This window comes from Amblyraja radiata, chromosome 17 (assembly GCF_010909765.2).
Source record: "Amblyraja radiata isolate CabotCenter1 chromosome 17, sAmbRad1.1.pri, whole genome shotgun sequence".
Classification (NCBI taxonomy): domain Eukaryota; kingdom Metazoa; phylum Chordata; class Chondrichthyes; order Rajiformes; family Rajidae; genus Amblyraja; species Amblyraja radiata.
Window position 1 is genome coordinate 36771864 of NC_045972.1, and position 127697 is coordinate 36899560.

The 127697-nt window shown below is 46.2% G+C and overlaps 1 protein-coding gene across 1 annotated transcript; it reads left to right on the top strand.

Moving 5' to 3' along the window:
• The first annotated feature begins 8285 nt into the window (after window positions 1-8285).
• Window positions 8286-115023, top strand: LOC116982756 (SNF-related serine/threonine-protein kinase-like). The gene is made up of 6 exons (XM_033036169.1): window positions 8286-8667; window positions 9166-9827; window positions 87654-87795; window positions 104089-104295; window positions 112021-112164; window positions 113225-115023. The coding sequence occupies exons 2-6, from the start codon at window positions 9239-9241 to the stop codon at window positions 114300-114302; spliced, it is 2160 nt and encodes a 719-aa protein (XP_032892060.1). The 5' UTR covers window positions 8286-8667; window positions 9166-9238; the 3' UTR covers window positions 114303-115023.
• The last annotated feature ends 12674 nt before the right edge of the window (window positions 115024-127697 follow it).

The window sequence follows — 127697 nt, forward strand, 5'->3', positions numbered from 1 at the left end:
TCCTACACACTACGGACAATTTACACATACACCAAGTTAATTAACCTACAAACCTGTACGTCTTTGGAGTCAAGAGACAATAGGTGCAGGAGTAGGCCATTTGGCCCTTCAAGCCAGCACCACCATTCAATGTGATCATGGTTGGCTGTGGGAGGAAACTGAAGATCTCGGAGAAAACCCACGTGGTCATGGGGAGAACGTACAAACTCTGTACAGGCACCACCTGTAGTCAGGATCGAACCCGGGCCCTTGGCGCTGTGCCCACCAAGATGCCCCACGCATGTTGGTCCCATCAGCCTGTTTGGTCCATATCCCTCTAAACCTTTCCTATCCATGTACCTAAATATAAAACACCACAAAGGAACTCTTGTATTCCTGAACAAAAGAGAAATAGGCCCTTCTGCCCATTGAGTCCATGCCGACCATCAAGCACTCACTTTACACTAATCCCTCATTGATCGCAGTCATTACACCCAAGATGGTGCCCAAACCAGGTGACTCTTAGTGTGTTGGTCATAGAAGCAGATCTGCAAGCAGGCATCGTTCCACTCTTTTAAAACTCATCATATATCTGTACACTGTGGATGACTCGATTGTAATCATGTGCTGTCTTTCCGCTGACTGGCTATCATGTAAGAAAAGCATTTCATGTACCTCGGTAAACGTGACAATAAACTAAACTAAACTTTATCCTTCACACACTCCTGTTCATCATTGATGTTGTGATGGAGACACTCATGTTTTTTTTCTTCTGCATTTCACATTTTGAACGACTGCAAAATTGTTCCATTAGATTACATTTTTAATTGACCTGAAAACTATCTCAAGTTAAGCAAAGATTATTCAGGCAGCGGATGTAATATTGGCGCTGCTAGATCAGTCGTCCAGAGGATGGAGTTCAAATCTCATTATGGAATTTAACTTCAGTTAATAATACAGAATTAATCAAAATATAATCTTGGTAATCATGACACATAACTTCCAGATTGTCATTAAAAACCCATCTAATGTACTGATGTATATAGGACTCCAAACCCCTGGCAGTATGATGGACTCTCAATTGGCCTGGCAAGTGCAACTAAGTTTAGTATAGTTTAGAGATACAACGCAGAAACAGGCCCTTCGGCACACTAAGTCCGCGCTGACCAGAAATCCCCGCACACTAACACCATCCTCCGCCCACTGGGGATAATTTACAATTTAACCAGTACGTCTTTGGAGTGTGGAAGGACACCGGAACCCCTGGAGAAAACCCACACCGCAGCAGGGAGAATGTACAAACTTCATACAGAGAGCACCCGTGGTCAGGATCGAACCCATATCTCTGGCGCTGTAAGGCAGCAACTCTACCACTGTCCTTTTTCGGTGATACCCACATTCTCAAACGAGAACAAATAACAAAATTCCTCGTTTAATCTTATAAGCTTTCACCTCTTCTTTCTTGAACTGTCTGTATTTCTGGGGCATTCCACTGATAGCTGCCATTTCCTGGCTACTCAGCCTCAGGAAATCTGGACAGTGAGTTTCTGACAGAAGCGTATAAGTAATTCATAGAGAAATGTCCGATGTTGGCTTGTCAAAAGTGTTCATTTTTTTGTGAAATATTTAGAGACTTTTCATTTATCTTTCCTTGTTACACTCCTTTTGGTTTTTGAGGGCTGCAAGTCCCATTAAAAAAAGTTATGCCCCTTTAAAACAAGGCAGAAGATCAGAGATTCAGAGAATTTCACTCACTTCAGCTCCTCTCTCCTAAACATGTATTATTAACTGTTTTCCCATAGAAAATAACCTTCTCGACCATTTGTGACCAGGCAAGGTGCTTCTAAGATGATGGTTAGAATACCAGAAGAACATTTTCCATATTCTCATGTTTCTTGTGGGACAGTAGGTGGCCATTCAGCTCATTAAGTCAATGCAGACACTTGAGCATCCTATCAGCCCCATTCTCTCACTTATTTCTACGTAACCCATTCCCTCCCATAGGACATCAACTGACCCTGCTTTTCCTGCTACTTCCTATACGAGGGGCAATGTTTGGTGCCTAATCAACCTACCTGTGCATTTGGGATGTGAGCGGAAACCGGAGCACCTGTGGAATCCAAGTGATCACTGGGAGGACATGGAATCTCCACACGGACAGCACCCGACGTCAGGATTGAACTTGGTTTGCAGGAGTTGTGCAGTAGTATTAACAGCTGCATCACTGCGCTGCCCGGTCCAACGCTGGCTACCAAAGCCTTGCCTTCACCACTTATTGAAAAGAACTACAAAAGGCTGCGCTCCCTCAGAACTACATCATGAGATGAGATGTTATGCTCATTCTCGGAGTCCTGAAATCACCGTCACCTGGCTCTGCATTGCTATCAATTGAGCTAAGCGAGTAATGACAGGGCCACCACCGATTTTCCAGCAATTGGTGGTCCGGCTCCTCTTTTAAATCGGACTAACCGATTAAATCTGTGGGTCGAATCTGCCTCCTGTGGCCGAAGCTCTGGAACTCCGGCCCAGCCAGAGCTGGCAAATTCATTCCTTCCCATTGCCATTGCCATTGCCATTCCCATTCCCATTCCCATTGCCATTGCCATTGCCATTCCCATTCCCATTGCCATTGCCATTGTCATTGCCATTGCCATTGCCATTGCCATTGCCATTGCCATTCCCATTGCCATTCCCATTGCCGATTTCCGAGGCCGACTTTGCGGGCCGGTGTCTCAGCTCCTCAGCGGCCTGGGTGGACCATTCCGATATCATTGGACTCATCTCGAAGACCCGTGATCTCTGTTGGTCCAGCAAAACGGATAATCCAGAAAGTCTCTGGAACCAAGGATGTCGGAAAGTCGATGGTGGACCTGCACCAAAATACAGTGATTTCCAAACATCCATTTAACATAATGAGAGATACTTGAGCTCTGGAACATTGTGCATGGCTGGCCATTTAGTACTAGGATGAGCAAACATTTCTTTACCCTGAGGGTTGTGAGTATTTGGAGTTCTATATTATGTGCCTGAGTCACCGTGTGCATTGGTTGATAGAATTTTTGATCCTAATGCAATGAGGGGGCATGGTCACTGAACAAGAAGTCGGACTTGAGGCAAACCAATCAGCCATATCATAACTGAATGACGGAGTGGAGTTAGAAGACCAGACAGCACAGAGCACACATCTATTTGTCGTTCCTGCAACACGAAAGACAAGAGTTAAGAGTATTTTATTGTCATATGTCTTGATATCTCTCCATCCCTCTCCCCACCTGAGTTGTGCTGCTAGTTCCACTGTTCACTTCCCTTTGTCACCCCTTTCACAGCCAACAATGGACCATTGTGGGCTCCACCTTTCTTGGGTCATCGGTGTCGGCTCGGATTTGTTCTGTACCTCTTCATACCCCTAATTTCCCTCTCCCTTGACTCTCAGTCTGAGGAAGGGTCTTGACCCGAAACGTCACCTATTCCTTTTCTCCAGAAATGCTGCCTGGCCCACTGAGATACCCCAGCATTTTGTGTCTACCTTCAATGAATTTCTTACTTGCAGCAGTGAAACAGATGAGTAAACATGGTGCTCTGTAAAACCCTTAATAGCCCAAGTATACATATATATATATATATATATATATATATATAAATATAAAAAGGACAAACGGATGAGTAAACTAACAATGGTAGTGGATACCAGAAAGATCAGTAGAGAGGAGAGAGAGAAATGTCAGGACTGTATTTTGGAACAAACTGTAAGAAGCCTTGAGAGGGAAGAGAGAGTTACAAAAGAGCCATGATAGTAGAGAGTATAAATATAAATATCTGACTGAAGGTCGGAACGGCCATGAAATAGTGGAATGGGCTCTTAGGGCAGAAAACCCCTTATTTGATTTGCTGATACTTCTGTACCCTAATCTTACTCAAGGTAAAAGAGCAAATATATACTGCTCATACATGCCCATTAAACCAATGAATAAAAACTAATTTTACCAGATGGGCAATTGCTGTTGTGTTTACAAAAATCAAAAGCTTTGCAGCTAAATCTGAATAACATATTTAATAAACAAATCGTACACATTGTGCAGTGGACTGAACATAAATAAAAGCACTCTCTTAGTGGGCTGGTTTGGAAATATTGATCCCAGAGATGTGCTTCAGGGATAGATTTCATGCTATTTCTTAGTGTTTCTTAGTGTTCTGAAAAATCACCGTGCGTTCGATCAAAGGGAACAATTTAGAAAATGAGCGCTATCGATATTTGGCTGATGCTCACGTGCCCACTATTGTTAACTGCTGCATTTCATCACCATTTAAAAAGCCTGCCGCAACTCATTTTGTGGCAACATTGACAACGTTATCAGAAAGAAAATCACAAGGAATTGTAGAAAATCAGCATTCAGAGAGACACGTCTCAGCTCTAATGGGGGATGGGAGACAGTTGGCACCAAAATCTTGATGTACAACTGTGGAACTGTAAAAGAGACCAAACATCCAGAGAGAGGGTGGGGAGGAACAGCAGATGCTGGTTTAAATCAAAGATAGATGGAGTAACTCAATGGGTCAGGCAGCATCGCTGGAGAGAAGAAATAGAAACATAGAAACATAGAAAATAAGTGCAGGAGTAGGCCATTTGGCCCTTCGAGCCAGCACTGCCATTCAATGTGATCATGGCTGATCATCCAGAATCAGGACCCTGTTCCTGCTTTCCCCCCATATCCCTTGATTCCTTTAGCCCTGTGAGCTATATCTAACTCACCCTTGAATACATTCAGAAAATTGCCCTCCACTGATTTCTGTGGCAGAGAATTCCACAGATTCACCACGCTCTGGCTGAAAACGTTTTTCCTCACCTCAGTGTTAAGTGGCCTACCCCTTATTCTTAAACTGTGACCCCTGGTTCTGGACTCCCCCAACATGGAGAACATTTTTCCTGCATCTAGCCTGTCCAATCTCTTAAGAATTGTATATGTTTACTCGTGTCTCTGCCGCTGTAAGGCAGCAACTGTATGGCTGCGTCACCATGCCACCCATAGGTTGCTGCAAGTTAAAGTTTCATTGTTCAGTTTTGGTACATATAACAATTAAACACTCGACTGTGGACACACACTGACACATGTGCACATGTACAGACTGATATATGCACATGAGCATGCACATGCATGCACATACAAAATGCAGCACAGATACATAGGTACGCACACACACAAACCCTGTCAGGCACATCCTAATGCATTTACATGTTTACAGCAGTGTAAACGGAGAGACTTTTCTTTCAATCATTCACAAATCAGATGAAATTTAACACTGTTGATGTTAAAATTAATCATGATCCTGATTAGATCTAAATTTGCAAATAGCAATAAGCCTTTTCGAAGACTCCAGGCCGAAAAAAATGACATCTTCATTTTTTTTCCACCTTACTATATGGAATGTGAGCTGTGTAGAACATGTGGAACCTCCATACCATTTAATGTGAAGGTAAAATTCCCTCAGATGGATCAGTCACAATAGGCCATTTCCAGGTAGCTCTTCTCCTCACTGTCTTTAGCTGAACCACCCACCCAGTGGAGGCCATGAAGATTCATTAACCGTTGAATTTCATTTTATCAGATAATACCGCTCCATTGGGATATTGAGGTTATAGTGTGTAGTGCCCAATGTGATGGACCAGGAAAATGGATGGATCCTTCTTGCTGCTGTGACAGAATGAAGAATTCAACAGGGAGCTGTTATCAGAGACATCGTTCTAAAGCCTCCAATGAAACAGACCAAATATATCCCATTGCTGGTAGAGCTGCTGCCTCACAGCATCAGGAACACAGGTTCGATTCTGACCTCGGGTGTTGCGTGTGCAGAGTTTGTATATTCTCCCTGTGACCGCATAGGTTTTCTTCCGGTTTCCTCCCACATCCCAAAGACGTGCGGGTGTGTAAATTAATTGAACCTTGCAAATTGCCCTTAATGTGTAGGGATGGGATGCAAAAATGGGATAACATAGAACTTGTGTGAACTGTCGGTCAGCGTGAACTCAGTGGGCCAAGGGGGCAGTTTCCATGCAGTGTCTTTCAATCAGTTTCAATTTTTACTTTTAGACAAGTCTGTGAAATGAATACAGCAGAATAAAACAGCGTGAATCAAATGATTTGGCTTTTTACTGCAAAGCAAAAACCTGCAGAGGCACAAGATAAATAAAGGGAATGTTAGAAACACTCAGCAGGTCAGGCAGCATCTCTGGAGATACAGAGCAAATGTTCTTGGTGCAGAGGTTCGAGGGATGATTTAGCGTTGCTGTGGGAGGAGCCTAAGATGAATGACAATTAGTACTTAGCAACTAGTGTACACTGTAGTCACTGTGGGCTCTGGAGACGTGGAGGGAAGGAAAGTCTAAGTTGTCTGTCAGGTGGGCTGCTTTGTATTGGAGAATATCAAGCTTAATGCTTGCCTGTCTAAGCAGGTGGGGAGTGTTATGATAGGATAGGTTTGGAGAGATATTGGCCAAACAGGGGCAGGTGGGACCAGAGTAGCTAGGGCATCTTGTTCAGCATGCTCCAGCATTTTGTGTCAATATCTTTGGGGTTAATTGTGTCTGTTTTCCCCAGGATGGCGGGACTGTTATATGTTGATAGAATGGAGCGGCTGGGCTTGTATACTCAGGAATTATTTAGAAGGATGAGAGAGGATCTTATTGAAACATATAAGATTATTAAGGGATTGGACACGCTAGAGGCAGGAAACATGTTCCCGATGTTGGGGGAATCCAGAACCAGGGGCCACAGTTTAAGAATAAGGGATAGGCCATTTAGGACAGAGACGAGGAAACACTTTTTCATCCAGAGAATTGTGAACCTGTGGAATTATCTGCCTCAGTAGGCAGTGGAGGCCAATTCTATGGATGTTTTCAAGAGAGAGTTAGATAGAGCTCTTAAAAATAGCGGAGTCAAGGGATATGGTGAGGAGCGGGATTGGGGTCCTGATTATGGATGATCAGCTATGATCACATTGAATGGCAGTGCTGGCTTGATGGGCCGAATGGCCTACTCCTGCACCTATTGTCTATTGTTTAATGCCCAGTCCCTAAGGTATTGGTAATTGAAAGTCAAATGGAGGTGGTCTCTTGAAGATTGCAATTGTTTGACATCTTTATGCACACAGCTGGAGGATGCTTCCATTAGTGATGTTTCCATTAGTGGGAGAGTCGAGAACTAGAGGTCATAGCCTCAGAATTAAAGGACGTTCTTTTAGGAAGGGGATGAGGGGTATTTAGTCAGAGGGTGGTGAATCTGCGGAATTCTTTGCCACAGAAGGACAAGTCAGTGGATATTTCTAAGGCAGAGATAGATAGATTCTTGATTAGTACAGATGTCAGAGGGAATGGGGTTAGGAGGGAGAGATAGATCAGCCATGATTGAATGGCGGAGTAGACTTGATGGACACAATGGCCTAATTCTCCTCCTATTCCTTATGACCTTATGATGCGGTTAGGTCCATTGAGACCATGGCAGGTCTTTGAAACAGGTGGCCATTTCTTTCTTTCTTCAGACCTCTGCAAAGGTTTGGGGTAATTGGCCTAGAGTTTGGATCGACGATAGATGAAGGAGCAAATGACAGGAGGAACTGCTGGAGTCCATTTGCACAGTGCATTTGCAAAATGCTGGAATAACTCGGCGGTTCAGGCAGCATCTGTGTTGAACATGGACTGAAGGACGCGACAGACCAACTTCCACCTTCTCCAGGGATGCAGCCCGGTCGCCGAGTTGCTCCTGCATTCAAAACGTGCAGGAACGAACTGCAGATGCTGGTTTACGCCGCAGATAGACACAAAATGCTGGAGTAACTCAGTGGGTCAGGCAGCATCTCTGGAGAATAAATAGGAGACGCTATGGGTCGAAAGAAAGGTCACCTATTCCTATTCTCCAGAGATACTGCCTGGCCCGCTGAGTTACTGCAGCATTTTGTGTTACTCAAGCACTTTGTGTATTTTTTTTTTGTAGGAAAGAACTGCAGATGCCGGTTTAAATCAAAGGTAGACACAAATTGCTGGAGTAACTCAGCGGGACAGCAGCATCACTGGAGAGAAGGAATGGGTGACTTTTCGGGTCGAGATTCACTCCAGCATTTTATGTCTATCTTGTGTATTTTCTTGCTTGCTTGTCATTAACACGCACACACTTTCAAGGCTGCTGCAGAAGTGTGTGGCGCGGTGCTGTGCCAAAGCGGGGAGCTGGGCTGGTGTTCCCGAGGCCTGGGTGATCTTGCCTGTTCGCCGGCGCTGTGCAGATCGCTGTATGTGACGCCGAGCGAGCGAGCGAGCGCTTGCACAGTCCTTGCAGCAAGGCTCAGCTCTCTCGGGCTGCGAACAGCCTATTCCGTCGCTAGTGGTCAGTATTATTGACGTCAATTGGGAAACGCAGATGTGAGCTCGGATTTCCGCAAAGCAGCAAGAGCCGTACAGAGAGAGAGATAGAGAGAGCGAGTAAGCGAGCTAGCAATCTGTGTGTGTGTGTGTGTGCGGAGAGTGAGCCGGACCTGAGCCCCCACCGCCGCTCTTTAAACCACTCATGGCTAGAAGGAGCTCGGGGTGACTGTCCGGCGAACAAACTGGCCGGCGAATGCAGCAGCTGAGAAACCCTGCTCGCTGCCGGGGAGAAGGTAGCACACAGTCAGTCGCAGGTCGCGGACACCACCGCACTGCAGGTAAGTTGAAGGTTGACTTTAAAGCGCTTCGCCGATCCTCTCCTCTCGCCTCGCTGCTGCCCCCCGGCTTAAAGTTGTACCGGCGGCCAGCTAGCGACTCTGCCCCCCTAACTCGCCACTAACACGCTCAATGCCGTTCACGGTGCCCGCTTCAATTCCTCTAACGCAGTCACTAATAAAGTTATTTATTTTGGGGTTTGGGGGCGGCGGCGCCGTGTTAAAGGGGGCGGGTGGGTCTAGAAAGATGTAAAGCGAGGATTCGCTAGGATTTAAAGAAGTGAATCGTCGGGGGCTTTAAATAAGATCATTCTTTGGTAAACCAGCATCCACAGTTCCTTGTTTTTTTTTTGCTTAAATATGTCTTTATCGGGGATTTTAAAATGCTGGTAAGACTCAGAGGGTCAGGCAGGATCTGAGGAGGTGGACTCTTCGCTGCTGGCTCGTTGTTGGTGTTGGCTGGGGGGAGGAGTAACCGGTGGTGCTGTTACCTCTCGGTAGGTGGTGGAAGTCGCTGCCCGTTGGAAGCGTCTCCCGGGCGGCGCGGCGTGAGCGGACAGGACCATCAAGGACCATGGCCGGAGCAAGGCATTGCAGCGACGGCAAGATAGCCGGCCTGTACGACCTGGACAAGACTCTGGGCAAGGGCCACTACGCCGTGGTGAGGTTAGCCCGCCACGTCTTCACGGGGGAGAAGGTAGCGGTGAAAGTGATCGACAAGACCAAGCTGGACAAGTCAGCCACGGGGCATCTGCTGCAGGAGGTGCGCTGCATGAAGTTGGTGCAGCACCCCAACGTGGTGAGGTTGTACGAGGTGATCGACACCCAGACCAAGCTCTACCTGATCCTGGAGCTGGGCGACGGCGGGGACATGTTCGACTACATCATGAACCATGACAGGGGGCTGTCGGAGGGACAGGCCAAGGTCTACTTCGCCCAGATCGTGCACGCCATCTCCTACTGCCACAAGTTGCATGTGGTGCACCGCGACCTCAAGCCGGAGAACGTGGTCTTCTTCAAGGAGCAAGGGGTGGTCAAGCTGACCGACTTCGGCTTCAGCAACCGCTTCCAACCCGGCAAGATGTTGACCACCAGTTGTGGCTCGCTGGCCTACTCTGCGCCGGAGATCCTCCTGGGAGATGAATACGATGCTCCTGCCGTGGGTAAGTGCCCCCCCCCTTGCCCCTTGCCCCTTGCCCCTTGCCCCTTGCCCCTTCCCCCTTCCCATCAAGAGCCAAGTCTAAGCCATTTATTGTGGGCAGGGGGAAGTTTGGAACAAAAAAAAAAATCCAAGTGCAAGTTTGGTTCAGATACAAGGAAAGCTTCCTGCAATATGTATATTCCTTCCTGCGTGTGTGTGTGTGTGTGTGTGTGATCTCGGGGATGAGTGGGCTAACACACGAAGAGCGTTTGACGGCACTGGTCAGGCCGCATTTGGAATATTGTGATCCGTTTTTGAGCCCCATATCTCTGGAAGGATGTGCTGGCGCTGGAGAGGGTCAGCAGGAGGTTTACGAGAATGATCCCAGGAATGATTGGGTTAACACACGATGAACGATTGTCGGCATGGCCTGGAGTTTAGACTGATGAGGGGAGGGGGGGGGGGGACCTCATTGAAACTTGCCGATAGTGAGAGGCCTGGATAGAGTGAGTGAGTGTGGAGAGGACGTACCTTTAGAAAGGAGATGGGGAGGAATTTCTTTAGTCAGAGGGTGGTGAATCTGTGGAATTCATTGCCACAGACGGCCGTGGAGGCCAAGTCAATGGATATTTTTAAGGTTAGAGATTGATAGATTCTTGATTAGTATCGGGGGTGATGGGGAGAAGGCAGGAGAATGGGGTTGAGAATGAAAGACATCAGCCATGATTGAATGGTGTAGTAGACTTAATGGGCCGAATGTCCAGTTCTACTGCTGTAATGTATCAACGTATGAGGTGCATTGCCCAGTGGCCACTGATCACAATGTACACCAGACAGAGCAGCAGAAATAACTCCATGCACAGAATCCATTGGTCCGACGAGTTCAGAAGCAACGCCTTATTGGAGGCGGGGAAACCAGACCCTCTGCAATCTGAAAATATGAATGCAAAGCCTTTTTTTTCTGTGAATCAAATTTAACCAGTTAACCGCCAGAGTGTGGTTTTCAGTTTTAAACGATGTTCCGTGGGACTGTTGACCTTGAGGTGAAACTGAAGCAATGTTGTGTCTTCTCATTCGCTATTTTTTCGCAACTGCACGGATCCCCGCCCCCTTTTATCTGAAGGGAATTCATCGGCCTGAAACGCTTCATTTATTGACACCCGCAGAGCCTATTAACGTGTAAATGCATCGCTTCAGCAGTGACAGGAACATAACGTTAGGGATCTGTCATTCCATTCACCAAACCCCCTCACCGACAGCTGGAACAGCATGTTTGAATCTGCTCCAGTTCCGCCGAGCGCCTCTGCGAACAAACTCGGTGAAATATTTCTGTAACTGTGTGTGTGTGTGTGTGTGTGTGTGTGTGGGGGGGGGGGGGGAGAGAGAGAGAATGAGGGGGCGGGAAGAGGATGGGGGGGGGGGGGGGGGGGGGGGTTGAGGGAGAGAAAGGATGAGGGGAGGAGGGAGAGAGAGGATGAGGGGGTAGAGATGAGAATGGGAGAGAGGGAGATGGGGGGGGGAGAGGGAGGCTGAGGGGTGGAGAGAGAGAGGTTAAGGAAGAGAGAGGATGAGGGGGAGCAGAGAGAGAGACGATGCGGGCAGAGAGAGAGGATGGGGGGGCAGAGAGAGAGGAGAGGGAGAGGCAGGAGGTAGAGGGTGGGGGGAGGCTGAGGGAGGAGAGGCTGAGGGGGGGAGAGAGAGAGAGAGTAAGCGGCTGGTGGGGAGAGATAGACTGCCACTAGTGTTGAATGAAGAGAATTGTCTATGCTTACTCTTAGCTCTTTACCCTTGCCTGTCCTCTAATATATGTAACGCACATTCATGACAGTCTTTGGGGATTCTGAAGTCGAGTGGCAGACACGGACGGATATTTGTCATGGGCTGATGGCCATTGAGCCCGTGCTGGGGAGAGAGGGTTTCCATTTGGGCCTTGCAGGTAGACATTTCCCCTTGCAGTGTGGGATTGATCAACCAAGCAAGGTGAGATGGATATCTTTGTGCATCCTCATTTACTCTCAGTAATGGATGAGTTAAACCACAGGGCTCCACATAATAGGATAATCTCCTATCTGGACTCATCCCACTTGGACACTGAAGATGCCACATGCGTGTATTATTTAATATTATTAAATAGAAAAAGTGAAACAACGTGTGTGCTAACTCCAAAACAAACATCATGGAATGATTCTACACCCCAGGGTTATACCCCAATGTTATTCTGGAGCAGCACTGTCCATGTGTTTGTTTAATACAGCCAAGAGCTCCTGTGCCTGAGACACACCATTCTCGCAGAAAGGCTGCAGATTAACAGTGTGAGTCATTCAGAGTATCTCTGAAGATAGACACAAAGCGCTGGAGTAACTCAGTGGGTCACACAGTATTTCTTGAGAAAAGGAATGGGGGATGATTCAGGTTGTGACCCCTTCTTCAGACTAAGAGTCGGGGCAGAGGGAAGCTAGAGGTATGAAAAGGTTAGGAACAAATCCGAGCCTGTACCGATGACCAAGGAAAGGTGGAGCCCACAATGGTCCATTGTTGGCTGTTGAAGAGGTGATAACGAAGGGATATATGGATGCGAACAGTGGAACTAGCAGGGTTCCTGTCCATTTGGGGATTTTCATTGTATTTGGACCTCACGACTCTTGTGCATATGATACTTGATAATTTGAAGTTGGGATACATTCTAAAATGTGGAGCTGACCATTTTATACCCGTCACTGGGAATAGTGCTGCTTGGTGCCAGAAGCAGGAAGCTATTGTCACAGCTTGAACATCTTAAAAAATGGATCAAAACAAAATGCAGAATAGCACTGGGCTATACAAACCAAAGCTTTTCACTGTATCTTTGTACACTTGACAATAATAAGCTAAACTAATCTAATCTGCTGTGGCCCTGTGTTTCTGTCGGCTGGGCTGTTTAGACACCTAGGGCCATCTGAATGATTCTGGGGAAAGTGCAGTAAATCCATTGCAGATGGAAACAACTTCTCCCCATAAGGTGGTCACGCTTTGTGGGGCAGTGGTAGAGCTGCTGCCTTACAGTGAACGCAACGCCTGAGACCCGGGTTCGATCCAGACTATGGGTGCTGTCTGTACGGAGTTTGTACGTTCTCCCCGTGACCTGCGAGGGTTTTCTCCGAGATCTTCGGTTTCCTCCCACACTCCAAACGTGTACAGGTTTATAGGCTTGGTAAATGTAAAAATTATCCCTAGTGTGTGTAGGATAGTGGTTCGGTGGGCCGAAGGGCCTGTATCTCGAAACTAAACTAACCCTTAAAACATGGTTAAACCACTGATGAGCTGCATATAGCTTCTTGACTGTGGATCGGGCATTAACTGGAAGTGGAATGTCAGGCAGGAAGGTTAAACATTCTTACTGATCCACAGGGAGGGGGAAGTGGAAAGTACTGTAATCATTATCAGAACTTATCCTATTTGATTAGTCTGGCTGTTGGGGCATATGGGGAGAAAGCAAGAGAATAGGGTTGAGAGGGAAAGATAAATTAGCTATGATTGAATGACGGAGTACACTAGATGGGCCAAATGGCCTAATTCTGCTCCTATAACTTATGAGCTTGGCGTGTTTCTACTATGTTGCCGTTGTGTTCCAAGCTTGCCTGAACCAGCAGATGTACTATACAATGGAAGTGAAGTCAAGTATTACACAACCTTTAAAAACAACTGTTTACATACAGAAATGTATAAGATTAACAGCTGATTAATTTTTAGATGTATGTGTGATTGGGCTTAAAGCTGATTCACTTTGGCATCTTGTCAGAAGAGATTACACTAAAATATGTTGTCGTCATTACCAGCATCAGGTTTATCATGGAGCTGATTGAGCAGTAAGGTAAATGAGGGCTTGAGTTTGATGGAGGCCCATATTAAAGCAAGCGGAAAACCCTCTTGTGATAGAACTCTGGTCTGTGGGAGAAGGTGGGGAATTTTACTTTGCTTCTTGCTGTGGCTGCACAGTGCATTTGCATTTGGTGTATTTTCCTTCCCTTTCTAGTTATTGGCTCTAATCGGTGGTAGCACATGCATCGCCTGCAATCCATTCAGAGCCCTGCTGCCTGCACCTTAACTCATACCAAGTCTTGCATGTCCATTGTTCCCAGTGCTCTCTGAGCTGCACACCCTCCCATTCTACCACCGCTTACACGGTGGCGCAGCGGCAGAGTTGCTGCCTTACAGCGCCAAAGACCCGGGTTCGATCCTGACTACGGGTGTTGTGTGTACGTTCTCCTCCGTGACCGCATGGGTTTTCCCCGGGGAGCTCCGGTTTCCTCCCACACTTCAAAGACGTAGAGGTTTGTAGGTTAATTGGCTTCGGTAAAGATTATAAATTGTCCCTAGTGCGGCAGGGTAGTTCTGGTGGACGGCGAGGACTCGGTGGGCCGAAGGGCCTGTTTCCGCACTGTATCTCTAGATAACCTAAAGGCTCAGTCCTTGTATTTAAGTGCCTCCATTCTCTCTCTGTCTCTGTGATGCTGACAGCCCCCTGAGAGGTGTGCATTGCTCCAGATTGTGCTGTGTGTGTGTTTGCCTTTGGTGGCTCAGTCTTCAGCAGTGTTTGGCTCAAGGCTCTGGAACTCCACCCACATCTACCCCCTCTCCTGCTCTAAGACCTCCCTTGACAACCATCTCCTTGACAGTGATTCTGCTCACTTGCCTTGACGTTTAAACACCTTGGCAGGGTGCCATTTATTTTGCCTGATTATGCTTCTGTCAAGTGCATTGGGACGTTTTACTAATTTAAGCTGAAGATCCCTCTGATGTGCAAGGTGACCAGCAGCTCAGTATTATTCAGCAAGCATCTCCCTTATTTGCAGAGAAACAGCACTGATAGGACTGGAAAGTTCCACTTCATGGGATAATTTCTTAATCGAGGGATATTTGTTTTCTTAATCAAGGGATATTTGTATACTAAACAAGTTAAACTGATGGTGATGAGGCCTGATTTACAAAAACTGCAAGTCCCTGGTGACTTTCTCTTTAGAACCACAGATATTTTACAGTACAATTATTTCTTGAAACCACTTCATTGTGATCTCCATCCTTTTACAGAAATGATCAACATCTGTCCACCACCAGTGAACAAACTAATCGGTGATCAGGTGGAATTTTCAATCTTATCTGCTAAAAAACAGCTGAATCTCTTGCTTGTTTTTTTAATTGACATCTAATTTATGAAATGCCAGTGTCCAACCAGCTCTCTGTGGTAAGCACTGATATCCTGACAATAAAATATATTATAGACACAAAATGCTGGAGTAACTCAGATGGACAGGCAGCATCTCTGGATAGAAGGAATGGGTGACGTTTCGGGTCGAGACCCTTCTTCAGACTCGAAGAAAGGTCTCGACTCGTAACGTCGCCCATTCCTTCTCTCCGGTGATGCTGCCAGTCCCGCTGAGTTACTCCAACATTTTGTGGCTATCTTCGATTTAAACCAGCATCTGCAGTTCCTTTCTACATGATAAAATATATAATCTTTGTTAAGAAAATTGTTGTCTCCTTTCCGAGTAGTTTACTATCTTCAAAGGCGTAAAGGTTTTTTTTTAATCATTTTCCACCTTCAGTATTTTTACTTTGGCTTGATGCAACGTAATAAATAACAAAGTAATCCTCCTTGGTAACTATGAAACAGAGGCAGACACAAAATGCTGGAGTAACTCAGTGGGTCAGGCAGCATCTCTGGAGAGAAGGAATTGGTGACGTTTCGGGTCGAGATCCAGCATCATTGAGTCTGATGAAAGGTGTCAACCCGAAATGTCACCTATTCCTTTTCTCCCGACCTGCTGAGTTACTCCTGCATTTTGTGTCTAACGTCAGTGTAAACCAGCATCTGCAGTTCCTTCTTGCAAATGAAACCGAAGCATGCAGCATTCTCATCGGTGATAACTCTTTAATGAGCCTATATAGTTGCAACTTTAAAAGGATGCCTATAATCTCACAGCATGCCGAAGAGTCTCAATGCAAAAGTTCAGATGTAACGTCTCCGATTTTCTGGTTGTCCCCTGATCTTGGCCAAGCCACACTAGGGAGGCCAGCTGCCTTTTGGCTTTTGGCTTCTTACTTCCCCATTCTTCCACACTACCACAATCGCATCAGAGATTCCCATTTTCCGACTGTGGAACCTTGCCACGAATAATCTGCTTCCAGTTCACGTTGACTTTGAAAATTAAAAATCAAATGTTATCCTGATTTCTTCTCGTTCACTGTGCGTCACAGTTGTGTAGCGATAGAGTTGCTGCCTTGCAGCGCCAGAAACTCGGGTTCGATCCTGACCATGTGCGCTGTCTGTATGGAGCTTGTACGTTCTCTCTGTGACCACGTGGGTTTCCTCCGGGTGCTCCGGTTTCCTCCTGCGCTTCAAAGACTCAAAGGTTTGTCGGTTAATTGGCTTCGATAGTAAGTTGTAAAATTGTCCCGAGTGCATTTGCGTTAGTGTACGGGGTGATCGCTGGTCGGTTCGGACTTGATGGGTCGAAGGGCCTGTTTCTCGCGCTGTATCTCTAAAGTCTAAAAAATGTGAACTTTTGGCCATCACAGCTATTAAAACAGCCAACTGTGCTGTGATGGCCAGTGAGATGGGTAGAGCTAGCCTCAAGTGGAATTCAACCCTCTGGAATTCTGAGTGGCATTTCCATAAAATAAACCAGGAAGTAAATGACTGTGGTCTGGGTGGTCACAGTGTGCACAGTAGCTGCAGTGCGGTTGCATGTCAATCATACCACACATGCAAAATGCCTTGATAATCACACTGCTTGTAACGTCCCACTCAGTGAAATGTGATTACAACCCTGTCTCTCTCGCCCGAGGCTTGAATGGCTGCCCTTGTTGCAAGTTTGCTCCTGAATATCTTGCACGTGTATAGTGTCTTGCAAACTTAGACAATACAGCTCACCCCCTCCATGACACACTGGTCAACCCGAGGAGTACCTTCAGCAACAGACTAGTCCAGTCTAGAGATGCATTACAGATCGCCACAGGTGATCCTTCTTCCCTGTGGCTATCAAACTGTGCAACTCCTCCCCCTTCTGTCGTGGGTAGACTGACTACTCTTCCCCCCCTCCTCCCCCTCCACAATCTTTGCACATCCCAAATCCTTTCCACTCGTCAGTTTAATTTCATGTTTCATATATTTTGTGTTTGCTGACTGTAGGCAGATCAATTTGCCTTCTGGGATAAATAAAGTTCTATCGTATCGTAGGTCACAGCGCAATCTGCAACCAATGAGTTGGGTGCCGTCAAGAATAAAGAGGCCATGGCATGGTGGGGGGGGCCACGGAGAACAAAGAGGGCCCGTGTGGGTGGAGGGGGGGGGGGCACCGATAACAACGGGGACCCGGTGTGGTGGAGGGGGGGGGGGGCACTGAGAACAAAGGGGGCCCGGTGTGGTGGAGGGGGGGGGGGCACTGAGAACAAAGGGGACAAAGAAGGAATCACCATTATTTAAAGAGTACTTTTTGTAACTTTGTCGGCACTTTGTGGCAACTTTTTTATGTGCTTTGTGTGCAAAAACAAAGAATTTCACTGTATCTTGGTACATGTGACAATAATTTAAATTTTTTTTAAAAAAGAGGTATTTTCACAGTTGTAACCTGGTAGTGGTTGGTGTATGAAACTTGCTATCGAAAAGGGTAGCTGAAGTAAATATATAATGGATGCATTTACAAGGAAGCTAGGGAAGGAAGAAATAGAGTGACGTGTTGATAGAGGAGACCACACTTGCAGCTTTGTGTATAGGTTTAATCACCTTGCCTAAAGTACAGATATACTTGTCACAAAGGGCATGCGGCAACAATTCACCAGGCTGGTTCCAGGGCACGGCAGATTTGCAATACGAGGGAAATGTACAAAATTTCAGCAGCGGAGAGAACTCTTCCACTGGCTGAAGAGCCCAGAACCAGAGCTTCGTTTCATCTTGGGGAGTAGATTGTTAAGAGCTGAGGCAATAAAAAGTTTCTTCACTGATCGGGACTCTTCACTCCAGAAGTCTCTGTCGTTGCGCCTACTCAAACAGAAACGCAAACGAGCGGCACGGTGGCGCAGCGGTAGAGTTGCTGCCTTGCAGCGTCAAAGACCCGGTTCGATCCTGACTACGGGCGCTGTCTGTACAGAGTTTGTGCGTTCTCATTGTGACTGCATGGGTTTTCACCGGGTGCTCCGGTTTCCTCCCACACTCCAAAGATGTACAGGTTTGTAGGTTAATTGGCTTCGGTAAAATTGTAGATTGTTCCTAATGTATAGGATAGTGCTACTATTCAGTGGGCCGAAGGGCCTGTTCCCGTGCTGTATCTCTAAACCAAACAAAACTAAAAATGGGCAGATGTTTGGCATGGGTGTAATTATCTATAGTCTTTCTGCTGACTGGATTACACGCGACTAAAAAGCTTTTCATTGCCCCTCGATACACTTGACGATAATAAACCAAACTACATGGTATTGAGGATGAAGGTCAACACTGGAGCCGATTTGATGGGCCAAATGGGTTCCTGTTTCTTGTACTTTTATACAGTGGGAATAGGCTAGAGAGGACCTTAAATATTGGTGTTAGGCATTTGGAGCAGACAGCTGTGTCTGTATTTGTAAATTCTGGATAAACCCAGAGCAGAAGATGTCCCCTGTTCAATGCAGTTAGATTTTAAATGGTTAACGTGCTGCACTGGTTCACCGGGCATTGACGTTGCTCTAACACCAAGCCCTTGGGGGACTGTGTGTGCCCTGGTTTGGGAATGAATTGCTTTTGGATTTCCTTTCACCGTGGTTGAAGGCAGAGGGACAGGAAGAGGCTCAATCTCCAAAGTGGGCTGGGCAAGATGAGGAAAGGGTGCCGGGCGTGGGAACTGCGATTTAAATGTTCTGGTTGAACTGCGGGCGGCCCTTACGACCACAGAGGGAAGTTAGCAGGTTGTTCCTGATTGGGATAATGCTGTCGGCAGCTCCGGCCCCTGCTCCATGGCCCAGTTCCAAATAGGAAGGCACCAAATCAGCACCGCAAGTTCAAGACCATTTCAGACCAGTCTGAAGAAGGGCCTCGACCCGAAGATGCTGCCTCCCCCGCTGAGTTACTCCAGCATTTTGTGCCCTATTTGCAGCAAGTTAATCTTTGCTTCGACAATTCCTTGGGATTGCAGATCCCGTGCTATCTGTTGAATGAGCTAATTTAGACCAAGGTGGGAATAATGTAGGCTCAATTGGCTGCCAATATTCCCATGCCATTAAGGGGATAAATAAGCCAGTGGTGTAGTACTGCCTCAGAGCACTGTTCACTAACGGAAATTGAATACGAGTCAAACAGGATTTTTCAGCCAATGTGCTTGCTCTCTGGTCCTTAACTGTCCCACTAGTGGAAACATCCTCTCCACATCCAGGCCTTTCACTATTCGGTAAGTTTCACCCCCTCATCCTTCTAATCTCTAACAGAGAGAAATAACTTGTGCATGGTCAATATATAACGTTACTGGTGTGCCTCAGCACAGAAGTAATTCAGGGTTTGGGCAATTCCCTCCCTCGCTTTGCAAACTGTATTGAGGTTAAGGTTTTAGCTCGGCTGCAGACTGGGTGTGGTTGACACCTGATGCAATATTTTTTGTAAAAATACATTAAAAACCATCAAGCAGATGTTATTTTTAACTACCAGAGGAACTAAGACACTTTCCATCTGGCTTATTCCCTTATCTTTGTTTAACCAAATGTTTATCATGTTCTGTTTTAGTTTGTGTTTTCAGCTCCACAGTTGTGCCTTTTGATGAAATATTCATTCCTTCTCTGCCGTGGAGAACGAAATAATCTCCTGCTGTTGGTGCAGGAGGGGGAGAGGGGCATCTTCTTCCAGTGGAGAGGATGTTTCCACTAATGGGAGAGTCTAGGACCAGAGGCCATAGCATCAAAATAAAAGGACGTACCTTTAGAAAGGAGATGAGAAGGAATTTCTTTAGTCAGAGGGTGACGCATCTATGGAATTCACTGCCACTGTGGAGCCCAAGTCAATTGATATATTTTAGGGGGAGGTTGATAGATTCTTGATTAGTACAGGTGTCGGGGGTTATGGGGAGAAGGCAGGAGAATGGGGTTGAGAGAGTAAGATAGATCAGTCATGATTGAATGGTGTAGACATGATGGGCCGAATGGCCTAATTTTGCTCCTATGACTTAACGTATGAACATCCAGCATTCCGAACAAGTTGCATCAGTAAAACGGGATTGTCAGGTCGGTAAATATTCATTGTTATCTGCATCAAATTACGTGCAATGATTCATCATTAAACTTGTCAGAAATAATCAGCTACTCCAGTGGAGTCGTTAACGACTTGTGACATTACAGATCTCGATCGTAGCACCAGAGTGTGAGCTATCAATGCTCTGAAGGTAAAACCGCGCTGGGCAACGTGACTGGATTATTTTTACTGGGTTGTTGCTCCTTCAAACATGTTCCACTTTATAATGTGTTTCGCAGATGGTTAAACTTTGTAAAACAAGTATTATTGGATGTTAGACGCAGCAAGATCGCTATCTTCAACGCGTAGCCTGAAGACCTAAATCCATTTGTTATTGTCAATGTCTAAGGAAGATGAGTGTAGGTATAATATAGCTCAAAAGGACACATGTCCCAGAGTAACTCAGCGAGTCAGGCAGCATCTCTGGAGAACATGGTTTGGTTTAGTTTATTGTCACGTGTAGTGAGCTTTTTTTGTTGCATGCTATCCATTCAGGTGAAACACTAGAAAATGATTACAATCAAGCAGTCCACAGTGTACAGATACAGGATAAAGGGAACAATGTTTAGTACATGGTAAAGTTCGATTAAAGATAGACCGAGGGTTTCCAATGATGTAGTTAGCAGGTCAGGACCGCTCTCTAGTTGGTGATGGGAAGGTTCAGTTGCCTGATGACGGCTGGGAAGAAACTGTCCCTGAATCTGGAGGTGTGCTTTTTCACACTTCTATACCTTTTGCCCAATGGGAGAGGGGAGAAGAGGGAGTGACCAGGGCATCCTTGATTATGCTGGTGGCCTTGCCCAGGCAGAGTGAAGTGTAGATGGAGTCGATGGAAGGGAGGTTGGTTTGTGTCATGGTCTAGGCCATCTCTGCGAAATGGTACCTATCCATGTTGCTACCTGACCTGTTGAGTTACTCCAGCACTTTGAGTATTAACCAACACCTGTAATTCTTTGTTTCTATATTACAGCTCCTGTTTTGTAGTGCTACCCTCCCTTGTTTCTGGGCCTCCTAAACCCAATTACTTTCATGGAGGATATTTGAACAGTTTAGGCAGCCCATTACCCCATGTCGTTTGTATGTGATGAGTGTCTGAGGAGAAGTTACTCTTGCTGCCATTATCAGCATGATGGGCTGAAAGGGCCCCTTGGAATGACCTGGGTGAGGGAGAACCGTTGTCAGAGTAGCAAGCAAATCAATAGAGTAAATATGAAAGTATCATTTTGCATTGTCCACGGTGGCGCAGAGGTAGAGTAGCTGCCTTACAGCGCCAGAGACCCGGGTTTGATCTGTGTAGACTACAGGTGCTGTCTACACAGAGTTTGCACGTTCTCCCCGTGACTTGCATGGGTTTTATCCGAGATCTTCAGTTTCCTCCCAGACCCCAAAGACGTTCAGGTATGTAGGTAAATTGGCTTGGTAAATGCGAAAATTGTCCCGAGTGTGTGTAGGATAGTGTTAGTGTGCGGGGATCGCTGGTCGGCGCGGACCCGGTGGGCCGAAGGGCCTGTTTCCGCGCTGGATCTATAAACTAAACGAAAACATCCTGACGTCTCACATCTTGAGTGCCGTGTCCAGGAGTCACTTGCAGATGTCCCATGACACTTGCACATGTTCATCACCAAGCACATTCATCCTGCAATTTGAAGGAGCTTGTGTTTAATAGCAATTGAGTGGGAGCAAAATCAAATTTGGCAAGGCGTTTCCAGTTCCATGCGCTGAGTATTTCATAACCTTGACTCCAGTCCACAGCGGCTGAACAAATGTGTCAAGTGTGCATTGAAAAGAAAACAAATTTGGAAAAAATACTGTTTGTGTTGAGCAATAACCTTGTAATGTCTGGGCTGTTTTTCTCTCTCACGCACATTCGATTTAATTAACTGTAGCGGAACCGGAGCAGGTGCACAGCAATAAGTATCAGATGGCTTGTTCTCCCTCTGCTAGCACCCTCTTTATCTTGAAGACGGACACTAAATGCTGGGGTAACTCAGCGGGTCAGGCAGCATCTCTGGAGAAAAGGAATGTTTCGAGAAGGCGAAAAGAAAACGAGAAACGAGAAAAAGAAATAGAAATAGACAAATAGAAAATAGGTGCAGGAGTAGGCCATTCGGCCCTTCGAGCCCGCACCACCATTCAATATGATCATGGCTGATCATCCACAATCGATACCCCGTTCCTGCTTTCTCCCCGTATCCCTTGATTCCGTTAGCCTCTCCTGAAAACGCCCAGGGAATTGGCCTCCACTGCCGGCAGAGAATTCCACAGATTCACAACTCTCTGGGTGAAAACGTTTTTCCTCATCTCACTCCTAAATGGCTTACCCTTATTCTTAAACTGTGATCCCTGCTTCTGGACTCCCCCAACATCGGGAACATTTTTCCTGCATCCAGCCTGTCCAATCCCTTAAGAATTTTATATGTTCCTTTAAGATTTCAGGTCAAGACGCTTTTTCAGACTGAGAGTCCCTTAATCCAAACTCTGGACACACAGTCTGAAGAAGGGTCTCGACCCGAAAGGTCACCTATTTCTTTTTCTCCAGAGATGCTGCCTGTTGGAGGCGGTGGTAAAGGGAGCATTTTGTATCGACCTTCTGACCACCAGGTGGTTGGACTCTATGCTTCACGCGGCCTGACCATGCCCTTCCTTGCACGGGTATGACTGCTGTGATCTATGTGATGGGCCTGTTTCACGTCCAACTCTCTGAGACGGCTTGTTATCTGCTGCAGGTGTTACTGAGCCCCGCTGAGAGGTGGTGACCAGTGTCAACATTGACAAGGGTCAAAGCAGCTTATGGAATGATAATCCCTTGTTGTCACATGTTTGAAAGTTTCTAATGGTCCAGTGAGTGTGGTTACAGAGGCTTTTGTCTAGCGCCTGCTTGGGATGCCCTAGACTTACAAACACCCATACACACGATCTAACCCCCATTGTGTTAAATTCAACACATTGAATGGAATAGACACCATTCATTTCTGTCTGAGATTTATGATGTGGCATAACTGTAGTTAGTTGGTGGTGGTTAATGTCTATTGATGGACTCCACCCTTTTGCTTTCTCCCTGTCTCGCTGTCTGTCTCTCCTTTATCAGTCCTTGTGTGTGTTTTGATGCCATTCATTATAACACTATGGTTATATGGATGATGACCTTTTTAAGTAATTTCCAATTTAGTGGACACGATTAGCCAAGATTAGATGACCCAAGGTAGCCCGTAAAAATGGAATCTGTTTAAACACTACAACCTCAAATAAGCTCTGAACTACATACCTGTAGGCTATTATTGTTTGTTTATGTGTGTGTGCTGAATTTTTTTTCTCATTTATTATATTGTTTACAGTGTATTATGTTTCCATATTCTGTAGTGTTGCTGCAAGTAAGAATTTCATTGTTCTATCTGGGACACATGACGATAAAACAGTCTTGACTTGAATGTGAGGATTTGTTGTGGCTGTCACTGCCGATTCCGATCAGCCTGAAGCGGTAACTCATTTTGACTTCTCTGCAGAGCTGGCGGTGCTCGTTCAGTATGTCCAGCAACTATTTTCATTGCATATTTCTGTCCGTGCAACACTTTTGTTTTTGTTTCACTGTGGCTAGGGTTAATACATTAGCCAGTCTTTCTTCCAAGCTCGGGTTGCCAACAAAAAAAACACTTGCATGTTTTCTCTAACCGCTGCATTTGATTCCTCAACCTCTATTATTAACCTCTCCACATTTTCCAGGCATGAATCTTGGGCTTTTGGGTTTTACGCAGTTTCCGTGCTTAAACTGAACACTCCAGGCAAGGATTTATTATGTTGACATAACTGTGGTTAGTAGGTGGTAGTTAATACCTATCGATGGACTTCACCCTTTTGCCTGTTTTTATTGATTCCATCTGCAGTAAATTTATATGTCGTTTTCACACAAAAAAATGAGATGGAGGCTTTGTGTTACAACTTTAACTGAACACGCACACACAAGAACATAATTTGTTCCCCTCTCCTGCTGCAGTATTTGTGATGCCCTGTTTAGCTCGAGTGCAGGAGTGACCTGGTTTGGATTCGGATTATTTTTTGTCAGAGGTACCAAGATGCAGTGAATTTCTTCACTTCCATGAAGCCCGCAGAGCAACCAGTATACACCAAGTCATGACAAATACAACAATAGATACAATGAAGAGTGCAGAACAGTGCAAGATTGTAGTGCAAATGGATATTAAAGTTCTGTAATTGAACAATTGAAAGAGGTAGAGTTAAAAGTACGTGGCAACAACTCCAGGAACCAGAGTTGTTGCCTCACAGCACCAGCGACCCGGGTTCGATCCTGACTACGGGTGCTGTCTGTACGGAGTTTGTACATTCTTTCTGTGCCTGCGTGGGTTTTCTCTGGGTGCTCCGGTTTCCTGCCACATTCCAAAGACACGCAAGTTTGTAGGTTAATTGGCTTCTGTAAATTGCCCCTAGTGTGCAGGTTGCGAGACAGGGGGTAAAGTAGAACCGGTGTACAGGTGATCGGCGCAGACTTGGTGGGCGGAAGGGCCTCTGTTTTCACGCAAACCACTTAGTTTAGTGGAATCTCTAAACTAAACTAAAACAATCTGTGATGGTAATGAATTGCAAATAAAAGTCCCTGATTTTCATTGCCTGCTGCAGGTTTCTGTTTTTTTGGTGTGGCATTCTGCCTAGTTCGGGCTGAGGTTGTGTGGGGGTTTGACCGGACAGGTCAGCTATTCCTTTTTCCCAGATTTCCCAGATTCTCTCCAGTGAGATTCAATTCCCCTGGACCACCGTTGCGTTGTGCGATTCCCTGTAAAACGTGAGTGGTGGGGAAAGTGGCTTTGATCCCATCGGACATGACAACCCAGTCGCTCCCCTGGCGCCAGCGGTCCCAAAACCTCAAGTGGTTCAGCGGCTCCGGCCTCCATGTGCGTCTGGTTGCAATTCCACACCTGCACCGAGATGTGCGTCTGGTTCCTGGCACTTCCTGTTGAGCAGGTTTTGGACGGAGTGGTTGGAAGACCATGCTCTTGAAAGAGCTACAGCTCGTCACCAGTGCCCTGAACATCCCTCAAATGAGTCTTGTTGCTGGCTGTCGCCCGGGTGGCTGGCAGCTGGGCTGTGGCGTTCAGCTAGATATGAGATAGCGTGCAGCTGCCCTGACTCGCTGCTTTACACTCAACCTTGGCCCTGTGGGTCGCCTTGTCACTGTCAACATCCGACAGTTGTTGTTATCACTTAACGTTTCAGGTATGATTTATGAACCATATTTATCCCAAGGAATTATCCTTGATCCATCGTATAGAAACAAGTGGTGTTTTCTTTATTATTTCCCCCACCTTCACCCCCCTGGTTGTATTGGGACTAACATCTAGACTGGTGTGAGTTGTCTTCAAAAGGCTCCCAAGCTATTTGTGAGCCAACCACCATATGATGAAGGCTTAACTAAATGTCATACGGACTTCTATTCATCATTGAAGGGCTTGCTTCTGGTGGGGAGCTTTGGGCACTGGCATTCGGTTTGAGCCGGAATTGTTCTCATTTGTCCCCTGCCGTCGGCATTTGACTCCCTCCATCTTCTTGAGCCTCGGCCATCAGCTCCCCATCTCTTGCAGTGACTTGCAGTGGGAACTGCGTAGGTCGTTCTCGCCTTCCGTATCTCAGTCTGCACCCTTTCTCACTTGACAACATCTTTCTTATAACCTGGTGCCCCGAACTGAACGCAAAACTAAATGCGGCATCACCAACGTCTTGTACAATAGCAATGGATCTGCTGTTGGGAGCTATTGATTCTATTTGGACATAGTAGGTGGCTCAGTGATTTTACCCCCCCCCCCCCATACCTTCTGACTCATCTTAAATGGAGCTGCAAGGGAACGATTATTTATGGCCATCACCGTTTCTGTCGCAAAACATCTCAAAACGTCCCGCACGTTCTCTTGTCGGGAGAAGAGGCAGGAGGGGGGTTAAAGTCAGTCAAATTACCGCTTTGTGGTAAGTGTCAGTGCCAGCTTCTACACATACAATGAACAATCTGCGAGTGACATTGGGCCGTATTGTACCTCCTGTCCTTGCAACAGCTGTTTGTGACATGAGTGGTTTTAGCCGCTCTGCCACATTTCCCTGATTTGGACAGAGGGGTCTTTGTGGCGCAGTTGGCTGAAAGTTCTGCCACTCTAGTCAGCCGCTCTACCCTGCTGATTGTTCCGTCAATGCTCCTTTGTCAAGCCAAGGCTACAAGTATCGATGGGCTGCTGCTTCTCTCCCTCTTGTGTATCAATGCAGTTGCTTCATTTGTATCATGGCATTAAAGGCAAGGTACTAGCATGGATAGAAGATTGGCTGACTGGCAGAAGGCAAAGGGTGGGAATAAAGGGGGGCTTTTTTCTGATGGACTGCCACTGACTAGTGGCGTTCCGCTGGGGTCTGTGTTGGATCTGCTACTTTTTATGTTATGTGTTAATGATCTGGATGTGGGAATTGATGGCTTTGTGACCAAGTTTGCCAATGATACAAAGATAGATGGAGGGACAGGTAGCATGGAGGAAGTGGGGAGTCTGCAGTAGGACTTGGAGAATGGGCAAATAAGTGGCAAATGTAATAATACAGTGTAGCAAACTGTATGGTCATGTACTTTGGTAGAAGGTATAAAAGTATAGACTTCTTTCTAAATTCAGATATCGGAGGTGCGAAAGGACTTGGGTGTGCTGGTGCAGGATTCCCAAAAGGTTAATTTGCAGGTTGAGTCAGCTGTAAGGAAGGCAAATTCAATGCTGGCATTCATTTTGAGGGGACCAGCATATAAAAGCAAGGATGTAATGCAGAGGCTTTCTAAGGCCCTGGTGAGGCCACATTTGGAATATTGTGAACAGTCTTGGGCGCCATAACTGAGGAAGGATGTGATGGCTTTGGAGAGGATGCAAAGGTTTATGAGAATGATCCCAGGGATGATTGGGTTAACGTATGAGGAGCATTTGTGTTCAGAAGAATTGGTGGGAGGGGGGGGGGGGGGGGGGGGGGGGTGAGATCTAATTGAAACCTGCCATATAATGAAAGGCCTGGATAGAGTGGACATACCTTCAAAATGGCGATGAGGGTGGATTTCTTTACACAGAGGGTGGTGGATCTATAGAGTTCATTGCCGCATATGGCTGTGGAGGCCAAGTTTATAGGATATTTATAGATTGATAGATTCTTTATTAGCAAGGGTGCCATAGGTTACGGGGAGAAGGCAGGAGAATGGGGTTGAGAGGGAAAGATAGATCAGGCTTGATTGAATGGAGTAGACTTGATGGGCTGAATGGCCTGATTCTGCCTCTACGTCTAATAGAGAAGGGATGCCTGCCTGTGTCAGGATGAGCTTCTGGCTTACTGTCGGGAAACCCTTTGACATGGTGTGAAGACATTAACGTCTCCTTGTTACGTGACGTCTGGGTTGCAGTGCAAGGTGCTGATCAGTTGTATTTGTATGGTGCCCTTCACAAGCTCAGGGTATTATGTGGCACCTTACACTTCCAAATAGTACTTCAGGTCTTCTCATGCCTGTTACGTAGTAATGGTTGCAGTCAACCTACAGCCCTCAAACAGCAATGACATTAATTGACTGCTCGATTGAAGAGACACAGCAGCATGGAAATAGGCCCTTCGGCCCACTGAGTCCACACCAACCCATTCACACTAGTTCTATCTTATCCCACTTTCGCATCCACTCCCTACACACCAGGGACAATTTTACAGAGGCTGATTAACTTTGGGGTGTGGGGGGAAAGTGGAGCATCTGGAGGAAACCCACGTGGTCACACAAGTTGTATGTTATCCCACTTTCACACACCCTAGAAGCAATTTATAGAGGTCAGTTAACTTACAAACCCATATGTGGGAGGAAACCGGAGCACCCAGAGGAAATCCACGTGGTCGCAGGGAGATTGTGCGAACTCCACACAGATAGCAACCCGAGGTGAGGGTCAAACTCTGGTGCTGTGAGGCAGCAGCTCTTCCACTTTGAGGTATAGGTTTAGACCAGCACACCAGGGAGAACTGCTTGTCGTTCTTTCCAAGTATCAGGGGGGCTCCACTACATCCATCTAGATGCATAGATGAGGCCTTGAATCTGGCGGCTCATTGGAGAGGCAATGCTTCCAACTACATAACACTACCTCAGTACTGTACATAACCAACGTGTCTGCCCGGCACTGTAGTGTGACTGGAGCACACATCCCCCTGAGCAAGAGTGCTTCCCTTGAAACAAGATGGACACAAATAAACCTGAAGAAGGTTTCCGACCTGAATATTACCTGTTCCTTTTCTCCAGAGATGCTGCCTGACCTGCTGCGTTACCCCAGCATTTTGTAACAATCTTTGTTCTAAACCAGCATCTGCAGTTCCTTCCAACATAAATGTGCCTGGTATGGAGGAGGAGCTGCTGTGTATCGGAGGGGAGGCAATGTAATATGTATCTGACGTGTAAAACTACCAAACCGCATTCACACTCCTTAAAAGAGAGGATCTGAGTCCTTCTAGGCTACAGTGGGCTTAAGTGTTTAAATACTGCATGTTCCGATGACCGTGTTGTTGTCCTGCCACCCACCATCTTATTAAAGAACTGCTGAGGCCACACTGCAGAGAATAGCCTTGGCATCGCACTTCTGTTTTGGATAACGTTTCATTTTTTTAAATGTTCCTTCCAACAATTATTTGATAATGTAAAATTATATCCCTGTACACGAATGAGGATCTTGTTTTCAGTCCAAAACGCATTTAAATTGACTCTAAAATTAGTGGTTCTTTAATGCATTATCCATGAGCTCATCTGCAGTTAAATTTGTTCCATCTCCGTCTATTATTTATATCTTTGGCAAGCAACAAGAAGCCTGCCTTGCTAATAGTTGGTGTGTTAAAAGTCCTGCACTTGGGAGGTGCGTGTGTTTGTGTGTGTGTGTGCGTGTGTGTGTGTGCGTGTGCGCGTTTGTGTGTGCGCGTGTGTGTGTGTGTGTGTGTGTGTCTATGTACACGTCTAAATTTTAAGCCACAGGTTCACTCTGCAAACACAGTCTCTGAGTTCTAAGGTGGGACTCCTTCAGAGAGGAGGATGGGGAAGAAATTTGGCCGTTTCATTTCTTGAACTTTAATACGTAACTGTATTTCAACCGAACTCGGTTATGAAAACTTCTATGACACAGGCCATATTCAACCGAGTATGCAGCATTGAAACAGGCACTTCCCTCCAACTTGACCATGCCGGCTACATGGACTAACTGAGCTCATCCCATTTGCTCCATTCCTCCCAACTTTTCCTGTCCATGTTCCAGTCTAAATGTCTTTTGAATTTCGTAATTGCACCTCTACCACTTCCTACAGAGATGCTGCCTGACCTGCTGAGTTACTCCAGCACTTTGAGTGCAGCTAAGGCTGGAGATCCTTATAGAAACCTGGGTGAGGGTAGCTGTTAAGCTAAAACCTGATTGGGCAAGGAACTGGTATCATGTGTAGGAGGGAACTGCAGATGCTGGTTTACACCAAAGATAGACACAAAATGCTGGAGAAACTTAGCGAGACAGGAAGGATTTCTGGAGAGGAGGAATGGGTGATGTTTCGGGTCAAGACCGTTCCTCAGACTGAGAGTCAGGGGAGAGGGAGACACAGATATATGGAACCCATCCATATCCCTTCCATTACCCTTCCATATCTCTGTGTCTCCCCCACCACTTCTGATTCTCAGTCTGAGGAAGGGTCTCGACCCAAAACATCGCCTGTTCCTTCGAAGCAGAGGTGCTGCCTGTCCCGCTGAGTTTCTCCAGAATTTGTTTGTCTATCTAAGGAACTGGTATCACTTTTATAGCTTCAGCACGTTGCTAATCCCCTGCTGCTTGGCACCAATGGCGTTTCCATTTGCCTCCCTTCGTGATGGTTTGTAGAAGTCTCTGCGTTAATCAGCTCTGCTGCAATCCGGGCATAAGTGAGTCTGCCCTTTTAGTCACCGTTGCCTCCAGGTTTGCCTGTGTGAGCTGGTCTGAGATTAGCTCCGCAGTCTCCGCCCTAGCGACACGCACTCCCTTGGCAGCGGCATTACTGCTCTCCAACCAATTAGGCTTTCACCCTGGGATGGAATCTGCCGCAATATGTTGTGTGGCAGCCAAATCCCAATCAACGCAAACGCAATTTGTCAAAGCAATTGTCAAAGTAAACCATTCCCTGATCATCCAGGTTGAATGGATCAAGATAATGTACGTGGCTCAATGCCCAGAAGCCAAATACGGTGGCACCTGCCTGGGTGTTTCCTTGCAGATCTGCCGCGGTTTAATGTGGCTATAAATATATAAAAAGTTGATCTGCTGATGCTTTTATTTCTTGAAAGCTGAGTTTAAAAAATAGCGGTATTGATGTTTTTATTGGGGTTTGTTGAGGGACTATCGCACTTCTCCCCGCTCCGCACAAAATCCCCACAAATTAATGGCCAGTTAATATGTTTTCATGGCAGTGGACATATAATTATTTGCTGAAGCATCTGGTAGAACCTGTGGTTCTCTCTCCTCAGATGCTGCCTCACCAGCTGAGTATTTCCGTGCCCTTTTATTTTGGGTTTCCAGAAGCATTTTGCCCATAGAAACATAGAAAATAGGTGCAGGAGTAGGCCATTCGGCCCTTCGAGCCTACACCGCCATTCAATATGATCATGGCTGATCATCCAACTCAGTATCCCATACCTGCCTTCTCTCCATACCCCCTGATCCCTTTAGCCACAAGGGCCACATCTAACTCCCTCTCAAATATAGCCAATGAACTGGCCTCAACTACCTTCTGTGGCAGAGAATTCCACAGATTCACCACTCTCTGTGTAAAAAATGATTTTCTCATCTTGGTCCTAAAAGATTTCCCTCTTATCCTTAAACTGTGACCCCTGGACTTCTGGACTTCCCCAACATCTGGAATAATCTTCCTGCATCTAGCCTGTCCAACCACTTAAGAATTTTGTACGTTTCTATAAGATCCCCCTCAATCTTCTAAATTCTAGCGTGTACAAGCCGAGTCTACCCAGTCTTTCTTCATATGAAAGTCCTGACATCCCAGGAATCAACCTTCTCTGTACTCCCTCTATGGCAAGAATGTCTTTCCTCAGATTAGGAGACCAAAACTGTACGCAATACTCCAGGTGTGGTCTCACCAAGACCCTGTACAACTGCAGTAGAACCTCCCTGCTCCTATACTCAAATCCTTTTGCTATGCCATCGGGGTGGTGTTGTGGGAACTTTTGTATCAACTTGTGGGGGCAGATGGAACCCGAGTTTAATATTCCATCGGAAGGAGTGTATGCAGTGATGATGGTGTAGTCCCTCAGCACTGCCACAGAGAGCCAAAGGGGGTGCACCCACACACCCACACACAAGCTTTGGCGAATTTTAGTATCATTTAGTTCAGGGATACAGCGCAGAAACCGGCCCTGTATCCCACCAAGCCCACGCCTACCAGCGATCCCCACACACTGGCACTACCCTGCACACGGGGGACAATTTACTATTTTTACCAGAGCAAATTAACTGACAAACCATGCACGTGTTTGGAGTGTGGGAGGGAACGGAAGCACGCAGGGAAAACCCACGCAGGCCACGGGGAGAACGTACAAACTCCATGTAGACAGCACCTGTGGTCTGGACCGTTACTGGTCTCTGGCGCTGTAAGGCAGCAAGTCTACCGCTGCCCCACTGTGCTGCCCAATTGGCAAGAAATAATTTGAAAATGAAGCAAAGTGGCAAAAGCCATGGAAATGTCAGTTTTGGGTGTCGTGGTGATAAAGTGGTCACATTTATGATCTTCCTTGGTTTTTAAAGCCCTGGTTATTATGATAAAAGCACCTCTAATGCACCTGGCCCTCTGTCACATAGTACAATTAACCTGGGGGGGGGGGGGGGGGGCTCTCACCTCTGTGAAGGTTGGTAGCCTCATATTATGACTGGCGATTGAATCTCAGTAATTTCAGTAGGAACATGGGGGAGGGAGGAGGTTTTACCAGTGTTTGCAAACAGCTCTCCGAATGGTTTTCCCTTTGTGCAGAGCGGTTTGTGAAGTGCTGAGGAAGTGATATGCGCACTGACTTTCTGTAATGCCCCTGAGTGCAACGGAGTCGATGTAAAGAATGTTGTTCAAACTTCTTGCATTCATAAAGTTTGAACCTCTTTCTGAATTGCCTACTGAGTCTCTTTCAAATAAGCCAGGTTTGTCTTGAAGTTATTGACAGTTCCAAGGAACTAGTGACCAGTAGCACAGATTGTAAACGAGGGTGGGTCAGGCTCGGAGCCCACTGGGGGCTTTGTTTGTGTTTGTGTTTCTGAGCTGTCTTTCACTCGCCCTTTCTGTCCCTGGTTCTCGATCAACCTCTTGGGGTGGGAGATTGCAACCTGCACGTGGTCCGCACGATTTCGACGAATGCAATCGACCCGGCGTGCACAATCAAATAAGATCAAATAGAACAAGTTGTCCTACAACTTTAGGCTGTGCATGTTATACGCAAGAAGAAGATCGATCTCTTGCAGCTTGTGTCACGCACTTCTGGGTTCCCTTCCCTTTTGCGATGTTATGCTGTCGTCTGTCCACTGAGATTCTTCGCCCGGATTTCCCATTGAAACTCCTGCCTTTGTCTTGTTTCCGTTTGGCCCTTGCGTGCACCAGCGACCCGTGGCTGAAAGACTCAATGGAGTGGAGCGCTCCATTAGTGCTTGTCCGACCAGCTGAAGTAATTTGTTGAGTTGAGTGATCGGGGAGATCAAAGATGCTCAGTCAGCTTTGGTTTTAAACCTTCGGGGTGGGTTTCTATTGAGATAAAAATAAACTTCCATACAACTCATCCCTTTCACATTGAATGCTGTAAATCGCTTGGCAAACATGCATAGGACAGGTTTGGAGGGATATGGACCAAACGCGGGCAGGTGGGACTAGTGTAGCTGGGACATGTTGGCCGGTGTGGGCAAGGTAGGCCGAAGGGCCTGTTTCCACACTCTATGACTCTAATAGAATATGTGTGTGGGTTTTATATTTTAACTGTGTATTGTTTAGTTTAGAGAAACAGGCCCTTCAGCCCACCAAGTCCACATTGACCACTGGTCACCCATACACTAGTTCTATGCTATCCCACTTAGAATTAATCTACAAACCTGCACATCTTTTGGATGTAGGAAGAAACCAGTAGGAGCACCCTAAAGAAACCCACGTACTCATAGGAAGAATGTACTTGCTCCACATAGATTGTTCCCGAGACCAGGATCGAACCCTGTTCTCTGGCACTGTGAGGCAGCAGCTCTACTGCTGCACCAACGTGCCACCAACATGTACTGCCAGAAGTCGCTGGGAACTGCCAAAGTGTACACCTTCTTTGTACCATATATCATACATTTACATCACTTATTTACTTTCACTACTCCACTCACCCCTTTTTGGAAAGAGAATGTAATTCACGGTATCGGGGAGGGTCACAGCAAGGAAACAGGCCCTTCGGCCCAACATGACCATTTTGGCTATCAAGCGCCTCTTACACTAGCCCTGTTTTATTCTCCCCACACTCCAGTCAAGTTCTCTAGATTCAACCATCTGCACACCAGGGGCAACGTACAGGGGCCAACTATCCACCAGACTGCACAGCTTTGAGATATGGCAGGAAACCAGAACTTCCAAAGGAAATTCCTGCGTAATTCAGGGAGACCGTGTAAACTCCAAGCAGATGTATTCCCATTATTCATGGAATTAATTTATGTTCGGGTTTTGTGAGTCTCTTTGATCTTATAAGCAACTTCTTGACCTGGGAAAGATATCATTCATTGACCAAATTAATGAAAATCATTTATTAACTAAATTAAGCAAAATCCAATTGAGATTCCTCTAGTTTAGTTTAGAGATCCAGCGTGGAAGCAGGTCCTTTGTCCCACCAAGTCCACACCGAGTAATAATCACCAAAACATCTCCCCGTGCACTAGTTCCATCCTACACACTAGGGACAATTTACAGAAGCCAATTAACCTACAAACGTCTTTGGAATGTGGGAGGAGACAAGAAAAAACCCAAGCGATTACAGGGAGAACGTGCAAACTCCATACAGGCAGCACCAATGGTCAGGGTCGATCCCGGGACTCTGGTGCTGTAAGGCAGCAATTCTACCGCTGCGCCACCGTGCCCACCTCCAATTCTGTCTCCCCTCTTCAGGAAGAAAAACCTTTTTGTCCCAATATTTCTCTGAGCATCTTATTTCTTGCTGTCATATTTACTGAAACTCAACAGTTGTGCAGATGCTGGAAATCTGAGGGAGATCCAGAAAATACTTGAATCACTCAGCAAGTTAAGATTCAAGATTCAAGAGAGTTTATTGTCACGTGTCCCAGATAGGACAATGAAATTCTTGCTTTGCTTCAGCACAACAGAATATAGTTGGCATGAATATCCACGCCGAGATAAATAGAGTTAATGAAGTTAGACACAAAGTGCTAGCGTAACTCAGCGGGTCAGGCAACATCTCTGGGGAAAAGGAATAGGTGACGTTTCGGGTGGAGACTCTTCTTCAGACTGAGAGTCCCTGTCTGGCAAAGGGTCTCGACCCACAATGTCACCTATTCCTTTTTTTCCCCAGAGATGTTGCCTGACCCGCTCAGTTACTCCAGCATTTTGTGTCTATCTCTTGTTTAAAATATTTCTCTCCATTGCTTCCATTGTCATTTTGTGATCAGGATCTCATTGTTGAATTGCAACACCCTTTTAATAATTGTTTGGTTTTTCTGTGCTCCTTTTAACATTTCTGCCACTGATTTCTCTGCCACATTTTCGTGTGTGTGAGCAAAGATTAACAGGTTGAGCTGGTTAAACAGAATTCTTGCACCGGAGTCTGGTGGCATCTGATTGTCTTGTAGAGAGTAAATAAGCAGATTTGGAATTTGTAATTCAAGGGAGCTGTTCTGGCCCATGTTCTTTCTAAGCTGCAACTTATCAGGATGAGTAAGAAGGGACTGCAGACGCTGGAGTAACTTAGGGGATCAGGCAGCATCCCTGGGGAAACGGTGATGTTTTGGGTGGAGACCCTTCATCTCAACCAGAAATGTCAACTATTCACTATCTCTAGAATTGCTACCTGGCCCACTGAGTTACTCCAGCATTTTGTGTTTATCTTATCAGAATGATGTTCTTTAGTCTACAGTCCATTCATGAGAACAACCTCGAGGGCTATGGGGTGGAGGGACAATGGGGAACGGAAGGTCTGCCCAACCTATCTGTGGAGGACAGTAATGATAAAATCATTCCTGAGCAATGTGAAACAAAATTGGAATTCCACTGCCTGGCCCATCACACATACTGACCTTCCCACCATCGAAGAAATCTACAAGAGGCGCTGTCTCAAAAAGGCAGCGAACATCATCAAGGACCCACACCACCCTGGCAATGTTCTCATTTCACTCCTACCATCAGCTAGAAGCTATAGGAGTCAGAAAACTGTGATGTCCAGGTTCAGGAGCAGCTTCTTCCCAATAACTATCTGGCTATTGAACACTAAAACTAAACTCTGAACTACAAATTGTCTGGGTTGCCATAGGGACTGTGAACTTTGTTTTATTTTTGCACTATATATATTTTTTTTTAATATATTTGACTTTTTTTGTTGTTTATTATATTATCTGTTGAGTATTGTCTTTACAAAGCTGTAAGAAATAAATTAATTGTTTCATTTTGAGAGATATGATAATAAATCGCTCTTGAATCTCATGTGGACAATGTACGGGAGCAAGAAAGGCCTCCCACTCTTCAAAGTATTCCCCATGTTGTTAGTGTTTAAGAATTTAAGAAGGAACTGCAGATGCTGGAAAATCGAAGGTGCACAAAAATGCTGGAGAAACTCAGCGGGTGCAGCAGCATCTATGGAGCGAAGGAGATAGGCAAAGTTTCGGGTCGAAACCCTTCTTCAGACTGTTGTTAGCACGGGTGTACCTGGACACTTTCTCCTACAGCACCGACTTTCTGACAAAGGGTCCCAGATCTGAAGCATTTACTGTTTCTCTATCCACAGATACCTCCTGACCTGGGTTTCCTGCCGTTTTGGTTTTTTATCGTATTTTGGTTTTTGCTATATCTGAATATTGTATTGTTGCCTTGCATTCTGCACAAGAGATTCAATGAGCTTTAAGCACCACCGCCAACAAGACCAGTGAGCCCATCTCTTGTGTACTCATGATCTGATTTAATAGCTCTTATGAGAAAGCCCTAATATCCATGGACCTCAGCAGTTCAAGGAGACCATCACCTTCTCAAGGGCAATGGTTATACACAATTACTACCGAGCTCGTGAGCAACACCCGCATCTCGAGAATGAATAAAAACTAATCTTTTAAACTCACTGCTTCCACTCCAAGGCTTATGAATGGTGTCATGTCATTGGAGTATGGGTTGTGCTGGTTTAAATGGTAATTAAAAGAGACAGCTCCTAACTAATTGGCCTTGGGTAGTCTTGAGAATCATTTTCAATGTCCTTCACAGTAATCCATGCTGAAGTGGATCCAAAAATACATTGCAGTCATCCCGACTTGCCTTTGTATCTCTGTTTAGAACGTAGAGCAGTACAGCACAAGAACAGGACATTCGGCCCACAATGTCTGTGCTGAACATGATGCCTAGACCAACTCTCATCTGCCAGCACGTAATCCATCTCTCTCCATTCCCTGCATATCCATATGCCTATCAATTAGTCTCTTGAATGCCACTATTGTATCTGCCTCAACCACTACCCCCAGCTGTGTGATCCAGGTACTCACCTATGTAACAAAACAAAAACTTGCCCCACACATCTCCTTTAAACTTTTCCCCTGTCACCTTAAAAGCTATGCCCTCTAGCATTTGATTTTTTTGCATCCTGGTATAATGAAAGAGCTGCTATAAGAAATGAGCTACGTGTGTGGGCAAACAAGGAGTTATGTGTGCAAACAAAAGCTTTTCACTGTACCTTGGTAGACCTGGCAATAATGAACTAATCTAAAACTATGTGTGTGTGTGTGTGTGTGTGTGTGTGTGTGCTGCCTATGGGTGGGATCAAGTTGAAATTACAACATCAATCACATGGCTTGAGATCCTGCCCTACCAAAGCTCGTGTTGGTGCAGGTGTAGTTTCAAACTCTGATGAATTACTGTGGTATAGCCGTCATTGTAAAGGGAAAGATCAAGAGTGGCAAGGTGGCGCATAGGCAGAGTTGCTGCCTTAGTGCCAGAGTCCCAGGTTCGATCCTGACTACAGGTGCTGTCTGTATAAAGTTTGTACATTTGCCCCGTGACCTGCATGAGTTTTCTCCGGGACACCGGTTTCCTCCCACACTCCAAAGACCTGCAGGTTTGTAGGTTAATTGGCTTGGGTAAAATTGTAAATTGTTCCCAGTGTGTGCAGGATAGTGTTAGTGCGCGGGGAGAGCTGGTCGGTGTGGGCCGAAGGGCCTGTTTCAGTGCTGTATCTCTCTAATAAACTAAACTACAAGAGAGGGGGGAGGGGTTGACGTTGCAGAAACGGTGTCTTTTAGATCTTTTTAAGATGGAGATGGATAAATCCTTGATAAGCAAAAGGGTGAAAGGTCACTGCGGGTGAACGTGTATCTGAAGTTGAGTTTGTAATCGAATCATTTAGATTTTACTAACTGGCGGAGCAGGCTTAAGTGGTTGGGTGACGTTGTCCTGATCCTCATTTGTACTCCCTGTGTTTCTAAACTAGGGGCATGCCTCAGTTGACAGAAAAAGTCTTTCTTGTTTCAGCACTTGTAGGCTGGGCTTGTTGCGACCCTTCGGTACGTTTGGCTCACAGATGTCCCAGTGTATTTGCTGGGCCTCGCTGCAGTGACCGACTGGACACAGGTTTACTTGAGGGGACGAGCACAGAGTAAATACACCCCTTATTTCTGGGGTCCCTGTGGGGCCCAGAAGGCTGATTGATTACTGATCACAGCTTCAAGCCCAGGTGAAAGATTCGGCACCAAACTGTGTAGCACGAGACAGGGACTGATATTTATAGGCTGGGACTGTCCTGACCTAATGGCGCAGCGGTAGCATTGCTGAGTTACGGTGCCAGAGACGCGGGTTCAATACGGACCTCAGGTGCTGTCTGCACGGAGTTTGTACGTTCTCCCCACAACTGTATGGGTTTTCTCTGGGTGCTCCGGTTTCCTCCCACACTCCAAAGACGTAGGTTAATTGGCTTCGGTAAAATGTTTAATTGTCCCTAGTGTGGAGACAATGTTAGTGTACGTGGCGATCGCTGGTCGGTGTGGACTCGGTGGGCCAAAGGGCATGTTTCCACGCTGTATCTCTGATGTTTAAAGTAAATAAGGGGATGGAAGGTCAGCATAGATGGGAGTGAGGAAGTTCAATTAAAAATAAATTCTCACCAGCGACCCTTAAAGGATTGAAGTCTTTGAGGACAAACGTATGTTTGCGCCCAATTTCTGACTTTAAAAAAATATATATTTCAGACGATGTTATTTCCCCTCGCACTCCACTACATCAGAGGGGACTTCCAAGAATACTGGGAACTCTTTAGTAAATACAAGTTGACCTGAGCCTTTGGAAATGTCTCGTGACATTTGCCCGCAGCCGTCCTTGCCAGCTCTGTGGACGGACTCTGAGACTCTGCCTATTTTATTTATTTCCCGCTAACTTCGAAAGGTGCTCAGCGTGCTGCAGTGTTGCTGTTGTCCGACTTGAACTTGGACTTGAGATGGAACGTGCCCCAGTTGTGCCTGTGATTTATTTGCGGTGTTGCACACTTATCCAAGGAGGTTATTTACAGTCACAGTTTCTAGCTCGCAAGTCACAACTGCCTGACTGTCAATAACATTGCTGGAAGCCTTTTCTGCAGCGCTATTATTGATTTGTTTCTCGAATCAAGCAATCCTCAAATAGAAACTAAGGTTAATTAATAGCAGGATTCAAAGGGAGTATTTATCTCTTTTTGATTGGAGATCGTACTTTAACAGTGCTTGATGAATACAAGTTAGTTAATAAGTGCTTCTTAAAACAGGGACATGGCTCTGACAACTGGATTGTCAGATGAGAAAATACTAGGTTTAAGATGACGGGGGGAAAGATTTAATAGGATCCCGAGGGGTAACTTTTTCACACAAAGGGTGGTGTGTGTATGGAACAAACTGCCCGAGGAAGTAGTTGAGGCAGGGACTATCGGAATATTAAAAAACATTTGGACGGGTACATGGATAGGACAGGTTTAGAGGGATTATGGGCCAAGACAGGCAGGCAGGACTAGTCCAGATGGGACATGTTGGGCCGAGGGGCCTGTTTCCACACTGTATGATTAACACGTCTATCAATATCCCAGTCACAGGGTGGCTGGTTATTAAGCCCCAAAAAAACATGGTCTTTCCTGAAAAACAATGCAAAATGCAGATGCTGGAAAACTGAAATAAAAAGCGGAAGAGCAGCAATAGCCTAACAGGTCAGACAGCATCTGCGGAAGGAGAAATCAAGTTAACGGTTTTGGGATGAATATTCTTTGGAGACCTTTCGCCTGAAACATTAACTGTATCTCTTTCCAGAAATGATGAGTGCTTCCAGCTATATTTCCTGGTGTTTCATTGTATTTCCCTCCTTTTTCTCCTCAGCCGCCTATTAACCTGGGTCTGCCTTTTTTTTAAATAGTCAGTAGCATGAGGCGCACAAGGAAAACAGTTGTGGGAATATCCTGCCTCATTCCCAGGTGTGATTGAGTCTGTTTAAGAGGTCACCTGACATGTAGCCTGCCCTAGATGTGGGTGGCACGGTGGCCCAACGGTAGAGTTGCTGCCTTACAGCGCCAGAGACCCAAGTTCGATCCTGACTACAGGTGCTGTCCGCATGGAGTTTGTACATTCCCTCTGTGACCACGTGGTTTTCTCCTGGTGCTCCGGTTTCCTCCCACACTCCAAAGACGTACACAGGTTTGTCAGTTAGTTAGCTTCTGTAAATTGTCCCCAGTGTATAAGATAGTGGGGACAATTTAGTACAGGGTGATTGCTGGTCGGCTCGGATTCAGTGGGCCGAAGGGCCTGTTTTTTCCGTTCTGTATCTCTACATTAAACTAAACTAAACTAAGTCGGCAACAAACATATTCAGTCAGACAAAGTGAGGGATAATCAATGTTCAAACTACTGCTCAGTGGGCTGAAGGACCTGTTACTGCACTGTATCTCTAAAGTCGAATGTTGTTATGTAGGGTCTCTGTGGTGTAAAACCTATGCACTTCACCAGTGAATGGATAGAAACTGGAGCAACTCAGAAAAGGGGAAAAATAGAAAAATGGGAAGAATAGGGATCCCAAACGGAAAGAAGGGATGAAAATTCCAGGGTGCTGGGCTGAAGTGGTTATAGACCACCTCCAAATAGGCGGTGAAGGGGCGAGATTTGCAATGTCAAGAATGAACTGAGTTGTCATGGTGGGATACAAGGCTGGTGGAGAATGCAGAGGGTGAGATTGGTGTTGGGCCTGGAGTATACTTGCAGAAGTATTTCAGGTATTTTGAGCTATTGAAAGGAAATTAAGGTGGTGGTGATTTATTTTCATCAGTGATATTTTTTCCCCCCCACAAAATGTGCCTTGCAATTTAAAGAACATGTTCTAATATTTGATCTGTGGTGTCACTGAACCAAGCGAGTTGCACGTGGAACTTCCTGCTCGATCTTTGTCAAATCCTGGTAATGGGCTGTCTTTCGATGTCTCTTGGCAGCTGACTTTGCAGCTGTAATTAAGGGCATTAGGCGAGGAACGTTTGTGCTGTCTACACATTAATGGGTAGGGTGGCCAGCATCCAACAACGTGCCATCTCTCCCCACATGGGTGAATGAAGAAAGGGCACTGATGATGGATAGGAAGGCAATTGGGGGGGGGTGGGGCGATATGTTTTAATGTGCGTTCATTTCTCTTCCGTGAGCATCACCTCTACATGCTGCCCGCACAAAGACTCTTGCTGTTTCTCAATGATTTCAGACCTTTGTATTCCGGTTGTGACGGTGCCTTGCCTGGTCCCTGACGTTTGTCGTAACGTCCAATAATTGGTGACCTTGACATCTTCCCGGTACATTGTCGTCTGTGTTTGTGCTTCCCCCACCCCCAACAATTCCCATTTCACGTCTCCCCTGTCGCTTTCCCGTGCAAAAGGTTGGCACAATGTGTTGCCGTCTCCCTGTGTCTTCCTTCCCAATTAATGATCCCAAACACAATCTCCCCCCAGGGTGTGCCCTGTCAGTGCCTGTCTTATCAGGTGTGGGTCTGTTTGCTTAACCTTGCCTGTTTTGCCTCCTTCAATCTAATGAGAAAGCTGGCTGGCTTTTATTCCTGCAGTTTATTTTCAGCCCAGTTCTAAATCTTTTTATTTTTTGTGTGTGTGCTCGCCGTTGTTTTAAATATGTCAACCAGCGGGGTGGAAACCGAGCTAACGTGATAAAATAACTTGTATGTATGGAAAACACGACCCATTAAATGGAGTAATGAGTTCATGGGCATGAGGGCACAGTGGGTGAACTCGATAACTGATTAGGAAACACAATGTGAAGTGACAGCTTAAAAAGTTAATGCCAACCTGAACACAGCGTGTTGTGTGTGAGGTGATGTCTACCATGTTGAACAGCGTGGAGCGAGGGGAGCATTTTAAACTTGAGGTTTCTGGAGGGTGTAAGGACAGAAGGGGTTTTCTGGCAACCAGCAATTTTTCACAATATTTTCTAATTAATATTGATCGATATACAGCTTTTCGCTCTACCTCGGTACATGTGACAATACACCAACCAAACGAAAGTACATTTTTAGTTTAGAGATACAGTGCAGAAAACAGGCCCTTCGGCCCACCGAGTCTGTGCTGTCCAGTGATCCCCGCGCACTTACATTCTAGGGACCAATTACAAGTATACCAAGCCAATTAACCCACGGACTGTACATCTTTGGAGGAAACCAGAGTTCCCGGAGAAACCCCATGCAATTAAAATGGGGAGAAAGTACAAAGTCCATACAGAGAGCACTCATAGTCAGGATCGAAGGTACACAAAAATGCTGGAGAAACTCAGCGGGTGCAGCAGCATCTATGGAGCGAGGGAAATAGGCGACGTTTCGGGCCGAAACCCTTCTTCAGTCAGGATCGAACCCGGGTCTCTGGTGCTGTAAGGTATCAATTATACCACTGTGCCGCCTTTTAAAAATAAAATTACTCGATAATCCTTACTTGGTTATAGTGGACATTAGACAATAATGGACACCATATCTTGCCCCGCCTCCCACCCATGGACCGTTATAACGAGGGTTTGCTGGAGTTACACTTGCTATGTGTTTGAGTTTCGTTTATTGTCACGTGTACTGAGGTACATTGATAAGCTTTTGTTGCGGAAAGACAATACATGATCACAATCGAGCCACCCACAGTGTACATATACACGATGAAGGGAATAACGTGAATAATGCTTAGTGCAAGATAAAGTCCAGTGAAGTCCGATCAAAGAGAGTCCGAGGCTTTCCAATGAAGTCCGAAATAGCCATATTTCACTGAAATAGCCACCTTTGTTACTGTTCTAAAGAATTTGCAGATTGGGACCTTGTTCACATTTCCTGGTTCCCACATTTCCTTGAACATTCTGATCGCTCATGGAATAGCTGCCTGCCACACGTTTCCAATGACTAGCATGTTTGAGTTTAGTGTCAACATTAGCTGCATTGTGTAGTGTAGCAGGAATCCCCCTGAGGTATGGCATGAATGGGCTGGCATTTACACTGGGAGGCTGGCCGGGATTTCCCTCCGCTAATCTGTTCTGATGTTGATGGTGATGTGGAATTCAGTTCAGAGACACAGCATGGAAACGGACCTTTTAGTTCACAGAGTCCATGCTGGCCATCGCTCACCCATTCTCTGTCATCCCTCTTTTTCATCCACTCCCTACATGTTAAGGGCAATTTATATGAGGGCAATTGAGCTACAAACCGCATGTCCTTCAGATGTGGGAGGAAACCGGAACACCTCTGGAGAAAACCTAGATGGTGACAGGGAGAACATACAAGCTCCATACAGACAACACCCAAGGTCAGGATCAAACCTGGGTCTTTGGGATGTGGGAGGAAAACCGGAGTACCCAGAGAAAACCCAGGTGGTGACAGGGAGAACGTTCAAACTCCATACAGACAGCGCCCATAGTCAGGATCGAACCTGGGTCTCTGACACTGTAAGACAGCCACTGCGCCACCCTTTGTGTTCCCCATGTGTCCATAAAGGTGTAGGTGCCAGTTACAATTCCATTTCAGATGCCTACTGAAATTCAGTTTCACAAAGGTGTACAAAAGAGTGTCAAGAGTATTTAATTTTCATTTGTACCGACCATGAATAAATGAAATTCTTATTAGTGGCAGCTTAGCAGCTCAGGCCCTGAAATATAACACACACGGATAAAAAATATAATGATAAAAAAAATCTATAAGTTATTGAGAAAAGAAAGGCAGTATTTCTTGGTGTTTTAAAAAAAAAATCTTTAAGCCTTCTAACCTGTTTGTATGGGTTGGAGAGGATTTAAGATCAGCAATTAAACTGCAGAGATAGCCCACAATAAAAGCACTCAATTTTGTCCGTTGTTCCAATTTGGACAGCTTCCCCATCGGAGACAGCCTGCACAGATTGTCCAAATACCACTCCAATGTGACAAGCAAGAATTCATTAAGATAGACACTAAAAGCTGGAGTAACTCAGCGGGACAGGCAGCATCTCTGGAGAGAAGGAATGGGTGATGTTTCGGCTCGAGACCCTTCTTCAGACTGCCATCTGGCGTTGCTGCCATAGACTCTTGAGGCTCTGTCGGTTCTAGCCTCAAAGGAAAGCCCAGGGTCTAGAGTTGGTCAGTACTGGGGCAGGGCTGCACTGCAAGAGCTGCCACATTGACATTTAATGGAAGCCCCATCTCCACTGTCAGGCGGACGGGAAACATCCCATGGCTTTATTTTGTAAGGAAATATTGGATGTCCTCTCTGGTATGTTAGACAATTGGGGGAATTTGCAACCACAGGCTTTTGAGGGAGAGATTTGAGTGTTCTCTTCAAGGGAATGGGATAAGTAAAAGTGTTAAGGAGAAGTGCAGAACAACATTTTTCAACACACGGTGGGCGGTGAGTGCCTGGAACTCGCTGCCAGGATTTGTTGTTGAGGCATATACGATAGTGGCAGTGAACTATTGAATATGGATATGCAGGGAATGGAGGGATATGGATTATGTGATGGTCTTGACTTCATGTTCGGTACAGACCTTGTGGGCTGAAGGGTCTGTTCTTGCATTGTACTGTTCTATGTTCGATAAGGGAAGGGAATGATACAGCACACGCATAGCATTAATTTAGTTTAGAGATACAGTGCAGAAACAGGCCCTTCGGCCCACCCAAATCCATGGCGACCAGCGATCCCCGCACACTAGCGCTATCCTCCACACGCTCGGGACAATTTACAATTTTACCAAACCAATTAATCTACAAAACAGTCCTTCTTTGGAGTGTGGGAGGAAACCGGAGCTCCCGGGAAAAACCCACTCGGGTCATGGGGAGAAGGCACAAACTCCATACAGACAAGCACCGTAGTCGGGTTCGAACCCAGGTCTCTGGCGCTGTAAGGCAGCAACTCTACCGCTGCACCACCATGCCAGTCTTCGGTCTGGACATAGGGAAGTGGCGGGTGAACAATATTCCTCCTCCACTGACATTACCATTGTTCTGTTGTCATTTTGTGGCTCAATTGCAGGCCCTGGCAAATCTGCAGCAGAAGATTGAGACTTTTGAGTCCTATTCCAGAGACTGCACACAGAAGCCTCTATTGGAGTTGGAGATGCTGGTTTGCCTGGAGATATTAAGCCAAGGCCCCTTGTGTGTGTTTTCAGGTGGATGTCCATGAAGGTCCAGCTAGTTATTAACATGGGTTGTTACTCATTTACCGCAAATTCTTGGAAACCCGTCTCCATGGCAACCGCCCCTCTTTCAACTCGGAGTAGCCAACAGTACAAAGGATGTTGGAGTCCTACACACGAGAGCCAGGTTTCTGGCCTCTGTTCTTCCTGCCAATATGCAGCCGCACATCATAACACGAGGGACCGAGCCAAGGTTTTCCTGAGAAGGCTGCACTTGCCAAGTGAATCATGAATAGGGTTTAACCAGCTTGAGTTAATCAATGTTTACTCCACAGCTTTAAACAGATCCAGTTGTTAATTCCATTCTGCACAACCCAGGAAGAAAAACACAGTAACAACTTGCCTTTGTGAAACCAGATGAAAATTGCACCCATGTGCTCAGACTATCGACCAATGCAGAATCTAATCTTTAAGGCTTGATTTTGCTCTGTGAAAATAATTGATTAAAAAAAAATCTTCATGCAGTTAATATGTACTGTGTTATAAGGCAGTGGAGAGGTTTTTCATAGAAAGTAACATACAAACAGCAGTAAAGACACACTGAAGAAGGGTTCAGACCTGAAACGTCACCCATCCTTTTTCTCTAGAGATGCTGCCTGACCCGCTGAGTTACTCCAGCACTTTAGACAATCGACAATAGACAATAGGTGCAGGAGTAGGCCATTCGGCCCTTTGAGCCATTCAATGTGATCATGGCTGATCATCCCCAATCAATACCCCGTTCCTGCCTTCTCCCCATATCCCCTGACTCCGCTATTTTTAAGAGCCCTATCTAGCTCTCTCTTGAAAGCATCCAGAGAACCTGCCTCCACCGCCCTGTGAGGCAGAGAATTCCGCAGACACTTTGTGTCTATCTTCGGTAAAGACACACGATGCTGGAGTAACTCGGTAGGTGAGGCAGGATCTTCAGAGATACTCCAGCATTTTTTTAATGTCCTTCATTGGTAAATCGGCATCTTCAGTTTCACCCAGGAGGCTGCCTGACCCACTCAGATACGCTGGCTTTTTGTGTCTTTCCTTGGTAAACCAGCATCTGCAGTTCCTTGCTCGTGCATACACACAACACTAGGCTGGTGAGCACCTACCCTCTACTGCCATCCATTTATATTATGGGTGATCTAAACCTCGATACAATGAGCCTGCCTTACTGCTACTTGCTTGGTAGTATCACGTCACAAAACGACCTGTTCATCTTGGTTTGAACAAGCTCTGATCACCATCAAAAGAAGGTAAGAAACGGGAGCAGGAGTGGGATGCGTGGTCTATCCAGCTTGCTCTGCCATTCTATAATAACCTCTGGGTCAACATTTCTGCTCTCCACCCCCCCATGCTTCTTGTCTCCCTTGAATTCAAACGTTTGCCAATCGTTGACAGTCCATTGGCACTATTTTTGGATTATCCCACTGTCTCACCCTCTCCCTACACTTTAGGGGCAATTTACTGAGGCCAATTGACCTACAAACTTGTGTGTCTTTGGGATGCGGAAGGAAACACACAAGGTCACAGGGAAAACATGTAATCTCTGTACAGACACCACCCGAGGTCAGGATCGAACCCAGGTCTCCAGTGCTGCTCTACCAGCTGTACCACTGTGCTGCACTGTAGAGCATTGTGGAGAGTTCTGAAAGTCCACGGAAGGCAGTGTATAAATATATATATTTTTTGGAGTAGAGAGATAGTGGTGAGGTTATATAACAGCAAGTCATTAGAATAGATTCCAATTATCCTAAAGCATGTATCGGTGTGACATTGCAAGAGATCCCAGTAATCCTAATGCTCAGAGACTAATTCGAGAGCTGATTACTTAATGTGGAAGTTATGTTTGAGAATGTGAAAGTGCCCTCTACCTGGATGGGAGGACAGATGTAATTGGATCTATGGGGTTGTGTGTTGAAGTTGCTATTTAGAGACTTGAGATGCAGCGTGGAAAGGGGTCCTTCAGCCCACGTGTCCGTGTCAACAAGCGATCACCCTGTACACTAGCACAATCCCACACACTTGGGACAATTTTACGGCAGCCAATTAACCTACAAACCTTTACATCTTTGGAGTGTGGGAGGAAACCGGAGCTCCCCGGGAAAGCCCCACGCGGTCACTGTGAGAACGTACCGACTCCATACCAACAGCACCCGTAGTCATGATCGAACCCGGGTCTCTGGCGCTGTAAGGCAGTAACTCTATCTCTGCGCCACCGTGTCACACTTCCTTGCTCTTTCCAGTTAGTAATTCAGCGTGGAAACAGGCCCACCTTGCCCCCACCGACCAACATGCCCCATCTGCAGTAGTCCCACTTGCCTGCGTTTGGCCCAAATCCCTCTAAACCTGACCTATCCCTGTACCTGTCTAAATGTTTCTTAAACATTGCAATAGTCCCCGCCTCAACTACCTCCTCCGGCAGCTCGTTCCATTCTGCTTAATTCCATTCAGAATTAATTACGTGTTATGATTTTTTTTAAATGATTTGGAGGAAGATGCTGTGGGCTCATGGGGCAAGCCCGTTCATGATCTGCGTGCAGAGATTGGGATTTTTTCCACGTACCTGGCTGTTCACTGATGTGGAACAGCATTTAATGCCCGCTGTGAAATGATCACACAGGATCTCGGTTTTGAATTAAAATGAATATATCTGTTGGCCGTCTCTTTATGCAGCTTCATTGTAGCCAGACCCCATGCCAGCTGGAGTGATGAGCACTCACCACATGCTGTTGCTTCAGAAGGGTTCAGCTCGCGTCCAATTGACTGCCAAACGGCAAGCTGCTCACCATTCAGTCTAGTTTCATTGTTGGGAATTTAGTTTAGAGATACAGCACGGAAACAATGTATAAATTGCCATTGTGGTGGGAGGGAGAGGAGTACATGTGCATCCATGTTTGAATATCGTGTAAATTTAGCAAGTGAACTTTGTAATGCACGTTTTGTTTGAATGTTATATCCTCTCAGGCTAGTGATTAGACATAGAAGCATAGAAAATAGGTGCAGGAGTAGGCCATTCGACCCTTCGAACCAACACCACCATTCAATATGATCATGGCTGATAATCTAAAATCAGTACCCCGTTCCTGCTTTTTCCCCACATCTCTTGATTCCATTAGCCTTAAGAGCTAAATCTAACTCTCTCTTGAAAACAGATGTGCTTTCCTTTGACTGTGTGCTTCCTTTAGAAATGAGGCATGTAAATATACCGAGTAGGAACAGATCACTTTCAAGGGTGTCGGCCCGAAACGTTGGAAGGGTTTCGGCCCGAAACGTTGCCTATTTCCTTCGCTCCATAGATGCTGCTGCACCCGCTTGAGTTTCTCCAGCATTTTTGTGTACCTTCACTTTCAATCAATGGCTTCAAAGTTCCCCACCTCTGGATTTTCCTCCCATTAAGTTTAGTTCCATTGTTTGGAATTTATTAGAGATACAGCATGGAAACGAACCCTTCAGCCCACCAAGTGCACATCGACCATTGATCACCAGTTCACACTAGTTCTATGCAATCCTATTTTCTCATCCACTCTTTACACACCAGGGGGATTTTTTACTGAGGGCCAATTAACCCACAAGTCCACACGTCGTTGGGATGCGGGAGGAAACCAGAGCACCTGGAGGAAGCCCACACGGTCACAGGGAGAACGTGCAAACTCCACTCTGTAAAATATCTCCTAGTGTGCAGGGAGCTGATGGGAGAGTGAGATAACGTGGAACTAGTGTGAACAGGTGGTCAGCGTGGACTCGTTGGGCCGAAGGGCCTGTTTCTATGCTGTATCTCTAAATTCCACACAGACAGCAGCTGAGGTCAGGGTCGAGCCGGGGTCTCTGGCACCGAGGCAGCTGCTCTACCAGCTGTGCCATTGTACCGCCAACTTGGAGATGATTGTAGTTGAATCCAATGTTGTCTGTTCAGTTCACAACTTCAATATTGTTGGATTGTGCAATCCTCAAGGTGATAGAAAACTGAGCTGAATGTAGCTAAGGCTTCCAGCACTTCCAGGGTTCTAACGTTGAGTGCTTTGGAAGGATCTGATCTTTGAGTCACTCGCCAATTATTTGCGTTCAACAGTTGAGGCAGATATGCCGATGGGTGATCATCATTCATGCTGTGAAGTCTCCCGCTCTCAGGTCTTGTGGAGAACAGAAGGCATCAAATGTTTAGTTTAGGATCATGAGGTCATACGTGATAGGAGTAGAATTAGGCCATTCGGCCCCTCATTCAATCATGGTTGATCTATCTCTCCCTCCTAACCCCATTCTCCTGCCTTCTCCCCATAACCTCTGACACCTGTTTTAATTAAGAATCTATCTATCTCTGCCTTAAAAATATCCATTGACTTAGCCTCCACAGCCTTCTGTGGCAAAGAATTCCACAGATTCACCACCCTCTGAATAAATACACTTCTTCTCATCTCCTTCCTAAAAGAACATCCTTTAATTCTGAGGCTGTGACCTCCAGTCCCAGACTCTCCCACTGGTGGAAACATCCTCTCCACATCCACTCTATCCAAGCCTTTCACTATTCTGTACGTTTCAATGAGGTCCCCCCTCATTCTTCTAAACTCCAGCAGGTAGAGTCCCAATGCCGACAAACGCCCATCTTAGGTGAACCTACTCATTCCTGTGGGCTTGGATGGGAAGAACTGAGAGGTTGTAAACAACCGCCGAGCGAGTACTTTGTTGGGCGCCTGCTGTGGATAACATGTAGCACCTCTGTCCCAGATTCCAAGATACGGCTTTTAGATATTCAGGTGCACCAGGCCGAGGCTTCGGCGCAGCGCAAATAATTGGCGAGTGACTCAAAGATCAGATTCTTCCAAAGCATTCAATGTTAGAACCCAGGAAGTGCTGGAAGCCTTAGCTACATTCAGCTCCGTTTTCTATCGGTGCAGTCTTTATCTCTCAACTCCATATCATTGTGCGGGTGTGAGGCATGGACTCTCACTCGAGCACTGTCCAAGTCTCTCGATCGTACCTACACCCGAATGCTGAGTTGGAGAGTCCACATCACCAACGCCCAGCTCTATGGGACCGAGAAGATCAGGTGGAGAAGGATGAGGCTCGCTGGTCACTGCCACCGTCACCCAGAAATGCCAGCGAACAGGGTTGTGCTGTGGGAACCCGCCCATGGAAGACGTGACCCGGGATGGCCGATCAAGACGATGGTGAAGACATTGATGGAAGACGCACGTGTAGAGACAAAAGAGGAGTTTGCCAGCTGCATGGAGGCCAGAGATGTGTCCGTCACCGTGCCCGCCAGAAACCAGCACCACTGCGTCGCTAATGTTTTCAACGATAATGAGATGAGAGAGAAAATTAGGCTATCGGGCCTTTGCAGTTTGTGATATGTTGCTGTGCATGTTTAAAGTTCCCTTTCTCTACAACGTTAAGCTGCAAATACATTATTGGCTGACAAGGGTCCAGGTGTTGAACTGAGGTAAATGTGGAAGGGGCCACTTCAATTCAAGCTGTTTCAGTCTTCAAGAGTGTTTTATTGATGTAGGTCCTAAAAACAGAATAATGAAATCCGTACTTGCAGCAGCACAAAAGGCCTGTAATCCCTTAATCCCATGCAGCCTTTTATTCAGGTTCTGGTGAACTTTGTACCCATGAAAGTGTCCGTCACAGAGAGGAACTCCATCCATAGTTGTGCTGCAGGGTGGGCTTTCACCAGTTCAACTTGACACGTAACTAGTTTTTCACCTACTCAGCAAGCTGCTCGATTGAACTATTGCCAACAGCCTTAGTGCTGTTGCTTCTCTCCACAGTACATGCAAGGCCAACGGGACAGTCTAAAATAGACACGAAAAGCTGGAGTAACTCAGCAGTCAGGCAGCATCTTGAGATAAAAGGAATAGGTGATGATTCGGGTCAAGACTTCACCTATTACTCTTCCCCACAGATACTGCCTGACCCGCTGAGCTGCTTCATCTTTTTGTGTCTATCTGCAGTTCAAACCAGCATCTGCAGTTCCTTCCAAAAACTGACGGTCTAAGATGCTGCCTATTTGCGGCACTACAATGCAAGAATAATATTACACGTAAAACTGTGTGTTTAAGAGCTTTCAACGTTATTCTGTCCGATGTTCATATTGTGCATATTTCTGCAGCTAATTTGGGAATGTACTACTCAGCCTACTGGATATAACCTATGCAATTTTGAAATGAAAGCAATTTTTTTTTAAGAAGCATTGGTTTCCTCAGCAGGTGCAAACTGCTTCAAACTCGTGCAGAACCCTGGAAAGGCATCTAGAGATACAGACAGTCACCAGAATAACTACCAACCATACTGAAGGAAAATGTATATAGATTATGTATATAGATTCAGTTATACATTTAAGAAACACATTCTCTTTGACGGAAAGTTAGATTTTGTTCACAAGATTTTTGTTTTATATATAACAATTTTATATTTTTATATTTATATTTTGTTATATATATATATATATATAATGGGTGACGTTTCGGGTTGAGACCCTTCTCCAGTCTGAAGAAGGGTCTTGGCCCAAAACGTCACCCATTCCTTCTCTCCAGAGATGCTGCCTGTCCTGTTGAGTTACTCCAGCTCTGTCTGGGACATATGACAATAAAACACTGTGTTTAAGAACGAACTGCAGATGCTGGAAAATCGAAGGGACACTAAAATGCTGGAGAAACTCAGCGGGTGCAGCAGCATCTATGGAGCGAAGGAAATAGGCAACGTTTCGGCCCGAAACCCTTCTTCAGACTGAAGAAGGGTTTCGGCCCGAAACGTTGCCTATTTCCTTCGCTTCATAGACGCTGCTGCACCCGCTGAGTTTCTCCAGGATTTTTGTGTCCCTGATAATAAAACACTCTTGACTCCTGACTTGGGCACTGGGAGTTTTTATTCTCAGCGCAGAATGTCATATCCTTAGGCTGAATAGCGGTGAGCAGCACGACAGGGCATTTCACGGCACTGACGGCTGAACAATTGCACATGAGCAATGTACTACACCTTGCATAAAAGTTATTTTTATACCGAGTGCCTTTTGAGGCTGCAAATGCATTGTCAGGGCACTTGGCAGTGAAGCGGGAGGAGAAGCCCTGCAGGGTTTCAGATGGGAAATTGCACACACACAGATGCTCCAGTAAAAATAGTTTGCATTTGCTCTGCAGCATTCAGTCATGAGGTCTAGTTTATTCTGACATTAACCTGGCCCAATTTGTATCTCACTAACATTTCAATTGAAGCTAAACTGCAAACACAAGTAATGAGATACACAGGTTACAAATGCTCTCTCTCTCTCTCTCTCTCTCCTGCTGTGCTAACTGCACCCCTGAATCAACAATTTCCTGATGATGTGGTTTCCTGCACCCTCTCGTTCTCCATCGCACGAGCGTACATTGTCGATCTTTCATCGGATAAATGTCATCGTTGCTTGTATCAAAAGCAGATGTGCTGGCTTCAGTCTCCACATCTGCGTGTGGTGCAGGTACAGTGAGCCTTGTGTGTTTCTGTTCAACGTCCCTTGACGTTCAGAGACTGAGGTCTGAATTCAGAGTCGCTGCCGTTGCGTTTGCCGAGAACCAAAGCCATCGTTGAGGAGAATGCTGTGACCGGACCTTGTTCCCAACACCCTCACCTGATCCAAAGTCTAGTTTATTAATGGCGCCTGTACCGAGATACAGGGCGAAAAGCTTTGGTTTTCCTGCTTTCCAGTCATAGAAAAGGCCAGTAACCAGCCCGAAGGCTCATTGGTCAGCAGGACCAGGAACCCGCTTGAAGGGTGGTCAGAGCCCGCCCAGAGACTCGTCCGCTGGTGAGGCCCACCCACAGTTAGTCAGATGGCGTAACTGGGAGGGGGCTAGTTGTGGACCGGTAGGAGGGTCAACCAGGGTAATGCTTCCAGCGCCTTCAGCGTAGGCTGCAGGAGGAGTCCTCTGGACACCAAGATGGCTGGATGCGGAGAGGTGAGGGATGTTGGTTCGCTGGTACTCTAAGCGTGCGGGTTGACTGGACTTTGGACTTTGAATAATGGCGGCATGTGGAATATATGCAAAAATAATTTCATTCTGCAGTTACGTATGTGACAAATAAAGCACAATTATACATAAGCACCATAAAACCATCCACAGATAAAGGGTACAACATTTAGTGCAAAGGCCAACAAAGTCCGATTGAAAACAGTTCAAAGGTCTCCAATGAGGTAGATGGGAGGTCAGGACTTCCCATCTACCTCTCTGATCTTCTTCTCAAGTTGTGCACCTCACGATGAAGATCAAAATAAAGTCTCAGTTGTCGCTGAGTGTGGGAGGCTGGAATAACCGTCTCAGCGTGGGTTCACCAGGTTAATTCCTGGGATGGCGGGGCTGACGTACTATGAAAGAATGGGTCGACTGGGCTTGTATTCGCTTGAATTTAGAAGGATCAGAGGGTATGTTATAGAAACATAAAATTCTTAGAGGATTGGACAGGGTAGATGCAGGAAAAACTTTCCCGATGTTGGGTGAGTCCAGAACCAGGGGCCACAGTTTAAGAATAAGGGGTAGGCCATTTAGGACTGAGATGAGGAAAAGCTTTTTCACCCAGAGAATTGTGAATCTGTGGAATTCTCTGCCACAGAAGGCAGTGAAGGCCAATTCCCTGGATGTTTTCAAGAGAGAGTTAGATTTGGCTCTTAGGGCTAATGGAATCAAGGGATATGGGGACAAAGCAGGAACGGGGTACTGATTTTGGATGATCAGCCATGATCATATTGAATGGCGGTGCTGGCTCGAAGGGCCGAATGGCCTACTCCTACACCTATTTTCCATATTTCTATGTAACATATCTGCATAACCGTGGTCGAAATTAGATGTACTGGGATTCTTGAGGACGGTTTATTGATTAGATTTGCTTGGACATAACATGGTAGATGGATGGTAGATGATCCATAGTTTTCATAGTTTTGGAAGACTTTGGCCCATTGGAATGAAATCCGCTGGGCCGCACACGGTAGAATGTACCACCAGGCCCGCTGGGCTGCTGCCGTCCTCCGCATCTGGCCCGGTTAACGCACTGCGGTGCCAGGAACCCGCCTGTAGAGGGAGCCACCGAGCCCGGCTCCAGCTTGTAGCGGAGAGGAGCGAGGAGGGAGTCGGCCGGTGAGAAGGAACAGGGCCTCTAGTTCGTCTGCGGGAGGTGGCTGAAGGTGGCCGAATGACTGATGGTGGGCGGGCGAGCAGAGGGACAACAGTTCGCTGGATGATCCGGGTGGAGGCAACGGCTGCAAAGAGGCTTTATAGCCAGTTGGAGCTGGGACTTTGAAAATGGCACCAAAACCTGGCGACTCTTGCATATGGTCATGATGTTTCATAAGTTACAGGAGCAGAATTTGGCCATTCGGCCCATTAAAATTTACTCCGCCATTCAATTAAAGCTGATCTATCTCTCCCTCTCAACCCCATTCTCCTGCCTTCTCCCCATAATCCCTGACACCCGTACTAATCAAGAATCTGCCAATCTCCACCTTATGCTCACAGCCACACACTGTCCTTGTCCTTCCAGTCACAGTGAGCCCAGGTTTGGGTGGTTGTGTGTTGGAAGATGACAATATTGTTACTGGCGACACCTCAACATTGACTTAATTAATTAAATACAAGAAAAATGATAAATAAATCCAGGTCACCACATTTTCTCTGTGTCTCTCTGTCTCTGTTTGTCTGTCAGTCTCAGTGTCTTCTTGCGTGTCTGTCTGCTTGTGTGTCTGTCTGTCTATCTGTGTCTGTCTCTGTCTCTCTCCCCGTCTCTCTCCCCGTCTCTCTCCCCGTCTCTCTCTCCGTCTCTCTCTCCGTCTCTCTCTCCGTCTCTCTCCCCGTCTCTCTCTCCGTCTCTCTCTCCGTCTCTCTCTCCGTCTCTCTCCCCGTCTCTCTCCCCGTCTCTCTCTCCGTCTCTCTCCCCATCTCTCTCCCCGTCTCTCTCTCCGTCTCTCTCCCCATGTCTCTTCCCCCTGTCTCTCTCTCCGTGTCTCTCTCCCCGTCTCTCTTCCCCCTGTCTCTCTCTCCGTCTCTCTCTCCGTCTCTCTCTCCGTCTCTCTCTCCGTCTCTCTCCCCGTCTCTCTCCCCGTCTCTCTCCCCGTCTCTCTCCCCGTCTCTCTCCCCGTCTCTCTCTCCGTCTCTCTCTCCGTCTCTCTCCCCCTGTCTCTCTCTCCGTCTCTCTCCCCGTCTCTCTCCCCGTCTCGCTCCCCATGTCTCTTCCCCCTGTCTCTCTCCCTGTCTCTCTCCCTCTCTGCCCTCTCTGCCCTCTCCTCTCTCTTGTTTAATTTGTAAACGAGTGGTGTTATTGGTGACATCCACCCTGACAATGGTGAACCTGAATGTGAGGAAAAGATGAATGAGACATTTTAAACCATTTTTTGTTCACGACTGCCCTGTGAATACAGTTCCCAGTTCCCACCCTCTCCTCTTACTTGCTGTTGGAATTCACTCAGCAGCTTGAAAGGGAAGAGAAAAATAGGAATAATGATGCTATCCAACGTTAGTTTACGTTGTGCAAAGTTCACAGGAAGCGATCCAAGCCAAACATAAAACTGTTATTTGTTCTCGGTTGAAAGTCAGATCCAAGTGGCTTTAGTTTGAGTTTGAAGTTGATGCTGAATAAATTGGGTGGGAGAAAGAAAATCTTGCGTTTATAAAATTCCTTTCATCACCCTGGCTCCACGAAGCACCTTATAACCAATGAAATAGTTTCCTATCCATTGTAATGGAGCAGAATATGGTAGTCAATGTGCCCACGGCAAGGTTCGTACGTAACAGTTTAGTTTAGAGATACAGCGTGGAAACAGGCGCATTGGCCCACCAAGTCTGCATCGACCAGCAATCACCTGTACACTAGTTGACCTAATATTTCCCTTTACTGACACATTTTTGCTGATCTATCTTTCCCTCGCAACCCCATTCTCCTGCCATCTCCCCACAACCCCTGACACCCGTACTAATCAAGAATCTGCCAATCTCCACCTCATGTGTATCCATGGACCTAGCCTCCACTGCCATCTGTGGCAATGAATTCCACAGATTCACCACCCTCTGATTAAATAAATTCCTCATCATCTCCTTTCTAAAGGTACGTCCCTTTATTTTGAAGTTGCGCCCTCTGGTTCTCGACTCTCCCACTAGTTTCTATACTTACTGTACTTAATCTGGGATTGTATTTATGTATGATAATAATTTTACTGGACTGTATGCAAAAAAAAATCTCAGTGTATCCTAGATACACGTGATAATAACAAACTATTGAATCATCAATATCTAGCTGGAATAAATGAGAATTGCCTACCGGAGCTGTCGAAAATGAATATGAGAAGTGGTTTTGGTACAAGTATGTTTGGGATTAAATATTTCTCAAGTCAACTGCAACCAATTTAATGCAGTCTCGGTACTTGCAGAAAAAGTGATAATTTGGGACTTCCCGATGTAAACCAGTATGTTCACATCATATTTCATTGCACTTCAATAAGTCATCTGTTGATTACTACTTGAAATTGAGCTTTAGTAATGGCTTATTACCACTAAACTGAATTGAACTGGCTTACACTAGTGGCACAATGTCAAGCCACTTAATTAGCTTATTAAGAATGGGATAATGTATCGGCATAATGTAATGATGCCACTACGCAATGGTAGAGTTGCTGCCTTACAGTGGCAAGGACCCGACTATGGGTGCTGTCTGTACGGGGTTTGTACGTTTCCCTGTGGGCGCCAGGGTTTTCCCCGGGTGCTCCGGTTTCCACCCACACTCCAAAGACGTGCGGGTTTGTCAGTTAATTGGCTTTGGTTAAAAATTGTAAATTGTCCCTAGTGTGTGTGGAATAGTGCTAGTGTGCGGGGTGATGGTCGCTGGTCAGCACGGACTCGGTGGGCCGAAGGGCCTGTTTCCGTGCTGTACCTCTAAACACAACTGAGCTAACTCAGCAGTTTTCTGGTGAGACATAGAAACATAGAAAACAGGTGCAGGGGTAGGCTATTCGGCCCTTTGAGCCAGCACCGCCATTCAATATGATCATGGCTGATCATCCAAAATCAGTATCCAGTTCCTGCTTTGTCCCCATATCCCTTGATTCCGTTAGCCCTAAGATCTAAATCTAACTCTCTCTTGCAACATAAATACTCTTGGACAGATCTTGGTGTCTGCAGGATGAATGGAGGTTGGCATCACCACTCACTCTGCATGCAGCAGTGAATCTGTTAATTATACTCTCCGAGCATTCACGCTAGATCAGCTACAGAGAGCTGTCAGCCACTCATCGCCGTTCTCTCTGCAAAGTATGAGGGTCAATGTCAGTCGGGTTGATGAGCTGAGGAATTCAGGGGATGCGGCTGTTTGTCGGATTGGAATGAATGTCAGGATCACGGAAGCAACTGTTCACCATCGTGCTTCCTCTCTCCGTTTTTTCCCAAACTGTCAGACAGCGGCAGACGGCGAAATGTCCGATAGATCCCAACCTCTGATGTAGCATGACATTGCACCAAGGTTAGCAAAGATTTAATGCATAGGAAGGAACTGCAGGCGCTGGTTTACACTGAAGATAGACACAAAATGCTGGAGTAATTCAGCGGGACAGGCAGCATCTCTGGGAAAAAGGAATGGGTAACGTTTCGGGTCGAGACCCTTCGTCAGTCTGAGAGTCAGAGGAGAGGGAAACTAGAGGTATGAAAGGTACAGAACAAACGATAGGACAAGCAACGATGAAGCAGAACACACGGTTAATGCAATTCCTCAATAATGACTTTAATTACAATTGCTTAAGGCATTGACAATCAATTATCGCCAAAAAAAAATAAAGTGGCTAGGAAATTAGAACTGATATGTTAAAGCAAAACAATGAATACAAGCAAGAGAAAAGGTTTGCGTCATCAATTGTCAGACCCGAGGCCATAGCCTCGGAATAAAATGATGTACCTTTAGAGAGGAGATGAGGAGGAGTTTCTTTAGTCAGAGGGTGGTGAATCTACCGAAATCATTGCCACAGATTTTTAAGGTGGAGATTGAGAGATTCTTAATGGGTACGGGTGTCAGGGGTTAGGGGGTGAAGGCAGGGGAATGGGGTTGAGATGGAAAGATAATCAGCCATAATTGAATGGTCAAGTAGACTGGATAAGCCCAATGGCCTAATTATGCTCCTGTAACTTATGAACCAGTTGTCTTTTCAAGCCTAACTTTGGAGAGATGAACATGCAAACTGGGCTGACATTTTCCTGTAGAGTAGAGAAGGGGATTCTAAACCAAGTCATTGATAGAGCCAATCAGCATGGAAACAGGCCCTTCGGCCCAACTCATCCATGCCGACCAAGGTGCCCCAGCTACACTTGTCCCACCAGCCCACGTTTGGCCCACATCTCTCTAAACCTTCCCTATCCACATCGCTGTCCAAATATCTTTTAAAGTCCCCGTTTGAAGAGGAGGTAGTTTAAAAAAATAAATATTTCTACATAGGACGAGAACATCTTTGACAAAACCAACATTTATTGTCCATTCCCGAACGCCTCAGTGAAGGTGGAGGTGGAGGTGAGCCATCATCTGAAATGGACTTAAGGAATGGAGATATCCACGAGCTCAGGCTAGAGTGTGGTCTGGATAGAAGCACTGGGCTGTTTGTGTTCCCAGCCACACACTGTCCTTGCCCTTCCAGTCGTAGTGAGCCCAGGTTTGGGTGGTTGCATGTTGGAAGATGACAATATTATTACTGGCGACACCTCAAAATTGACTTAATTAATTAAATACAAGAAAAATGATAAATAAATTCAGGTCACCACATTTTCTCTGTGTCTCTCTGTCTCTGTTTGTCTGTCAGTCTCTGTGTCTTCTTGTGTGTCTGTCTGTCTATCTGTGTCTGTCTCTTTCCCTCTTTCTCTCGTTCTCTTTCTATCTTTCTCTTTCGCTCCCCCCATCTCCCCCCCCTCCCCCATCCCGCTCCTTCCCACTCCTTCCCTCTCCTTCCCTCTCCTTTCCCTCTCCCTCTCCCTCTCTGCCCTCTCTGCCCTCCCTCTCTCTCCATAAAATGGGAGTTGTTTCATTTGTAAGCGAGTGGTGTTATTGTTGACATCCACCCTGACAATGGTGAACCTGAATGTGAGGAAAAGATGAATGAGACATTTAAAACCATTTTTTGTTCACGACTGCCCTGTGAATACAGTTCCCAGTTCCCACCCTCCCCTCTTACTTGCTGTTGGAATTCACTCAGCAGCTTGAAAGGGAAGAGAAAAATAGGAATAATGATGCTATCCAACGTTAGTTTACGTTGTGCAAAGTTCACAGGAAGCGATCCAAGCCAAACATAAAATTGTTATTTGTTCTCGGATGAAAGTCAGATCCAAGTGGCTTTAGTTTGAGTTTGAAGTTGGTGCTGAATAAATTGGGTGGGAGAAAGAAAACCTTGCGTTTACATAATTCCTTTCATCACCCTGGCTCCACGAAGCACCTTATAACCAATGAAATAGTTTCCTATCCATTGTAATGGAGCAGAATATGGTAGTCAATGTGCCCACGGTAAGGTTTGCACGTAACAGTTTAGTTTAGAGATACAGCGTGGAAACAGGCGCATTGGCCCACCAAGTCTGCGTCGACCAGCGATCACCTGCACACTAGTTGACCAAATATTTCCCTTCACTGACACAATTTTGCTTTGTGCAACTGCACAAAGGTATATCAAAAAGATGCACCTTCTGCCATTTTTGGATGCTGACTGATTTTCTCACAGAGGCGGTACAGTGGCATAGGGGGCTGGCACAGTGGTAGAGTTGCTGCCTTACAGCGGCAGAGATCCGGGTTTGATCCTGATCATCGGTGCTATCTGCACAGAGCTTTACATTCTCCTTGTATTTTCTCTGGATGCTCCAGTTTCCTCCCGCACTCCAAAGGCGTGTCGGTTTGTCGGTTAAATTGGCTTTGGTAAAATTGTAAATTGTCCCCAGCGTGTAGGATAGCGTTGGTGTGCGGTGTGTTCGTTGGTCAGCGCGGGCCCAGTGGGCCGATGTGCCTATTTCCGAGCTGTATCTCTAAAGTCTAAAGTAAAGTCTAAAGACTTCATACTTGCCTTTATTGCCAAAATACCTGACGATTATCTGGCTCTTTTTAAGTGAACCCTTTCCTTTCTCTTAACATTGATCACCCCCGAGAGGAAAATAGAATAACTCTTTGAGAAGCCTTCAGCAGGAAACTGGGTTCATGGTGCATGGCCTTTAAATATTCGCACTTATAAAAATAAACCTCTCTGCTACAGTCGCTGGATCTTTGAAGTTCATGTGCAGCTCTGTTCAGTGAATCATCAGGCATTAAAATAGTTTATCCTTTCAATCCGTTTTTAGAATAAACAGTCATGATCATGGATTAAATATTTCCCATGCAATATTGCTTCACTATTAACAGCTCAAATCCTCTGGAGTCGGTTCTAGGGATGTAAATACTGCAGCAGTATAACACAAGACCAGGCCCTTCGGCCCACAATGTCATGAAAGCATGAGTTTAGGTGTAACGTTTAAAATTTACAAAAATGCTTAATTGGTGCTCTGGGGTTTTTTTCCGCCCTGTTTAGCAAATTGGTCCTTGTGTGCTTCTGAAGGTATGAGTTAAGGGGTACCAGGTTTAGACCATTTTGGAATATTTGTGGCTTTCCAAAGCAAAATAAGTGTTAAACTATTGCACAGTTATGAATGAATATGTTTATTGGCCCAAGTATTCACATACAAGGAATTTGCCTTGGTGCTCCGCCCGCAAGTGACAGCATGACATACAGTGACAGTTAGGAATGACACATAAAGCATTAAACATTAATAATAAAAAATTATTGATTAAACATGTGAATTAAAGCTCTCTGCTACAGTTATGAAGGTGCCATGTATATTTTCAGCAAAACACTAAGTGTTGGAGTAGCTCAGCGGATCAGGCAGCATCTGTGGGCTTGGAGACGTTTCAGATCGGGGCTGAAGAGCCTCGACCCAAAATATTGCCTATCCATTCCCTCCACAGATGATGCCTGAGTCACTGAGTTACTCCAGCACTTTGCGCTTTGCTCAGGATTCCAGCATTTGCGGTTCCTCGTGTCTCCATCGAGATTGACTCGTCATTACCCCACTGAACAGCTGAAATTATCTCTGTTACAGCTAAGGATGCTTCAAGGCTGTGGTACGCTACTTCTGTGATTGTGCCTACCTTTGTTAAAATGTTTCACTTCATAACGCACCAAAAACAAATATGTGATTGAAGTAAGAGGGATATTTAGACTTTCATAAATAGTAGCAGGTAGTTATGTGAGCCCATGTTGATCACATCTTTAATACATATCCCGTGTAACTGAAAGCCCAGTTGTAATCATCACCAAATCAATTGTCGGGCCAGGCACACAGTGAATTGGGTGATATACAGTTGTCACGCACATTCTTGTACAGATTTATCTTGTAGAAGTTTTCAAAGCCTTGATAAAGCAGCGCAGAATTAAAGCCGAGATCAGTAGACCTTGGATAGACACAAAAGGCTGGAAAGACTCAGCGGGTCAGGCAGCATCTCTGGAGAAAAGGAAGAGGTGATGTTTCGGGTCGTGACCCTTCTTTAGATTGAGAGTCAGGGGAGAGGGAAACTCGAGGTATGATAAGGTACGGAGCAAATCAGATCAGATTTTAGTCCGTGGGTAGATATTAGTTTGGCTTTCATCAGTCAGAGTATTGAGTATAGAAGTTGGGAGGTCATGTTACAATTGTATAAGACATTGGTGAGTCCACAGTTAGAGTATTGTGTTCAGTTTTGATCACCATGTTATAGGAAAGATGTTGTCAACCTGGAAAGAGTGCAAAAAATTAACCTACAAACCCCTATTTTGGATGTGGGAGGAAACCGGAGCACCCGGAGGAAACCCACACGGTTACAGGGAGAACGTGTGCAAACTCCACGCAGACGGCGCCCGAGGTCAGGATCGAACCTGGGTCACTGGCACTGTGAGGCAGTGAGCGGCTCTACCAACTGCACCACTGTGCTGTCCTGGAGCTGAAGTGAAGACCGGCGACGGAGAGGTTACGCAGTCCCTGGGCTGAAAGGTCATAAGGAATAGGAGTAGAATTAGGCCATTCGGCCCATCAACTCTACTCTACCATTCAATCATGGCTGATCTATCTCTCCCTCCTAACCCCACTCTCCTGCCTTCTCCCCAAAACCTCTGACACCCGTACTGATCAAGAAATCAAGAGGTGGTGGAGCTGCCTTGCTGCTAAATTGGCAGCTGAACTGGAAGGTCAGAGCTGGCCTCCTCTTGACGAGTTGAAATTTAACAAGACATTAGTTTTGCCAATTTTTTTTCCATCAACTCAGTTCAAAAATATTTAGCCTTGAACACTTGGGGAGACTCAATTCTGAGGCTTCTTAAGGAGTATACTTTGGAAAGTGAAAAGGGCACTCTCCACTTGGAAGGTGAAATCATCGAACTCGATTAATGTGGTCGACCATTAATAACAGGCGGCAGTCGGCAATGTTTTGATTTCTTTTTTGTTTTGTAACAGTAAACGAGCAAAATTAAACCCATATCTGTACAAGCAATCTTTAATATCAATAGAGCTCTGTCTTAAGAATGCTTTTGATCTGAGGGAGCCAGGCTTTGAAACCCACGACATACAATATTTCATGTTCTATATAAAGCTAAATAAATATTAATGTTATCCAGTTACACTGTCCAAATATTTTATGGCAGTGGGGGAATGCTTGCTTTCTTTTGTGTTTGCTTTAGTTCTCTTTCTGAGGATATGCAGACTTAAACTCTGACTTCCCTTTGGTTTTTATCGGGTTATACAGAGAGCTAGAATATATTGCAATGTTTGCAGAAAGGAACCCTTTTTAATTATTGTAGGGATGGATTCTTGTGAGGAGGAGGAAAGGTAAACAGTTCTCATTTAAAATACTATTTATAGTGTGTGCATAAAGTGGGTAGAGCCTTTCCTTAGAAGGACATGGCCTAGATGTACTGTGCAGAGACAAGGCTTTTGGGATTAGCTCACATTGGGAGCCATCAGTTAATAATATTTAGTTGAAGGGCACATCCTCTGCAAAATAAATGGTTTCCTCGCACGCCATGGAAGAAAATCTTTGTTTACAGCAAGGTATAATTGTAAGGTACAAAAATGTACTTAACAAATCTTCGAGCAGGCATGGGAATACAGAGCCATGCAAGTAGATCCGTGTGGAGTTAGAAACACAAACAGATCACAATTAATTAGTCTTCCTTCTGCCGTTAACTCCCTGCTGTCTGCAATCTAGCATTGGTCCATCTTTCCTGTTCCTTGCTCTCCTTTCTATTTTGTCTCAGTAACTAAGCGGTGGAAAGCAGCATCTGCAGTTCCTTCTGACACGCAACCTGCTCCTACTTCTTGCTGAGCACAAAGGATGCTGGAGGAACTCACAGCATCGGACGTGATCTGTGGGAAGAAATGGGCAGGTGGCATTTCGGGTCTGGGTCCTTCTTCCGACCCGAATCGGCACCTGTTATCTCCCCGGATCTCTGGCAGTGTGGGGCAGCGGCTCTTCCAGCTGCGCCACCATGCTACCCACGATTAGTCAGACTGAATTCTCCTCTCAAGTGCTGCCGCTTCATTTGCCCTGTCCACTCTGTGCCCTTGATTGGCGGGTAAATAGTTAACTCTGCAGACTCTAAAAGTGGGAACTGGTTGAATTTATGGGCGATCAGAGCCAAGTGACACCATGACTTGCAGTGTAGCATTCCGGCCCTTTGGAATAACCAACTCCCAGAGGAGGAAGAAATTAGTTTTCCGAAAATTATTACAGCAGATCTCCGTCCATTGTGCTATTCCTGGTGACTGATGTGTGTATAATGTGTGTATAACCGGAAGGTGGCCGGTTCGAATCCCGCTTGGAGTGCATACTGTCGTTGTGTCCTTGGGCAAGACACTTCACCCACCTTTGCCTGTGTGTGAATGTGTGTGAGTGATTGGTGGTGGTCGGAGGGGCCGTAGGCGCAGATTGGCAGCCACGCTTCCGTCAGTCTGCCCCAGGGCAGCTGTGGCTACAGAAGTAGCTTACCACCACCGAGTGTGACTGAGGAGTGAATGAATAATGCGATGTAAAGCGCCTTGAGTATTAGAAAGGTGCTATATAAATCCCATCCATTATTATTATTATTATTATAATAAGCAGATGCTGTGGATTTATGTACCAAGTTCATGTTCATGTTAAGCTTTAGAAACAAGGAACTGCTGACGCTGGTTTATATAAAAGGACGCAAAGTGCTGGAGTAACTCAGCGAGTCAGGCAGCATCTTTGGAGAACATGGATAGGTGACGTTTCAGGTTGGGATGCTCCTTCACAATGTCTGAAGAAGGATCCTGACCCGAAATGTCACCTATCCATGTTCTCCAGAGATGCTGCCAGACCCGCTGAGTTACTCCAGCACTTTGTTCAGTTTAGTTTATTGTCACGTGTACCGAGGCACAGTGAAAAGCTTTTTGGTGCATGTTAACTAGTAGTCGGAAAGACAATACATGCTTACAATCAAGCTGTCCACAGTGTGCAGATACAGGATGAAGGGAATAACGTGGACAGCGTTTAGTGCAAGGTAAAGTCCGATCAAAGATAGTCTGATGGTCTCCAGTGAGGTCGATAGTAGCTCAGGACTGCAGGCTATTTGTTGGTAGGATGGTTCAGTTGCCTGATAACAGGTGGGAAGAAACTGTCCCTGAATCTGGAGGCGTGCGTTTTCAGAGAGAGTCTGGGTGTGGGTGAGGTGGAAGATCTCTGGGGCGAGTGCTCCGGGAGCTGGAGTGGGTGAGACCTGCGGGAAGTGGGGGTGGTAGCGGGCTATTGCCTAGCGTAGGTGTGCGCGGTGGGAGTGCAGTTGCAGGGGTGGCCGAGTTGTTATCAGAGGGGTCGGGAAGGTGATCAATATGTGTGTGGGGAGGGAGGGCGGGGGGAATAAGGGTGTTGAATGTGGTGTCAGGCCAGAAAATTGGGCCAGCGGTTAGTGGGGGTTCATCTGGCAGGATTGTCCAAGCTAAAGGTGAGGGAATGGCAAAGAATGAGGATATTCTGCTGACCAATGCTTGGTAATGTTGACCTCTGTTTCTGCCTCGTTCAATACAAAATCACCAAATGGTAGCTTCTCAAAGGCAGCTGAGATATGCAGGCGTGTCTGTTGAACAGTTTGGAATAAGAAGGAACTGCAGATGCTGGTTTATAACAATGATAGACACAAAGTTCTAGTCAGGCAGCATCTCTGGAGAAAAAAATGCAGGTGACTTTTTTGGGTCAAGGCCCATCTTCAACCCATCCATGTAGAATCTGAAGAAGGACCCCGACCCGAAACATCACCTATCCTTTTTTCCTCCAGAGATGCTGCCTGGCCCACAGAGTTACTCCAGCATATTGTGTCTATCTTTGGCCTTTTCTCACGTTCTCCTATTATTGTTGCTCTATCCTGCCACAGCACACAACATTTTCTACATCACAAGTTATAGGAGTAGAATTAGGCCATTCGGCCCATCGAGTATACTCTGCCATTCAATCATGGCTGATCGCTGCCTCCTAATCCCTACTTTCCTGCCTTCTCCCCATAACCCTTGACACCCGTTCTAAACAAGAATTTGTCTATCTCTGCCTTAAAAATATCTACTGATTTGGACCCCCTGCGGCAATGAGTTCCACAGATTAACTACCCCTGAATAAAAAAGTTCTTTCTCGCCTCCTTTCTAAAAGAGCTCCCTTTAATTCGTTCTGGTGGCAATAGAGTGGATGTGGAGAGGATGTTCCCTTTAATTCTGAGGCTGTGACCTCTGGTCCTAGACTCCCCCACCAGTGGGAACATCCTCTCCACATCCACTCTATTGCCACCAGAACAAATGTGACCTTAAGCCCTGCAAGCATTTGGCTGACTTCTTGTCCTGCATTGATTTGTGCTTAAATCTAATGACATTGTGGGATGGTGGGGGTTGGCAGAGCGGGGTCTAATGGTTATTCTTTGGGAGAAAGAATTTCCATCGCATTGCTGAATCTTTCCTGGAACTGCTAATGCACAGATCAAATGTTCATGCAGATTATTTTTAGCTGCATTCCTGGAGGCTGCATTTGTGAAGGCAATTCAAAACCAACATTAATTGATTTCCGATGCACTTGAACAGTTCCATATTGCAACCTTCCTGTATTCCACTGGGATGTGCAGACCCAGCATGTACTTCCATTAACGTGCACTCCCCATTGTAGCTGCCCCATCCCTCGCTAATCGAAGGGAGCGCCGCACTTTAAATTTCCTTCTCTGCATTATGATATCCCTTTGCATGCAAACACGACAAGACTGGACAAGTTAGTGAGACTTTACCCGGCTCCGTTTTGACAAGGAAAGCATCTGATTGCATTATTGCAGAATAATAGGCTCTCCAGAAGCCACTGAGACCACTGAAGATTTGCGGAGGCCTGTTCATTATCTTATGAAGATTCTTTACTCGTGCAATAGAAAAAAGAAAAATACTGTAGAAGCATTCAGCAGATCAGGCAGCAAAGATGGCCGGTCTTGAACCTTTCATCTGAAACATTAATTGTTTTGCTTTCTGCAGATGCTGCCTGATCTGCCGAATGCTTCTGCAGTATTTTGTTTATTTTTTAATTGTTTATTCTATTCGGTTTTCTATTGACTGTTCCCAGTTTTTCTTTTGTTTTTTATTTCAAATTTACTTCATCTTAAATGGTACTATTTGGATGTGGTGTGACAGTGTGTCTAATTCAACGCACAGTTTGGGTGGTAACATTCGAATACTGAAAGGTCAGGATAGAATGGATGTGGACAGGATGTTTCGACTAGTGGGAGAGTCTTGGACCAGAGGCCACAGCCTCAGAATAAAAGGATGTACCTTTAGAAAGGAGATGAGGAGGAAATTCTTTAGGCAGAGGGTGGTGAATCTGTGGAATTCTGCTACAGATGGCTACGGAGGCCAAGTCAATAGATATCTTGAAGGCGGAGATTGACTGATTCTTGATTAGTGAGGGAGTCGTGGGCTTTGGTGAGAAGGCAAGAGAATGGGGTTGAGAGGGAAAGATAGATTAGCCATGAATGAATGTCGGAGTAGACTTGATGGGCCGAATGGCCTAATTCTGCTCCTATAACTTCCGAACTTCTGAACATTCACCCAACCAGGAAAATGGAAGGAATTCGGTTCTTTCTCAAAACCTGGTGAGACTTCAATTCAATGATCTTAGCCGTGGTTCACTGGGTGAACACTCAAGAGTCAAGCGTGTTTTATTGTCACATGTAGCAAAATGGAACAGTTAAATTCTTACTTGCAGCAGCTCAGGGTTAGAGGATTGTGTGTCCGTGTCTCATTCTGGTCAACTAGTGAGTGCACCCTGTCTTTTTGCCAAAGCAATATATTTTCCAAAATGATAGACTCCCCAGTTAGAGAGTCATGGAAGGACACAAAGTGCTGGAGTAACTCAGCAGGTCAGACAGCATCTCTGGAGAACATGGATAGGTGACCTTTTGGGTCCAAGATCATGTGATAGGAGTAGAATTAGGCCATTCAGTCCATCAAGTCACTCTGCCATTCAATCATGGCTGATCTATCTCTCCCTCGAACCCCATTTTCATGCCTTCTCCCCATAACCTCTGACACCTGTACTAACCAAGAATCTATCTATCTTTATCTCTATCTATCTACACCGTTCTTCAGTCTGAAGATGGATCTCAACCTAAAACATCACCTATCCATGTTCTCCAGAAATGCTGCCTGACCTACTGAGTTACTCCAGCACTTTGTGTCCTTTTGTGCATTAACCAGCGTCTGCAGCTCTTTGCTTCCACATAGAGAGTCATGGAGCTGTACAACAAAGAAACAGGATCCTCTGGCCATTGAATGTCCATGGACTGACCCATCACATGCCTACACCAGGGTCAGTCAGTGGGATGACTGCTTGTCGTGTCCTGTCTCTGTGTCGTATGATGTGTTCTATATTGTATGATGGGTTCATTGACGTGTGTTGCCTGCACCAGGGTCAATCTACAGCCGTCCACAGGCCTGCGGGAGATCAGAGCGAGCCAACATTCCCTCTGAAAACCAACTGCACTCCCCAATCATGCAAAAGAATTTAGAGATACAGCGTGGAAACAGGCCGTTCAGCCCGCCGAGTCCGCTCCGACCAGCGATCATCCCATACACTAGCACTATCCTACACACTAGGGATCATTTACAATTTTACTGAACAATTAACCTACAAACCTGTAAGTCTTTGGAGTGTGGGAGGAAACCGGAGCATCCAGAGAAAAACCACCCGGGTCTCTGTGAGAACGCACAGACAGCACCTGTTGTCAGGATGGAACCCGGGTCTCTGGGAGAACGCACAGTCAGGATGGAACCCGGGTCTCTGGCGCTGTAAGGCAGCAACCCTACCGCTGCTCCACCGTGCCGCCCTACATAAAAAATATATACAACATTTTACAAAAGTTTCAGAATGTTTTCGGCATTTTAAGTTTTCTATTGTACATTTCTGAATGACTTGATTCGCTGTGAACTACCGGCAGTTCTGAATTCCCAAGAGAGCTCCTGTAACCGCTGGCGCTTTTAATTATCAAAGACGCTACCTGCCCAGTCAGCTGGCATAAACAAAGCTGTGTCTCACCTACCATAACATTTAGTCAATTAATTCTCTTTACAAGATGGCTTGTGAAGCATTAAAACAAATATAAATCTGGATAGGACTGGATCTGTAAGACCATGAGATGGGCAGATGGAGGCGGAGAATCTCGTAACATTTAAGAAGCAGCGAAACAAAAACTGCAGGTGCTGGAATCTCTAGAAAAATGCAAAATGCTGGAGGATCACAGTGGGTCGGGCAGCATCCGGGTAGAGCCTGGGTTCAATCCCGACTAAAGGTGCTGTCTGTGTGGAGTTTGCCCATTCTCCCTGTGATCGCGTGGGTTTTCATCGGATGCTCCGGTTTCCTCCCACACTCCAAATACATGCGGGTTTGAAGGCACATTGGCTTCTGTAAGTTGTCCCTAGAGTGTAGATGGACCTAGTGTATGGGTGATTACTGGTTGGTGCAGGATCGGTGGGCTGAAGGGCTTGTTTCCATGCTGTAAGCTACATAGAGAGGTGTAAAACTCATCTCACCAATCTATACTGTAGGGCCGCATGCAGCAACACCAGTGTGCCGCCTGCCAACTTGGTCCCGTTTAGAATATTGTCTCCTGGCGTTGCAAGTGCTGTAAGGCAGCAACTCTACCGCTGCGCCACCATGCCACCCTCTTCTCAATCAGATCCTTTCTGAACCACTGGGTCTTTTGGTTTCTCACCACAAATAAAGTTAGATTTGATTGTCCACAGTAATAAACAAAGCAACCCCATAAAACAAACTCATGATGCACGTAGGAAAGAAATCCCTGTGTTCCTCACACTAGCATAAATCAACAGCTGCTGTGTGAAATTATTCTTTATGTTCGCAGTTTTACAATGTGTTGTATTCTTTCATACTGAATCCTGCAAGCAAACCAACTATCAGTAGGCCTCGAGTATGAAGGGAGGGATTCAAAATACCCACCCCTTGTTCCACAGTTCAAAAAAACGAGTGGCGTTGTGGCGCAGCAGGTGGAGCTGCTTCCTCGCAGCACCAGAATACCCAGGTTCGAACCCGACCTCGGGTGCTGTGTGTGTGGAGTTTGCATGTTCTCCCCGTGACCACAAAGGTTTTTCTGTGGGTGCTCCGGTTTCCTCCCACATCCCAAAGGCGTGCGGGTTTGTGGGTTAATTGGCTCTCTGTAAGTTGCCCCTAGTGTGTAGAGTGTGAGGGAAGTGGGATAACATAGAACTAGTGTTCAAGTTCAAGTTATATTTATTGTCACATGCACCAATTGGTACAGTGAGATTTGAGTTACCATACAGCCTCACGAATAAAAAGAACACAACACACGATAAAATTTAACATGAACACCCCCACACAGCGGAATCAACGTTTCCCCACTGTGAGGGGAAGTCAATAAAGTGCAGTCGTGGTCGGGACCTTTGGGCCCTCTCCAATCGCCGCTACGGAGGCCCGATGTTCAGGCCCTCTCGCTGGTGGTGATCGGAGCCAGGCGTCGGAACGGAAGAACACACTCAGCGGATTGGAGTTTCCGAATCGGCCACTTCTTACCGGATGTGAGCGGGTGATCGATGGTCGGCGTGGGCTGAAGGGCCCGTTTCCAAGCAGTATCTTTGAACTAAAGTACCAGAGATGTCTTTGCTTTTTAAGATCTGGCCTAATTTGCAACTCATGGGGCCAAAAGATTATTATAGAATGAGTTGGTGGATCATTTCTCAGGATTCCTAGGAAACGGTCTCCCAGGAGGAAAATACTTGTGCTTGCAATTGGATTTAGTTGGCTGAAAGAAAATAGCAATCTTAACCATAACTTGGGAAAACGAGGCGGTGGGAAGTGAGTGGGCTTTTGATGAGGAAACCGTTCTCTCGCTCAAATGGCAAAGGAATTCAGTTGTGGACTGGCAGTCGCTGTGTGTAATTCCGTGCCCAAGATTCCAAATGTTTACACGACCATTCAGAGTGTGTGCAACCACAAGCGGCAGGGCAGGCAATGTGAAGAATTTAACTCAATGCTGAAAGTTTCCCTTGTGATGTCTGCATATCATTTCACCAGATGGCATTGGCAGCAATCAGTCAAAGTCCTTTGACCCCCTGTTGAGTTATGAGTAATTATCATTAGGAGATAAAATGAAAATAGAGCGGTTGGAAGGATGTATGTTGTGGTACATACGAGTAGTAATTTGTGCAGTCATTAGTCCTTACACACTTCTCTTTAGTTTAGCGAAACAGGCCCTTTGGCCCACCTGGTCTGTGCCGACCTGCGATCCCCGTACACTAGCACTATCCTACACACTAGAAGCAATTTGCAATTTTTACCCGAGCCAATTAACCTAAATACCTTTGTAGTGTGGAAGGAAACCGGAGCAAACCCACGGGGTCATGGGGAGAACGTACAAACTCGGTACAGACATCACCCATAGTCAGGATCGAACCTGGGTGTCTGGTGCTGTCAGGCAGTAAAGGGCCTGACCCACGAGCATGCGACCTGCATGCGGTAAGCGCAACCAAACCGGAAGCGGGGGCCGCGCGGAGGTCGAGTGAGTGACGTGAAGTTCGAGCGATGTCCACGGGAAGTTCGCGCGTGACGTACAGCGTCAAGACGCTGCGTACGGCGTCAAGACGCTGTGAACGCCCGTCAAGACGCTGCGTACGGCGTCGAGGCGGTTGCGGGCTGTCAGGCCGTTGCCGCGCGGAATTTTTGAACATGGTCAGTTTTTCGGAGCCCCGTGCGATGTCGGGACCAGCTCCGCACAACTCCATACGCCTCCGGCGATCGAAGTGAGACCGGCCCCACGAGGCCGTACAGCTCAAGCGACCACCTTAGGTCACGCTTGCCGCATGGAGTCGCATGCTCGTGGGACAAGCCCTTTAGTCTTCCCACTGTGTCAACTGCTTTGGACATTTATTTTTGTTTGGAAGAGTTACCATGTAGTGTTGGAGTTAGATGTGATGTGAATGTACCATAGGTCCATGGTAGCATCTCCATTACTTATATACCCTAGTATAATAATGATGTTACACAACTCTATAACGAGCGAACCTGTAGAGATGTCATTATTCTTGTGCATTGTGATGTTGCTGGTGGATCCTGTAGGGCAGCACAGTGGCACATTTGGTAGAGGTGCTGCCTCACAGCGCCAGAGACCCGGGTCGATCCTAGCCTCGGGTGTTGTCTGTATGGAGTTCCCCATGTTCTCCCTGTGACCACATGGGCTTCCTCCAGGTGCTCCGGTCTCCTCCCACAACCTAAAGATGTGCAGGTTTCTAGGTTAATTAGTCTCGCTGAAAATTGTCCCTAGTGTGTAAGGAGAGGATGGGAAAGTAGCATAACATGGAACTGGTGATCGATCGAAAGTGTGGACTCTGGGCCGAAGGGACTGTTTCAATATTGTTTCTCTTTTTAAAAGAGATTTATACACTGTATGTACATCCATCAAAGTTATTGTGTATTGCAGGTTGAGTTTATTTAGAGATACCACGCGAATTCACGCCCTCCGGCCCACTGAGCCCGTGCCGACCAGCAATCCCCGCACGCTAACACTATCCTACACGCACTAGGGACAATTTACACTTATACCAAGCCAATTAACCTACAAACCTGTACGTCTTTGGAGTGTGGGAGGAATCCAAGCATCTCTGAGAAAACCCACACAGGTCACGGGGAGAACGTACGAACTCCGTACAGACAGCACCCATGGTCAGGATCGAACCCGGGTCTCTGGTGCTGTAAGGCAGCAACTCCAACGCTGCGCCACCATGCCAGCCTAAGGTGTTGCACCTTGTTCAGGAAGATTATCAGGCATAGGTTTCAGAGTTCAGATTGTGGGTTTTCATTTCATTGCCGATGCATTGTGATGCTGGTTGGTTCATGAAGGTGAGATTCATTTCTGTATATCTTCCCTGTCTAGACACATTCATACGTGATAGGAGCAGCAATAGGCCATTCAGCCCATCAAGTCTACTCCGCCACTCAGTCATGGCTGATCTATCTTTCCCTCTTAACCCCATTCTCCTGCCTTCTCCCCGTAACCGCTGACACCCGTACTAATCAAGAATCTATTCATCTCCGACTTAAAAATAACCATTGACCTGGCCTCCACAGCCATCTGCGGCAATGAATTCCACAGATTCACCACCCTCTGACTAAAGAAATTCCTCCCCATCTTTCTATAGGTACGTCCTTTTATTCTGAGGCTCTGGCCTCTAGTGGAAACATCCTCTCCACATCCCCCTTACGCATGCAGTACAGCAGACTGTTGGTTCTACAAAGCTTGCAGTCTGTCCCAGCAGCTTTCCTCACCACAACCTGCAGTCTCTCTAGCTTACAAGACGTTAAAAAGCTAACGTTTGACAAACTTTCCATATTAAGTCGTCCCCAAGGTTCATTAAAAATATGTCCTACAGGCAATGGCCATAAATGCACTCCTTTTGTTTCACCGTGTTATTTAAAGTTGACTGTGGAAGCTAATTGGTGAATCTACGGAGATCGTATCCTGGGCACAGCGCCAGGTTTGTTTCTTGAGCTCACCCATCATCAGAACTGATTGAATCCTCGGTACAGAGATAGAAACACCTGCATTAACACAGGAAGGGTCTGGCTATTCTTCATGGAAACTGGACTCACCCTTCCTCCACCCTAGACCTTTTACCAGCTCAACAATTCTCCACAATGTTTCTCTTGAGATCGCACCTTCCCTAGCCAAGAATGGGTTTGCCAGGCGCGTCCCTGCCTGAGGCCATTTGTGGCCGGCCCCTGACTGACGCTGGTCTTTGCTCACCTCCAGCTCTTCACCCCCACCCGCTTTCAGTCAGAAGAAGGGTCCCGACCCGAAATGTCACTAATCCTTTTTCTCCAGAGGTGCCGCCTGACTCCAGCTCTCTGTGTCTATCTTTGGACTCATTGGAATTGGGCTTGTCTGGCAGAAGTTTGAAACAAGATCCCGATGGAACATGTGTAGGAAGGAACTGCAGATGCTGGTTTAAACCGAAGATAGACACAAAAAGTGCCTGGAGTAACACAGTGGGTCTGAAGAAGGGTCTCGACCCTAAACGCCGCCTATTCCTTTTCTCCAGAGAGGCTGCCCGACCCATTGAGTTACTCCAGCTTTTTGTGTCCCGGAGGAACATGCCTGGATGTGCTGGTTTCATCATCTTCACACAACACTCTGTTTGACCCATTTGAAACAGATCGTCTTCAGGCAGAAGCTACTCAAGCAGAATGTGTATAGATGTGTGCGTGGAGTGGTGGCAAATCAACACGTCTCTTGCTGCGTACATGTTACAATCTCGAAATATCTCTGCAGCCACATGGTCTCCAAGATTGGTGGGATCCACTCCAAGCGTGTTACATTGCAGAGTTCACAATATCACCATCATCAGTCGAATAGAGCCACAGGTAGATGCGTACATGCAAAAGACGATTTTAGAGGGTTATGAGGCACACGTGGCAGGTGGGACTAGTGAAGCTGGGTCATGTAGGCCAGTGTGGGCAAGTTGGGCCGAAGTGCCTGTTTCCACGCTGTATCACTCTATCATTCTCTCCACATGCCCTGGTTTTCTTTCCCCCCCCCCCACCGCATGTAAAGAACGGAGGTTTAGTTTTCAGGTCACCATTTCCCTTGACAGAAAATGCTGGATGGATTTGATTTCCAAAGATTTCATCAAGATAAAGTATATGTATCCAATATCCTGGATCATTGGAGTGCTCAAGAGTGTATAATGCAACTGGCCCTTGAAAATTGGTTGTGTGCAAAAGGGAAAGAGGATTTAGAAAACGTCTGTAACTGATGTAAGGGCGGCACAGTGGTGCAGTTGGTAGAGCCATTGCCTCACAGTGCCAGAGACACCGGTTCGAATCTGACCTCGGATGCTGTTTATTTGGAGTTTGCACGTTCTCCCTGTGACTGCGGGTGTTCCGGTTTCCTCCCACATCTCAATGACGTGCACGTTTGCAGGTGAATTGCCCTCTGTACATTGCTCCTAGTGTGTAGGGAGTTGATGTGAAAGTGGGATAGCATAGAACTGGTGTGAATGGGCGATCGATGGTCGGCATGGACTCAGTCGGCTGAAGGGCCTGTTTTAATGCTGCATCTTTTAGTTTAGTTTATTTAGAGATACAGCACGGAAATAGGCCCACCTAGTCTGTGCCGGTCAGTGATCCCTGTACACCAACACTATCATACACACACTAGGGCCAATTTACAATTTCACAACCATCCCCAGAAGCATAGTTGGAAGGACATTTGCTCATGATCCCACCAATCTGGCCACTTAGCTGCATTCCAGATGATTGGGGAGAAGGCAGAACATAATGTTTACACCCTTTGTGCTCTCCCAATAGCCTGGTTTGGAGCATTTCCCCCAAAGTGCCACTCGTAAGCCATTGAGCGGTTATAAAAGGGCACTTTTTTTTCCCCCTTAAAATGTGTTGTCCAAATTAGTTTATTTTTAACCTCTCAAAAATGTGCAGCACAGATGATTGTGTGAGGGAATTGCTGAAGATTTGTTACACAGTCTCGAGGAATGCATTGCGAAGGGACTGGTGCCAAGGAACAGAGTCTTGGAATGTGTCCATGAATTCCTTCAGCTGGCTGATTAGGCTAAACAAAAAGCCTGAGAGGAAATAAAGGGTAAAGGGGGGGGGGGGGGGGGGAAGTGCATGGAAAATGGAAAATAAATGTGAATTTACATCAAATATTACGCTGTTAAACTGACCAGTTTATTGCCCGTACTTTTCTGTATCTAAAACTTAACATGCCTTCACAGTGGCCACTGCTACATGTCTGCGAGTCTCTATATGTTTGTGCGTCTCTGGCTGTTTGTACCATCTGTTTCCTATTTTGACAGCCTTTTAGTTTCTACGTAGTGGGGCGGAGGTTGGATGATGTGAATGGAAAACAAACCTTTTGAGATATTTATTTAATTGCGACTCTGTTTCATTCCAACAAAGCGGCGATGTGCATAGATAGTCTGGTCTCACGCAAGTCTTGGCGCAGAGGTCCTGGTGCTAGGAGGCAGGGTGAAGGTTGTACCGCGGGGACTTGCAGGGTCCACAACACATCAAACAAACGGTTAGGATTAAAATGCAAAGTCTTTAATCTCGGTCAGAATATCCCATTATCTCCATGGCTCCCTGTGTTGTGTTTAAGAGCTTTAGTTGTATCGATCGCTTTGTTGGGAAAATGGGCTGTGCGGAGAACATTTGACCTTTCTTGAGTAATCGTGGAGAATGTTTTTCCATCCAATAAAACTCTTGAGAGACCGATCCTTATTTTTCACTTAATTTTAATAGCCACAGTGTAGTTTGAGGCTAGAAATGAATTGATGTTTGTCCTGTATATAAATATACAGAGAACCCTGTTTGTATTGCCAATGGAATGGAATGGAATGGCCAACTTGTTCTCTGTTGATTAAATTGTGAACCAGCATGTGTGGGTCGAATTTGCTTTTGAAGCATTGGGATAGGCTGGGAGCAACTCTACATTCATTAGTTGAACAAACTTGTATTGGTCTAGTGCTGTTCTTAAATTTAAAACCTCCTTTACAATCAACAAGGTCATTTTATTGCAGAGTATTTATTCTTAATACGTCTGAAGGGGGGTCCCGACCCGAAATGTCACCCATTCAATTTTCTCCAGAGCTGCTGCCTGACCCATTGACCCATTGACTTAATTCAGCACTTTGTGTCTATCTTCAATATATGCCAGCATCTGCAGTTCCTTTTGTACAGTTTCACTAAGGCACTGTCTTTTGAGATGAGGTTACCCAGAGAGGGTTTTTCACCCAGAGAGTTGTGAATTTATGGAATTCCTGCCACAGAGGGCAGTGGAGGCCAAGTCACTGGATGGATTTAAGAGAGAGTTAGATACTTTAGGGGCTAGTGGAGTCAAGGGATATGGGGAGAAGTAGGCACGGGTTATTGATAAGGGACGGTCAGCCATGATCACAATGAATGGCGGAGCTGGCTCGAAGGGCCGAATGGCCTCCTCCTGCAGCTATTTTCTATGTTTCTATGTTAGGAAAAGTCGAATAAAAAAAATTTTTTACTTCAGATTAATTGATTGATGACCTTTCCTAGCTGGGTGGGGTTGGTGTGTGTGTGTGTGTGGAGGGGGGGGGGTGATGGAACCCAGCACAGAGCCAAATTATGAAGAGTGTTCAGTCCAAAGTGGAGAGCACTCCCTTGTGTTCGGTAGCTGAATCTGCTGCATGCCAATCTCGGTTTAACTTTTAATGTGGCCCAAGTGTTTGAGCTATAAACACATGCCCACAAATGACAAAAAGGAAGGATGATTTTCCGTGCCCCATCCAGACGCTGTGCTAGGGCTGGCACAGTGGTGCAGCTGGTAACCCTGGCCCATAAAAGGAGCAACAAAGTCACCCACTCCAAGTTTATAGGCATTCTCACCCCTTAACTTGCAGATCCACGGCTTAGCAATCCTTGCCTCCATATTAATAAATCAAAATCCAGTTGGAAAGGTCACACAATGTTTTAAAACAATTCAGCTGGTGTAGAGGGCAGCACGGTGGCACAGCGGTAGAGTTGTTACCTCACAGCGCCAGAGACCAGGGTTTGATCCTGACCTCGGCTGCTGCCTGGGTGGGGGGTTGTACGTTCTCCCTGTGACCGCATGGGTTTTCTCCGAGTGCTCCGGTTTCTTCCCGCATCCCAAAAGACGTGCGGGTTTGCAGGCTTATTGGCCGCTGTAAATTGCCCCTAGTGTGTAGGGAGAGGATGCGAAAGTTATAGGAGCAAAATTAGACCATTCGGCCCATCAAGTCTACTCCACCATTCAATCATGGCTGATATATCCCTCACAACTCCATTCTCCTGCCTTCTCCCTGTAACCCCTGACACCGGAACTAATCAGGAAACTGCCAATCTCAGCCATAAAAATACTCAATGACTTGGCCTCCACAGCCGTCTGTGGCAATGAATTCCACAGATACACCACGCTCTTAAAGTGGGATAACATATAACTAGGTGATTGATGGTCAGCATAGGCTCGATGGGCCGAATGGGCTTGTTTCCACAAAGGGTGGTGAGTGTATGGAACGAGCTGCCGGAGGAGGTGGAGGCGGAGACTATCGCAACGTTTAAGACACACTTGGACACGTACGTGAATAGTTTAGAGGGATGTGGGCCAAACGCCAGGCAAGTGGGACGAGTGTAGTTGGGACATGTTGAACGGTGTGGACGAGTTTGGCCGGAGGGGCTGTTTCCACACTATACGACCATGACTATATGAATGATCTTATAAAATGATTGATCCCACAGATTAACTTAACGCTTTTACTTGTATGTGAGATACAGAGGGTTGGACTTCAACTTGTCCCAAAGCTGTCCTGTAGGCACAAGGAACAGCAAATGTTGATGACTCTATAAACTAATGTGTTGAACGGCTGTATGGAATATCATTCAGACTATGGATTGTCGGAATGCTGGATGTCATACCTGACTCAGATCCATGTTTTAACCTAATCTGCCAAGCACAGACTTGAATCCGATAATCCTCCATCTGAACAAGACTGAGGAGCTCTTTGTTTAAGCCCAGGTTTAATGAGTGATAGGGAATCCACCCACCATCCCAAGAGGCAGCTAACTTCCGAGCACTTACTCCAGAAAGGGTTTAAAAGACTTCACTTAATACCTCGTCAATCTAATGTTCATATTATTAAGAAAACAAGCCTTGTTTGGAGCATGCACTTCCTCTCTGCGGAGTTTAAATCCAATTGCCAAAAGCTTAGTCTCTCTCCTTTGTTGCTATTTCACTGCTGCAAACATTTCCCATTCAGATCTTGCTGTTCCAGTGTTACTATGTAGATGCGAGCTCTGGCAGTGGGGAGTTTTTGTGAAAGAGGATTCTGAGGGCTTTCTTCCAACTTCACCACCGCTCAGTATTTTTAGATACAATGTATTCCTCAGCAGGCAATGCTGCAGGAATGTATTGGAAAGCATTGGATGGATAATTGAAGTGCTGCCCCCAGATCTCACTTGCACCATTTAATTACTATGGGGCTGAGGCGGCGTTCCGCTTTCGGCGGCGACCCGACTTCGGAGGTTCGGCCAGTGGACGACATCGTCGGGAGCTCGCAGGTCACAGGTTGGTGACCTGTTTTTCCGGAGCTCCCGCAACAACAGCTTCGTCCGCTGGACTGGAGGGTGGCAGCTTCGGCAGCTTCGACCGCCCTGGGCCGCGGAGTTTGAACCGGCCCGTTCGCGGAGCACAGTTAAGCCGCGGCACTTACTTACCATCACCCGGCGGGGTCACAACGTCGGAAGCCTGGATCGCATCAGCGCAGAGGGAGAACAAGGAGGGAAGAGACAAAGGCTTAAGACTTTTGCCTTCCATCACAGTGAGGAGGTGTCTGGTGAACTCACTGTGGTGGATGTTAAATTTGTGTTTATTGTGTGTTTTGTTATTTTATTATATGTAGGACTGCAAGGCAACAACATTTCGTTCAGACCGAAAGGTCTGAATGACAATAAAGGATACTTTGACTTTGACTATATCATTTGTTTACTCTTGAAGATTTTGATTTACCTTCCTGGAGCCAGGATTGAGATTGAAGACAAAGTGCTGGAGTAACTCAACGGGTCAGGCACCATCTCTGGAGATATTAGATATTAGATAGGGTCAATGAAGGAATCCGACCCGAAACGTCGCCTAGCCGCGTCTTCCAGAGATGCTGCCTGACCCGCTGAGTTACTCCAACACTTTGTGTTTTTTTAGACTTTAGAGATAAGGCGCAGAAAAAGGCCCTGTAGCCCACGGAGTCCACGCCGACCAGCAATCACGCCATACACTAGCACAATCCTACACACTAGGGGCAAATTATAATTTTACGGAAGCCAATTAACCTACAAACCTGTACATCTTTGTAGTATGGGAGGAAACCAGAGCTCCCAAAAAAAACCCCACGCTGTCACAGGGAGAGCGTACAAACTCCGTATAGACAGCAAGTGTGGTGTGGATTGAACCGGGTCTCTGGCGTTGTAAGGCAGCAGCTCTACCGCTGCACCACTGTGTGTTCTATGCAAGGCTCCAGTGCCTGCAGTTCCTGGTGTCTCTTGTGGTCGTAGACCCTCAAAGCGTGATCCAGAAGGAAATTGCCTGCGTGTTTGCTACGTGGTCAGCGTCAGTTCAGGCTTGTAGGCCATTTCATTGCCTCTGTTCAGGTCGGGAGAGTGAAAGAGGAATGTCCTTCAAGAAATTGCTAAGTGAGCAATACTCTTCATGAAGAGAGCGAGGTGTAGACATCGAACACGCTCCTGAACAGATTCACCAGGCTCACGTCTGAGATCAGAGAGCTGTCCTATCGTGAATGGTTAAAGAAACTGTATCTACACTCTTTGCAATTTGGAAAATGAGGGGTATTCTTTTGAAAAGACATAAGATCCCAAAAGGGCATATGCGGTGGATATTGGTTGGAAAGCCTCTGAAAGATTGGAGAATCTCTGGAATCATCCACTCCATTGGGTTAGAGTTATGGAGTCATAGTTAAACAACATGGAAACAGGCCCTTCGGCTCAACTTTCCCACACCGACCAATTTGTCCCATCTACACTTGTCCCACCTGCCCGTGTTTGGCCCATATTCCTCTAAACCTTTCCTATCCATGTACCTGTCCAAATGTATAGTGGCTAGTTATGGATTATGGAGTATGCAATTATACATGGGTTGAGGGTTATGGAGACTAGATCACAGGACATGTGCCTGCGTAGTCAGAGGAGGTGGATACATTTTTGAAAGGTGGGGAATAAAGGGCTGTGGAGAACAGGTAGGTACAGAAGAGAAGGTGAGACCTAGGACAGATCAGCCATGATCGTATTGAATGGCAGGGCAGGCTTGAGCAGACTTGTCGCTGATTCCTACTGCTTCCCTACTACTTCTCCTACTCGGTAGTAAGGAAGGCAAATACAATGCTAGCATTTATTTTGAGAGAACTAGAATATAAAAACAGGGATGTATAAAGCTGAGGCTTTATAAGGCACTGGTCAGACCGCATTTGGAGCATTATGAACGGCTTTGGGCACCATATCTGAGGAAGGGTGTGCTGGTCTTGAAGAGGGTCCACGGGAGGTTTTTGCGAATGATCCCAGGAATGAATGGGTTAACATATGATGAGCGTTTGACAGCACTGGGCCTGTACTCGCTGGAGTTTAGAGGGGTAAGGGGGGAACCTCGAGGAAGCCTGGATAGAGTGAATGTGGAGAGGATGTTTCCACTAGTGGGAGGGTCTAGGACCAGAGGACATAGCTTCAGAATTTAAAAAAAAGTACATTTAGAAAGGAGATGATGAGGAATTTATTTAGTCAGCGGGTGGTGAATCTGTGGAATTCGTTGCCATGGACACCTGGGGCTGATGAATATTTTTAAGGCGGAGATTGACAGGTTCTTGATTAGTAAGGGTATCAGGGGTTATGAGGAGAAGGCAGGAGAATTGTGTTGAGAGGGAAAGATAGATCAGCCATGATTGAATGGTGGAGTAGACTTGATGGGCCGAATGGCCTAATTCTGTTCCTATAACTTAGGAACATGGCTCCAGCTGAGGCAGCACTGGACAGGAAAGCCAAGGAGGTGCAGGGGGTGGCTAATTCCCCCACAGAGGTGTTTTCTGAGCCTGCAGTGGGGGATTGTTTTGAAAGCTGGTGAGCCAGTGTAATCTGACCCTTGCCTTGTGCCCAGGGGAGAAGGCAAGCAGAGATTGAGAGACTGTTGGCTTTGGAAGAAATGTTCCCCCCCCCCCCCCCCCCCCCCCCCGTACCTACGTGGTACACTTAGCGAGAAAGAACGGCTCTCGCTCGGAGAAGTATCTTGGGAGGGCTCCGGTTTCATGTTTAGTCGGAGAATGCTGGAGGGCCTTTCTGAACCTGTGTGTGTTTTTTTGCACCAGTCCTCAGAGACGCCATAATGATGTCTTTGCAAAGCAGCCCGGGCAATGGAGAGCGACTGTGGGAAATCTGATCTCCTAGACCACCACCGATATCACATTAATCATGGAGAATTTAGCCCCGACTGCAGCGGGTGTGCAAGAAATCAATAACGATCCTGTCATTACAGCAGAAAATAACTGTACAATATCTAAATATTTAATATATGTTTAATAATTAATCTGCAGCGGAGTCACTGGTTTCAGTTCTCCCATAAAATACTATCGAAGTGAAAGCTCAGATCTTTTTCCTCTCCATTTTGCAGTTCAAACGAAAGCAATCAATTGCCATCAAAAGACCAGAGGACACATTTGTTCTGCTTTTTTAATGTGCTGCGTTGAACTTTCAATGACTGGAAATGGAACATGGGACTAAGAAGTCAGCAATTTACCTCGAGCCTTTTTCATAATTTGGCCCATCTAGTCTGCTCTGCCATTCAATCAAGACTGATCTATCTTTCCCTCTCAACCACATTTTCCCACCTTCTCCCCATAAGACCCAACACCCTTACTAATCAAGATTCTGTCAATTTCCGCCTTTAAAATATCAGTTGAAGTGGCCTCCGCAGCCGTCTGTGGCAATGAATTCCACAGATTCACCACCCTCTGACTACAGAAATTCTGCCTCATCTCCTTCCTGAAGGTACATCCTTTTATTCTGAGGCTCTGGCCTCCAGTGGAAACATCCTCTCCACGTCCCCTCTACACATGCAGTACAGCAGACTGTTGGTTCTGTAAAGCCTCACTCTCTGACTAATGAAATTCCTCCTCATCTCCTTTCTAAAGGTGATGTTTAATGAGATATTGGGCAATCTGTGCCGCCTTCATGTACCCATCTCTTGGTCAAATCCCACCATACCTGATCAGTTTTCCATTGTGGAAGTATTTCCAAACTTCTATCATCTTTTAAGAATAAAAGCATTTCCAAACGCTGCTTCTGCATTGCCTCGTTCTACGTTTTAGACCAAGTTCCCTGGTTCTCAATTCCTCAACCAGCAGTTTCTTTTCATATCCTGAAAATGTCAAACAAATTACCCCTTTCTTAATTCCTCCAAATACAGGCCCACTCCCTTCCTCTCCTCCCACTTTCCTCCATCTAGCTTCGCAACTCGTAACAAAACCTTTCTCACACCTACTGCTTTTATCTCTGGGCTTTGTTCCAGCCATCTGCCTATTAAAATAATTTCCTGCGTCTCGACATATTATCATCCACGCATTGTCCTGCCTCTCTCATCTTCCAACTTTCTTTTCTCCCTTTCTCCCCTCCCCCCCCCCCCCCCAGAACATTGGTCTGTTGAAGGATCTCAACCTTGTTCTCCAGAGATGCTGCCTGACCCGCTGAGTTACTCCAGCACTTTGTGTCTTTTTGTGTATTGACCAGCAACTGCAGTTGTTTGCTTCTGCTACTTACACAATGGTCATCCCTAACTCAGTCACAGCGAACAATTGACCATAACTACACCATTCTCCCCCTTTTGGTCCATCCTAACGTGGGTTTCCTGTGCATACATTCGAGCATCAAACACGTTCCACCCCATTAGCTTGGATTTTCATTGCATTTTGGTTATTGGGTGCATGCCATTGACTAACCAGAGAGATAACTGGTTAAGTTACGACAGGAGTTTATACAAAGTACGCTGTCGAAACAAGGAACTGCAGATGCTGGTTAATACACAAAAAGACACAAAGTGCCGGAGTAACTTAGCAGGTCAGGCAGTATCTCTGAAGAACTTGGATACGTGAAATTTCGGGTCAAGACCCTTCTACCATACCATACCATACCATACCATACCATACCATGCCATATCATACAATACAATACCATACCATACAATAGAACTTTATTTATCCCAGGAGGAAAATTGGTTTGCCAACATAAAACATAATACCTGAAACACAAAATCAAAGTGACGTGTGGAAAGTCCAGGTTTGGGGATGTGCAAAGATTGGGCCTGTCAAATAATTCAAGATAGTATAATTGTAACACTTAACTCCTTGCTTGTGCAGCTAATTCTGTGTGTGTGTGTGCGTGTGTATGTGTGTGTGTGTGTGTGTGTGTGTGTGTGTGTGTGGTGTGTGTGTATGTGGTGTGTGTGTGGTGTGTGCGTATGTGGTGTGTGTGTGTGTGTGCGTGTGTATGTATGTGTGCGTGTGTATGTGTGTGTGTGTGTGTGCGTGTGCGTGTGCATGTGTGTGTGTGTGTGTGTATGTGTGTGTGTGTATGTGTGTGTGTGTCTGTGTGTGTGCGCGTATGTGTGCATGTGTGTGCGTGTGTATGTGTGTGTGTGTATGTTTGTGCGTGTGTATGTGTGCACGTGTGTGTGCATGTGTGTGCATCTGAATGTGTGTGTGTGTGTGTGTGTGTGTGTGTATGTGTGTGTGTATGTGTGTGCGTGTGTATGTGTGTGCGTGTGTGTGCACGTGTGTGTGTGTGTGTGTATGTGTGTGTGTGTACGTGTGTATGTGTGTGCGTGTGTGTGTGTGTGTGTATGCGTGCGTCTGTGTACGTGTGTATGTGTGTGCGTGTGTGTGTGTGTGTGTATGCGTGCGTCTGTGTGTGTGTGTGTGTGTGCGCATCTGTGTGTGTGCGTGTGTATGTGTGTGCATGTGTGTGTGTGCATGTGTGTGTGTGTATGTGTGTGCGTGTGTGTGTGTGTGTGTGTGTGTATGTGTGTGTGTGTATGTGTGTGCGTGTGTGTGCATGTGTGTGAATCTGTGTGTGTGTGTGCGTCTACGTGTGTGTGTGTGTGTGTGTGCGTGCGTCTGTGTGTGTGTGCGTGTGTGTGCATGTGTATGCATGTGTGCGCGTGTGTGTGCGTGTGTGCATCTGTGTGTGTGTGCGTCTACGTGTGTGTGTACGTGCGTCCATGTGTGCATGCGTCTGTGTATACTGTCTGTCATTGGGTCTATTGCTTGTTATCTGGCTCCACAATATTCTTTACAATAGGCAGGATGGTCAGCAAAGGAAGTCACCAGGCGTTGCTTAGCAACGAGGCAGTGCTAGGCCTCAGCAGCAGGGTTCATTTCCTGAATTAGATTATTATAAATTATGCTGGGACATGTGGACTTTAAAAAAAAATGAACAGAAACTGGACTGCCTACATAAACACTGTTTCTCCCAGAACAAAATAATCTGGAAATCTGGAGGCAAGTACCTCCTCCGAATGCCCCAAGGCCTTTCCACCATCTACAAGGCACCATCAGGAAAGTGGCAGCATCATCGCTACTTGTCTGGATGAGTGTGGTGCCCACAGCACTAGAGGATCAGTATTCTTCAGAACAAAGTAGCCTTCTTGATGAGCCTGGCTGGGGAGGAATGGGTGAGAGCTCAGTCTGAAGAAGGGTTTCGACTTGAAACGTCACCCATTCCTTCACTCCAGAGATGCTACCTGTCCCGCTGAGTTACTCCAGCCTTTTTTGTCCATCTTCAGTGTAAACCAACATCTGCAGTTCCTTCCTACTTTCTTGATGAGCCTTCTGTCCACCACCCCAAGCGTTCAGTCCCTTGAAGCGGCGTCCGATTGCAGATTATTCAATGGTCGCCAATGAGGTAGATGGGAGAGTAATGGGCCAAATGCTGGAAAATGGCATCAATGTAGGTGTGCATCTTGGAAGGCATGGACAAGTCGGGCCGAAGGGTCTGAGTCTGTGCTGCACGACTCTATGGATGGACATGGTGTCTGCAAGTTGTGCCCCAGTGACACCACTGAAGGAATACACAGGCCCGGGCACTCGTACACGCACACACAAAATGCTGGAGTAACACAGGGGTCAAACAGTATCTCTGGAGACAAGCAATAGGTGACGTTTTGGGTCGAGACCCTTCATCAGACTGAGAGGGGGAAAAAATCTTGGGAAATATATATATCTATCTCATATTTCCCAAGATTTTTTTCCCTATACATATATATAGATGTAACAAATATATGTGTGTGTGTGTGTTTAAGAAGGAACTGCAGATGCTGGGAAATCGAAGGTAGACAAAAATGCTGGAGAAACTCAGCGGCTCTATGGAGCGAAGGAAATACGCAAAGTTTCGGGTCGAAACCCTGCTTCAGACTCCTGAAGTGTGTGTATGCCTGTGTGTATGTGTGTGTATGCCTGTGTGTATTTGTATGTGTGTGTGGCTCGTCACCAAGGGCTGATCGCCTAGAGTCTGTTTTACACTCTCAGCACCCTTGGGAAATCTCCAAGGTTAAGGCTACTGTCAGTCAGCTGGAGCAGAGGAGCACAAGGGTCGGACATAGAAACTCTGAGCGCAGATTATATCAAGGCTCCAGAGTATAGACCTCATCAGGAGTTGGTTCTGGCTGGATGCCCACCTGATGTTGCTGTTAGGGACTGCTTACTTTGACCAGTTCTGATGGGTGTCAGCTGCATCAACGCTGAGTTTAAGGGATGTGAGATTTTCCTGCAGTGTTGCAGGAGTGAACTAGAAGTCCCTGCATTCACTGTCCATCTTTACTGGATTCTCGCAGCTCCTATGTACGTGATAACCACTGCTACATTGATAATCTGTAACATTTCTGTTTAATGTACAGGCCAACGAGTGGCAGGAGAGTACGTGAGCACAAGGAACTGCAGGTGCTGGTTTACAAAGAAAGACACAAAGTATTGGAGTAACTCAGCAGGTCTGGCAGCATCTCTGGTGAACATGGATAGGTGACATTTTGGGTTGGGATCCTTCATCTCTGGAGAGATCAGAACAACTTCTTCAGACTGAAGGATTGTTAGCTCTTCAAACTGTCAGTCTGAAGAAAGATTCCAACCCAAAACATCACCCATTCTTTTTCTCCAAAGATGCTGACAGACCCGCTGAATTATTCCAGCACTTTGTGTCGATCTTTAGTGTAAACCAGCATTAGCAGTTACTTCCCACACAGGTAATAGATTGATCCAAGCAGTGATGGGAATGGGATTTAGGAGTACTCTAAATTCCATGGGGCTGAGGTTGAGAAGGAAGGGGGGAGATGTTTTAATGTGCGGCCATACCCATGTAAGAGTACAAGAATGTATAACTTGTTTATTGTGTATTTGTAATAATGTTTATTGTGCATTATATGTCATAGCTGCTTTCTTGCATTTCTCTCTCTCTCAGACGGATGAAACCAAAGATCATAGAGTGGAATAGATGACATTTCGGGTCGAGACCCTTCTTCAGACTGACAGTCAAGGGAAAGGGAAACGGGAGATATAGGCATATCTTCCATTCATTTGTCATTAGTACCACATATATCTCTTGTTCCTCTTTCCCCTGACTCAGTCTGAAGAAGGATCTCAACCCGAAATGTCATTTTTTACACAGAAAGTGGTGAATCTCTGGAATTCTCTGCCACAGAAGGTAGTTGAGGCCAGTTCATTGGCTATATTTAAGAGGAAGTTAGATGTGGTCCTTGTGGCTAAAGGGATCAGGGGGTATGGAGAGAAGGCAGGTACAGGATACTGAATTGGATGATCAGCCATGATCATATTGAATGGCGGTGCAGGCTCGAAGGGCCGAATGGCCTACTCCTGCACCTATTTTCTATATTTCTATGTTTCTATGTCATCTATTCCACTCTACGATCGATACTTTTGTCCGACTGTCCGCTCGTTCGCTGGCCCTTGGATTAAGTAGCGCAGGGTAAAGCCGTGAATTCATGCCATTCCCCTCCCATTCCCAATCTGTCCTTTCTGTCCTGGGCCTCCTCCATTGTCAGAGTGAGACCCAGCACAAATTGGAGGAGCAGCACCTCATATTTCGCTTGGGTAGCTTGCACCCCAGCGGTATGAACATTGACTTCTCTAACTTCAAATAGCCCTTGCTTTCCCTCTCTCTCCATCCCCTCCCCTTCCCAGTTCCCCCACCAGTCTTACTGTCTCCGACTGCATTCTATAAATAAAGTGGATAAATGCATTCTATAAATAAAGTGGATCCCTGAAAACTAATCGTTTTCGTCTGAGTTGAATAAAGTGAGAAACGGCTCGAATCTTTCTGCAGTGCTCATTAAACCCGAGCTGGAAATCGAAAACTAGGGGAACGCCGTACCCCTGCGTACACCCCCACCCCACCCCCCCCCCCCCACCCCCCCCCCCCCCCCACACACACATTTCCACCACTGGATCCAAGGGAGGAGAATATTGCCAAGGAATATTGCTTTGCAATTTAGGATGCAAGAATATATATATTAACCAATGATTAATTTTATATAATCAAACTATCTGCTGATTTGATTTTGGAAATGTGCACAATTATTAACAAACTGGATAGTGACCGTGTGTGCCTCTGGTTCTAGATATCTGGAGTCTGGGAGTGATCCTGTACATGTTGGTGTGTGGATGCCCCCCTTTCCACGAGGTGAACGACAGCGAGACCCTCACCATGATCATGGACTGCCGCTACACGGTCCCCCAGCACATCTCTGCTGACTGCAGGCAGTAAGTACCGCACTCTCTACACCCGCTGGTCTCTCACATAATCCGACGTCACCAGTTTAATCACAGCGGCACCCAAACATGGGTTATGATCACTGAGCCTGGAGATTGGGCTGCACTCCTGATCTCTGCCCTTTTATTTCAAAGATGATTGTTCACAGGGCAGGTTTATTTTAAAACTTACATTACTGCTTGCTCCCTCAAGTCAAGTGTTACGCCTGCAAGATACATTGTGCAAAGGTCTGGCCTCGATGGTACAACGGAGGCTCATGGGCAGGAAGGAACTGCAGATGCTGGTTTACACTGAAGATCGGCACAAAATGCTGGAGTAACTCAGCGAGTCAGGCAGCATGTCTGGATAAATCAGCGATTCAGGCAGCATCTCTGACGTTTCAGGGACCTTTGCTTGTTGTCCTCATGGTTATGAACATTGAATTCTCCAATTTTGCATGACTTCTAACAACCTCCCCCCACCACCCCCCCCCCATCACCATATATCACACACACATCCTTCCCCACTACATTCCTTCCTCTGGCTTCACAAATTGCAATTCTTCAATCCTTGTGTCTCACACCTTCTGTTTAGTTTAGATGAGGGATACAGTGCAGAAACAGGCCCTTCAGCCCATCGTATCCGTGTCGACCAGTGATCCCAGTACACTAGCACTATCCCATACACTGGGGACAATTTGTACTGAAGCCAAATTAACCTACAAACCTGGATGTCTTTGGAGTGTGGGAGGAAATCGGAGGACCCGGTCACGGGGAGGACATACACACTCTGTACAGATACCACCCATGGTCAGGATTGAACCCGGGTCTATGGCGCAGTAATGCAGCAACTCTACCGCTGAGCCACCTTGCCATTCCTGTGTTAATCTCTGGTTTTGTTCCACCATCTGCCTATCTCGCCTGTGTTCACCTATTACCTGCCACGCTTTGTCCTGCATCTCCTCTCTCCCAGCTTTCTTCACCCCCCCCCCCCCTCCTCCCATCCACCACAATCAGTCCGAAGAAGGATCCCGACCCTAGACATTACCTGTCCATGTTCTCCAGAGATGCTGCCTGACCTGCTGAGTTACTTCTGCGTCCTTTAGTGTAAACCAGCATCTGCAGTTCCTTGCTTCTACATGCAAGTGGTTATATTGTTGATGCTGCATTGTATACGTAGCTGGAGCAAGCTGCCTCATACAGTGTGGGCTCCAGGCCAGTGGGTACATGGCACATATATCTGTACACCACACTCCTGTTTAGTTTAGAGATACAGCGTGGAAAGAGGCCCTTCAGCCCATCTAATGCGTGCCAACCAGCGATCCCCGCACATTCACAATGTCCTACAAACTCTAGGGACAATTTTCAATTTCACCAAAGCCATTTAACCTACAAACCTATACTTTTTTAGAGTTTGGGAGGCAACCGGAGAAAACGCACATGGACACGGGGAGAATGTACAAACTCTGTACAGGCAGCAGCCCTGGTCAGGATCGAACCCAGGTCCCTGGCGCTGTAAGGCAGCAACTCTACCGATGCACCACTGTGCCTCCGACATCCGTACATGCATGACTGAGTTGAAGCCCTGGTGCGATAATAGAAACCAGCTGTTGGGTTCAATTGAATGATAAGGCTTAATGATAATGGTGGATGGGGATGGCGGAGATGGCGGGAGGAAGGGAGCAAGGTCATTAAGCTGCGTTTAGTGCAAATAGTGCCAATTATGTCCAGCTGGCCACTTTTTCAAAAGAGGATTACATGGATTGCTGCCAATCCATCGTGGTGCACTCAACTGGTAGCCGGCAGAGGCAGCATCGCAAGGAATATTGCCACTTTACTGGGTGCATCTGAAGTTGCTAATTACAACAGGTTGGTGGAAGTGAGCTAATATTACTATCGTTGAGAGTCATGTGTAGACCGAGTGAACCTAAAAGTAGAAACAGATAAAGTGCGGTGGCCCGTTGTTTGACTGAGCTGATTATGGACACGCGATAACATACCGGAGGGGCCGTAGGCGCAGATTGGCAGCCACGCTTCTGTCAGTCTGCCCCAGGGCAGCTGTGGCTACAGAAGTAGCTTACCACCACCGAGTGTGACTGAGGAGTGAATGAATTATGCAATGTAAAGCGCCTTGAGTATTAGAAAGGCGCTATATAAATCCCATCCATTATTATTATTATTATACCTGGCTGCAATTCTAGCTGTTGGCTTTAGTTTAGTTGAGAGATACAGCGTGAAACCAGGCCCTTCGGCCCACCGAGTCTGCGCTGACCAGCGATCCCCGCCCGCTAACACTACCCTACACACACTAGGGACAATTTGCAATGATACCAAGTCAATTAACCTATAAACCTATACGTCTTTGGAGTGCGGGAGGAAACCGGAGCACCTGGAGAAAACAACGGAAAGAACGTGCAAACTCCGCACAGACAGCATCTGAGGTCAGGGATGTAACCTGGGTCCCTGGCACTGAGGCAGCCGCTCTACCAACTGCGCCACAGTGCCGCCTCCGTTACTGCGTTACTTTTGTTTTTAAAAAGTGAATGAGAAGTATGTTGAGATATTAATCGAATAACATCTGATTAGTCTGAAGTCCAGCGACACCAAAGTCCCAAGTGTGCCAGATTAATGGAGTTTGACTGCGTCTTGTGGCAGTGATCCAGCTCCTCCTGCATTAAATAAATAAGGCCGAGGATCAAACGTCGACTCGCCCGCGATGCACCGTGCCTGAGCTGAAGCACTTTGCAGCGGCCAGGAAAGGACTCGTCGACTTGCTAGCGGGCATTTCAAATCTTTTGTGCTCAGCGTCTGCTGTGACTGCTGAGCACTGTGCACCGACCGCCAGGCCCCGCTGTCCGACTCGATAATCTGCATCAATGAGCAGAAAAACCCAACCTGGCATTCTGCTTGCAAAAGGCCACAGTCCTGCAGTGTGTTTAGTTTAGAGATACAGCGTGGAAACAGACCCTTCAGCCCACAGAGTCTGCGCAGACCAGCGCCCCCCGCACGCTAACAATATCCTACACACACTAGGGACAATTTACAATTTTGCTAAGCCAATTAGCCTACGTCTTTAGAGAGTGGGAGGAAACTGGAGCACCCGGAGAAAACCCACGCAGGTCACGGGGAGAATGTACAAACACCGTACAGACAGCACCCGTAGTCAGGATCGAACCCGGGTCTCTGGCTGTAAGGCAGCAACTGTACTGCTGCGCCACTGTGTACTTTGAGCTGCCATAGGGTAGGTTGGGCTATGACTGGAGTGAGAGTAAGATGATTACTCTGATCAATCAAGAACCTGAGGACATAGGTTTAAGGTGAGGGGGGGACACTCTAGACTTCACTCTTGACCATGAAGTTAGTATTTTAAACGTCTCACTCAGCCAGTGTTGGACCCACAGCTAACGATGCTTCCCTCACCTGTTGATGTTTATCCTACCAATACCTGCAACAGTGGGAGCTGTCTTCCTGTTCCTACAGGTGGCATGGAGTTTGTATGTTCTCCCCGTGACCGGGTGGGTTTCCCCGGAGCTCCTGTTTCCTCCCACATCCCAAAGACCTACAGGTTTGTCGGTTAACTGGCTTTGGGAAGAATTGTAAATTGTCACTAGTGTGCAGGATAGTGCTGGAGTATACGGGGATCGCTGGTCAGTGCGGACTCGGTGGGCCAAAGGGCCTGTACCCGTGCTATATTTTTAAACTAAAATAACTAAATATAACTTGCCAGCTCGCACCTCAAGCTTTATAGTGTTTAAGAAGGAACTGCAGATGCTGGAAAATCGAAGGTGCGTAAAAATGCTGGAGAAATTCAGCGGGTGCTTTATAGTGTTGCTTCACAATTGGTTTCAAATTACACTGTCTGATATTCTTGACATTGCTCCCAAGATGAGCATCTCTGAAACATCAATGAGGTGGACGTAGCTGCTTCCTCAGTACAACATCAAACCGCTCCACAAATATCCCGTTTCCTTTAGTTTTCGGATTGCATGAGCCACACAGGCAATAACCAGCATGAAACAAAGTGAAACTCTATACAACACACTATGTGAAGGGTCTCGACCCAAAAAAACATCACCCATCCCTTCCGTCTAGAGATGTTGCCTGGACCGCTGAGTTACTCCAGCATTTTGTGTCCATCTACACCATGTGATAAATCCTTATAAAGATGAACAAGGAGCACCTTTTAAAGTTAGCTGTCCAATCCTCAGTCATAGACAAACATTACTTGGTTGCAGGTAGGTGCCCACAATAATGAATGTACATCAGCAGAATGTACCACAAAAGATATCTATAATCTGATTACCATACTAAATGCTGGAGTAACTCAGCGAGACAGGCAGCATCTCTGGAGAGAAGGAGTGGGTGATGTCCTGGGTCAAAAACCTTCTTCCATAACCCATTCCTTCTCTCCAGAGATGCTGCCTGTCCCGCTGGGTTACTCCAGCATTTTGTGTTTATCTTCGGTGTAAACCAGCATCTGCAGTTCCTTCCTACACATTTATGTCCTGATTGCCCCCATTAGAGGTGCAGTGGTTTTCCTGCACAGTGTTCCTTCATTTCCATCTCCCCAAAAATAACCCTTGAACTCCAATGAAATAATGTGGGCAACCCTGATATCAACTACAAGGTCGCAGACTTTCCACTATCATCTTCCCATGGTGAAGAAGGGTGAACTCGCTATTCTAGCTGTCACAAACAGATCAACAAGACCCAATGTAGTTTAGTTTAGAGATACTGTGCAGAAACAGGGCCCTTGGCCCACCGCATCCACGCCGACCAACAATCCCCATCTACCAGCACCATCTTACACTAGGGACAATTTACAATTATACCAAGTCAATTAACATACAAACCTGTCCGTCCATGGAGTGTGGGAGTAAACCGGAGATCCGGGAGAAATCCCACAGAGGTCACGGGGGGGAAACATACAAACTCTATACAGACAGCACCCATGGTCAGGAATGAACCCGGGTCTCTGGCGCTGTAAGGCAGCGACTCTACCGCTGCACCATGGTCTGCCCTATCATTGACCAATATATAACAGCATTGGTGACCCACCTGGTAGCAAGTGAGCAGTTAATTGTAAGCTCTATAAAGATCATAAAGTTAAGAGATGCAGCAGGGAAACAGGCCCTTCGGCCCACCAAGACCACACTGACCATCAATCACCAGTTCTATGTTATCCCCACTTTTTCACCCACTCCGTACGGACAATTTTGCGGAGGCCAATCAACCTACAAACCCTCGTGTCTTTGAGACATGGGCGTTAACCCACTCGGTCACAGAAATAACATGTAAACTCCACACAGACAGCAACCGAGATCAGAATCGAACCCTGATCTCTGGCGCCATGAGGCAGCTGCTTTACCCATTGTGCCACCCTATGCTCAATTGTATTATTTGCTTTAATAATTAATTCTTTCACCCAAATGACAAATTTTATTTTACGTATTTCTGAACTGCAATTTGAAATTCAGGTGGTTAAAAGTTTGCTGCGGGTTCTTTCAGAATAAGCATGGACATAGTCCCTGCAAGATGCGTAATCACAGTATCTCTAGAGCAAGTCGAGGTGAATGGTTAAGTGGTTCAATGGTGCTTTTATTGTTGCATGTGCGAAGTGCTAACACAGTGAAATCCTTCATCCTTACAAACAGTCCAGTAGAGTATTGCCATACCTCCGATCCTCGATCAGCTACTGTACAGATATACTGTAATCTACTGAGTCCACAATGAAGAGGCGCCATGCTTTTGTGGCGCTTTAAGGTGATGGTCAAGGCAGATAATGGGGAAAAATGGATTAGTAGTTGTAATATGAATCTCCGTGCTGATTTCCCAATCCCAGCTGGGCCGTGCAGAACAGGAGGAATATCCAAAAAAGGGTCCCGACCCCAAAACGTCACCCATCTTTTTTCTCCAAGGATGCTGACTGCCCCGCTGAGTTACGCCAGCACTTTGTCCCTATCTATGGAATACCTGTTGAGTTCGGGTGATAGACTGAGCCACCTGGGCTGGGGCCATCTAGTGGATGGATGAAGGGTGTGCAAGTAATCAGCCTTCACCCTCACGGAAGGTCTACACCATGCCTCAGATGAGCGGACAAAAATATTTACTCTTGTTATTGATCAATAACTCAGTGTATAACTTCTCCTGAAATCCAAAGCGCTCCAGCAGCAACACCCTTGGACTATCCTTGTTTGGACCTTACTGGCTTTATCTTGCACTAAACATTATTCCCTTATCTTGTACCTAAACCCTGTAAATGGATCTATTGTAATCATGTATTGTCTTTCCGCTGACTGGATAGCATGCAACAAAAAGCTTTTCACTGTACCTCTGTACACGTGACAATAAACTAAACTGAACTGAAACTGCAGTGGCCATGTAAGAAATCCCAATCGAGCTCCATTCCGCACCCATTCACCTGGTGAAATCCACCGGTTGGACGTAAGCAGCAGATTGCACTCTCTGCCGGTCTGTTTGAAATTGATTTCACACCGTGTGAGACTTGGAGTTGTGACCATTTACTATCACATACTTCACATGTCACGGAGCCGGAATGCTCTTTAAACCACGGGACCAAAATAACCGAGAGAAACTCCCATCTCAGGGAAAATAAAGACCTGCTGTGTGTCTCTCAACGTGTTTGGGCTGTCATGGGGAATATGTGGCTGTGAAAGGATTGCAAGAGTTGTATATCTTGAATACAAAGGAAAGAGAACAATCTGAAGATAATTTTGTGAATGCACTAGAAACTCTGAGAATTGTATAGTTTGGGGGATTCTTTAATATTTAACATTTCAATATTTAACATTTAATAAACATTTAAAAGGCATTTGGACGTACATGGAATAGGACAGGTTTGGAGGGATATGGGCCAAATCTAGGCAGATGGGACTAGTGTAGATGGATGACATGGGCAAGTTGGGCCAAAGGGCCTGTTTCCGTGCTGTATGTCTCTCTGCCTCTATTTGAGGCTTCGGTACCTCTTGCCTGATGGGAGAGGGGAGAAGAGGGAATGACTGGGGTGAGACTGGTTCCTGATTATGCTGGTGGCCTTGACAAGGCAGTATTTCTGCCACATGCTCTGAATAGAGTGTACAAACTCATACAGACAGCACACATAGTCAGGATCCATCCCGGGTCTCTGGCTCTGAATAGGCAGCAACTATACCTCTGCACCAGCATGCCGCCCGTAGTGGGGAAATGGGACTGGACTGTGAACTGGCACAGACTCGATGGGCCAAATAGCCATGGCATAATTAAATATTGAGAGGGGGGGGGGGGGTTGCATGGGAGATGGGGCATTGAGAAGAAGAGGGGGGGGGAGAAGGACACAGAGTTTAACTCCCCTACATTTCTGCAGCATTCTGCATCCACCCGATGAATGCAACCTTTATGACACCTCCAAAAGGAGCTAATCCATGTGACTCAGTGACAACTAATTAAACTCTCCGTGGGATGAAGGTGCTGCCTCTAGTCGCTGATGTGAATGGACGGGGTGAAGGCTGATGTACGAGTCTGGATTGTGACAGGGAGTCAGGAATGACTCGCTCTAATCTGACAGGCTGCTGTCTGAGGTACTAAAAGCTCTATGCAAGGGACTGGACCAGATCCTGCTGCTCACCACAAGCTGACGTGGACCCCTCTCCCCCCTCAGCTGCCACACTGTACGTGATTCTGATAGCAAGTCATCAGATGGGCTGATTCCACCCTGTCTCTTGTCTCCTGCACCACAGGATGGAGCGCTCCTAGACGTGTGAATCATCAAATGCTCACAAAGGCCCAGTGACGCAGCTGGCAGAGCTTGCTAACCTCACAGCACCAGAGATCCGGCTACGGTTCTGACCTCGGGTGCTGTCTGCGTGGTGTTTGCACGTTCCCCCTGTGACCGCGTGGTTTACCACCGGGCCCCCCGGTTTCCTCCCGCATTCCAAAGACGTACAGGTTTGTAGGTTAATTGGATTATGTGAATTGCCCAAACGCGTGGGGGGTGAATGAGAAATTGGAACGTCGCCGAACTAGTGTTAACAAGTGGCCAGCATCGATTCGTTGGGCAGAAGGGTCTATTTCCATTCTGTATCTCTAACCCTAAATCTAAATGACAGATCGCCACTGATTTCCCGGCTATTGGTGGTCCGGCATCTCCTTTAATGCGGACAATGTTACGCACTTGAAATCCCCCCTGGAAGTCCCGCCGAAAATGTGGTGCCAAGGCTGGGTGAGGTGACCGATCTCGACCTCTTTGGGACTTCCGGCCAACCGGTGGGTCGAATTTGCACCCCTGCGTCCGGGGCTCTGGAACTCAGCTCCTCAGCGGATCGTTCCAGTACCGATGGAGGCTGTGACCTCTGTTGGTCTGGCACAACGGATAATCCCACGAGGCTATGGAATCAAGGATGCCGAAAAATCGGCGGTGGTCCTGCACAGCTACAGCACCAGCTGATCAGCCTGGGGGAAACAAAGGTAGAAGGCTGACAAATGGGAGAAGCTCTGGTCCCTTGGTGTGGAGCCTGATTGGGTCATCTGAGTGCTTGACAGCAATACAATACAATACAATAATACTTTATTAGCCAAGTATGTTTTGCAACATACGAGGAGTTTCATTTGCCAAGTCAGTCAAACAATTAAAAAACAACGGAACACACAAAATACATTTTAACAAAAACATCCACCACAGTGACTCCTCCACATTCCTCACTGTGATGGAAGGCGAAAAAAAGTTCAATCTCTTCCCTTCGTTGTTCTCCCACGGCCGGGGGCATCGAGCCTTCCGTTGACGGGGCGATCTTACTCCCGTAGCCGGCGGCGTTCGGGCCCTCCGCGTCGGGACGATCAGCTCCTGCATCGGGGGGGAAATCTCAGCTCCCCACCCCGAGCGATCGTACCCCGGGTCGGGGCTTGTCGAACCTTCTGCGTCGTTGGAGCTCCCGACATCTACGGTCTGTGCCCGAGACTGCGAGCTTCTCGATGGTAGTCCAATAAAATTGTTCGTTGCCATGCACACTTGTCATCAGCCCGCCAGGGAACTTGAGTGTTCCCACCCCCCCATGTTTAAAAAGCGATTTACTATGGCTGCCAATGCCATGAGCGCCTGTCCCCACAGCCGGGGCGGGGGGTGAATCACCCGGTGGGGGTTGGAGTTCGATGGCGGTGCATCGCGGTCAGTGACTCTGGGTGGGTGGAGGGACCAGGCTGTCCCACACCTCTGCTCCACCCGGCGCTGTGGCCGTGGGAGAGTGGGGGCTGTCCCGAGGGATGCGCTCCTTCGGCCGCTTACAACTTGGTGCTCGGGTTCAGAGTGCCCAGTCACCTATGGCTTGTGTGGGGAAAATGACCCCCACCCTCCCGGCTCCATCGGCCAGTGATGTGATGGACGCGTGGGTCTGGACCAATCGCTGACAAGTCCCGCCCCCCGGTGACGTCATGTCTGTTATTTGACTTTTTGGCAAAGCGGCCTTTCGGTGAGTTGGCGTTTTGGCAGAGCGGCCTTTCGGTGAGTTGGCTTGTAGGCGACGCAGCCTTTCGGTGAGTTGGCTTGTAGTAGACGCAGCCTTTCTGTGGGTTGGCTTGTAGTAGACGCAGCCTTTCGGTGAGTTGGCGTTTCACCAGAGCGGCCTTTCGGTGAGTTGGCTTGTAGGCGACGCAGCCTTTCGGTTATTTGGCGTTTCGGCTTCGTTTCTGTTCGGTTATTTGGCTTCCACTTCTTTGCTTCGGCTTCTCGTCCTTCGATGCCACATCCGCACACGGTCCAAAAGATATGAGGAAACTTTAGTTGGCCTCTGTTAATTGTGCCCAGTGTGGGAAGTAATACGTAAATGAAATAAACGGTTGGGCCGAAGGGCCTGTTTCCATGCTGTACCTCTAAACTACTTTAAACTATGGAGCTGGCTTGTTCTGAGATGGAGCTGAAAAGGATTTGATGGGCCAAACGGCCTAACCGTTCTGTGAGTGTGTGGTGTTTATTGTGCTGGTGTTGCAAACATGCAGTGTATCACTGCCCCTGTATTGAGGTGTCGGGGATCAGCAGCAGGCTCGCTGGGTGCTGCATTCCAACGTGTTGCCGTGAAAAGCTAGTGACAGGCAAGATATGTTCTTCACCGCTTCCTGCTGTTGTTTTGATGCCTCGGAGTCTGCTGGCAATCGACCTGTGAGCTTTATCCCAGCAGTGTCCATGGTGGAAGTGGCCTTGAATATAAATCTTCCCGCTTCAAAGACGGTGTCAGAATACACTATTTTCCAGCAAGCATAGTTGTCGTGCCTGGGGGTCAGGTTTAAATTACTGGGATGCCTTCTTCCTGGGGTGAACAGCGCTTCTCCCAGTGGGAATGTCCAGGCAACGTTAATAAAACACATTATTTGGTTATTATCTAATGGTTCTTGTGCACATCAGATGCCGTATTCGCTTGCATTACAATAAAATTTGGAATGGGGGGGGGGGGGGGCACTCTAGTTTTAGATTCCTCTGCCCAGGCGATAAGCCTGCGTTTGTTTGTTTGTTCGTTCATTCGTTCCAGTTAAGGCTCTGTGCACACGGCAGCCAGCCAACAGTCGCTTGTCTTTTTCTATGTATTTTACTTTTAATTTAATTTCAAGTTTTCGTTTACCTTGTTACGTGTTGTGACTGTTGGCAGACCAATGTCCCTCCGGGGATGAATAAAGTTCTATCGTATCGTATGTTTAAGAAGGAACTGCAGATGCTGGAAAATCGAAGGTACACAAAATTGCTGGAGAAACTCAGCGGGTGCAGCAGCATCTATGGAGCGAAGGAAATGGGCAACATTTCAGGTCAAGACCCTTCTTCAGAAACGTCGCCTATTTCCTTCGCTCCATAGATGCTGCCTCACCCGCTGAGTTTCTCCAGCATTTTTGTCTACCTATCGTATCGTATCGTATTTTTTCTAAAAAAGTCCTGCTTTGTATCACTGTTTGTCATTCTACTGAGTTTCACGGTTCCTATCCCTTCGTTATCACTTCTTCCACAGCCAACAATGGACCATTGTGGGCTCCACCTTTCGTTGATCATCGGTGCTGGCTCTGATTTGTGCTTTTCATGCCTCTCAGGGACTTGTTCTTTGTCCCTTCTCACACCTCTAGCACCCTTCTCTCCTGACTCTCAGTCTGAAGAAGGGTCATGACTCGAAAGGTCATCTACTCCTTTTCACCAGAGATGCTGCCTGACCCGATGAGTTACACCAGCATTTTGTACCTATCTCCATGACAAGTCAGATGGGCTTGTTTCCCTGCTGCTTAACCCTGAGACTCTGATTTGATGCATATTTGGGATGTATTCCCTATGCCCATCACTATCCATTTACTGTTCTTCAACTGATTCTTACTCCTTATGACTCACTATGATGGGTGGATGGCTTAAACTTTAGTAGCATGGAGAATTGAAGTATTTACTGCAAACCCACACATTGAATTGAAGTCACTATCAAGAGTCCAAGATGACGGGGCTATTTGGAGATGTCTTTCCACTTGAAGTGTTTTTAACAGGATCTGGATCATTGATGTTGATAATGGGAAACGGTGGCATGACGGCTTGTGCATGAAATCACTCTCGCAGGAAGACCAAAGATGGGAAAAAGTCTATTTTATGTTTGAGTGGTATGGAAATGGGATTAAAAACATCAAAGGGGTCACTGATTCATTGCTCGACTTGATGACGAGACTTGCTATGCGGCTAAGACTGCAGTGTTCAAGGGGATTTTATGTAATGCCAGCTGCTCGTGGCAGTGAGGGACCCGAGAGTCTGCGTTACAGGGGAATAACTCTGAGGTCTTTTATTTTCAAAGGAATCAGATTGAGATCTTGAAGGTGTAATGGAGTTTCAAAGCTGCAGAGGGTCTGTGTGAAACCTCACAGCTTAGAGGTAACCAAAACTGTGACTCAGTGGGAATAATGAACAGGGAATTGAAAAGAGCATAGCAGATCAACTCTGCGGTGTTGTTCTTCAGACTGACCTCCTCAAGCCTTCCACTGTGTGTGGAGGGGTCCCAATCCTAAACATCGCCTATCCATGCTCCCCAGAGATGCTGCCTGACCCACTGAATTACCTCAACACTTTATGTCATTTTTTTGTAAACCAGTATTTGCGGTTCTTTGTGTCCACTGCGTATTATTTCTTACATTGCTCCAGACTGTATGGCAAAGTTGGAAGTTTGTCGCATGTGCTGTTCATTGGCACCTTCAGGTACACAGCGGCCAAGATGCCTGTCCTTGACGGAGTTCACTGTGTCGTGAAGTTGCTTGGTAAACCATCGATCTCACCTCCAAAGTGCTGCACCATGCTCTTCGCAGCTCGTGTTTGGTGAACTCTCGGTGAGAAGTCATTGTCTCATTTTTTTTTAAGGCAGTGTGAAGACACCATTGTGGCTTTAGAGATACAGCATGGAAACAGGCCCTTTGGCCCACCGAGTCCGTGCCGACCAGCGATCACCCCCTACACTAGCACTATTCTACACACTAGGGACAATTTCCTCCCACGCTCCAAAGATGTACAAGTTAATTGGCTTCTGTAAAACTATAAATTGTAAATTGTAAAACTAGATGCAGGAAGATTGTTCCCGATGTTGTTGGGGAAGTCCAGAGCAAGGGGTCACAGTTTAAGGATAAGGGGGAAATCTTTTAGGACCGAGATGAGAAAAAAAAATTTCACACAGAGAGTGGTGAATCTGTGGAATTGTCTGCCACAGAAGGTAGTTGAGGCCAGTTCATTGGCTATATTTAAGAGAGAGTTAGATGTGGCCCTTATGGCTAAAGGGATCAGGGGGTATGGAGAGAAGGCAGGTACAGGATACTGAGTTGGATGATCAGCCATGATCATATTGAATGGCGGTGCAGGCTCGAAGGGCCGAATGGCCTACTCCTACACCTATTTTCTATGTTTCTATATTTATGGCGCTAGTGTATGGGGTGATCGCTGGTCGGCACGGACTCGGTGGGCCGAAGAGCCTGTTTCCATGCTGTATCTCTAAAATAAAGTCTAACATAACTTTTGATTAAAAATACATGAAAACATAATAATCTAAATTCACATTGAGGGTGGTTTTGCCTCAACTGCAACATTACACCAAGGTTTAGTCTAAGTATTCCCGTTATCCTACCCATATAAAGAGCCCATGATTTCCTCATGGCATCCTGGCCAATATGTAGCTCCATGGCTGACATCTCCAAAACACTACCGTTAGTGGGGGTCTTACTTTGAACTAGTTCTCTTTGTCTTCTCGGCACGACTGTTTTCAGTGGGCGTAAATATCTTGGGGATATAAATGCAAGCCTTTCCTTCGACATGGTCTCTACCATTCAGTTAGTCTGGTTGGACGGTGGGGAGTGAAAGTAAGATGAGCACTAATCCCACCAACTGTTTTTCACACCTGTTAGCGGGGCACCACTTTAAAAGCCGTCTGAGTTCCACAGCAGGCGAGAGGAGGACCTTCTACTGAAATAACAGCGGCACTCAGTGAGCTGTCTGCTTCCTCCAACCCACACAGGATGTTCTTCACATGATTGCAACCGCAAGCAGCTGCCAGAGCTGCTCTTTATAGAACATATCCCCTATCAGCTACTGACAGGGGAGCCCAAGGATCGCAGGAGGCAGGCGTGATGAAGATTAGCTTTTGATGACAATGGCTGCCAGCGTATGTAGGACTGACTTTGGTTTATTTAGCTTCAAATGACTCTTTTTCTACGATCATCCGCACCTCATCTTATGTTGGATGAGGGGCTCGGTGCTCAATTGCCTTAATTCTTCTGAGGCACAAACGCAGCCATTAGTAGTTTGAAGCTCGGTTAGAATGCAATTAGTGCCCTTGCGAAAAATAAAACTCTGCAAAACCACAGTAAGTTGCTCTTGGTGGTGGAGGCTTGACAGGGTGTAACCTAATCATGAACCAGGGCTAAGCATTGTTGTCCAAAGGGGCCGCGCTCTCCGATCTTATTTTCAACCAATGTATTATTAGTGAGGAGAGGTTTGAGCTGTCTGACCTGGGGTGACTGTCTGTCTCCACTGAGGGCCAGCAGACAGTGAGGTCGTGAGCCCAGGTTTTCCGGTTGGATTTTCCAAGGCTTGGGACCGTCCGGCAGCTCCTACTCGTGGCCCTGCCTACTGTTACCATAACCTGGGCAGCTCCTAAATGGGTTCCATTGTTTTGTGTAAACGGAGCGGCAGGTATTTGGATTTCCCTTCTTTCTCTCTGGTACACAGTGAGTTAACAAGGCTAGCTTTGTGTCTTGTCACAATGGTGTCCCATTGGCGTGGTTCTGTCCCAGAGGGGAGGGTCAGTGGGGTTCCTGTCATGGTTGGGTGGACTATTGAGGTATCTGTCCAGGTGGAGTGGACCATTGGGGTTCTCTCTTGTCCAGTGATTTTGGTTTGGTATTCTACGTGTCCTTGGAAAGACAGTATCTCCAACAACATCAGAGTGGTCGCTCAGTACTACATTAGATGGGCAGCCTGGGTTGTGTGTCCACGTTCCTGGAGCTACTCCTGAACTTGTTACCAACTCAACCACTGGCAATGTATGTAAGAAGTAGCAATGCGAACGCAAAGAACTGCAGATGCTGGAATCTTGATCAAAAACATAGTGCGGGAGAACTCTGCGGGTCAGGCAGCATCCGTGGAGGGAATGGACAGGGCAACCTTTCACGTCGGGATTCTTCTGACTGTAAGAAGTTAACCTTTTTTTCAGGAAGTTACGGATAGATGGGAAAATAACCACATTTTTTGAAGAAGTGATGAATAATTTGAACTATCCTTCAGCTTTCCCAAATCAGGTCAAAACTAGACACAAAATCTGGAGAAAAGGGATGGGAAGGGTCTTGGCCCGAAACATCGACTATCGTTTTTCTACAGAGATGCTGCCTGACCCGCTGAGCTACTCCAGCACTTTGTGTTTTGATCAAGATTCCAGCATCTTTGGTATAAACCAGCATCTGCAGTTCTTTGTTTCTACGTCAAAACTGCGTGGATGGACCTGTGTGTGTGTGTGTGTGTGTGTGTCACAGAGGAGCTGCTGGTCACATTTGAAGTTTGTTCTTGTGTCCATTCGAACAAGTTCAGCTGCTGGCTCTGCACATCAGCAAATGGAAGCTGCAGTCAAAAGGTCGATACTTAATGATTACCAACAGTAAACTTTGCGACTCCACTAATTCTGCGGCTGACTTATTAACCCTCAGAGATCCATCGAACAACTCCAGCGCTGACCGAAATGCACCCTACGTCAGTGAGTTAGCACCAGGGCATCTGTCTAAGCTCTTAAAAGCCTTATAAAACTGTTTTTCTGCAACTAAGTGGCTGGGGACATTTTCCTCGTTGCTGAGATCCCTGGAGAATACTTGAAACGTGATATTGTTCTCAGAACATGATTAATTTAAAGAATAATGCATAATCCCTTACTCCATTGCTGTGTGTGGCTGTATAATATTTCTGCTTCTGTGTATAATGCACCTACACATCACTCTGTGTGACACTATTCAATCCATTGTTGTTACACAACTTCCAAGGAGCCGTAGAGTACAATCTGACATTGTGTGTATCTCACTTCAATCTTGTATGATATATTCAATACTGTGCGGTGAGTGGAGACTGGTGTAATTCTAGAGGTTATAATTCTATAATGAGAGGCAGCAGTACAATGTCACATGCGTGTACCTGCAAGGGACTAAAGTTCCAGTTGATTGGCACAATGTGAATCTGTTGGTTTTATTAATGGTGAAGATGGTGGAATCTGCAACAGAGCTTTGGCATTTGAGATTAACGTGTTCCTCCCAAGTTTTAAGTCCTGCCTCAAAGGCAGTTGGGTATTAAAGATTATCATTCCTTAATCATGCACATGATTTGGTCTACGCCATGATGAAGTTAGATTTGCTTCATCCTGATATTAAGGACAGTCGAACCTCTGTCACGGTAGAACAAGATAAACTGCGGAGAGCAGTGCCTGACAGCGCAGCGGGTATACTTGTTGCCTCACAGCTCCAATGACCCTGATTCAAACCTGACCTCTGCCGCTGTTTGTGTGGAGTTTGTACCTTCTCTATGGGATCGCTGAGGCTTCCCCCGAGTGCTCCGGTTTCCTCCCGCACCCCAAACACGTGCGGGTGGGTAGGTTTAATTGACTGCAGTAAATTACCCCCTAGTTTGTCGGTGAGTGCTAGAATCCATAGGTGAATGGTAGAATCGCCAGAGACCAGGGTTCCATCCTGACAGGTAAAGTTGGTGGGATCACTCTGTGAACAGGCAGGGAGTCGATGGGCCAAAAGACCTGCCACTGGTTAAGCGTTGCTTTGTTGTTTGTGTTGTTGCAGTTTGATCTCCAGGATGTTGCAGAGGGAGCCGAGGAAGCGAGCATCTCTGGAGGAGATCGAGGACCACCCGTGGCTTCAAGGCGTGGACCCCTCGCCTGCTAAGAAACTGCCCCTCACCTCCTACAAGAGCCTATCTGAGGAAGAGCACAAGATCATTATCCAGGCCATGGAGTGCGGCAACATTGCACCCCGGGAGCTGATCCAGGAGTGAGTGCTTTTCCAATCCTCCCCTTCCTTGCTGGCACCTTGGGTTCAGGTTCATTATTGTCACGTACACTGAGGTACAGCTTTGTTTTGCACACTATCCAAACAGATCACACTGTAACTCAGAGAGGACATGCAGCATCTCTGAAGAGAAGGAATGGGTGATGTTTCAGTCTCTTAAAAACGGTCTTGACCCCAAATACCACCCATTCCTTCTCCCCAGAGATGCTGCCTGTCCCGCCCGCTGAGTTACTCCAGCATTTTGTGTCTATCTTCGGTGTAAACCAGTATCTGCAGTTCCTTCCTACAGATCGCACTGTGTAAACTGCGCAAAGGCAAGATTCTAAGGATGGTTGAAAGCGACTAAAAATAGGTGTATTGCCTTAAAACAATTACACTAAAAAATGATAATATTATTATTTGGACCTTACAGCACTAGAGACCCCGGTTCGATCCTGACTACCGGAACTGTCTGCATTGAATTTGTCCATTCTCAAGAGAGAGTTAGATTTAGCTCTTAGGACTAAAGGAATCAAGGAATATGGGGAAAAAGCAGGAATGGTGAGATGATTTTAGATGATCAGCCATGATCATATTGAATGGTAGTGCTGGCTCGAAGGGCCGAATGGCCTACTCCACCTATTTTTCTATGTTTTCTCCCTGTGACTATGTGGGGTTTCTTCGGGTGCTTGTTTCCTCCCACATTCCAAAGACATGCAGGTTTGTAGGTTAATTGGCTTCTGTAAAATGTCTCTAGTGTGGGATAGACCTAGTGAACGGGTCGGCACGGACCGAAGGGCCCATTTCTATATTGTATCACTAAACTAAACTAATACTATTCATAATTTCATCAGGAACAGAATTAGGCCATTCGGCCCATCAAGTCTACTCCGCCATTCGATCATGGCTGATCTATCTTTCCCTCTCATCCCTTCTACTGACTTCTCCCCATAACCTTTGACACCCTTACTAATCAATAACCTATCAATTTCCACTTTAAAAATACCCAATGACCTTGCCTCCACAGTCGTCTGTAGCAATGAATTCCATGGATTCGTCACCCTATAGTTCAAACTTCACCCTATAGTTCAATTATCAGAGCACAGGGGGAGATACAGAGGGCAGCATATAGTTCTCAGCATCGTAGTGCATTGTAGTGCATCTGTTGGGCGGGGTTGCTGTTTATAAATGAGGGGAAGTAGTTTTGTGCGTGCCCTATCTGAAATGGATAGGCGTTTCCTGTTTGAGCAGTTTCCTGAGCGCAATGCTTATGTTCTTTGACCTTTAACAGTGCAGATCTATGAAAAACTTCCCCCTTGTTTAAATCCTGGCCTCTGATAGTTTGCCAGCTCTGTCATCCCTCGTGTCGCTGTGTGAGGTGGCCCGATAGTTGGACCCGGTAGAGAAGACCATAATATAAAGGAGCAGGATCAAGCCCATTGAGTCTGTTCCACCACTTGGTCATGGCTAATCTATCTTTCCCTCTCAACCCTTCTCTTGCCTCCCCTGACACCCGTACTAATCAAGAACATATTAATCTCCACTTATAATGGCCATCTGTGGCAATGAAATCCACAGATTCACCACCCTCTGGCTAAAGAAATTCCTCCTCATCTCCAATCTAAAGGCGCATCCTTTTATTCGGATGCTGTGCCCTCTTGGTCCTAGACTCTCCCACCACTGGAAACATCCTCTCCACATCCACTCTATCCAGGTCTTTCATTATTCTATGAGTTTCAATGAGATTTCTCCCCCTCCTCCTTCTAAACTACAGCGAATACAGGCCCAGAGTCATCACACTCCTCATACGTTAATCCAGTCATCCCTGGGATCATTCTCGTCAGCCAGCTTCGGCAGAACTGGAGCACCACTGGCTCAGAGTTTCGTTAGAGTTCAGTTTATTATCATGTGTACCGAGGTAAAGTGAAAAGCTTTTGTTGTGGAGCGATTGTAAAGCATGTTTGCAGATCCACTTCTGTGACTAGTGCACAAAGAGTTGCCTGGGTTGGGAGCCATCTTGGATCAGGTGTATGTACCTAACTGGGGCCCACGGAAGTGCTCCCATTGGGGGTAGGCCAGCCTGCATGGGATGGAGGGGAGGAAAGAGCAAGGCTGGGGTTCAAGTGAGGTGTAGACTCTCTGCCTTCCCTTCCGTTCCAATTTCAACTGCAGTCGAATATTTTTACTGTGACAACGAGCAGACCTATTTGTTCTCTAATGCAGCATGTAATGCACCATGGCAAGGTTAGGAGCAAGGCTCCAGGGCAGTCAGACTGAGAGCTTTATAATTAGGTCATCATGTCATTATTGCTAATATATCCCTAAGTATGACACTGAAGTAAAATTGCTCATTGTAGGATTAATGAAGCCTTAAGCTGATTGGCATTGCGATAACTGCTCAAAGTGTTTTTCTTGCCCAAGCAATGTCTGGGTATTAATTCACTTCTCGATGATATGTTGATACTCAATCTCCAAAATAAAAAGTCATGAAATGAACTGGACGGGGCTTTTTGGATTGAGCTGACCATTTTAATACGATAAATGCTTTTAGACTTTAGACATTAGAGATACAGAGTGGAAACAGGCCCTTCGACCCACCAACTCAATGCTGACCAGCGATCACCCCGTATACTAACACTATCCTACATACTGGGGACAATTTACAATTTACCAAAGCCAATTAACCTACAAACCTGCACGTCTTTGGAGTGTGGGAGGAAACTGGAGCACCCGGGGAAAACCCACACGGTCACGGGGAGAGCATACAAACTCCATACAGACTGCACCTGTAGGCAGGATGGAACTCGGGTCTCTGGCGCTGTGAGGCATCGACCTTACCCCTGCGCCACATAGCCTCCGTACGTTTTGTTTCTAGAATGGAGAAAAAGCTTTAGTTTATGCGAGGAAGCAGGGTGCATCTCCCGCAGTGGAGGCGTGAAGTGGTCAGATGTGGGGTCTTCATTGACGCTGGTGGTGGAGGTGCCCCCTATCGTGTTGTGCGTGAATCAGGAAGAACATTGCATGGCCCCATTTGGAAAGTGTGCCCTGCTGCCCACACGGGGGATGTTCAGGCTGATGAATGTACATCTGCGGCAATTGAAAGACGTTGCCATGAGAAACAATGGATGTGGGATCAACTCTAAGACCATAGTAGCTGCTGTGAACGGTAATGCATTTTACATCTCTGAAGCCTTAACCAAGCACTCCTGATAACTTCTCAGTGAGATACCAACCCATGTTTAGGAGGGAAAGAGAAAGCGTGGATTTATTTCTGTTGTATATAATTTATTAGCCTCCTTACCCTGAAATAATGACCTTGTCACTTAATCTTCACCAGATATTGCACCAGAATGATATCATAGCTAATTTTAGCTCATGATGCCATCTGGTGCTCTCCAAGAGGACTGCATGGCTGGTTTGAAGTAATACCCAAAGATCAGCTACAGAAATAGATACAGAGCGCATTGTAACAAAGGAAAATGGAACAGGGTGGCCCATGTGGCCCCTTGAGCCAATCTTCTCCCTCACCTCCATTATTCCATTTGATCTCCAAATCCTTGTTGGTCAAAAAAACGATTGGTTTCCTCAATCCCTCTGAGGTATGGAATTCCAAAGGTCCGGAATTCTTTGGGTGTTAGACATACAGTGTGGAAACAGGCCCTGTACAAACTCCACTCATACTCAGGATGGAACCCGGGTCTCTGGCGCTGTAAGACAGCAAATCGACTGCTGCGCCACCGTGCCACTCCGCATCTGCCAACTCAGATCAATGACATTTCTATCAGTCTCAGTCCTAGTGATTAATGTCCTATCCCATGTTGGTATGTTGCAAAACTTAAGTAGTTAAAGGCAGAAGTCCCCAATGTCAACAATGTTTCATCAGTATAGATATCTATAGGCAGCCAGTATCATCAAAGACCATAAGACACTGGAGCAGAATTAGGCCATTTGGCCAATCGAGTCTGCTCCACCGTTCAAACATGGCTGATCTATTTTTTCTCTCTCAACCCCATTTTCCTACCTTTTCCCCGTAACCTTTGACGCCCTTACTAATCACGACCCTATCAATCTTCGCTTTATACATACCCACTGCCGTCTGTGGCAATATATTCCACAGATTCACCACCCTCTGGATATTCTACCCAGGTCTTTCACTATTCGATAGTTTTGATGAAGTGACCCCTCATCCTTTTAAACTCCAGCGAGTAGAGGCCCAGTGCTGTCAAACGCTCATCATATGTTATCCCAATCATTCCTGGGATCATTCCTGTAAGCCTCCTCTGGGACCCTCTCCAAGGGTCAAGAGAGTCAAGAGTGTTTTATTGTCATATGTCCCAGATAGAACAATGACATTTTTACTTGCTGCATCACAACAGAATATGCAAACAGTATAATATGACAAATGAGAGAGAAAAGAAAAGTTCAGTGTGTATATATACACATACTTACAACATACCCATATATATATATATACACACACACATAGTCAAAAACAAACAGAAAAGTGCAACATCAATAATAATAATAGTCTATTGTAGTTCAGAACCTATATGAGGTTGTAGTGTTTAATAGCCTGATGGCTGTAGGGAAGAAGCTGTCCGGTCTTTGGAGTGTGGGAGGAAACCGGAGATCCCAGAGAAAACCCATGCAGGTCACGGGGAGAACATACAAACTCCATACATGCAAGCGCCCGTAGTCAGGATCGAACCCAGGACCCTGGTGCACCATCGTGCTCTGAACTGTTTCTTCTGCTATGAGATATTCAAGTGGATGCCTTGCATCAACAGTGCTTCATCAGTGCCATTATGCAGCTGGGCTCTCACCTACAAGTCCTGGGCACCAGGAGAAATAGTGACAATCCAGGCTTTAAAATCTTGAAAAGAATGGATGTTTGAACATAGGACAGTACAGCACAGGAACAGGCCCTTCGGCCCATATTGCCTATGCCGACCATAATGCCAAATTAAACTAATCCCACCTGCCTGTAAATGCTGTGTAGAAAGAAGCCTTTAGCTTAGTGCAGTGTAAATATGCCTTGTTAATATTTGCTACCAGTGCAATAAGCTACACTAACACCTGGCTGAGGGAATGAGTACATGTTTAAATCTTTTCAAAGCCGAATAGATTACTGGAGAACCATAACATAGTAATTGAATCAGTTATACTGATGTTTTGAAAAGTAAAGTCAGCTTTGTGCTATTATTATCTTCTATCCTCTCCTTTTGATTGCGTCACATTGACTGGCAGAGAAGTATTCTGGGCCAGGGAGCCTACTCCTGCTCCGTAGGGCAGTGTGCACTAGTAGTAAAAGACTGAGGGTGCCGGATGGATCTGACTGGATGGATCCCCCTCTCACCGCCAGCCATAAAATCCACGAGTCCTTGTCCTGCAGTGCCTGAAGGACGTTCCGTGCTGACCACTGCCCGATGGACTTGTGGTCAAAAGTGTTGGTCTGGAAGAACCTTTCCACGAAGGGCAGATGATGTGGCAATGTCCAGCTGACTGGCACATTGTGCGTTATCTGAGCCAAGCCCATCCTTCGCAACACCGGGGACAAGTAGAACCTCAGCCGGGTAGTAACACAGTTCCCACGTACTTTGGCTCCACGCATAGCCTGATAAGATACATTTGAAGGTCTATTACTAAGGCAGCATGCAGGTTCACGAGGACCGGTGAGACATTGTATGTGTTGGATCATGTCAGCTATTGACTTTAATCGCCAATGATCAGAAAGGAAGGTTGGAACTGGGCAATATCGGCCGTTTAATCAGGAATTAATTTCAGGAAGAGGACTAACATCTGTAGGCAGAGAGATAAGAGTTTTTAAGGAACGAGAGGCTAAAATTGCAGGGAATGGAGATTATTTGTGAGTGATTGAGCTACTTGTGTGGGAAGATAAAATTGCAGTTGAATTTATCTGCACAAACCAGCTTCCCCTAATGTATTTTTAAGAATGTTATTCTTGCGCATGATGAATCTTTGCATATTGTACATCCTTTGTTGTGAGAAGCATTTAAACGTGAGTGTGAGATTTGAGCTTCTGGACCTGCGGACCAGGTGATTGAGTTATACAGCATGGAAACAGGCCCTTCCACCCAGCTAGTCCATGCTGACCAAGGTGCCCCATCCACTCTATTCCCACCTGCCACAGTTGGCACATGTCCCTCTAAACCTTTACTATCCATGTATCTATCCAAATGTCTTTTTAAATGTTGTTATAGTTTCTGCCTCAACTACTTCATCAGGCAGCTCATTCCATATACCCACCACCCTGTGTGAAAAAGTTGCTCCTCAGATTCCTATTATGTCTTTCCCCTCTCTCCTTGAATCTATGTCCTGTGGTTCTAGATTCCCCTACTCTGGGAAAAAGACTGTGCATTTACCCTATATATGCTCCTCCTGATCGTATACACCTCTATACATCCCCCGGCTCATCAAGGAATAGAGTCCGAGCCTGCCTAACCTCTCCATATAGCTCAGGTCCTCAAGTCCTGGCACATCCACGCAGGTCACGGGGAAAATGTACAAACTCTGTACACACAGCACCTGTAGTCAGAATCGAACCCGGGTCCCCAGCGTTGTAAGGCAGCTACCCTACTGTTGCGCCACTGAGATGACATTGAATGGCAAGGAGGTTTTCAAGGCCAGGGAGCCTACTTCTGCTCCCAAGGCCAGTGTGCACTAGCAGTAAGATTCTGACAGTGTAGGATGGATCTGACTGAGGGCCCCTCTCACAGCCAGCCAAGCGATGTCTTGGTGCTTGTTGGTCAGTTGTGGCGATGAGGCGATTCGCCAGACAAGCTGGGCAGTCTCTTCATCCTCTTAAATCTTCTCTGCACCCTTTCCAGCTATAACAGGATGATCAAAACTGAACACACTACTCCAACTGTGGCCTCACCAGGGCCTTGTATAACTGCAACATAACACTGCAGGAAGGAGATTAGTGAACCAGTAAGGGTTTTGTGATATGACCGGCATTTCCATCAACACATGTCCATTGGACTGGAATTTCTTTTGGAGATATAGCCATTAGGGAAACAGGCCCTTTATCCTCTGAGTCCACACCAACCATCCATCACCCGTTCATACTAATTCAATGTTATTCCACTTTCTCATCCACTCCCCCCTACACATTAGGGGACAATTTTACAGAGGGCCAATTAACCTGCAAAGCCACACGTCTTTGGGATGTGGGAGGAAACCGGAGCACCCGGAGGAAATCCAGTCACAGGGAGAAGGTGCAAATTTCACCCACACACACAGCACCCAAAGTCGGGTTCGAACCGGGGTCTCTGATGCTGTGAGGCAGTAACTCTACCAACTTGTGGCGTGCCATTGGGATTTGGACGACAGGCAGCTCGCGTTTACATGGGGGATATGTTCTTGAAAAGCAGCTTGCAATTCAAAAGCACTGTAAATTAAACATATACACAACTATGCTGCCAGGTGTAAATTTGTGAGCGGTATTCCAACAATATATGCGTGTAAATCGGGCTTTGGTATTAAATGAAATACGCACTTTATTCTAAAAATGCATAATGAAACATGTGTAAAATGTGAGGGGCCCATATTAGCCTTTCAACATATTCAATAAACAAATCAGTTGACCTATTGTTTCCAAAGAAGAAACAAAGTATTTTTCAATGGGAGCAAGGTTGGGATTGTGTTCCCGTTCTCTTTGGCCACTTTGCTATGCAGTCAGGTGATTTGTTTTTCACTCTGTTCCAGGGCTCTAGAAGCTGACAAGTACAACCACATCACGGCCAGCTACTTCCTGCTGGCGGAGAGGATCCTACGAGAGAAGCAGGAGAAACAGACCCAGAGTCGGAGCCTTAACCTGGACTACAACTGGCCTTCCCACGTGCCGTGCAGGTAATGCCGATTCCATGCAGTGGAAACATTTGTGCACGGATTATTATCAGGCAACTGAACCATTATATCATTGATTAGAGAGCGGCCCTGAACTACTATCTACTTCATTGGAGACTCTCGGACATCTTTAGTAGGACTTTATCTTGCACTAAATGTTATTCCTTTTATCATGTATCGCTACAATGGAGTGGATGGCTCGATCATGTATAGCCTTTCCACTGACTGAGTAGTACGCGATAAAAGCTTTTCTGCTCCCATGTCTTATGGTGATCTCAATGGGAAAGTTTCCAGTCCCCAATGTTGTGAACCTCACTGAGCAGTGGCTGACTTACCGAATCCCACCAAAATGGAACATTCAACCAACGAGGAGAATATTCCTCACTTTGCGTTGTTCTGCTGGAAATGTTTCGGGAACCAGAGAGAAGTTTCATCGGGCTATTCATTTGACTTTAATTGATTGTCACGTGCACCGAGGTACAGTGAAAAGTTTTTGTTGTGTGCTGAACAGTTAGCGGAAAGACAAATCATTATTACAATCGAGCCATCCAGTGTACAGATACATGATAAAGGGAATAACATTTAGTCAAGTCAAGAGAGTTGATTGTCATGTGTCCCAGATAGGACAATGAAATTCTTACTTGTTGCAGCACAACAGAGTATTGTAAGCATAAATACAGAACAGATCAGTGTGTCTGTATAGCATAGACCATACATATACACATAAATAAACAGATAAAGTGCAATAGGCTGTTATAGTTCAGAGTTTTAGAGGGCAAGATAAAGTTCAGTAAAGTCCAATCAAAGATAGTCTAGTCCAGTCTCCAATGAGGTAGCTCAGGACTGCTCTCTAGTCCTTGGTAGGATGGTTCAGTTGCCTGATAACAGCTGGGAAGAAACTGTCCCCGAATCTGGAGGTGTGCGTTTCACACTTCTATATGTTTTGTTCGATGGGAAAGGGGAAATGAGGGAGTGGCCCGGGTTCTTTGATGCCCGACAACAGCTTGTTGTTCTTCGCCTTTAAAATATATAATTCTCAATTCCTGCTCTTGCTCTCTTTCAGGTCATCCCTGTCAGCGACAGATGGCAGCTTTGGAGATGCCACTGACGGCAGCACCTTGAGTGAGACGCACAATGGGTTTTCGCTGAAGCACTCGGCAGACGTGAAGGGACCGGCGAAGAAGATGGCGGACAAGACTGAGGGCTGCAGCGCGAAGGACATCGTAAAGCTGGCGAGCAGCGCGGAGGACGGGCCGTCGCCCATGAGAATCCTCCTGCGCTCTTCGCTGGAGGCGTCCGTCATGCCCAAGAACGTGTCGGCGCTCCAGCAGATCAGCGAGGAAGATGAAGAGGAAGAGGAGGAGGAGGAGGAGGTGGTTCGTGTGGAGGTGAAAGCTGCGCCGAGACTGAGTGTGAGGGAAGCTCCATGCGGAGGAGGCCTAACCCGTGAGGACGGCGGCGGCGGCGGCGGCGCCATCTTGGGCCTTCCCGCCAAGGACAAGAAGCCGGGCGCTGGCGCTGGCGGTGACGGCAAACTCCTGCGGGAGGTTTGGAGCTGCCAGCGGGCCGCCGAGGTCAGCAGCTCCTCGGTGGAAGTGAGGGCTTCGGCGGCGGGGCCGCTCTGTTGCAGTCGGTGGGCCGGCAAATCGGAGCCGCTGCCGCATTACTTCGGCAATCGGCCGATCAACCTGATGAACGAGAGCAACAACAACAGCACCACCACCACCAGCAGCAAAGGGCCGCTGCTGCAGGTCAGCGACATCAGTGTGGAGAAGCCACCCCCTTGCCCGCACACTCGCCAATGCCCCGATGGCAGAGTCACCCAACTCACTCTACCCGCCCAGCCCAACCCTGACTTACCGCTGCCGCTTAACAAATGTGAAGGCCCAAGAGCCGAAAGCCCAAAGCACTTGATTGATCAAATAGCTGAGAACAGTGGCTTATCAAACGACAGTGCCTGCTCTGACAGCAGTGCGGACCCTGTGAATAAACTCGACACTGCCCGGTCAAAGAATGTAAATATTAGGGACAGGATACTGCAGATCCCCCTCTGTGAGAAAGCGCTTTCCTTTAAGATCAAGCCAAACTCCAAAGAGAATCTCCTCTCTTTCGGACAGTTCAACTGTTGTCATGTGATTTAGGGATTTTTTTTTTTTAGGAAAAGAAGGAAAACTGATGTACTTTGGGGTGTGCGGGTGTCTGCACACACTCTGGTTGTAAATATGTATCATCTTTGTCAGAAAAGGGGGTGGCACTGTGGTAAGGGGTTGGAAAGGATGGCCTTATGGAGGTTACTCCTGGCTGTTCCCTCCCTGAGGGCAGTCTGACCCACTGCCGGGGGTCTGGGCGTGCACTGTGCGTGATTCCCCAACCATTTTGAGGTGGAGATGGCTCAATGCACACCCAGAGCGACGTTGTGGGTCTAGACTTCCCAACAAAAGCGTGGTTGGAATATCAGCTCTTTTCATTCTAACTAAAATAACGGGTATAAGCTAAATTTAAAAAAAAATTGGTGTTCCTGTCTGGGTTGTAACAAGGTGCAGAGGGGAGTCTTCGCATTTTATAATGTATTTTAGAACATCTGATTTGTGAAAACCATCCCGTCCATATTGGGACCCAAGTAGATAGTTATGTGGTGTTTGTACGCTTTAGGCACAGACCCAGGTTCCCACCTTACACTTCCAGATGTGTTCACCATTAGTTGATGAAGAGTTGTTATTTGCAAGATCTACTCCTTACATTATTGTACACTGACACCAGCTTTAGCCCTGTGACAGCGACGGCTGATGCGGGCACATATTAAGTGTACCTCTTTCATTGTCACCTTTATATTAAAAAGAACCTAGTGTGTTTGCAGAATAACTTTCATGGGTCTGTTTTGTTATCAGCACCACCAGCAATGGTTTTTATCTTTCAAGACCGCACTGCATGCCTAACTCTCATACTGACAACTCTGGAAAACTCTGGAAATCACCATAAGTTCATACGTCATAGGACCAGAATTAGGCCATTTGGCCCATCAATTATTCTACTCCTATGAAGATAACCCATGGGTCTGAAAGTCTTGGATGATAACAAGAAAACAAAGGAAGTAACTTTGAATGAATAAATTCCCCTAATCTTAAATGGGCGACCCCTCATTTTTTGACCTAGTTCCTGATTCCATGTTCTCTCACAAAAGGAGAACATTCTCCTTGTCAAAACCCCTCAGGACCTTATATAAGTTCATGTTCATACATTATAAGAGTAGAATTAGGTCATTCGGCCCATCAAGTCTACTCCGCTATTCAATCATAGCTTATCTCCTTTTCCCTCTCAACACCACTCTCCCGCCTTCTTCCCATAACCTTTGATACCTATGCTAATTAAGAGCCTATCAATCTCCTCTTTAAAAATGCCCAATGACTTGGCCTCCACAGACATCTGTGGCAATGAATTCCACAAAGTCGCCACCCTCTGGCTCAAGAAATTCCTAATCTTTCTGAAGATACGCCGTTCTGTCGAAGGGAGTCGACCAGAAATGTCACCTATTCCTTTTCTCCAGAGATGCTGCCTGGCCCGCTAAGTTACTCCAGTATTTTGTGCCTATCTTTCGTGTAAAATAGCATCTGCAGTTCCTCCCTACACACTCTTTTTATTCTGATGGTCTGATGAGATTAACTATGTAGCCAAAATTAGACATTTTGCCAAATGTTAATATAATGTTTTTGATAATAGAGCTGACCCCCAAGTTATGGGAGAGTTGTGTTTCTGGAAACGGTCTGAATCACAATTTTCCATGAAGTGAAGCTGCATCATCTGTTTTTGTGTCAAGAAGGAAGAGTCAAATTTAAATTTTTGTTTGTTTATTTCTTTTATCATAAATTGTGTAAGGACACATTTCTGGTTAGGGCTTTTAATTCTGTAAGGATGTGTTTCCATTATTCGAATAGACATGACGAGGGGTTTGCCTCTATGTGGCATCTTTTATGTGATTTCCTTCCAAGCCAAGGGGGTGGCATAGTAGAGTTGCTGCCTTACAACGTCAGAGACCACGGGTGCTGCCTGTACGGAGTTCGTACATTCTCCCTGTGTGGGTTTTCTCCAGGTCCTCCGGTTTCCTCCCACACTCCATAGACGTGCAGGTTTGTAGGTTAATTGGGTTGGGTAAAATTGTAAATTGTGCCTAGTGTGTTGGATGGTGCTAGTGTATGGGGAGCGCTGGTCAGCGAAGATTCAGTGGGCCAAAGGGCCTGTTTCCATGCTCTAGTTCCAAGTCTAAAGCAAAGCCAATATTCTTGGAAAAAAAAGTGTTTCTTTATTACCCTTGCAGGTTGCTGTATACTAAGACCACTTGCCTCCACTACACAACCCCCTCAAATGCTCAGAAGAAATAATTATACTAATAAATATTTAACACCATAGGTTCTTTTAAAATAAGGTTGCAGGTTCCAGTGTGTCCATTTGAGAGCACAGGAGAAGATTTGGCAAAAGGAAATAGAAGAAACAGCAGATGCTGGAATCTTGAGTAAAGCAGAAAGTGCTGGAGGAACTCTCCTATCAGTCTGAAGAAGTGTCCCGACCCAAAACATTGTCCATTCCTTCCACAGATGCTGTAGGAAAGAGCTGCAGATACTGATTTATACCGAAGAGACACAATGTAACTCAGCAGGCCAACATTGAATTGAATTGAATTGAATTTCCTTTATTGTCATTCAGACCTTTCAGTCTGAACGAAATTTCGTGTCTGCAGTCATACATACAATAATACAATAATAGACAACAGAACAGACAGTAAACACAAATTAACATCCACCACAGTGAGTCCACCAAGCACCTCCTCACTGTGATGGAGGCAAAAATCTTAGGGCTGCAGTCTCTTCCCTCCTCTTCTCCCTCTGTGCTGAGGCGATACCGCACCGGGTGATGGTAAATCAGTCCCGCGGCTCACCGAGCTCCGCGAACGGGCCGGTTCAAACACCGCGGCCCGGGATGGTCGAAGCCGCCGCCCTCCAGTCCAGCGAACGCAGCTGCTGACGACGTCGTCCACTGGCCCGCGGCCGAACCCCGGACTCAGGCCGCCGCCGCCAGAACGCCGTCTCAGCCACCGGAGCACCGTTCCAGCCCCGAGCTGGGTCGCCCTCACGTGAGCGTCTCAGCCCCGTGCCAGGCCGCCCTCACGGGAGCGCTGTTACCCTCGAGCCGGGCCGCCCCGACTGGAGCGCCGTTACCCTCGAGCTGGGCCGCCACCACGGGAGCGCCGTTCCACCCTCGAGCTGGGCCGCCCCAACGGGAGCGCCGTTCCACCCTCGAGCTGGGCCGACCCGACGGGAGCGCCGTTCCACCCTCGAGCCGGGCCGACCCGACGGGAGCGCCGTTCCACCCTCGAGCTGGGCCGCCCCAACGGCAGCTTGTTCCATACACACCCACCACCATGCAGTCATTTGCATTGTCCACAGGTCATACATGTCAACGAACGTCATGGAAGTAGTGTCCACACATGTATGTGATCAGATACTACTGTGCATGTTGGACTGCTGCATGCAGTCATGTGGATACACAGAGGAGCAGAAAGGAAAGTATTGGACACGTGGAGTGCAATATGTTCACTGGTTCCTTCTGAATGATTTTTCATTGAAATCGAATCACAGCACACAGAGTGTGTAGCACCATGGGATCCATTTTATAGGCAATAGTATTTTCAACTGTCATATCTCTTCCTTCATTTCATTCACAAACACACTGCGGATTGGCCACTTGAACTTCAGCATGCAGTTGTTCCCTAAATGAGCACAACTCGATGTGTGATCAAAAAATGACACAAAGTGCTGGAGCATCTCAGCGGATCAGGCAAGGTCTCTGGAGAAGGTGGATAGGTGACCTTTCAAGTCGGGACCCCTCTTCAGGCATTCTGGTGACCAGCTTTTCTCTTTCTGTAGCAAATCAATGCATTTTGTTGAACGGGCGATCCTGCAGTAGTTATAGTTTAGTTTAGGGATGTGGTGCAGTAACAGGCCCTTTCCCCCTCTGAGTCCGCGTCGACCAACCATCACCCGTACACTGGTTCTATCCGATTCACTAAGGACAATTTACAATCTTTACCAAAGCCAATTAATCTACAAACCTGTATGTCTTTGGAGTGTGGGAGGAAACCGGAGCATCCGGAGAAAGCCCAGCCAGTCATCGGGAGAACGTACAAACTCCGTGCAGAGAGCACCCGTTGTCAGGATCGAACCTGGGTCTCTGGCGCTGTAAGGCAGTAACTGTACAGCTGCGCCACCCAGCTCCAGTAATCTGGAGATAATGTCACGGTTTGTGCGTTGTCCTTCCCTGCTTCTGTCACGTTAAGGTGCTTCTCTGTTGTCAGTGTTCACTCCAGAGGAAAAATAAGTTCTGATCGTTGAACTTTAACCCCTGAGTACACTATCCTTGTCCAACATGGATTGCAGGCCAGAGCCCTATTGATGTTATTCCAGTTTGTCTACCTTTATACAATCCCCTTATTATTTATTTCTAGGGCTAACAGTTTATTGCATTTCACATTTAGCTGTGGCAATCTTCCTCCTTGCTCAGTGAAATTCATTCTGATTGGTGCTACAATCAGCAATATTCTGTATTCTGTAGGAACGGGATACTGATTTTAGATGATCAGCCAAGATCATATTGAATGATGGTGCTAACCTGAAGGGCCAAATGGCATACTCCTACACCTATTTTTCTATGTTTTTATGAATTAACATCAATCTGGTACAATTTATAAGTAATACTTCAAAAAAAAGCCCCATGGATCATCCAAAAGTGCCCAATCTCACTCATGAGGAAAATATTTATTGCCTTGAAGCCCTTCCTCAAACAGTCATCGCACTAATGATGAGATGTTTAATTCTGCTCTGAATTTATCCCCTCTGTGCATTACGAGTGCACTCTGTTTTCACATCCACTGGGACCTTGAATGAATTTGCCAATTATTTTTGAAAAGCTATTTTTATTGCTTCAGGGGAACAAAAAATTAATAATGTCCAAGCATGTGAAACACTTCTGACACCAGGAAGTCTTGATACAGCTCGACAGGGCTTTGTGTGTAGAAAGGCACAGTGGATGCTGGTTTATACTGAAAATAGACTCAAAATGCTGGAGTTACTCAGCGGGTCAGGCAGCATCTCTGCAGAAAAAGGATGGGTGACTTTTCAAGTCTGAAGAAAGGCCCCGACTCAAAAACGTTACTCCAGTACTATCTACAGGGATTTGGTTAGGCTGCATTAAGAGTATTGCATGCAATTCTGGTCACCCCATTACAGGGAGACATGGAGGATGCAGGGGAGGTTTACAGAAATCCAGATGATATCTGGGTTAGAGAGTTTCAGCTACAGATAGAGGTTGGATACACTTGGATTGTTTTCTCTGGAATGTCGGAGGTTGAGGGGAGACTTGATAGAAGTATATAAAATTAGGAGAGGCGTAGTTCAAGTTCAAGTTCAAGTGAGTTTATTGTCATGTGTCCCTGTATAGGACAATGAAATTCTTGCTTTGCTTAAGCACACAGAAAATAGTAGGCATTTACTACAAAACAGATAAATGTGTCCATATACCATGATATAAATATATACACACATGTATATAAAATTAGATAGCATAGACGGTTAGAACCTTTTTGTCCCAGGTTGGAAATGTCCAACACTAGAGGTCATAGCTATAAGGTGAGAGGGGTAAAACATGTGGTAGAATCTGGGAGTGTGGGGGGGGGGGGATCTCTAAAGATCGGCGTGGACTCTGTGGGTTGTAGGACTTCTGTACTGCCAACTGGGTGGCACGGTGGCACAGCAGTAGAGCTGCTGCCTCACAGCGCCAGAGACCAGGTTCGATCCTGCCTATGGGTGCTGTCTGTACGGAGTTTGTGCATTCTCCCTGCGACCACGTGGGTTTTCTCCGGGTGCCCCGGTTTCCTCCTACGTCCCAAAGACGTATGGATTTCTGGGTAATTTGGCCTCCGTTAATTGCCCCTAATGTGTAGGGAGTGGATGGGAAAGTGGGATAAAATAGAACCGGTGTGGACCAGTGAGCCGATGGTTGCCAGGGAGCCGATGTGCGGATGGGCCTGTTTCCACGTGGTATTTTTCAATCATTTGGCTTTGGTAAAAATTGCAAATTCTCCGTAGTGTGTAGGATCGTGTTAGTGTATGGGGTGATCGCTGGTTGGCACAGACTTGATGGGCTGAAGGACCTGTTTCCAAAGTCTAAACTCTTAATAGAGGGCAGAGAAAGGTCCCGATCTGGGACATTATCCACCCAGGGAGTTTGGAGAGAGCTTCTCCTACCTCAGCCTCAATCCAGAACTGTGACTGGGGCATCTATACTTCAAAAACGATATCCTAGCTGAAACATGTATCCCACTGGCCTTGAATATTAAACTTACATCCATTTCACTTTTCGAGCAGCTACAATAGATCTCAAGAGTAAAGCAGAGATGGAGGTGGGGTCGTTCTTAATATTCTGGTTGAATTGTACCCCTCAACTAAGATCACTAATGTCTATATAAGAAAATAAATAATAGGAGCTGGAGGAGGCCAGTGGGTCTTTCAAATCTACTCTGTCATTCACCAACGCTTAGGTGATGTAAAAGGTCGGCAACATTATCAGGCATGATCATCATTTTGCTTCATTCCTTAACATCAAGGAATCTAAGTAGACACAAGGAAGTGCCGATTCTTGTGCAGTCGCTAAAGTTTAAAATTTTCTCTACTAACAGCTTGACCACAAAAACTTTTTATCCTTAATCCTTTGTTCTTTGAACCTCCTGTGTGTTAAAGTCAGGAGAGCTTAGAAGAAGCTCTGTTCTGCATGTGAGGATGTGTTAACGCAGTCCCGTCAAATACTTGCCTTTGCTGGAGTCCTCAGAGCAACGTTAGTCACTTGTGTTCAAAAGGTAACTGCAGATGCTGGAATATCGAAGGTACACAAAATTGCTGGGGAAACTCAGCGGGTGCAGCAGCATCTATGGAGCGAAGGAAATAGGCGACATTTCGGGCCGAAACCCTTCTTCAGACTGATTCATCAGTCTGAAGAAGGGTTTCGGCCCGAAACATCGCCTATTTCCTTCGCTCCATAGATGCTGCTGCACCCGCTGAGTTTCCCCAGCAATTTTGTGTACCTAACGTTAGTCACTTGTTATGAGAAGGACTTTCGAGCTGTAGAAATAAGGGCGGTTACTTTATAAGGGCTGTTCCGTGGTGGCGCAGCGGTAGAGTTACTGCCTCGCAGCGCCAGAGACCCGGGTTCGATCCTGACTATGGGGGCTGTCTGTACGGAGTTTGTACATTCTCCCTTCTCCATGGGGATCTGCGGGGGGCTTCGGTTTCTTCCCACATTCCAAAGATGTGCAGGTTTGTCGGTTAATTTGCTTCTGTAACTTGTCCCTAGTGTGTAGGATGGAACTAACGTACAGGGTGATTGTTGGTCAGCGTGGACTCAGTCGGCTGAATGGTCTGTTTCCAGGCTGTATCTCTAAACTAAACTAAAACTGAATAGTTTGAGATGGCGATCCAGTTAAGGCAATATTACACGTAAGAGGGAGGTCAGAGACCTGAGCACCCAAGCCCTGATGAAGCAGGAGAGGGGGGAAATAATAAAAGATTATTCCCACTTGCCAAACAGATTGTTAAAATGGGTCATAAATTTAGGATTAGCACTCAACATGAAGGGGGACTCTTACTGGCAAAGGGTTAACGGGATACAGAATCCATTAACTTCTGAAACAAGGGCGATCATGACATTTAAGAGAAAAGATAAATATTTGAAGAGAAAAAAAGTGTATCGTCTACAGAAAGGCAGTGAAATAGGATTAAAGCAGATGGCTCCTGTGGCGACAGAGCGAGAGATTGAATGGTTGCCTTCTGTGCTGAGATTTCTATGATTCGAAACACTCTCATGCATCAGTTATGCTGTATATTTAGGACTTATTAATGCTACGAATCCTCTAAGCCATTCCTGATCTCCAGCACACTAAAGAAAGATTACAATTCATGTGATATAATATCATTTTGCATTATACTTTTAAAATAACCAAATGATGATTCTTCCCTGCCTGGCGACTTGCTGATAGTGGAAAGTTTTTGTGCGTTCCCATTCATTAGTTTGCCTTGATTGGCAGCTGATTGAGTTTCCCTCACAGCGGCTGTGCTGAAGAATGGGCTCAGGTGCAAGGTGCTGTCTTATCGTCTTGAATTATCCATTATTAAATCTTGCCGCAGAGTGCCTTTGCCGGCTTCAATCTGTGAATGCGTTCGCCTATCATTAAACAGCTGCTGTTCAAAAACAGCCTTCTGTACTTCACTGATACCGAACCTTTATCAGTGGCATCGTAACATTGGAAGGAACCGCTGTGGACCATTCCATGGAATCCTGTACCACAGAAGGAGACCATTCGGCCCATTATCCATGTGCCAGCTCTTTGAAAGACCTGCCCAATTAACAGTGCTCCTCTGCCCCCTCCCTGTGACCTAGCAGATCGTATAGTTAACACAGTTGCTGCTGAATCGGATTACATTGCCATTCCACTTTATAATTCAGAGCATAAATTCATTTCTCTTTATTACCTTCTGGGTTTTTTTCTCCATTAACTGAAAACCAGCCTTTCATTCCTGAACTTACTGCCAAGGGAGAATGTTTTTTCCGATATACCATCCCGTATACTCTGGTCGAGACCACTAGTGGCCCTGGACTCTCCCACTAGGGGAAACATCCTCTCCACATCCACTCTATCCAGGCTTTTCACTATTCAGGAAGTTTCAAAGAGGTCTCCCTTCATCCTTCAAAACTCCAGCGAGCACCGTCCCAGTGCCATCAAACGCTCATCATATGTTGACCCAATCATTCCCGGAATCATTCTCGTAAACCTTATCTGGACTCTTCAATCTACCTTTCGATCGCTTCTAAACTCCAGTGGAATTAAGTCTAGCCTGTCTCCATTTGTTCCATTAGACAGAAGATTGGGGTAAGTTACAACATCAGGGTCTAAGTACAAAATGGAACAGGCTACGTTCCTGCATTCGGTGAAATATGACTTGCTTTGTTGATTCTTCACCAGTCCCAATCAAATGTGCAAGAGTTTCCACTGACAAGATTAGTGGAAGTGACTTATATCCAACACATTAATCATCTCGGAGTTTCAATAATGAATGGTTCCTTATTTAGAAGTGGCTTGCATTAATCGAGTAAACGTCATTTAAAGTGGTATAATTGGGCAATGCTCCATTAAACATACCACATCCAGCTCTCTCCAGTAAAAAGGCAAAGAACCTTAGCCAACTTAAAATAAATCACAGCTATTACTATGTATTATGTTTACAGACAAGGGATCCTGTTCAGAAAGATTATTTCAGATAAATACCCAGTGATTACTGTTTCAAAAAAACATCAAAATAAAATAATTTGGAAAATGAAGAAAATGTCTTCTTGTGCTTGTGGGTTTAATTCGCAGCTGCAATACTTCCGTGTCATTCTGGCTCATGCTATTAATAAAACGTGTGTTTTCTCCCCTCTCTCCCCGTCCTCCAAACAAAATCATCTTCAACAAATGGGACGTTGTCAATATATATTTTCCTGATCAAAGGTCAGAGGGACGCAGTTATTGATATGGATCCAAATGTGCTGTCAAAATAAAATAGATGTGACTGGTATACATTGCACAGTTAGGGGCAGCACAGTGGAGCAGCTGCAGAGTTGCTGCCTTACAATGCCAGAGTCTCGGGTTCGTTCCTGACTATGGGTGCTGTTTTATGGAGTATGTATATTCTCCCTGGGTTTTCATTGGGTGCTCCAGTTTCCTCCCACCCTCCAAAGACGTGCAGGTTTGCAGGTTAATTGGCTACTGTAAATTATCCTTAGTGTGCAGGATAGGACTAGCACGGACCCAGTGGGCCGAAGGGCCTGTTTCCATGCTGTATCTCTTGTCCAAGTCCAGAAATTGACTTTTGCTACACTCAAATATCCCAAGGTTGCTTTCCGAAATGAATAACTCCTCTCAGCTTTACAAAAGAGGTCTCTCGCTGTCAATCTCCTGCAGAAAACCTTCAGGTGTTATATTTGCACAGTATTGACGAGTTAAATGAACCACAAGGTTAAATCATTTCCAGTCTAAACACTCCTTTAATGAAGCAATAAATGTAAATTAGTGCCCTCGGGCACTGATATTCCTCAATTATAAATTTGCATACTTGTTCTTCCAGTTTACAATAGCAAGAGACTTTAATGGAGTGATCATTTTAATCCAGTTTTTATCTTTCTTTTCATTACTTTCAGTTCGGTTTCTTTTCCCTTTGCTCCAAACAACTGGAGGACAGCGAGGAATTTAAACTAATAAACCAAAGTATTTACTTTAAGAAGGAGACACAAGATCACCTGAGTCACAGGTGCTAGAAACCTGAGCAAACACCAAACTGTCGGAAAGAGTCAGCAGCATCTATGGAGGGAAATGGTAGGATCTGAGGAAGGATCTCGACCCCGAGGAGTCATCCGTCCAGCTCCCTCCACAAAAGATGCCTGGCTTTAGTTTTTATTTTATTTCTAGCTGCCTGGCCCGCTGAGTTCCTCCAGCACTTGGTTTTATGTTTATTTACGAAGGATCCTGAATTTTGCAAAGTAGCCTTTCTTGCAGTAGATTTCACTACAGAGATAGTCAGACATCACCAGGAGGAAAGACATCAGTCTGAAGAATGGTCCTGACCCAAAAGGTCACCTATCCATGTTCTCCAGTGTCTTTCCTCAGTAATCCAGCACCATCCCCACAGTCAAAAAGGATTATCGTGGGCTCCACCTTTCCTTGATCATCGGTGTTGGCTTCGATCTGTCTTTTCGCATATCTTTCATTAATTTATTCTTTATACCTTTTCATATCTCTTGGTTCTTTCTCACCAGACTCTCAGTCTGAAGAAGGGTCTCATCCCTAAATGTCACCTGTTCCTTTTCTCCAGAGATGCTGCCTGACTTGATGAGTTACTCCAGTTTTTTGTGTCTATCTTCAGCATCTGCAGTTCATTGTTTCTACAGTTTGAGACTCCCTGGCAACTTTTACCTATTGTAGCAACATAATGGCCGCATGGGTTACATGTTGCAATTCTTGACATGGTATCTACCAATATTACATGTTTCTCCTTCTCTTCACCTGGGATTCTTTCTCCCCCTTCATTTATTTCCGTTGAATTCATTCACTCTACTTCACCCTTCCCAGTCTTTGCACTCACATCGTGACATTTTGCAATTTTCTGCCAGCAAGCCAGATCTGAATCAATACGACAAAGTCACTGTTAATCCCATGCATCTTCATTTTCTGGATCAATCTACCATGGGGATCTTTATCAAATGCCTAATCAAAATCCATGCAAACACCATCCACTGCCCTACTCACCTTTGTCACCTCTTCAAAATACTCAATCCAGTGACTAAGATACGATCTGCCACGTCCAAAGCCATGCCAATTGTTGCTAATTAACCAATTCTCTTCCAAATAGGGGTAAATCCCATCCTTAACAACCCTCTTCACTAGCTTTCTTACCACTGACGTGAGGCTCACCAGACTATAATTCCCTGGATTCTGTCTATTTCCTTTCTTAAATAAAGGAACAACATTAGCCATTCCGAAGACAGACACAAAATACTGGAGTAACTCAGCAGGTGAGACAACATCTCTGGAGAAAATGGATGGGTGACGATTTGGGTCGGGACCCTACTTCACACTCTTCAGTCTGAAGAAGGATCCCAACCCGAAACGTTACCCATCTTTTGTTTCCAGAGATGCTACATGCGCCTAAGTTACTCCAGCACTTTGTGTTTCTCTTCGGTATATACCGGCATCTGCAGTTCCTTTCTAATCATCCTCAGCTACTCTCCAGACCACCAGGACTTCTTCACGTTTGGCTCGCGAAGACACAAGGATCTTCATCAAGCCTCCCGCAATCTCCTTTCTTGCCTCTCTCAGTAAGCTGTGAATTTTGCTGACGTGAAAATGTACTGTATGTGCTTTACCTCATTCAGTTCCACGATGATGATTTGAAATGCGCAGATCCATTTGATTATCTTTACTTATCGCTGTTGCCTGCTAGCAATGAAGTGTGATTGGAAGTTTTTATAGACTATGGCATTTATTACTGGAGACTGGTGCTTGCCCTATCTGCTCAACTCAATGCTGATGTGTTGCTGCTGCTGCTGCATAAAACCAGTATATCAGTCAGTCAATTGTATGCATGGAGCACAATTTGCATTTAGACAGCAATAGGCAAAAAACACCTTGGTGTATCATTTGAGTAGGAACAACCTCCATGATGCAGCGGAGATATGAGGGTGCGGAGGTTATTAGATGAGATGTACCTTATCTCCAGTCAAATAACTTGTAATGAAGTTTGCAAATTAACATTTTTTATTGCTTCCATGCACCTGTACAATATTTTCCCTCTGCTGCATGGAGAAATTTGTTCTTCGAAAGAATCCGTTCAGGTTGATTATAGAGCACTGAAATAAAATCTAAGATCAGGAAGAAGCTTGAAAAGCATTTGAGCAGATTGCTCCCATTGAGCAGAGCTCAACAAGGGGTAGCACGGTGGCGCAGTGATAGGGTCACTGCCTTACAGCACCTGAGACCCGGGTTCGATCCCAACTATGGGTGGGGTGTGTACGCTTTGTATGTTCTCCGCAGGGATGTGTGGCTTTTCTCCGAGATCTTCGGTTTCCTCCCACACTCCACAGACGTACAGGTTTGTAGGTTTATATAAATGTAAATTGTCCCTTGTGTGTGTGGACAAGTGTTCTACATGGGGATGGGGATTGCTGGTCGGCACGGGCTTGTGGGGCCGAAGGGCCTGTTTCCGCGCTGGAGCTCTAAACTAAACGAAACAATATTGAGCAATAACAAGGATCGTGTTTGTAATATGAATTGGGTGAGCGATCTATCCCAGCCGCACTGTTGAATGGATCTCATCAGAACATTTAACATTTGCAGTTTGATATTTAAAATGTTTGCTTATCCTCTGTTTCTCTGGTATGAAGGCAGAACTTTGGAAGGAGGCACAGAGACTTATTAGCATACGAGATACCATGCTGCCTTATCACTGGGAAGATTATAGTGAGCCAACCGCTGATAAAATGGTGGTCTCCTGGGTGATTTTTTAAAGGTCGTTTTACAGGCTCATGTTGCTGGCAGTAGGTTTTTCAGCAAGCACAAACATCTGGGACATTTGAGCCTATTCTCATCATTCTCCAACAATTAAAATTAAAAATAAATGCCTTTAAGGCTACAAGGTATGGACACAGAGGAGGAATTCACCATTGTAGACCAGCTACAAACTTATTGAATGGCCGAGCAGGCCTGGTGGGCCGAGTGACCTACATTACTTTACTTTAGGCTTTAGAGATGAGCGTGGAACCCTTTGGCCCGCCGAATCTGCGCTGACCAGTGATCACCCCATACACTATATCCAAGAAGGGTCTCGACCCGAAACGTCACTCATTCCTTCTCTCCAGAGATGCTGCCTGTCCCGCTGAGTTACTCCAGCTTTTTGTGACTATCC

Coding starts and splice junctions, on each gene's coding strand:
- LOC116982756 (XM_033036169.1), top strand. CDS start 9,239: ATGGCCGGAGCAAGGCATTGCAGCGACGGCAAGATAGCCGGCCTGTAC. Junction 9,828..87,653: donor ATACGATGCTCCTGCCGTGG/GTAAGTGCCCCC, acceptor CTCTGGTTCTAG/ATATCTGGAGTCTGGGAGTG. Junction 112,165..113,224: donor CCTTCCCACGTGCCGTGCAG/GTAATGCCGATT, acceptor GCTCTCTTTCAG/GTCATCCCTGTCAGCGACAG.